We start from the raw sequence: 144,179 nt of genomic DNA, 5'->3' as shown, positions 1-144,179 counted from the left end.
CATACAATTTTAATTCAATTTTATTTATATAACGCCAATTACAGGTCAAATTGTCTCAAGACACTTTATTTTTCCATTTTCTGTCACATTTAAAATATGACAAAGTAAGAAATTTAAACCTCTTGACTAATCCAATTTATTATTTGGTTTTTAAGAGACTAATCGACAACTAAAATAACTTTCTCCACTAAAACTAATAAACATGAGGTCAAATAGAAGGAACAGTTTTAAATACTGCAGTCCCACGATGACAAGAATAAAGTTTCTCAACAAAAACTAAATCTGCTGGTGGATTCCGTTAAAGTCCTAATAAATGATAAAGTGTGATACTAAAGGTTTGTGGTGCTAAAAATGTCAAAGTAAAGATATGAAGTTGAACATCTGGATGGAGGTTGATAAAAAATTGACCTCCGTTCTTTTCTCTGGAGCCGACTCCATGGATTTTATGGATGCTGGTTAAAGACCTGCTCTTCTAGTCATCTTCCTTCTAGTCGCTGTAAAAAGTCAGTCCATCCTGGCCGACATCAACACCTCTTCATGACAACTTGTTCTGCCTCCGACCTGGTGGAAACTCCAGAAACTCGGGAAAACCCATTGAGACTCGAAGAACTCGTGGAGACTCGAAGAACTCGTCGGGTGGGGGAAGGTGTGGTGGGCGGTGGGGGAGTCTGGGTGGAGTCAGGGCGGAGAGTAGGCGGGGAGGTGGGTGGTGGCCTCCCCCCCCCCCCCCCGCCTACTCTCCGCCCTGACTCCACCCAGACTCCGCCTTGGCTCTGCCCACGTGGTCACTTCAGGAACTACGATGTCAAAGGGACGACGAAATTATTTCTTTTCATCTGATCTGTAGCTCAGTGAGTTAAGGATTTGCCTATGGAGCTGCAGGTCGCTGGTTCAAGACCAGACCCTTCTTAAATTTTTATCAAATCCTGACAAAGACAAACAAAGAAAATTGCCAGTGGTGGGTCTCGAACCTGCGACCTTCCACTTGGCAGTCTGTTTTCTTATCCTCCTGAGCTACTCGCTCAGATACTAGTTCTTCTTTTTTTTGCGCATTTATCATCTATTTTTTGTCGTGTTCGAGTTTTTTTTAACTCGTGTTGCGACTCGACCGTTTTTCTCAGGAGGTTGGACTTCAGCCTTTGTGCTGCAGGGTGGAACCCTCAGTTCCAAGACTTTCCAAAGCCTCCACACCTCCCGAGTCCTCAGGACCTGAGCTTTCACACAGTCTGAGGGCTGAAATTTTCTAAGTCCCACAGTAGTTCTCTGTTAGATTGAACTTTCAGACAGTCCAAGGACTGATATCTTCTAAGTCCCACAGCAGTTCTCTGTTAGATTTGACTTTCACACAGTCCAAGGACTGATATCTTCTAAGTTCCTGAGTAGTTCTCTGTTAGTTTGAACCTTTCCACAGTCCGAGGACTGAAATCCTAAAAGTTCTTGAGTAGTTCTCTTTTAGTTTGAACCTTTAGACAGTCTGAGGACTGAAATTTTAAAAGTTTCTCAGTACTTCTCTGTTAGTTTGGTTAACAGAAGCCTTAAAACTTGTGACCATGAGTCTTGATTTCACATTTAGACCATCCATCTGAGTTCTTCTCAGACCTTCACCTGTGGGTTTTTTAGAAATACTCAACAAACTTTGATTCTCTTCACAGTAAAGTTTGTGGAGATCAGAAGGTAACATTAGTTTGATCAATGCCTTCAACTACTAGTAGACTTTATCTGGAAAGCAGTTTTCTGAAATTAGTTCTTAGTAAATCTGTCCACAATCAAACCAAGAACATAGAAAGAGGAAACATTTGAAAAAACAACTTGATGTTTTCATTTCAGACTAGAAAACACTTTAAGACCTTTTTCTGTTTTTGCTCTTTTGATCATTTTATTGCTTCTTCTGTTTAATTTGATCTTCTAAAGTTTAACTGGTGTCTTTTCAAATGTTTTGTCTTTAGTTTGATTCTTCTTAAATGTTTAGTTTTGCTCTTTTCTCACCTTTTATTCTTTTCTAATGTCTGATTTGATTTCCAAATGTTTAGTCTTTTTAATGTTTAATTGTTTTTTCAAATGTTTTATCGGCTTGTTTGAAAAATTTCCTTTTCTTTCCCCGTGTTTAATTTTTCAATTAAATCTTTAAGGTTTTTCTTTTTAAATGTTTTACCACCTTTCAATGTTTAATTTTCTTTTTAAATGCTTCATTGTATTTTCTGTTTAATTCCTAAAGTTTTATTGTCTTTAAGATTTAATATTCCAAATAAACATTTAATTTTTAATTCAATGTTTTGTATTTTTAAAGGTTTAATAATCTAATTTAATGTTTTGTATTTTTAAAAAAAATGTTTAATATTCTTGTTTAATTTTATTTTTTAAATGTTTAATTATCTAAAATATTTAATCTTTAATGTTTCATATTTTTGTTTAATAAATTTTGTTTAATTCCATAATTACATGTTTTGTATCTTCTGTTTAATTATTTAATTAAATATTTTGTCTGTTTAATGTAATTTAATTGTATTTAATGTTTAATTTTCTTTTTAAAAGTTTTGTTGTATTAAATGCTTTTTTCCTTTGATTTGATTGCTTTTTTAAGATGTAGTTTATTTCTTTAATCTTTTTTTCTGTCAAGATTTTAACCTCAACCTTAGAAATGAAACAAACCCTTAAAATCACAATGAAAATACTTCTGTTGTCACAATCATGAGTTAGTCAGTTATTCAGTTCATCAATTGAGCTTTATTTGTTTAGCACCGTTCACACAGATGACAAAACTAAACAAGCAAAGAGAAAAAACTATGCTAAAACTATGATTAAAACAAAAAACATTAAAAAAAAAAAAAAAAAAAAAAGATTTTACATCGTAATAAAATCTGTTGTGTCCAGGGGATGGAGGGAGTTTATTGAAGTCTTCTTGGGCTCACATGGAAAATCATTTAAAATATAAACTTTATATTCAGTCTAAGGAAACTGGAAACTGCAGAGTGACAGAAGAACCAACAATATCTCCTGTTTTCTCCTTTAATGAGTCGATTCTTGTGCTTTCAGACTAAAGAACTACAGACTCTTCACAACCTGCTCAAACTCTTGGTACAGGACCTCACCACACGGGTCAAGAAGGTTTCCTTCTCCTCATTTCTACTCTGAAGCTCACCTTCTCCTGCTCAAACTGCTGACAAATGTTTCTGCTGCTCTAAAGTCTGGTCTCCAGAACTTCCTAAAAACTCTCAAAGTCTCTTCTGCTTCAGGTTACTTTGTAGAACTGTTACAGAAAACCTCACTAAACCACATGGAGGGGCCTCAAGATAGTCGTCCAAATGAAACCGTACAAAAACCAAACTAGCACAACCCACACGCTAAAGTCTCCTGCAGCCTACCAGAGAACCTGTGAGAACAGAGAATCAGGATAGGAACTCTTACCTTCTGGACAACCAACGCTGGTTCTCAAACAAGAATATAGAATGTGTCTGACCAAAAACCTCTGATGACTCACTACAGCCAAGATACAGACACAACTCACCTGCACCAAATCCACTAATCACTGCACACATTAGCACCATGTGCTAACTGTGGCTAAAGAACCACCTTTACCAAGACAACTATCCAGTACAAAGCCCTAAAACACACCAAGAAACACATTAAAGACGATTTTACTGCTGGAAGCTGCAAGCCAACGCCTAAAGAACAAACTAAAGCAATGGAGCCAAACCCAGTTCAGTGGTGAAGAGAAGCAGAGGAAATGTTTGTCTGCAGCTAAATAAAGCAGGAAGATAGTGAGCTGCTCAGGTGTTCCTGATAACACCAAGCAGCCACCTGGACAGCCAATAGGAACACAGCTTACTGGAAGTCCAGAGGGTTGGTTTAGTGAAGGAAATTTAGTTTAAAGTTGAAGCAGAAAGTTAATAAAGAAAGTTGAAAACCACCTTCTGATACCTGAAATCTCTGAGTTTTCACACAAAGAACGCCTGAACATGTCAAACTGGTTCCATAGTAGAACTGTCATTGTCAAAACGTCATAGTATGGTGTGTTGCTCAAAAAACATTACGACCCGTCTGTCTAGGGTCGCCGAGGAGCAACACAGGTGGAATATTCCACCCAACATCCTTGAACATAAACTTAAAAAGTTCGTTCAAAGGAATATTCCACCCAAAATCCTTCAATGTAGACCAAAAAATCTTGGTGTAAAGGAGTATTCCACCTTAAATGTAGAGCTAAAGGATGGTTTGGAGTAATATTCTACTCTAAAATCTTCCAATGTAGACCTAAAAGGTTTATCTGATGGTATATTCTACTCAACATCTTGGAACATTTACCTAAAAGGTTGGTTTAATGGTATATTCCCAGAAGAACCCTTGAACATTGGGCTTAATGGTATATTCCACCCTAAATACTTGTGCATATACCAAGAAGTCAGTGTAAAGGAAATGTAGACGTAAAAAGATTGTTTAAAGGAATATTTAAACGATTACTTTCATTATTTAATAATCTGTTATCAGTCAGAACCTTGGCAAACTTATTTTCATCTGTTTTTTTTTAGTGGAAGTCACAAATAAAGGAGCTCTTGGTTTTTCCCAGCGTTAGTGAGTCCAAAGCTGCTGTTTCAACACGGAACGTTCACATGCATCCACAAACCTCTCAGCACTCAAACACCCACAGACAGGAGGCCGGCTGGGCCGAGGCTTGGTGGCGTCCTCAGACCCACGAGTCGGGGAGTCGCTGAATTTGTTGGTCCGGTTTGAAGGCCTCCATGTGGTCCAGTAGAAGTCCACGTAGTCGGTGTTGGCTTTGAACCACAGTGACTGGCCGCCATCAGGTGGACCGGCTCGTCCTCGTAGGGCTCCTCCTGTAGCCTTGAGGGGACCACAGGAACATTCAGTAGCTGTTCTTCCTGTCAGGCTCGTGGTAGAATGGCTCTGAAGAATCTTGTACTTATCCGGAACAATCTAACAGCCTAAACTGTTAACAGCAGTGTAAAGAAGCAAACACACAGGCATAGATTAGGACTCACACTAGATTTATTTTAGAAAACAAATCAACTTAGAGGCATTTGTTCACACGTGGCTGAATAGGAGGCCGTCCAATCAGATCTGAGGTCTTCACTCTGTAGGTTGTTTGGTGAGACTCTTGGACCTCCATCAGCTGACGTGGATGTTTGATGGTCTTCCTCTCTAGTGCCAGATGATTCATCCATGAATTCAGCAGCTACAGACTGAAATGAAGCTCATGCTGCCGTTATTGAATTCCTGTTCCAGATCAAATGTTCAGAGCTCACCTTGAATGCAGCCGTCTGCTGTCTGATAGTTTTTCTCATTGTAGTCTTCAATAAAGTCTTTTTCCTCATGTCAGGATGTGGTGAGACTCTTTCTCAGTCGCTGCAGACGTCCCTCATTGTGCATCTCCAGAGAAGAAACAGAAAAACTGATCACTGCTTCAGCTTCACAAACGCTCTCCAGCATTGAGAGTGTTTTAGGAATTCATTCATTGTGTTGTGAACTTTGAAGGAGCAGAAACTTTACAGCTGCCAAAGATATGAGCTCCAATTCTGGATGTTTTAGGAAATGAAGTTCATCAAATGAACACTTGATTATTGCTGATAATGCTCATTAAATGACTGAAGAAATCCAACATAAAAACCTGTAAACTCTCAGGCAGCTTTTGTTAAAGTTTGTCTATAATTCTATCATCATGTTCTGGAACCAAGACTCTGCAGAAGTTCCTTCAATCAGATACTTGTGTGTTTCTATTTAAGGCCTCAGGTTTGAACGTACAGCAGAGGATTAGAAAGAAGTGATTTTAATGTTTAAATCAGTCCAGTAAATGTTTGGAGTAAAAATGATTAAAATTTTGATTTAGATAGATTTGTGTCAAAGAATATTGTACAGTCTCACTTAACTATATCCAAATGAGTTCAGTGTATTTACATTTTATAGAATATTTGATTTCTTAATCTCAATACTGTCGGGTCTGACCCTAAATATTATAATAATGTAAATTTAAATAATAAATAATATTGTAGTGCAGTCATAAACTTTAATCAGCTAAACTTACATAATAAATATCACTGTACAGTCTTAACCTGAACATTCATATTATTGAGGTAAATTTACATAAATCATGATATTCTAGAGTCTTAACTGGAATATGTCTAACATTAATCTTTTTGTATTGTGCTGATAAAAAACAATAACCCCACTTTCAGATAATATTTATTCACTGTGTACTGGGTGGTACAGAAGTATTAGTACAGAATATTATTTCTTGTTTTATGTGTGATAATTGGCAGTAAACATTTTAAGAAGTGGAAATTGACAGGGTTGTAATAGTGCTGTTCTTGCACAATATTTGTCACTTAATTGCCCTCAGGATGCTGTCGTTGAGCTACCAGTTTTACACAACAGGCAGATGTTGCAGCTAATGATGTTGTAATTCACATAAACAAGGAAACAAGTTCATCATAATTTGAATGTTAACAGTCCAAAATGAAAAGGTCATATACAGCTTTCCTATTGGGTTAAAGAGCCAAAAAAAAAACCCATGAAAAATACTTTGTAAAAGCGAGAGGTCGGTAGCAGCTTTAATTTTTTCTTACAACCCCCCCCCCAAAAAAAATATCTGTTGTATCCCCCTGTGCCCCCCGCCCCCCACTAAAATTAATCTGGATCCGCCCCTGTCTGACATGAAAGCTCGGATCGTTCTGCAGTTACTGTCCTCAGCAAGCAGCAGGTGGCGCTGTGAGCTCCTCCCCTTCCAAAGAACAGGGGGTCAGTCTAGTGACCTGCAGCATCCCACTGTCTGATTAGAGGAGACCCACATCACTCCATGTCCAGACGGCAGATGAATCAAAGTCTCTGCAGATCCCGTCCTGCTTACAGAGCGGGATGGAAATAATAATAATAATAATAATAATAATAATAATAATAATAATAATAATAATAATAATAAATTTTATTTATAAAGCGCTTTTCCAAAAACTCAAAGACGCTGAAATGAAAATGTTTCTTCACTGTCACACTAAAATAAATCACTGCAGTTAGCCTCTAGTTCAGAAATATATTTTGGGTATTTTAAAGTCACTTTTTGTCTCTCCCACAATGTTGATTACAATTACATGCAAACGGGAAATTATGCAAATTAGGCGATGACATCATTTAGCGACTTCTAGTGACTTTTAGGACAGCCAATAGCTACTTTCCTTACTGAGGAGTTGGCAACATTGGTCAAAACATAAACGCCTCTTTCCCATCGTTGTAAGGTAGACAATGTGCTACAAGCCCAGTTTTATCAACAGTAGCTGTCTTTCAAGCTGCATGAATACCATTGATGTCTATGGAGTGAACAGGGACGTCTGCAAATTGCAAAACTGCTGCAACAGTAAAGAGAGACACAAATATTCAATAGCTTCTCTCTGATACACTGTAGTGTTACCAGAATCGCTGCAGCCTTCAACTGGCTCCTGTTGACACCAATGTTATTTCTGCAGCTTGAAAGACAGCTACTGTTGATAAAACTAGGCTTGTAGCACATTGTCTACCTTACAACGATGGAAAAGAGGCATCGTTTATAATGAGTTATTGATGGTGGAATTCTGAATCTGAGAATATCCTTCCGATTTTCCTGAACTGTGGCCCCAAGGAGCCGTGGTGGGCGTCCTTTATTTTCATTTCTGAAAGGTGGCAACCCTACTGCTCTGTGATTTAACTGCATTTTCGGGCGCATAAATCACACTTCCCCCCTTTTGTGCGTTTATAAAATTGTTACTCAACTACCCAGCTGCAGAACGTGCTGTCTGTGTGACCTTATTACTGTGCTAGCGCGGCTAGCGCTGTATTAGCGCGGCTAGCGCGGCTAACGCTGTATTAGCGCGGCTAACGCTGTATTAGCGCGGCTAACGCTGCATTAGCGCGGCTAGCGCTGTATTAGCGTGGCTCGCGCTGTTTTAGCGCGGCTAACGCTGTGCTAGCGCTGTTTTAGCGCGGCTAACGCTGTGCTAGCGCTGTATTAGCGCGGCTAACGCTGTGCTAGCGCCGCTAACGGCATGCATTACAGCTTACTGACTCTCACAAAAACAAACCACATACAGGACAAAAAAGGATTAATACACTCACTGAAGCGCCGTTGTTCATGCCGTTATCCGTGGTTGACCCCGATGTTGTGAGGCGAACCGTCTACGTCACATGACCCGAGGAGCGCCACGTGATTGGCTGGGCGTTGGTTCGATTTTGGCCGGGATCGATTGTTTACGCCTGAGTCCCCCGGATGTGAACAGCGAATTTTTTGACAGCGAATTTTTGAACATTGAATTTTTTGATGGCGAATTTTGAACATTGAATTTTTTGATGGCGAATTTTGAACATTGAATTTTTTGATGGCGAATTTTGAACATTGAATTTTTTGATGGTGAATTTTGAACACATCGAATTTTTTTGATGGCGAATTTTGAAGACATTGAATTTTTTTGATGGCGAATTTTGAAGACATTGAATTTTTAACTGGTTTTTAGAATTTTGATGAGCTAAATTCAGGCATAAAAAATTCACATACGTAATTTTGATGCAAAAAAATTCAAAGTAGGAAATTCAGCAGCTTTTAAAATTCAGAATCTGATGAGTCTGATTTGCTTCCATAGATTATGATCGAGATAACAGATCAGTGCATTTAAAAACGCCTTTGTACAGTGATATAATCCTAAAACAGAGACTGATTAAAGCACTAAAACCCTCTACTTGTTGAACTTATGAGATTTGTAGTAAGCCTACTTACGAATTTGAATGATATAGTATATTTGTTCTTTACTCCCAAGATCGTTTTATACTGCCAGGGTGGCAGCTAAAAGAATAAAACTGTCTTACACACCATAAGAATAGGTTGCATCTAAGCAGACATTTAATGGAACACAGAGTTGTAATTTTAACAAGTTGTACTTTTGCCTTAATGGTGAGGCAGTGATATTGATAAGCCTCTTAACAGCATTCACACAGTTGGCGGTTTCCTGTGAGTAATGTGCAGCTCTGGACCATTTCGTGTTTGTGGTTGGTCATCAGGTTGTGGTTTATTAGGGCACAAAATGAAACTTACAAGCAAGTAGGCAGAAAGCATGAAAATAGGAATGACCAACAAGAGCAGAACACCAAAAGGAACCAAAGTGATGTGTGACCATCTGAAAAAGAGCAAATAAACGATGGCAGGTATAAATACACTGGTGCTGAATAAAGACTTAGAAACAGATGAGGGGAGTGTGGTAGTCAGGTGACTGGTGTGTGGGGAGTCGGGGTGAAACTGAAAACAAAACAGGGCAAATAAAGGAACTGTGACAGCACGAATGGTATATTTTGGTAACGTAGAGTGATCAGCAACAACGTAAAGACCACTGACAGGTGAAGTAAATAACATTAATTATCTCTTTACAATGGCACCTGTCAGTGGGATATATTAGGCTGCAAGGGAAATGCAGTTCTTGAAGTCGATGTTTGAAACTGTGATGGCTAGATGACTGTGTAAGAGTATCTCCAAATGGCAGGTGTTTTCATGAGTTCCCAGTATGCAGTGGTCAGTACCAACCAAAAGTGATCCAAGGAAGAACTGGTGAACTCAGACAGGGTCATGAGTGTGTGGTAACAGAAGAGCTACTGTAGCAAAAACTGTGAAAAATCTTTGTGCTACTATGATAGAAAAATGTCAGAACACAGAGAGCATCAACTTACAGCAAATGAAGCTTCACTGCTGCTGGATGGTTAGAGTTCACATACTGATCCTAGCATGGGAATGAACTCAGAAACTTGACAAAGAGTTCAAGGTGTTCACTTGGCCTCCAATATCCCCAGATCTCAATCTGATCAATCATTTATGGGATATGTTAGAAAAGCCTATCCAGCTGGAGAACAAAGGAGGGAAAATCTTGTTTTAAAAACAATTCCATGAACATGTGCACTATGTCTTAGATGAAGTATTAAACTCAGTGAAATAACAGGGCGTTGTCTGTAACACAAAATGGAAGATGGATGCATACAGGTAGAAATCATAGAAAAAAGACAGAGCTTTCCTGAAAAGTCATGCTATGATGTTTTCTTCAGTGTCACAGTAATCAAGTGATAATTGTCTGTACATCCATGGGTATGTTGCTGTTTGGAACACCTTCTGCTTCATTCTTTTAATGGAACAAATCTGACACAATGACAACAAATACAGGATAAAAACCTGGCTCTGATGGAATTGCTGTACCTACCTATAGCTGACATTACATCAACAGCTCTCATGCTCCTCCTTGATTACATTTTTTCCATCATCGTATTTGTTGCCAAATTGGCCAATGTGTTGGTGATAACTGCCTTCCATTAGATTGGAAAAAAGCACTTTCAACTGCGTCCATTTTGTACACAAAAGGCAGATTTCACACTGAGCTGATAACATGCAGGAAAAGAAAGATGTTCCTGTGTGAACAGAAAAACAGAATGTAATTTCAGCTGTAATTATTACTGACTGGGGTGAAAAATTACTCACGTCACTGACCAGGGCAGGTAATACTAACATCACCCCACCTTGCCTAGAGAAATGAATCTTGTCCAGATGGGGCTTTAGTCTTGTTTTCACTATTACTTGATATCATTGTTTAACAGCAGAATTGGAGTTGGCAGTTTATGAATTAGTTGCATAATAGTTTTTGTTTTGAAGGAGATCCGCTAATATTAGCACAGCTCAAGTTATTACATTTTCAGGACGTGTGAACAGAAGTGGCTGGCAGAGGGCCACTTCAAATATTCAACAACATTCAGATGCTGAGAGCCACAAGGAACAAAAACAATGCTCTCATGCAAAGACAGCTTCAAAGCAAAAGCTGCACATGTCAGATGAAAAGTGCAGCGACAGAGCAAAACAAAGACGGGCTAAAGTTTTGCAGGGTGGCGAAGCGACAGCGAGGGCAACATCAGCACTCGTCACAGTGGAATACCGATAGGGGACATGCTGCCTTGGCTGTGAGCCTCAGCTGGCCTGGCCTCAGCTCTGCTCCAACCGCCATCCACCTCCCTCCGGGTGGGAGCAACCGGGGGACCACTGAAGCTGAATAGGGGGGCCAAGGCAAAGGGTTGCGTCATGCATCTCAATGCAAACCAGGCGCGTCGGCCTGTCAGCCTGGAGAGCCGTCTCTCTTCCCCAGCTGACGCCCCAGCGACCCAGCCAGTTCAACACTCGTCAGCATTTATTTTCATAAGCGGAGAAGCGGTGAGCTGTCATAGTCTGGGCGAGAGCTCCACTCGCATTTCTGCTTTTGTGTCTACAACTCACACACACAGGACACAGGAAGTTCCTCTCAGAAAGTTTATCGCCCTTATTGTCTTGGTGAAGCTACATTGCTACAGTGCAGACACACACAGAGCCGTAAGCTTCGGAAACTTTAACATAAAAGCCTTCAAATGTCAGATGTTCACCTCAATCATCCACAGACGGAGGATTAACAGCTTAAAAACTATTTATCCCCAAGGAGATGGCTGACTTTTAGTCTTCTATCAGCCCTGGCTTGGCTCAGCAGGCGGAGGGAAGGCCGCAGTCTTTCACCTGCCACACCACACCAGGGAATTTCTTTGTTTTCAGAGTTTTTTTCCCCCCTGCTTCCATGGGTGTAATTGCTGTATGAGATGGTACTTTGAGCCGGGGCTGTTCTCATCAGCACCGAGCAATTACATATGCCCCTAGGGGTGCAGATAAAAACACACGCTGAGAATGAACTCTGCAGTGCCAGGTGATGGCGGGAAGGCTACAGCAGGCCCATATTAAACAGAAGCGGGCCACAGCACGGTGGAGGTGAATACAGATCACTTCCATACAGGCACACACAGCCCACACGAGCCCCAGCAAGCAGACAGCTCCCCTGTTTCAGACCGGGACACTGGGCTTTGTCAGTCCGCTGACCTGTGAAAGGAACTAGCCTCCATCTCCCTCGCCTCATTATAGTGGCCAGCCAGGTTGATCGAATAGCATGACTAAAAATATCAGTCCCTTGTGGTTGTGTGTGAGGCTGAGGGTATGGTGAGGTATTTTATATAATGCTAATGCATTTGCTTTTCTTTTCTTTTGGACTCCCATAACACACACACACACACACACACACACACACACACTGATTTAGATGTACTAACAACTTAACTTTTCAGTCAGAACATGAACATACAAAGTAAACAGAGAGCAGTGCCACAAGTGCAGACTGTGACCTTTCAAAAGTTAAAGTGTTGGCAGCAAAACAGAAGTATTAGCTTTCCAAATGTTTGTGTTAAATATCTTGAATCATACATCATGTTTGTTTTCAATATAAATTCAAATTGCCAGCACAAAAATCCTTAAAGCATTCCAAAATATGTTAAGTGTACTAAGTATTTACACTTTGGGGATCACATTCAGTGCTTTAAGTAATTATTCAAATCCTTTTCCACTCTGATGTTAAAGTGAATCATGAACACAGTTTTGAAGACACAGTACATAGATTCCTCTTTCGAAGTGAATGTAAAGAAAATCCCAACAATAACATCAGAGTCTGCAGGATTTTAGTATTGAAGCTGCAACTTCTGTATGTGTCATACATGTGTACTACCTAGAAATCATGTGATGTGACAAATACCCTTAATGTTTGAAGGTACTTTCAGACATCCAGGATCATAATTACTCCTAGGTACACACCATGGCGGCAGTTCTTAAAAGGTAGGTGAGCAATGAAAATATTAGACTGTGGAGCAACTGCTTTGTTTAACCATGCCACCAGAAAATAATTATGTGATATGAGAATTACCTAATTTTTCTGTGTTACATTCATCACATGAATGCCCCATTCGTTATTACTTCCATTGTTTCAGGCTACGTGGGCTACATAAGTTGACTGGAGTTGGTTTTAACAGTTAGCAGCCAGCTGAGATGCGACCTGCTAGAGGTGTGGACATACCACTAAACTGTACATCAAAATGAGTCTGCACATCCCCACTTGTTGGCATAGTGACTCAGCACTAGCAACAGAGTTACTTCTCACTAGAAGCTGCTATTTGAGCTTCTGTGTGTATTTTCAGAATGTACTATATGCAAAAAAAAAAACCCTCTAAATGTCACAGTTTTAAATGTTGGTGTGGCCAGGGTTTCATGGACATTTTAAATCCAGAACATTTATATTGCTGGGCAGCAGATGCAGTGGTAACCCCGCGCTGTACAAAAGCACCTTTAGAGTGGAACTGAGAATGCAAAATTTGCCTCTGTGCTATTGTAAGAAAAAAAAAAAAACAGACAAGTCAAGAGCTAGTAGAACTAGGACATTTTTCTCAAATACATCCTGTCCCCATCCTTACTTATTTATTTATTCTAGAGCAATAGATCAAACTGTCTTTCTAAAACTGGCCAGACATTATGCATTTTTATATTTCAAAAGTCAAAGTTCAGTCAAAAGTACAGACTGGATGAATTCATGACATACCTTACAGACATGAAACAGACCTTACTTTTGTGTTAGGTCAGACTCCAGTTATGTTTTGTACATTGGAGCTATCAACATGGGGAAATGCTGGAAATGCTTCATCACCCATCAGTAAGAAGCTGGGTGGTGGTTCATAGGCCCATCAATGGTAGAAGTTCCATTCAAGTTTTGATCTGTCATGTTCTGTTTGAGAAGAGGTTTTCCACCAAATTTCCACCTTAGTTTCACAAAATTAAAATGGACTGGATTCTCTACTTCATGCCCAATTGTGTGATCTACACCATCGTGATCAAACATCACACAGCATGTCAGAGCGTCAGGCAGTAAATCAAATCTTTTCCACTTGAAGCAGCACATCATTTCACACCTCTCGCCTCCGTCAAATGATTGACATTGACGCTCGCTTCGATCGGGTTGTGACGGATGCACCTGTCCTGTTTCAGACATGACATGCTACAAAGTCTGTGGGAGTTTATGAAAACATGGATGAAAAGAGAATTATGAGCTTGAGAAACGTCCCATTCTATGACTACCCCCCTAGTCTTTTGAATTTGAAGGAAGAGGAAAACAGCTGTGGTTGCTCTGAATCTACAAGAAAAGCTGTATGTTGTTGTCTTTAGCTGGTGAGTACAGCTTTAGAGGATACATGTCTCTAACATTATATTATGTTTTTGAAGTCTCTGTACATTTAATTCATGAACAGAGAGAGATAAAAGGAAGAGGAGGAGTGCCTGGAGGATAAATTTAAATAACTGGAGTTTAAGTAGAGCGATTGCAGATCAGAGACAACATCTCCATTCAGCTGGCTAAATTTCAATTTAGCCGGCAGTTTTTGTACAAAAATGACATGTCTACAGACTATGCAAATACACACAGCCAGGTTAAACAGTAACTTTTCACCTACTCGGCATGTGCAGAGGACATACACTAGTCAGCTACCCAAAACTACGGAAAAATAGGATATGTATTGAACATTTCACAGCGTCTCCAGACAATTTTGAACACTTTGTTTATTGCAAGCAGATTACAACAATTTCAGCAAGGGTTTTAGTGTTTGTTCTGTCTCTTCCAGCTCTGTCTGCTTTGTTTTCAATGTAACAGGATTTTACACACTACAGCACCATGCAAACATTTTCAAATTTAAGTGGAGAAATGCAGCATTCTAACCTGGATGGATGGTCAAGACACAGGGGAAGGGTTAGATTTATGTTATGACTGAATGAGAAATTGGTGCAATTTGTAATAACTTGTACTCCTAAAACCAATCAGACCAATTAATTTTGATATTTGAAGGCACTCCAGCAGTGTGGTTCTGTTATTTTGTTGGTTGGTCAGTCAGCCACTTTAGTCTACAATGTAATATCCCTATGGCTGTTGGATGAATTGGACAGGCATTCATCGTTCCCAGAGGAAGAATATTGATTTTGGTCCTGAATGATTCTCTGACTAAACCTCTAGCACCACTGTGAGGTTGATTGTGGGGTGAAATCCATCCATCCATCCATGATCTATAAACCGCTTAATCCTCATTAGGGTCGCAGGGAGTCTATCCCAGCTGACTTAGGGCAAAGGCAGGGGACACCTTGGACAGGTCATCAGTCTATCACAGGGCTACATCTAGAGACAAGCAATCACACTCACACCTACGGACAAAAATAAAAGGGGAGGGGTGAGTTGAGGACTAGCAGGTCTTCATTAGTGCATACCTTTGTGAGCTGGGATTGTGAGATATCATCCTTATCTCCTCAGAACTATCATTCCCTGAAACTAGCAGGACGTGGTAACTATGGTTATGTCCTTAAGCGGTGTAGATAGAAGGGCATATCTGTAAAAACTCTTATACAGGGTGGACTATGCTATTGAGTAATTTTCCATTATATCAGCTGGGTTGCAATAAAATATGGTTCACACATTCACATTCCCCTGAGGAGGAAGCATAAGCTTTGGTGGTTCCTGGCCACTTCGTCCATTCATATTGCCACCAGGTTGAAATTTTAATTCATCCAATTCTTTGGTTTTTAAGTAAGTGCTTGGAAAACTCATTTCCAGTTACCCTCAGCTGTACTTTATGTTTAGTGCTAATTACAAAAGGTCAGCATGCTAAAGTGCTTGAGTAAAACGGTAGCTGTAAAATGCTGGGGAAAATGCCAGACTTAAGTCCTGATTCCAACACAGAAGTTTTTCCTGGAGACTAAGAAGCTTTTGAGAAACTCAGTTTCACTAGAGAGCCAAGAGTCTAAACGAAGTTTCCCCAGAAACATCCTGCTCATGGGGTGGTACTTTCTAAAAGCAACTTTTCATTGTGATTTGATACAGTGACTACAGAAAATACCCTGTGAATGATGGAATGTTTACAATCGATTTTATGACACTTGTTTCAAAGCTCGTGCACAATGATGAAACGAAAGCTACTCTATGGTGCATAAATTGAAAAAGAAAAAGTTTTCCAAGCTTCCCCCATGAGGTAACTGGATGCCTCTGCAATTTTGGGCACATGTGCAATAGTTTTCCCCTCCAACAAGTCAGTGAAGAGGAATGCACAGCCAATATTCCAAACAACCAAGTCATCTGATTCCCTTTTGGCTCACAGAATGCATGAATGTGCTTAAATAAATTTTTAAAAAAACATACAATTCCTCAGAAATTTCCAAATTCTACTGGGCAGAAAGGATCAAATTCTGTTAATGCAGGTGTTATTTTGTGGGGGTTTTAACATTCAGAAAGACTTTTTCATCGTCACTAAAGCGATGGAAGACCTGACAGTCTGAGAGATGTTGAGAGGCAATTCTAATCAATTGCTGCAGCAAAGCGAAAAAAATTCCGGCCAAACACGGTGCGAACCTTGGGGATAGAGAGCATTATGAGATCACTGGATCTCAGGTGGTAGTTGATATGGGAGGGGTGTAGGAGGTTGGAGAGGTATTGAGGTGTCTTCCCTGACAGGATCTTGTAGATGAGTAAAAGCGAGTGCTGGAGTCGTCTGGGTAGAACGGAGGGTCAACCCACCAGTTTGTAAAGGTCACAATGGTGGGTGGAGAAAGGTGCGCTGGTAGCAAGACGGATGGCTGAGTGATAGAGGGCATCAAGCCTGTTAAGGGCACGCTTAGAGGCCATTTTATAGATGGCATCACCGTAGTCAAACATGGGGAGGATGACCATCTTCACAAGAGTGTTTTTGGCAGAGTATGTCAAGGAGGCCTTATTACGGTAAAGGAACCCCAGTCTAGATTTGACTTTAGCCTGTAGAATATTGGTGTGAGAAGTGAAAGAAAGCAAAGAGTCCAGCCAGAGACTAAGGTACTTGTAAGAGTTGACGAACTCCAGATCTGAGCCATCTGCACATGTGATCTTTGGGGGCTGAAGACACGGTTGGTCCAGTTGAATAGCATACACTTTGCTTTCTTGGAATTGAGGCACAAGTGAAGGTCATGAAAAAACTCCAGAACATCAAATATCCAAGTAGACAGCAAACCTGCTTCATCTTAGTTGTTACTATAAGTTATGTTAGCATGTTAATGTCTGCATTAACTCAAAGTCTCGTTGTCTAAGTGCAGCCTAACGGAGTTGCCAGCCAGACTGTAAACCAGGGCTATTCAATTAAAAATTCACTGGGGCCGGATTTTCAGACTAAGAACATGAGCTGGGCCGGACGTTTTTAGCAGACACTGAGCAAAGTTAACCATTTAAAATAAACACAAACAGATAAGATAACAATGACACTGGATGTTTATTAACGTATTGCCACATCCAAAAGGACATAAACATAATAGAAGAGCAGTACTTAAACTAAACCTGTGCTGAAATACTGCTTCTTTAAATTTTACATTTCAAACACACAACTTCAACAGATTTTGATAGGTAAATATGAGCAGAGGTTAAGGTGCATATGAACATAAAAACTAAGTACAGATTAGAAACACCATCTTTTGTTTTGGTCACATCTCAAAGTGCATTAAAAAGTAACTTGCTTAACAGTAACTTTACAGAACTTGAGACATTATTCTTCTTTTGAAATAATAAAAAACAGAGTTTGTCCCTGTCCATATTTGGTCTCATCTGAGACAGTCACATCTTCAGTGCATATAATCAAAAAAAATAAACAGTAGGCACAGTGATAGTTACTATCCCTTTGAAACGAAGTAAAGCTGACATCAAAGTGCATAATAAAGTGCAACTAAGTGAAATAACTGTCAAAACAAAATGTCTTTCTTAAATATTAAACTTATAATAAGTGAACAGAAAATAGTCACATAAATACATAAAACTACCTTTAGTGTCTGCTACAGCACGCTGCTTTGTTGCACTTACCATGTCTCGAAGACATCTGTGGCGAGAATGTTTGACGTGTCAGACCTGTTTGATAGCAGATGTCACACTCGTCTTAACTTTATCGTCCGTTAAAACTTCATCCACGACAGCCAACATGCAGTCCTTCACAGTTTCTGAGTCTGTGAACGGCCTCTTTTTCGTGGCCCTTTCCTGAGCTGTGCAGGTCCGCTTCATTGTAGTACAGCTCCGGTTGTAAGATGCAGTCAAACTTTGAATTATAGCCGCTCTCTCATGACATCCCTCAGGAAAGTTTGTCCGAAACGCGGCATGTTTTTCAATGTGGTGTCTTCGGACATGATAATCTTTCAGCGCTGCAACGCACTTGTTGCAGAGTAAACGCATTGGTTTGGCGTTCGGACTTGGTGGTAAATAAATAAATACTTGTCAGTCCACGCAGGATTAAACAGACGGTTTTCCTCACCGATTTGTCGTTTCAGGATAGAAAAAGACATGCTGCTATTTTCGCCTGTATAGAACTGCTAATGTCAACTTTTCAAACATGTCTCCTCAACACAATGCATTGTGGGTTAGTTGCTAGGTTACGGCAAGTGTTGCATTCAATGTTTGCAATAATGTTGGAATTTTTGTAAGAACTTGTCGTCTCGAGGGTTGCTTTCGGGCCGCATGTGGCCCGCGGGCCGCTAGTTGAATAGGGCTGCTTTAGATGGTTGGAAAGGGGTCATTGGGGGGTGGGCCAGTTGTGAGGGGCCCGCGGGCCGGATGTGGCCCGCGTGCCGCCAATTGGAATAGGCCCGCTGTAAACGTTTTAGAATTTTCACTTGAGTTTAAACACTTTTGGCACTCTGTAGTTGTTGTCTCTCAGAAGACAACATTGTGAACCACGTCAGTGTCCCAGTTTCCTGCTAAAATCAAAACAGCTTCACTTCATGTGTTGAAAAAGAAATAAAATAGATTTCTACAGAGGTGACAAGACACATACAGTGCTGCGTGTCTGGCTCTGTATTTGCTTGTGCTTCGAAGGTTCTTTTTAAGTGGCAGCCAAAATAACACCTACTGTACACAGTAATTTAGGGGCATGCTGTGCTAGTGCTTTTGAGCAGCTTCATGGTGACTAAGCAACACTTGAAATAAAGTGTTGCTTAGAGAAATAAAATCCATTTATGCACAAAATTACGCACACACAAATGGAAGTGCACAGTCATATAGGCGTTCATGCATCTTCCCATCCTTTACAGCACCTCGACCTGAGCACACCATAACTTGTATTCCACCTCCACACTCCACACCTCTGCTTTCTATTCTATCTCACGTTACTCTTATCTGTCTGACACCACACACACACACACACACACACACACACACACACACACACACACACACACACACACACACGTGTCTTTTTTTCGTTTCAAATGAGAAGTTCCACTCTGCAGTTGATAGCATTTTATCCCCTACGTTTTAATGAGTGAGTAACAGACACGTCTCGTCTCTTTACAATATCCTCATCTTTCACCGTTCATCAATTTGTTTCTCCACTTTTGCTTCCCACAATAGCAATCATCAGTTTATGAAAATGTTCAGCTCCTGGGACTCCTCTCTTCTCCTCTCTCTGCTGCTCCCGCCCCCTCAGTCCTTGAAATTTATATCCAGAGTAACTGTCCATCACCGCAACAGCACCTCCACACTGCCTCTTCACGTCCTCGGGCTTTTTAAATTCTTCTTATACAGTGTGTGCTTCATTTAGTCCTGTGTGCTTCCTTCCCATAGAGCTTGGTTTGTCAGCCATTTCAATCTGCCTGATGTACTTTTGGAGACCGATGTCGTCGACAGCAACCACCCCCCCACCCCCCCACTTTTCTGATGTTTAGTTCTGGGCAAGGTCTTAACATTTGAACAGCTTAAATGCTTAATAGAAATTACCAGTCAGCACAATTTCATAGCAAAAATGACATTTAGATTGTGCACTTCTTAATCTAGAAAATGTGACCCTGCTGTTGTCATGGTGAGTTTTCATCATGCAATTTTTATGGAAATTTATACACTTCAGTGCTTCACGGACACACGGGGGCACAGGGTCATTGTCAGCTGACACACCAGAGAGTATGCAAAACTACATGTGAGCACAAGCCATTTGAAGACAGAGAAGGAGTCTATAGTATCTAGAAGAGCGAAATGACATGAAAAGCAACAATGGTATGGCTGAAGGAAATGATTAATGGTGATGTGAAACTGCAGCAGGTCTCTCCAGCAGAGTTGCTGGCTGTCTTACAGCAAGATAAGAGGAGGCAGATAGGCTGTTTCCCTGACAGACAAGGTGACAATCCGGCCTCAGTGTGTGTAAACAAGAATGCCGCTATCTTTCCCTCCCTGACCACAGGGTTAACACCTCTGTCCATCAACTGAGCTCCCGTCATCGCTCACCGAGGCCCTCCCCTCTCCCCCGCCTGCTTGTCAAGGTTCGGGAAAAGGGAAGTCGCACCTTCTGCTGCAGGCGTGTGCCCAACATGGCAGCCAGAGGGAGGGATGCAGCAGCACATGGCAGCACAGACTGCCAGGGTTTTATTAGTTCCCTCCACAGCCCCAGTTGCGTCAAAAAAAGGAATCAGACAAGGTCGACAATCCTCTTTGTCTGCGCTGTAAACACAGCGGTCCTTAGAGCCAGTAATCCCTTCAAGCAAGACTGAGTGGAGTGTTTGGGATGATACAGTAGCTTGGATTAACAGTCCACCAACTGCTCAGCTTGTTGTGTCAGTAGTTTCAGTAAAGTCAGACTGATACTGTAGCTTCTTTTTCTAAAGTACAATACATTATTCTAAAATGACACTTGCACTATTTTTGCATTTTTTAAAATATGGTTTGACTTCATTCTTTTATGTCTCTGATTCAGTAGTCACTAATAATAATTGTCAATGCAGTTTGCTCTTAATATCATAAGAAGTATTTATTCTGAAAAAGCTCAATGTAAAAATACAAAGGGATGCAGTGGTGGTGCTATGTTTAAAAAGTGCAACAATTAAATTAAGTAACAGATCAGATGAGTTTGAATGCTTACCTAATGCAAAGATACTGCTAAAAGTACTATACTAAGACATACACTATATTGCCAAAAGTATTCGCTCACCTGCCTTGACTCGCATATGAACGTAAGTGACATCCCATTCCTAATCCATAGGGTTAAATATGACGTCGGTCCACCCTTTGCAGCTATAACAGCTTCAACTCTTCTGGGAAGGCTGTCCACAAGCTTTAGGAGTGTGTTTATGGGAATTTTTGACCATTCTTCCAGAAGCACATTTGTGAGGTCACACACTGATGTTGGACCAGAAGGCCTGGCTCTCAGTCTCCACTCTAATTCATCCCAAAGGTGTTCTATCGGGTTGAGGTCAGGACTCTGTGCAGGCCAGTCAAGTTCATCCACACCAGACTCTGTCATCCATGTCTTTATGGACCTTGCTTTGTGCACTGGTGCACAGTCATGTTGGAAGAGGAAGGGGCCAGCTCCAAACTGTTCCCACAAAGTTGGGAGCATGGAATTGTCCAAAATGTCTTGGTATGCTGAAGCATTCAGAGTTCCTTTCACTGGAACTAAGGGGCCAAGCCCAGCTCCTGAAAAACAACCCCACACCATAATCCCCCCTCCACCAAACTTTACACTTGGCACAATGCAGTCCAACAAGTATGGTTTTCCTGACAACCACCAAACCCAGACTCGTCCATCAGATTGCCAGATGGAAAAGTGCGATTGGTCACTCCAGAGAAGGTGTCTCCACTGCTCTAGAGTTCAGTGGTGGCGTGCTTTACACCACTGCATCCGACGCTTTGCATTGCACTTGGTGATGTATGGCTTGGATGGAGCTGCTCGGCCATGGAAACCCATTCCATGAAGCTCTCTGCTGAAGCACTGTTCTTGAGCTAATCTGAAGGCCACATGAAGTTTGAAGGTCTGTAGCGATTGACTCTGCAGAAAGTTGGCGACCTCTTGGCACTATGCGCCTCAGCATCTGCTGACCCCGCTCCATCAGTTTACGTGGCCTACCACTTCCTGGCTGACTTGCTGTCGCTCCCACACACTTCCACTTTCTTATAATACAGCTGACAGTTGACTGTGGAATATTTAGGAGTGAGGAAATGTCACGACTGGATTTGTTGCACAGGTGGCATCCTATCACAGTTCCACGCTGGAATTCACTGAGCTCCTGAGAGCGACTCATTCTTTCACAAATGTTTGTAAAAGCAGTCTGCATGCCTAGATGCTTGATTTTATACACCTGTGGCCATGGAAGTGATTGGAACACCTGATTCTGATTATTTGGATGGGTGAGCGAATACTTTTGGCAATATAGTATATATACCGATCAGCCACAACATTATGAGGGTGAAGTGAATAACATCGACCATCTTGTTATAATGCAACATTCTGCTGGGAAACCTTGAGTCCTGACGTTCATGCAGATGGTTGACATGTACCACCCATCTAAACATTGCAGGTCAAGCAAGCCCCCACCCCCAAAGCTGGGAGTGAGAAGGAGTCAGGAACTGCAAAGATGGCAACAGCTTAAGTCAAACCCACTGTTCAGGAAACCTATGGGTGACATCACAGAGGGTCCATCGATCCTTTTATAGCCTGCAGTCTATGGTTGTAGGCATGCAAGATAAAAAACAAAAATATGGTACCAAATTAGCATAAATAAATTTACTCTGGTACAGATGCTAAAAACAAACTGAGTCTTAATTGTTATTCCTGTTTTCTCCCACTCACATATAGTTCATGTTTAACCTGTGTACCTGAGGAGTAATGTCATCTGTTTACCTGTTACATACTTTTATTGAGCCATTTGGCACTACAGGACCCTGTAACTGATAGTATACTGGTAAGAAATAGAAAACACCCAAGAACTATCCCTTAATATTTGGACCCAAAAGTGGTGAGGCTCTGAGAGCAGCAGAATCTTGAATATGCTTCTCTTCATTTTTGAATAGAGTGTAAAGAACACTTCATCCTCTTGGGGCTACCACCTGAGCCTTACACTTTATTTCTTGCTCTTGAGATTCCTATGACACCTGCCTCACTCTGCCCTGAAGCAGCACCTGGCAACCCTGTGAGCTGGCAACCCTGGGGGCAGCGGCTCACTTTCACTACCAGGATTTTAATATGTATATATATACGCACACTGCTGTTCAAAAGTTTGGGGTCACTTAGAAATGTCCTTATTTTTGAAAGAAAAGCATTTTTTTCAATGAAGATAACATTAAACGAGTCAGAAATGCACTCTCAACATAGTTAATGTGCTAAATGACTATTCTCGCTGGAAATGACTGATTTTTAATGGAATATCCACATAGGGGTACAGAAGTCCATTTCCAGCAACCATCACTCCTGTATTCTAATGCTACATTGTGTTAGCTAATGGTGTTGAAAGGCTAACTGATGATTATAAAACCCTTGTACAATTATGTTAGCACATGAATAAAAGTGTGAGTTTTCATGGAAAATATGAAATTGTCTGGGTGACCCCAAACATTTGAACAGTTGTGTATATATAATCTGTTACCCAGAAACCATAAAATGTTACATCAGTAAACTGTATCCTACAGGGAGTAACAGCAGGGATGAAGATGGACTGTTAAATTTTTGGCAGCAGCTCCCACCATCACTGCTTCTCCATAATTGGCACTTCAGACCCGATAAGGAAGGTTTAAATCCTGCTTAGTTAAGCTTTAAAGAGCTGCTTGTTCACTCTAAAAGATGGGCTGCAATCCACAGTTCTCCTTTCTTATGATTTAAACTAGGGCTGCAACTAATGAATATTTTTATTCCTGGTTTGAAGATTATTTTTCAATTAGTCACCTAATTGTTTGTCTATAAAATGTTAAGAAATAGTGAAAATACCCACAGTCTGTTCCCAGAGACTGGGGTCATGTCTTCTGATTGCTTCTTTTGTCCTAAAACCCAATTATATTTTTTTTGCAGGACATTAAACAGAGAAAAGCAGCAAATTAATACATTTGAGGGGCATGAACAAAACAATGTTTGACATAGTCTAATTGTTTGACACATGATTCATCATTTTTATACCAGCAGTGAATTAAATGTGTAGATGTCACTTGCTGCAAAGTCACAGAAAATTAGGATCTACCTCTGAAAGGACCCAAAAACTTAGAACTTAAAAATTATGGATATCATTTAACTCTATCTCAGTGTCAAATAAGCTTTACTCTAACATTCATCAATCTCAGCAACACTTAGTGGTAAATGAGCATGCTAACAGACTGGGTCAACCTGATGTGTAGTTCTCCTGCTGAACATCAGTGTGTTAGCATTGTTACTGTCAGTATATTACCACGGTCATGTTAGCATTTTACCACAGGTATAGTAGGTTTAACTACATACATCACTTACACTCAGCATCATAGCTACTTTCTCAAAGTGGATGTAATATTGCTACTATAATTTACGATTGCCTAAAAAGTGTTTTTGCCAAAGTGCACAAATATAAGATGAAAATAAAATAGTAAAAAAATTACTATTGACAACATAACTCAAACAGCTAACAAGTTTTATTGTGGCAGCCCTATAGGCTATTACAGGCCATTTTAAATTATTATATCTGAGTCTGATTATCCAGAATTAAAATGATGTTAACATTATCATTTTGACTGGTTGTAATTACAATGTGAATGTATCTATCCCAGCTGACTTTGGGCGAAGGTAGGGGACACCCTGGACAGGTCACCAGTCTATCACAGGGATACACATAGAGACAAACAATCACACTCACATTCACACCGACAGACAATTTAGAGTTACCAATTAACCTCAGCATGTTTTTGGACTGCTGGAGTACCTGGAGAAAATCCACGCATGCACAGGGAGAACATGCAAACTCCACGTAGACAGGTTCCAGGAAGGCCGTGATGCAAATTGGGGATCTTTTTGCTGTAAGCGAAAGTGCTAACCACCAAGCCACTGTGCAGCCCATACATCAACTACCTGCAGGTATGAAATTCAAACCTGACACAGGGTGACATCAGGAGGGTTAAAATGGGCTGTTGCTGGACCTTGCAGCAGGACAATTATCTGAAATACAACTCAAAATCGACAAAAAAATTGTTCACACCATGTCTTGCCATCGAAGACGTCCTTCAGTCAGAACCGAATAGAAAATCTGAGGGATGAGCTGAGGAGGAGAACCCACAAGCATTGACCTCGGAATCATAAGGGTGTGAAGAGATTCTGTTTGGAGGAATGCTCTCAGACCCTGTGATAGATGTGCACCAACCTCATCGCCTTTAACACAAAAGGAAGCTGTACAAAATATTTAATAAAGGGGTGCCAATAATTGCAGCACACCTTAGACAGTGGATGAACCCTCCACAAAGTCATCCATAGGAAACCAGCCCATTGATAGTCACTGAGGTGGTCAAGTGACTCCTCATAACTCAGTTTTTCCAAAAATGGGCAAAGAGGTAGTGCAGTGGAGGTGGACCATAGGTTGCCCTGTGACAGTGACCTGTCACTCAAAGCTGCACCAAGCTGTAAACAAGTTTATTTATGCTGTAAAGTTGGACATTTCAACATGTAAGTGTAAAAGGAGTGTAAAGGAGCTACTCATCCACACCCACTCAAGCACCCCGGACCTGGCTCCTACCACCATTCATGATGAAACAGTCGAACGTGTTCATCATTTCAAATACCTCGGACTCACACTTGACAATAAACTTACCTTTGAACAACATGTTTCTGACATCCATAAACGCTCCCAACAAAGACTTCACATCCTCCGTAAGCTCCGTGCCCTCTCTGTCGCCCCACACCTCCTGTTACTCTTGTTTACCAGCATCGTACAACCCATCCTTTTATACTGCTCTCCCTGCTACTTCAACATGCTCTCCATCTCCAACAGACATAGACTCACTAAGATCACACATATAGCATCCAAAATTATTAAACTGCCCACCATGGACCTCTCCCACCTCAACAATAGAGCTGTGACACACATGGCTCAGACAGTCAGCAGGGACCCAGACCATCCCCTCCACACTCACTTCTCCCTACTGCCCTCTGGCTGGAGGTACAGGACTCTTAGGTGGAAACGGGTGCACTTCAGCAGAAGCTTTGTCTTCTATTCTCCACCATTGCTGCTCTTAATCACCTGTAGTATGTTTCCTACCCATCTCTCACCAGCATGTGTGTTGTCCTATTGTCTAACTGTTCATGACTTGTGTATTTTTTATGTACCTGACAGTGCCTGTGACAACGAATATCCCCTTGGGGACAATAAAGGTCTGTCTATCTATCTATCTATCTATCTATCTATCTATCTATCTATCTATCTATCTATCTATCTATCTATCTATCTATCTATCTATCTATCTATCTATCTATCTATCTATCTATCTATCTATCTATCTATCTATCTATCTATCTATCTATCTATCTATCTATCTATCTATCTATCTATCTATCGCAAAGGCGCAAGAAGGCAGAAGAAAATGTGGCTCATGTGCCAGGTAAGCAATTTATTATCTTGTCAGCGTGTGCCATCTTTGAGTCCAGTACCCAGTTCTTACAATACATCCATCTTTGGCGTCGAGTGTAGCTCCAGAATGTAGATCTGCCTCCATATGTGAAAAGTCTCGCTCATAATGACAAACTCAGAGACTCAACTCTGCGGTTCCTCGCAGCTCTTTTAGCTCATTATTGGAGGTTTCTGCACAGCCTGCACATATTTCCCTTAGGGTTTGGTGGAAAACAGAGTAGAAAGGAGACTGAAAATTGGACTTCATTGGCCCTTACTGTTCCAATAAATACTAACATTGCTAACGTGTTAGCCATGTCAACTTTACAAGGCAAAAATGTGTTGGTGGTTACGTTTCTAAGTCTTATTTGTTTGTAATCCTACAGAAGAATTTAGCTACTTCTTCTTTGAATGTGTGAAAAATGCTCATTTAATGTATGTGTGTAGAATTGAGAACATGGTTGCTGCAACACAGCTGTAGAGCTGTTGTTTTGGTGGCTTCGCTGCCCCTCTGTAGCCAATAAACAAATGTATGCAACTTTAAGTATAGCGCTAATTATAAAAATTGATATAGAGCAATTGCATTCAGTGGAGGATATGAAAAATAGCAGTTTCTTTGACCTTTTGTGTCACTTTACAAACCAGTAATATGTTAAATGTTTTTAGGTTTTAGATTATTGTGGCATTCTGCTAAGGAATTTAATGATTTTTACCTTTGGCGGATAGAAAACAGTCTTTTTTTAAGATCATGCGGCTGCCCCAAGTGGCTAAAAATATATGAATGTAGCTTTAAATTAATAATTGCTTGTCAAAGTTGAGAAATTTTCTTCCTTAATTAAATCATTAATTGATATTCTGTCATGAAGGTGAACATTTTCTAACATAATATTTCAAATGTTTTAAGTCGTTTTAGAATTCTGCTGAGAAATTTGACAGTTTCTACTTTGAATGAATATAAAATATACTTTAAAATATTTGTTGTATGTGTGTTTACTATTTGACAGTCTGTCAGAGGTGATATAAACTATTTTTCAGCTTTTGCTGCCCCAAGTCTAAAAACAAATAACGCATGTATTGAAAATATAATTCTAATGCACTTTCCAGTTTTCGAGTGAAAACAGTTAAACTGCTAAAATGTTACCATGTAAACTTTGCAAGGCAACAATATGTCAGATGTTCTTATGTTTTATGCTGCTGTGAACAAGTTTTGCTTTGGATGTGCAAAAAATGTTTCCCATAATTGATAATGTGCTGGTTTTTCAGTTTCTTCAGCTGCATAAAGTGGCCTAAACATAAACCATATCCCCTTTAAATAAAAAAACAGGCAGCTTTTATTTTCTTAATTTGCTTCTCTCTTATGTAGTTTAAATGCTGTTTAAATACTGCTGAGAATTCTAACCTGAGAAAAATGAAGTCCTGCAGTAAACACCAAGAGGCAGCTGTTTCTTAGGCCTTATTTTTGTTTCTGTCTGTTTTCCTCTTCTAATGCTATAGATGGAGTTTGAAGCATTCTGAATGTAGAATACACTGATGTCACGCTTGTGGCTCTATTCTCAGCTAAACTCACTACAGCCGAGGTGATACAGACATGTCAGCCGTGTTGGCCTCTATTTTACCAGCCTTTCAACCCCTCAGGGGCCTGAGACATTGCTGACATGTAACTGATGCTTGTGCTCCGCCCGTTTTCTTTATCTTGTGCACAACATGTGAGATAACCAAATCTATCGCCTATGGAACACGATTGTAATTTACTGAGAGACATATCCCCTCCTCCCACACCACATAATGACCCCTGTAGTTCAGTTTGTCAACCGTTTAGCCCCCCCCCTCCCTTGGCTCTCCAGCACATTCACCTGCTGGTATTTTCCCATTTGTGCACCACATACACACCTGTAATCAGTTCATCTAGGTGTCTATTTCAGCCCTCTGGTTTGTGTATTTGCCTGTCGTTGCATTTGTACAACTCAAATCCTTGTGCATTTCCCCTCATGCAGCCTGTCTGTGAGTGTTAGGCGCTACAAGAGGGAAATGTAATAACCATCGAGCCCCGGTGCCCTGTCAGCACGGCTCATCCTCCAGAGAGGCTTGCCCATCATGGGCCACGGTGGCACAGATTATGCTTTACACCGCAATAAGCCTGACACATGGAGGAGTGAGAGATTACAGCAGCAGACTATTTCCGCCACCTATTAATGCAGCTGTAAACATCATCTGCGGTTTGAGGCCGTAGCGGAGTGAACACACAGCACCCTCTGCTGGTGAAACACAGAAACAGCCACTGACACTTATTTTTTGTTTTGTTTTAATTCAAACACATTACAAAGTCAGTATGCAAATACCCTCATTTGTTAAATTAAATTATTGGAAAAGCACAAGTCTTGAACATGTCTTTGTTGATGTTAGCTATAACAAGGAGCTTAAATGAATCCATGTTTGCACCTTAAACAGAGGCCCATCTCTTCACCTTGAAAACTAATAAATAAGACACTACTTCACAAGTGTAAAATACAGGCAAGTTTGACATTAAGTATATATATGTGCTTTCATATCCTGACTTACACAATCAGCCCAGTAGCTCACACTATCTATGATACTGAGAAAAAGCAATCGGTGTGTACAATGAAGGAATAGTGGAGAAACTCTATTAGCCAGTAAGAAACCACTGAGAATAAGTGCATAAGTGATGCAGTTCCAGTGAGGAGTTCAGTCTGTTTCCATTCACCTCTGCACAGGCCATATTCTGAAGAAATGTCAAGAGAGCAGGCAGCATCTTCCGTAGTCCTACAAGGACGTCACACAGTGCAAAAACAATACGCTTGGGTACAACACAACAGACAGTGCAATTAATCCCAGCCTCAGGTAACGCCAACACTGTTACTGGTAATGAGTCTGAAGCACAGCAGAGATTTCCAGCCTGCTGCTACTGAATCTGTAATAAGAGGATGTGAACTGACAAATCATCAGCACCATTATTAAAGCCCCACACGTTGACTTCTAGAGTTACAGTGCATTCGCTTGTCCTCAGATTTGTTCATGGAGGCTGAGAGGAAAATTCTGATTTATTACAACTTTGGTCCCATTCTCTTAGGTTTGGCCATCATATTTAGAGCTGCAGTGGTGAGTCTATCAATAGAAATATAATCTGCAACTGCACTGATGATTAATAATTTGCTTTGGTCAATTGTAAAGCCAAAAATTCCTAATATTTTCTGTCTCCATCTTTGCAAAAGGCATGATTTGCTGCTTTACCAAGCTGAAAATAAATATAAAAGTTAAATACATTCAATGAACTGAATATGAGCTCGCAATTTGAAAGCATCACCTTCAACTCCGAAAAATAATTATTAAATAAGCTGACATTTTCAACATTTTCTGACATTTTATATTATATGTGAAATTAACTGACAAATTAAACTGCAGATTACAGATAATGAAGAACATCTAAAGGGAATGAGTGTATGGAATACAGTACAACCATCTGGACAGAGATAGAGAACAAATAAGTGTCATTTTCTGGCACGTACACAGCTGCTGTACTTCCTGTGTGGTCTCAAATTCTGGCCTGCATGCAGATGCCATGCTGACTGCTGTGGACACACCGATGCAGAAACAAGGAATTTACCTTGACAGAGCACAAGCTATAAATGAGATGTTCACACATGAACCAGAAATGATCGAAACCTGAAAATTCATTTGCACCACAGACAGTTTTTGTAACAAGAACACTGTTGTGGAAAATGATTAGCAACAAAATAAACATGGATTTTTAAGTGTGAACCTGGCTCAGCTGCCAAGGTTGGAGCCAATCAAGTGGCAGCTTTAGTGTTTTGGCATCTGGTAAATTCCTAAATAAATGTAATAATCCTCTGTTTCTCAAACTGGACTTCCAGGACTCACCAATACAGCCCTGTGTTTAACAAAGGGACGTGGTATTTTCTTGAGTAAGTCCAAAGTTGACTGTGTTTTCTTTGTCCGTGTCGGTATGTGCATGTGTCTGTGTCGTGGGTGTGGTATGCCTTACAAAGCGCTAAGCAGCCACTGAGCCCTGCCTCTCAGGCCGCCACTTCGGCCACAAGTCATCTGGCCAGCTTCAGTTACTTCCAGCCTCAGTCCATCAGACATACTTTCGATCTGCCCCGCCTCCCTCCTCAGCCTGCTACACCATCAGCTTCCTCAGTCCTCTGCCTTCGCTCAGTTTTCTTTATCTCAACAAACCTCCATTTCCCACCTCACAGACTTTAAAATAACCCTGTTCTTTTCCTGATTTTGGTATTTCTCTTCTGCATTTTGGTTCTTTTATTTGATCGTAAATAGCTTAGCATGTTTACTAACCTTCCTACTACAAAGTAACAGTTCAACTCTTTCAACCTCCTTAAACTTTTTAGTTAGCTAGTTGGTTAAGTATTCTTGCAGCTGTAGTACTTTGTGTGCTGATGATATTCTTAAGTTCAAAATCTCTGTCTGTAGCCTTTGGACTTCTGTTTGAAGTCCATATATTAGGAACGGACATTGGTAATGATGCATCACGCACAGAAAAACTACAACAGTACGTAGAGTGGGTCAGCTCCAAAGCTTGTAAACTGTGATGGAAGTTTCTTTCTGGGTAAAAATGTTGTATAGTTACCATAGGAGTGTGGTTAAGGCCAGTCTGATCACCTGACTGCTCTGCTTTTTGTGATGTCTTCATATTCCAGTGTTTCAGCAATTAGTATCACCTAAACAGATGAGGGCCAAAGCTACAAAAACAGGAACCAAGTTGTCATAAAGTGGAACTATCCCTCAAATAAAAAACAGAGAGAAGTATTATTAGTATACTCTTTTCTCATGATGCCTCTTTGTTTCTCTAAAAATGAAAAAATTGAGAGGAACTTGTACAAACACACCAAAACAGGAAAAATGGCTACCCTAGGTGCTTGGTCTGAGGCCAAAGCAATTTGTGGATTTGGAAATTCTGTGTATTTACAGTTTCACAAGTCCAGGACAGCTCAATCTCTGAGTTCATACCTGCTGTGCTGAATAAGACAAGACTATGTCTCATTTAAGTTTGTGTTCTTCCTGAGTATTTTCCTCTATCACCACTATCTGCACACCTGACAACTGTCCGCTGGCATCCAGCTGCAACCCCTCAACCCCCTCAGTCTGCGCCTCCTGAATTTGGCACTGCGTCTCCTCTGCCTCGGCTGCCATTGTCACCTCCATCCCGCTCTGAACCACCATGGTGGCCCCATCTCTGCCCGACTCTCCTGTCAGCTGCAGTTCCATCACCCCCACTGCCTGCTCCACCGGCGCTGGGTTGATCTCGATGACTGTGTGCTCTTGGCTGCCCTCCACCTCGCCCTGCATCACCTCCTGCTGTACCAGCATGGTGCCGTCCACCACCTGGCCCTCTATAGGAACCACCTCCGTGCCGCCAGCCTGCTGGCTCAGGTGCACTAGCTCTAAGGGGCTCACCATTGTGCCCAGCTGGCTGGAGTCCTGCACGGTGGTAGTGCCCACCAGTGTGAGGCCCGAAGACGGGTGCAAGGTGATTGTGTCCGCCTTTCCGTCTCCAGCCACCATGTAACGGGTGAAGAGCTGCGAGCCGGCGGGTAGCAGGGTGACTGTGTTGGAGGACTGGGCCAGAGAGGCCATGGGCAGGCTTGCCACCGTGAAAGGCTGCCCCACAGAAGACAGTGAGATGGGGGACAGAACAGTGAACTGCTGGGGCTGCAGCGCAGCCTGCTGGTTGATTGGAGAGGTCAGGAGGGTGGTGGTGGAGGCGGGCCGCTGGAGACGAGGCCGCTTGGTTTGGCGTTTGGTAGGAGTTTTGTTTTTGGCAGGCTGTGGGCAGGACAGAAGAGCTCGCACCTGCTGCTGCTTCCTCTGCTCTTCCAACTGCAACTCCAGGTCTGTAGAGACACAACAAGACGGACAACGAGTGCCCAGTCAATCAGCAACCAATTATAAAACATTGCACATTCATTTTTTTTGGAGCCAGATTTTTCCAAGATTAGATTTTGCAGGTTGGAATATTGATATAAATATTCATCGGACATGCTGGGAACTTAAGCCAGCAGATGTCCAACCCAATCTCAAAACACAAACACTGACTCAAAAAAAAAAAAACCCTAATAATATGATAAAAAATGAGTGGAAGAAAAAAATATTGACACAAGGATTTAGATTCTTATCTTTAATGATTCAGAATCGAATCACAAATAACAAAAACGAGCTGTTGTTACTTAATAATATTATGTTGAACAAATCCAGCTGAGTGCAACACTAGAGCGAGATCATGCTAAAGTTAACCTGGGGGTCATCTTCAAAGCATTGTGTATTCTGGATTTAAACCTCCTAGCTCTAATTAAATTCTGAATGCTTATGCTCCTGTCACATTTTCCCTCGCTGTAGGCTCATTTTTCACTGCATTATAAAGTCCTTCACCTGTATAGAGACAGCACAACCATGGTAGAAAGAACTTCAAAATGTCTTTTGTGGTGTATGACACAGTTATGTGTGTCATAATCTTAAAAAATAGAAAAAAGGTGGAAAATAAAACGATTCTGATTTTACAGTGTCTGGCTCTCTTAAAAGGTGAAATTTTGGTGCTTTTACAAAATACCTTTTAAACTTGTCAGTACTTTTTTGCGTTCAAAGAAGTTCATGTTTTTTTTAGTGAATAGTTTGTATTCCATCACCTACAGACTAAAGTAGAGCAGCAAACTTTAGCACTAACAAACCGAGACCAACCAACCAAGACACACTGCAGCACTTTAAAAAAATAACTTCAACCAACTCCACTGAGGTGAAAAAATAACTCATTCCATATAGTGTGTTTCGTTTCAAAAGCCTTGTGATGGCTTTCTCAAGTATTAACATTATAGCAGAGAGGCTTTTTTCCACTGCTGGAGACATACTGCTAACAACACAGTGGACTACTCTGCTCCTGCTCAGTGAACTGGAATAAGAGCCAAAAAGCATTGCACCTCTTTGTATTTACCCAAGCAACTTTGAATTGATTTTGAATCAAATCACCAAGAATCAGAATAAAAGCTGAATAATGACACTGCCAAAGAGCCTCACTAACCCTAACCCTAACCTGATTGCACAGGAAGAAAACACACCCACTGACTTTGCTTAGTAATCTGTATAATACAGTCTCTATCGTTCACAGTGCATCTTCACGATCATAACTTTCATTATAACGCACTAATTTGTTCTCGTACCCTAAACTCACTGTCTGCTCCAATCTTCTACTAAACCTTCACCTACAATAGAGAACTTGTTAGTGATAAAGACCACTCTGTTGAGGAGCTTGTCAGTGCTTTAAACAACTCCTGCACCGATATTCTGAACTCAGTAGGTGCGGTCAGATCGAAAATGTCAAAACCCTCCTCTCTGACCTGGATAAACGAGGAGGTAAGGAGTATAAAGAGGCAATGCAGGAAGTCAAAGACAAAGTGGAAGAAGGACAGACTCAGCATTTCTCTTGCTGACCTGAAAATGTTAATGTTCAATTACCAGCATAAAATCAAAAAAGTTAGAAATGCATATTTTTCTGCCCTCATTACAAATCATGGTTATAGTTCCAGAATTCTCTTTAAAACAGTTAAATCGGTATTAGGTCCCCCACCTAGTCAGCCTGTTCGACTCACCTCTGAGAAATGTGAGCAATTTCTCAGTTATCTTAGAACAAAAATTAAGGAAATCTGCCAACAATTCCACACTGACTTCAGAGAGGCCGACATTGACTCATGCCTTCCATTCACTTTTTAAATGAGATTTCTCTGTCCACCCCGAGTGCTCTCTGTCTACTGGGATTTTCCCATCTCATTTTAAACATGCTATTGTTTGCCCCCTTTAAAGAAGCCCTCTCTCGACCCCACTGTTTTAAGTAATTTTAGATAATTTTTTTCCAAGATTTTAGAAAAAGCTGTAGCTACTAACCAATTCCTTTTATGAATGAAAAATCTGGTTTTCGCAGCCTCCACAGCACAGAGACCGCTCTGATGGAGGTTTCTAAAGATCTGGTGCTTGCAGCCAATTCCGGCTTGTGATACCTTTTAATCAACCTTGACTTCAGCTCTGCTTTTGATATGGTGGACCACAATGTTTTAATCAGCTGTCTGAAGCACAGCATTATCATCAGTGAAGTGGCAGTGGACTGGTAGTACCAATGCTTCACATGTTCTGTCTTGTCTTACCACTGTCATTGGATGTCAAAAAATGTTCTGCAATTGAATGACTCTATATCGGAGGTTTTCATAACTACACCCCTTGGCCCCAGCGCTAGCAGTATCAAAAATCTGTATTCAAGTCGGGATGACCTTGGGGTCATTTTTGATTCGGAAATATCTCTTGACACACAGGTGACCAAGGTGGTACAATCCTGCTTTGCTCCATTGAGACAATTGACACAACTGACAAAAATCCGACCATTCCTTTCTCCTCCACTTTTTGAAACCGTCATTGCTTTTATCTCCTCCAGACTCGACTCTTGCAATGCATTTTACTTCGATATTGATTCAAAGTGCTGCTGCCAGGCTTTTAACACGTACCAAGACAAGTGCTCACATTACACCAGTTCTTCACAGGCTACCTGTGAGTTTTAGAATTGATTTTAAGATCTTACTGCTTGTTTTTAAAGCCTTGAATGGCCGGGCTCCTGCCTACATCCAGGAACTATTAATTCTAATAATTCTAATTCATTCTACTAATTATTATTGTTATAACATGCCATAGTTTTGAGAGTCATTTCAGCATTCAGTGATGCATAATTACATTCAGTATGACTGATTATCAGGAATTATAATACTACTAATATTACTCCTATTAATCCTAATCCACTCCACTATTTTTTGTTTTCATGTTGCACAATATTCACATATAGTGTACAATATTGAAAGCTGCATAAAGTATATCAAATTGACTTGGGTTCTCAGGATACTTAAGGCAAACCAAATCTACAAGAGAACCAGTGGTTCCTGGAATATTTTTCTCAATTCAAGTTTTTCTTTCCCTTTAGTCTTAATTGTCAGTGATGCTAATGCTTAAGTTGTAGTGTGGGGCATATGTATAAACATACAACTTTTGGGCATGGTTAAATTGATGCATTACTTTTCCTCTCTCTGCCTAAAATACAAACGGGGCTGTTGAAGCTTTGTGGTGCAGGCCATTGATTCTCCATCAGGGTTCAGCATAAACAGACTTTCCACTTGCTTTCTTGTTGGGTTATAAGGGCTGCGAGGTTAATCGAAATACAATCGCTGTCTTGATTCAGACCTCTGAGCAGACTCATTTTTACGCAACCATGATTCTGCCGTGTTTGTATTAAGGGGGAGACCTGCTGCAACCAAACAATTGCTCCTAATTTCTCCCTAAACTGCATCAACAAATGACAAGTTAGTATTACTCCTTGTGACAAACTGTGGACAGGGTGATAAATCAGACACAAAAAGGAACCCAGTGACGATAGAAAAAAAGACATGAATTTATCTCCTGGGGTTTGGTTATCATCTGTATTTTCATATCCTCATCGTGCTGAATAACAGAGATGGGGGGCAGTGGGTGTCATCACTTATTTAAATGTCAGCATAATCAATCACACGTCCTTGACTTGCATTTCAGTTCATTTCATCATAGAAATATGCAAATGAGATTAAGTATATTGTGAATTTGGATGCATTTTATCTTTTGAGATGATGCAATGATTATTAAACAATAATTTTATCTGCAGCATGGTAATGACTGTTGGTTAGTATAGCAGTCTATTTATGAGCTATGATCATAAATCACAACAGTTCCAACATCAAACGATAGAAGAACAGCACGTAAAATAGAAGAACAATATAACTAGACATTTAAATCCTCTTCACATATGCCATTAACATGTGTTTTGGATAATCTAATCGTAAGTGGACAGCTCTAGTACAGAAATGCGCACGGTCAGTTGTAGACACTACAGACGCCTAGTTGGTATGATTATACTACTTTTCCAGTCCCCTCAGTAGACTCTCTTGCATACAGCAGTAGGTCATATATATGTATTCTGTATAAGCGCACTACTACACTTGCAAACGCAAATTTTGGATTGCACATAGACGTATACAGGGTGTCCACACAGCCACTTGTTTATTTGAAGACATGACTACATTTATGTCACATGGACCCTGGTGGACAACTATAACATCAACATTATGGAGTGGATGTCAGGTGACTAGGTTGTCCTTCAATGTTAACCAAGACACATTCAGCACGGTAAGAATGTAGCCACATGTAGCCAAAATTACCTCCAAACATGACTGGAGCAACCACATCCCAATGCATAATGAATGCATTTTGGCTACATTCACACTGATACTTTGAATTGGCTCACTCAAGACCTGTGCTAATGCCATGTGTGAACAGGGCTGTATTTGCATACACAAGGAAATTCATTGCTTTTGAGGCATCTGTGCAGAAATCATCATATAGCTACAGTGGCACAATACTGCCCATTGCATCTACATTATGAGACACAACACCAGGCTATTACATATTACATTTTGTTTCAAAGACGTATTAACTTTGTGTCTAAATATCCTGTGTAAATACACAGAATATGAAAAGCAAGCAAGTGACACAAGGTTTAGGTCATCACTGTAAAACAACAGAGTAACTGGCTAAACAAATACAACTCAATGCCTTCCTGTAACAGTTCTTCACGTTGTTTTAGCTGCTCTAATGTTACACACTAATGTGTAGAGTTAAAATAGTGAATTATTTTAAAGCCAACAGTTCAGCAACACTGTTGTTAATAAACATGGTGGACTGGCTTAATGTTCTTAGGTTATAAAAAAAACACTCGTAAAATACAATATTTGGAGGAGGGTATACGTAAGAAAAGGGGATGGGGTGGACACAAATACTTAAAAAAAATGTATCTACTACATAAATATTAAAGAACGTGTAGCCTCAGCCTACCACTGGTGTTGCCCCATATTCTGTGACAGGTCACATTTTGTGACCTGAAGCAGCACAATGAGTTCACCTGCAAGCAACATTAAGTGCATTCAAAACCAGTGGACATTTAAATGATGAATATTTAACTGATATTTAATGAATGATAAAGGAAATTTACAATTATTTCTACTTTTTCTTTTGCAGTTGCAGCACACCCCCCAAGGAGATGCAGGCTTTTATTTCAATGCAAAAAAAAAGGGAAAAAAAAAGAGTGAAGATGGATAATGAATGTCACAGAGCAGCAATGTTTGATTATGTTAGGTAATTTCAAGAGCTTCTATTGGAGCCAGTATCACACTTGTCTGGTTACTATACCCACAATTAAAATGAGCAAACATTCAGTATGTCTTTGTTCCCCACTAAATAAATTACCTTAGTATTCAGCAAGGGATTCTAAAAAAATGCTTAAATGCTGTTGAATCCCATCCATAATTTAGCTGTATTCAGTGGATCTTGTTGTTGTTCTGTACTCACTGGTGAGCGTGCTGAGGATCTGTTCCTGGTTCGGATCCGTCTGCTGCTTCGTCTTCTCCAGAATCCTTTTGACTGAGTCGAGCAGGCCAAACACTTGGGCGAGGTTACTGAGCACCGCCACCTCTACCAGACAGGAATCTGGGATCAGTGTGGCAATCAATCAAAGGGTCACTTGGTCAGTCAGAAAGGATGGACAAATTCAGCTGCTGCACACAGTAAACCATTATGTATTCTGTTATTCTGTTATTGATAAATAAGATTTCGAAAAGCCTTCTGATGTTGGATTTTCATCCATCAGCTTCCAACAGCAACTGAATTTGTTCTTTCTTTCTATTTGCTTCTTGTTTATGTGCCTCAGTGTGAGCCCCAAATCCAGCAGCCAGTACGCATTATCGTAGTTCTGTACCTGTGTCCTGTAAGGCGCCCGCCTCCCTGCGCTGCTGCACACCATTCAGCAGCTCCAGCAGCTCCGTGTTGATGTTGGTCACAACTTCACCTAGCAAACCCACATCAGCAATGCCCTTCCAGAAGTTCAGCGTATCCTCTGTGGGCAAAGAGTAGAATGTCAGTCTCTAGTCCAGCCTGTGGTAATAAATATTTATGCTCTCCAACATGGATGAATATTTATTTTGAGAGTTATGATCTATGGTTGGATATGTGTTCTCTTTGACCTGAGATCTCATTAGATCCTTTCTTGTCCGCAGATTCCAGTGAACTTGAGCTCCAGTCCGACTTCCCACTCAGGATCTCGGCTCTGTCCTCACCCACTGCCCCGCCATTACCCAGAACCACCTGAGCTGAAATTTACACATGAGAACACAACACTACGCTTATCACACGGGCAGATGAACAAAACCGCTGACCCAAAAAAAACGTCTCTGCTGGTGTATCCAAAAGCACTCCGTTATAATTTGAATTTTGTTGTTTGGCACAGGACAACTTTCCCCCCCGCTGTTTTGGCAGTACAATTTCACAACTGAAAGGATAAAGTGACTGCTTTTTTGCTTCACTATATAGGTTTTTACACATATGACACACTGATATGGTAGACTTGACTGACCACTACAAGTTCTGAGGTGAATTGCACCTAACACTTGCTTTAATTGTCAATTGATCAGTCAATTATGTACTGATTAATTTGTTTTTGATCTATAAAATGTCAGAAAGTGGTGAAAAATGTCAAGGAGTGCTTTCCAGACCATAAGATGACGTCCTCAAATTTCTTGTTTTGTCCACGAGGCAAAGACATTCCTTAATTGCCATAGAGGAGGAGCGAAACCAGAAAATACTAAGCTTTGGGAAGCTTTTCATAAAAATTTCTCAACCATATAACCAATTATTAAAAGGAAGTGTGGTAGCAGCCTACTTTCGGTTGCTATGCTGATTCATCTACTTGTACTGTAAGTAATAAGTGAAGAAGCATTGCTGATGGTATTTATGATAATATTCACCTGTACATACTGTCTCTTTTACACTATAGATACAATATCACTGTTTATACTACATGTAGTATAACCAGTGCATTGTATTATTTATTAGGGTACATATCATAGACACATACTGACATATTGTAACTTAGTGTATATATCTGTTTATTCTGTATACAGTGTATCACAGTTGAATACATCCCCATTGGTATTTTATTTATTCTGTAAGTTAGTTCAGGTTTTTTTCCTAAGTTCCTGGAGGATGTAGGTGCTGTACTTTATTTTAAAAATCAAATTGTGTCATATGCGTCTAGAGCATAGTAGATGACAACAAAGTCACCACATAAACTGACAAATCTCTGGACTCAGATATTAAAATAAATTACATTCCTGACAACAAAACACTAAATGAAGTCACTATCAGTCATCGTGTCCTCTGTCTAGCCCAAGACACCTGTGACTGGTTTAAAGAAATATGAACAAGCCAGAGCATTTTCCCCTATAGCAGAGAGTGCATCTAGACCATTATGTACTACTGGCTTAAGCACTGCATCAAAGCCTTACAATGGTTAAATATACAGCATCTCTATATGTATCTTTTGCTATAGTTTGCAATATATGGTCAGATGTTAAAATGTATTGTTTAATGTATTCCATGTATTGTTGTATTTTGTTGTACTAGAACTTAATGTATGTGCTGAAAGTTGCCTTTAATGTAAGCTGCTTTCCTATTTCTGAATTACACTTCTTTAATGGGATCCTTTTCTCAATTTCTTCAGTGTATAGGTAAGTCATCTAGTAAAAAGCGTTGTCATGTTAAAGGAGAATATCTATCTGGTCAAATTTCAGAAAACGACTATGTCACAGTTCAATGCCACTGTCGTACACCAAATATGTCCTTCCCTCCAAAATGGAAAACACGGTTTGACAAGAACTCAAAAAATGTAAAGATCACAACCATAGCAGCTGTGGTCTTTAACAAAAATGTATGAATTACAAAACCAGTAGCAGTGGCTAAAGGGCATCCTCAGTTATGTCTGTGAATCATAAGATCCTTGCCTTGGTGAAGTCTCACACATTTGTATAGTGTTTATAATGGGGTGGTATAATATGGCTTACAAGTGAAGACAAATTTTAGGGAACAGAAGTCCAGAAAGGAGGTTTGTCTAATGTTATGAAACCAACACAAAGTAAAGCAAAGACAACCATAAAATAGTAAACATACAGCTTGCATGAGATGCAAAGAGTTCAGATACTATGCCTATAAAAAAATCCAAAAATGGACTTGATCTAAATTTGACCATCATCCCCATCAAAGTAGTCCACTTGTGCAGTGATACAGTGCTTCTGCAATGTTTGCAACACTGCCTGAAGTCCTGCTATATAAAGCAGCATCAGTAATGGAAACAAAATTTCCTTCACTGTGTCTAAACAATGATTTTTTCAACTTGAATTTCAACCAGATCTAGCAAGTAGGGCGCGTGGAGAGCAACAATTACACTGTGGCTGAGCAGCACACTGGAACACACTTGCCATCACGTAACCATTCAGGCCATTTGCTCCTCTCCTGTTGCTTTTGGTGACTGGGTTTTATTTATGGACATCAATAATGATTCCCCCACATAAAAACGGGATCATCCTAGCTGCTGACTGACACAGAATATTATGTTTGCTCTCTGGCCAGTGTGATTTCCATGGTAAAATCGCAAATACGCACCAAATACTGTAGTAACAAAAATGCAACACAGGTCTTGCTGTTGTAAGTACAATGTCACTTTGACTCCTTATTCATCAGTTACTGGTTACACACAATGCTCACATGAGGTCTCCGAACATTTTGATCACACTACTTACTTAACAAGATAAAGCATAAAAACATTTTTCTATTTTTATCATTCCTAACAGAGTCAAAAATGCATACTTACTTAGAAAAAGAACTTCAATGCAACATAAATGTGCCTAAAAGAAAAAAGGTTTTGTTTAACACTTTTTTGTCTTCTCTTTTCTGCATGTATTCTCACCTTGAGAGGATATAGGTGTGGTGAGCCCACTGCCATCCGGAGGAAACCGCGTGTTGTTGATTAAAAGGTCAAACTTGGTGCTGCGACATGTGTTGGTGCACAGTGTGCTGTGCTGGTAGAAGTCTAGCTGACCTGAATCCATCATTTTTCTGGAGAACAGGAATGAAGAGGGACATAGAAACAGAGGAATAAAGGTTTAGTTTGACTGGCAATGCCATCAGTTATGTGGAATACATTGCCATTGTTCAGAACTGAAACGCCATTTTCTGCTTGGTAGCGTTGTGCCTTTTTGCCTCAGTACAATGGTTCTTGTTTGGCAGCAGTAATTATTAGGGCGACTGCATGAAGTGCATCAACTGATTCATGTGCAGGAGCTGCCCACACAACAACAACAGCCTGGGATGTAAGAATATTCAGAACAGTTTACATACACAGTTTCTTAATCAAGTCTTGTTTGCTACCATAACTCCTCCTGTTAATGCAGGGTATCACTGACTAACCTGTATTCCACATGTGCTGTCAAAGTCACAGCCTTTTTTACCGTCACATTCGCTCTTTGTGTTTTTCTAAACAGTCTCTTCTGGCTAAGCTGTGACGGTTCTACAAAAACATTGTACAGGTGTACATCATGAAGTAGCCATGAAGTCTATACAGTTCAGTTAACATTTTGGTTCACTGTATGTCATTGTACAGCAGTGTGTGGTTTAAAGTCAGATAAATGGTTTTTTTGCCATGTGTGGGCCACAGAGTTAGCTAAACAACCCTATCTGACATAGTGTTATATGTCAACCCACACTGTCATTTTAAGTTGTGTTTTTGACAACCAAATGACTTCCAGTCTTTATAATCACTCTTTTTGGTCTGTTTTTGGTCACTACCAGTTAATGAGGAAAAACATCTAGGTCTTTAGCTGCTACATGTTCTATTATGCATTATGTGCTGCTGCACAAATAGTGTACAGCTTTAGTTTTAAACTGCTTAATCTGCTGTTGCTGGGAACAAGTTGACAGGGAGTTGTAAAGAGAGAATCAAAGCAAAAGCACTATAGTCCTGAGGGGAAATAGAGAATTACAGTCAGGTTTTTCACTACAAGCAACACATTCTACATCTAACAGAGCTATTTGATAGATTGGTAATATTGATTAGAGCAGCTTTAAAGTGATGTAGAGAAATCCATTTCAATCAGTCAAAGAGACAGCAGGTTTAATAGAAGAGCCAACAGTTGCTATTATTATCTCATTTACAGCTCAGAAATGAGGGAATAAAGGCTAGTTAGTTCCCCCTCATAAAGCCAGCATTTTCATCATGTCATGGTCTTGGATGACTTGATTCACCAGATGCATGAGCCACACCTCTCCTTGTTATGCCAGCAGAAATACATATGTAAGAACCTGCATGCAGACTGTGGTAATGGCTCATTACCATGAGGTGCAGCGCAACCAACAAGCATCCAGATCACTGAATTAATGTGGTTTTAGTTCATAGTTTTAAAAGTAAATCCCCTCACCTTAGCATGACTCCCCCCATCCTGATGGCTCTCTTCCAGTCTTTCAGAGTGGCTTTTCCAGAAATGTGCACAAACTGCTTGGGACTGATCAATTGGTCTTCATACTAGATGAGGAAGGACTAGTTAGTACAATACAGATGACAAAAGATGATAAAACTCCTGCAAAGACAAGGCTCAGATCTTTTTGTGAGAAAAGAAGATGTTCTCTTGATTTTTTTCTACTACAGTTGAAAGATGATGCTTTTTTTGTGAAATTCCTCCAACATCCAACTTAAGTATTCTTATTACAAATACAAATCTATAGTACATTTCCATTTATTTAAGATATAGTTAACATTTAACAGGATCTAAAAAAGGGTGACAATCACTACAGCTGGGTTTGTGAAGATTAAAAAATAATTTGTGCGCACTGAGTGTGAAAATGTACATTTGCGGAGCACCAGTGCTACTTATTATAAGTAAAGCTCAGTGTGCATCAGTCATTCCCAACTAGTGGTGCATGTATCCCTATGGGTACTTCACTACTTGAACAGCTTACAGGGAGAAAGTGGATATATAAGAAAGTACAATTAATTTCCAAAATGCTAAGAAAATATTTCAAGTCAAGTCATAAGGCCATTGCTAAATTGTTGCGTGCACATTGCTACTAGTCACTTGTTGGCAGGTGTCAGCTGTCCCAAAGAGGCCACCTACATGCATGCCAAAACTGTGGGCAAACCAACTAATTAGCAAACATGGACAAAAGGCTCAATCACCCAGTTGCTGTTGCTCTGAATTCACATTTTCATAGATTAGCCCAGTGGGGTAACACAACCACTAAAACGCAGCTTGCTTTGGCTGTTTTCAAGTAAATGGGGCCATGATTTACTAAAGTGATTAAGGCAAAGTACTAATTAGAAAGATGTTTTCTGGAGTAACAGATCAAGTTAAAAATTTGTCATTTTCTCATCTCATTTTTGCACAATCAGACTTCTTCTTTTTGGCAAGCAGAGGAGTCGTCCCCTGTTGTCTATTAGTAAGAATGTAGGTTTAAGGCACTTCTGCATTTGCTTGACGTTTCAGACCTTTGGCGTCTTATATGTTTATACTCAAAGCATTAGTCTCACTAATGCATTATCTGGCTTACTAAGGTCTAAAACGCTGTTTTTAAAAAAGCCTTCCATTTCATTTATGGCTGTTTATTAGCTGTTTTAGTTTGTCCTTACAGACCATATCCTGTAATATGGATAAGTTAAATTACCAAGGACTATGTAACAGATAACTACTTAAGAAAAACTGACAACAAGAAGTAGTGGAATTTATAGCAAAAAATGTTTTATTTTGTCATACTTTCTTGCAATGCCAGTTGCAGTCTGAATTATTATTATTATTTCATATCACTGTTCCGGGTTTCTTTTGTAAGCCTTGATGCTCACAAAATATCTCACTTGCTTCAGAAAATTCGTTATATTTAGCTGCTCATTGCAGGCCCAACTAGACAAGTTATGATGGATGATAGTTAGCACCTGTTTAATTCAACTCATTCATAACACTATGTTTAAAAAAACTGTAAGAGAATCTGTTACAAAAAGCATGGATGAGAGCATTTATCTTATTTAACTAGGCCGTGACAGATTAAACTGAGTGAGCTATTGTAAGCGCATGCCCACTTAGAGCTGTAATCAGCATAAAGTTATTTGAAGTTCACAGCGAGCAGAAATAAATAGATGGCTCAGTGCAGTTATACTGGGACACATGGCAACAGTATATGTTTATTTCCTGCTCACTGACAGACTATTAAATGGCCTACTTTTAATGTTTCTGTGTATGGCCACGTTTAAATACATGTGCCATTTTGCACCCAAGTGGATTAAAAAAAAAAACTAAAAGACATAACAAATACCAACCTTTACACATTTTACATTGATTCCTGGGCACACAAATTTCTTCACTAGCAACACAGCTTTACTGTCGCCACATGTTATGGGACAGCCTATTTCCACGTCGTCACCCTCTGATTGTTCTACAGAAATGGAAAGATAAACGCAGTATTTACCAACATGCTTTTCGTGATATAATCTGCAGAACCTGTGCATCACTACATCATTCAAGTTGTCCAAACATTATTCTGACAGCTTCTTACCTGGATGAGCTTCAACAGCCATGACAGCTGCATCTGTTTCAGCAGATTCATCTCTGAAAGGAAAAGAATTGGATGTTTACATATGTTCTTGGTATTACAAAGTAAGTATCTAAAATGGTTAGTCATCTGGCATCCGTCATGTATGTGTGTATGGTGTGATATACTGTTTTCACGTGAACTGTAGGTTCTGTCTGCCTCCTGGCTTCAGCACCTACCCTGTGGTGATTGGCTGGAGCTGTAGGATGACCTGAGTCTTATTAGGGTCCTCGGTGCCACCGTCACCAACAGCCTTCACCATTACCACCTCCCCCATGGACACCGTTACCTCATCGGTGGTTGCCATCACGCTCATGACAGAAGACTAGAGGGGGGGGGCAGCTTTCATAGAACGGTGATCCAGTTTGTTCATCTGAAAAGCCATGAGCATTTAAATGTAAAAATTAATGAACATATGACTGATAATATGAGGCTCACATATATATTTTCAGGTTTTTGTGTGGTGATATCAAGATGCAGACATTCAAATCTATATACTAAGCACGGCAGACGTGAGTATTCTCCTGTGCAATACCACTTCAATGTCAAAATATTCAAAAATGTATCATCTTACAGAAATTACACTACCTTTACGTTGAACAGTAGAGTATTTGCTCTTGTGAAAAATTAGAAACAGTTTAGATTTATTAAATTAAAAAAAATACAGTCCCTACATTAGGAATTAAATGCAACAAAATCAGTAAACCTCCTATTACTGAGATTCAAATAGTGTGTTCTAAAGTTTTCTGAAGTATTGCTTTTGACTGTTTAAAAGAGGAAGTATTCTGTCCAACGTAGAAATAATGCAAATAATCATTTCACACATAACTGACACTACATAGCTGTACTCATTTCTATTGTACATGGTATCTTCAGAAGTTATTTCAATACATTTTACACAACCTACAATGGACAAAGCCATTAAACAAAACTAATTAGAAAATTCTTAATTTTAATACTGACACGCGTGCCATCACTAACCTGTAGGATATTAATGTATTTATTTGTTTGAATTTGTGAAATAGTGACTATTTGTGAAATAATATTGCTGCGTTCAGTGAAGCTTTACAAACAATTAAAGCCAAACATATAATACTTTAGAAATGATTTGACTGATGGAAAATGCGTTAATCATGTGAGTAAATGCTAGCGATAGTAACCAGATTAATATAAAGAGTATTTTTAATAAACAGTTTGGCGGCGTGTACATAAGGCCACAGCGGTTGGTAAATTGTCACAAACTGTGTTCTGTCAATACAAAATGCTTGACCGGCACATTAGTCCACTTTTTAAAACTGCAAGATTTTGAAGCAGAATGCGCTGTTAGTGTTGGTTTTCCCCAGGCTGTGGGGCACACAAACAGCAGTATTGCGTGTTTTAGGGCATAGATGATCATTCACAGTTGGACCACCGCTAAAACCACTCGTTCAGTAGCAGATAAAAACACTCGTATTCACTGTAGTTGGCTGGTTATTCTCCTGCAGCGGGCAACTGACTGCTTTTCGCTGCTGACATCCTCACTGCTACTAGGCTCGACGGTAGCCATTACAGCTAACACAAGGGCGTAACTTAGTGTGTGGGAATCTGGACAATATTGAGAACTATACTGTCCGAGACTGGTAAAGCTTTGCATTTACAGTGTGGCGGCTACGTGCCGCTTGTCTATGAACCGTACGTCCCTTCGTAACTCTGCATTTTAACTCTCCGCTCCCCCTCAAAATGACGTCTCCCTGTGCGGCGGCACGTACAGCAAACAACGGCACGGCGACGGCGTTACCCCTCCATTCTGTGCGAGCCTGGCTGGCTGAACCCCCTCCGCTATGTGCCCGAAACCCCCGGCTAAAACTGCTGTCTGTATCGTATCAGCGGCTGGTATTTTGCAGCCATGTATATCTGAAACCACAGTAAATAAAATAGCCTGTCCTTACCGTTTTATGAAGACAAACGCATCCCTAGATTGTGGAGAGCTGGAGCGCATGCGCACTTCGCAGTTCTAGCTTGACTTCCTGCCGAACAGCGCTCGCCCTGTGCTCGCGCGTTTGTCAAAAAATCAACACAAACTCACTTAAATCACAAAATCAGCTTCATTAGATAATTATTTCTGACCGCGGAATGTAGTTTAAGTGTGCAAATATTTAAATATGTGCCTAATGTAGTTATTAGCCATGTCTCATCGACCTGTATGCTCTGCTTCTATCACATTTTGTATTTTCATCTGTATTCTACTATATTACAGTATTTGAAGAATTTGAAGCATCGAGCAGGTCAGTTAGAGTTAGCATCAAAATGGAGGCTCAGCTTCAAACGAGGTCCAACCAAAGCCTACCCAGAAGGTGCCTCCAACATAACTAGTCCTGACCAAGTTAAATGTTCAGCTTTGACTATCAACACTTGCATTTCAGGCTAAGTACTAGGTGTACTTCTTTTGTGTTTCTGTTACAGTTGAGTCAGGCTACTATAATGGTTTAGAACATGCAGCAAATGTTGCTCAGTGCAATGGTTTTCATAACTCCCAAATACGTTTCTACACTTTTTGAATGACAACCTTTATATAGAACCTTTATTAAAAATTGTTAACAAAGTGCTTTGTCAGAAAAGGTAGAAGCAAATGTCCAGAAGGTACCATAATATCAGGAAGCCAGACAGTAAGACCAAACAGAGCAGGGCGAAATCAAGGTGACATTAAGATAAAGATAAGACAAAAAATAAAATAGAAAATATCAAAACTGAAAAATGCAGTATGTTAATATCAAAACGGGTTAGACTTTAATAAATAGTAAACAAATATAAGATTACATAATATGCATCTATATAAATGGGTTTTAAGATGTGTTTTTAAAGTGGTGGTGATTCTGTGATTCTAAATTGTCCCTAGGTGTGAATGTAAGTGTGATTGTTTGTATATGTAGCCTGTGATAAACTGGTGACCTGTCCAGGGTGTCCCATGCCTTCACCTCAAGTCAGTTGGGATAAACTCCAGCCCCCTCTAATGAGGATTAAAATGGTGCATAGATAATGGATGGATGTTGATTTTGTGAGCCTCGTGTCTTCAGGCTCTGACAGAAAAAGCACCTTTAGCTGTAAAGTCTCTACTTTAGAACAAACAGAAGGGCCCCACAGGAGGATCTGCTGCTGCCAGCTGGCTCATACGGTTTCAGCATTGGTGCTCTGCAGCTTGAATGCAGACCCTGATTAACTATTAGCACAATAGCAACAAAGGTCAACTCAGAAATGAATCGACGACCAACTGAGATTGAGAACCAGTTCAGAAAATTAGGATAATACAGTGTCGTGTAATGTGGTATGTCAGTATAACTTTTAACTGAACCTACTTATATCTGTAAACTTATCTGCACCTACTTATGAAATTTGCACATCCAAGCACATTCTCATTTGCACATTCAATAAATTTGCATATATATATATATATATATATATATATATATATATATATATATATATATATATATATATATATATATATATATATATATATATATATAAATATATAATATATATATAAAATATAAAATTATTATTATTATTATTATTATTATTATTTTTTTTTTTTTTTTTTTAATCTTATTTTACCTTCACTTTATACCTTAATATTCTTTGTTGGCATATTGTTTACCCCTAATACCCATGCTGCTGTAACTTAATTTTCCTCAGGTGATTAATAGATCAACCTTAAGCTCATATTACAGCTTACACTTCTGATCTTTAGTAAAACCTATTTGCTATTCACATTAGAAGACGGGGCGCCAGGATAAGCGATCACTAGCAACCCCTGTTTTAAAAATTATGCTTCCGAAATCTCTTGATTGCGATTCCGCAAGAGGAGTGGAATACCCCACCCCTCCTGTACCAAACATAGCAGAAGCCCTTTTTAACATGGTACTTGAACACTCCACGGCATGATCAGCGGTAACGCGTACCTCACTCAGAGTTCATGTAATGTCTAAGCGTCTCCGTGTAGGACTGTTGTTATTATGCTTTGAGTAATAGTACATTAACATAGAAGGTATTATCATCAACTGTATAGATATTGTTGTCGGAACTTAGCCACATTTATTTGTGGAGATTTGTAAGTCGAAGAGCATGATGGGTAAGAAAAGGCGGGGAAACCTCATATTGTTGATTGTCATTGGCTGCTGTGCGCACTAACATCGAGTGCTGCGTTCTGGTACTGTGAGGAATTCGAGAATCCCCTGAAAAAACCCGGAAAACACATTAACAGAGTTGTTCTATAATGCCGGACGCCATAATGTGTTTTTTTAAATGTTCCAAATTTGATATTCTGAAATGCTTTTTTTAAAAAAACATATTTTCCACTGAAATGGTTAGTTTAACACAGAAAAAAGGTCCAACTTTCTAGATTCTGTCAGAATTAAATTTTATTTTTCGTGTCAAATATGAAGATATTTACACTAAAAATTAGTCTGTGTGTGGTTGTGAATGCAGATTACTTTTTGGGCTGCTTCATGCCCCAGTTCCAAAAACTGAAGACAAATGTTCAGTGTCTTCAATGGTAGCCACAGGTTACAGGCACCGTGGAACAGGTTAACAAAGGTATTTTCTGGTTTCCTCATAGCTGAACAAGAGTCTTTTAAGACATGATTGCATATAGTTTACACTCAATCTAACAAGGACAAATCTAACTCTTGGTTTGGAATGTGGAGTGCACTGGCCTTGCCCAAATATTCACCCTGGTCACGATTAATAAATCAAAATAACCGATATAGGGAGTAGGGATATGTCTGCAGACCCGAAGACCAATAATATGTGTCTACAGACATGGAGGCTACACTCTCAGGACCACAGCCACATTGATAGGACCGCACTTCTGGGGCTGCACCTTTAGAGCCTTTTTTAGAACCACCTACTGCAATGGGTGATTGCTAAACCTAAACTAAATATTTAGAATTTAAGAGGTTTATTCAAAGAGTATTCCACACAACATACTACTTCACGTCCAAGTACCTATACTTTTAAAGGTAAGGCCAAAATACTACTTATTACAATAATAATGATAATATCTTGGTTGCTAAGACTTGCATTTAGACAAACTGTGTAATTAAATTACCTATGTTATTATCAAGTAAAATAATAATGGAAATGTATTTTAGGACATTTGTGGTCTCTAGGTCTTGGTTTGAAAGGCTGGAAAAAGGCGGAGCACAAGGACAACCCTAGAGGCAAATGTATGTATTTATTTTATACAATAGCACTCAATTAAAGCAACAACACACCCACCTACAAAAAAAAAGTAAATTAGTCTTGTGACTCCCATCACTAAATTTCTGATCTCACCACCGCCTTAGAGAGACACACAGCGACATACATTAACATGCATAAGTAGATATAGCATTGATATATCTGATAAACTGTACATAGTTTCCTTTTTTTGCTTTGGCAAAATATATTCTATTTTTTAACCGTTTTAACAAAGTTGAGCAACAGAATGGTCAGTGGTAGTTTTGGCAGCATGTGATGCGTCTGTTCAATATGGGGAAGGATCTCCCTTGTTTAATTATTATGTGCACCTTCAAAACAGAGAGGACAACTGATCAAATTTAACATTTTTCCGATCATTTTGCAAACATAAATAAACATAAATTAGACCTAGAACTCGACAAGGACGTACTGAATGTCTCAATATTATAAAACAATGTCATAATTAAAAGACTATGAAAACACGTACTGTGTGGCGAAATGTAATTTTACTGTTCAACCTTTTTTACAGCTGACATTTGGACTTATTCCAAGTGGAATAACTGGTGACTCTAGTCCATAAAAGTTTCTAGTAAACCATGACAGAAAAGCAGCTGCACAGCAACAGCAGCTCTGCTAGGATGAATGCAGTACACTTCTGCTTTCTCTACTGTGACAAGTTCAAATGCCTGCAACATTATTAACATCATTAAAACTGTAACATGCTGTTAAACAAGTGTTCACACTGAAGCTTACTGCTGCTTAACCCATTTAATCCCACTGGCAACAATTGTTGCCGCTCATTTTTCTTTTAATTTTTATTCTCTAACAGTGTTGTTTTGGTTTTGGACAGCTAATGCAAGTTTTGAAATCAAAGAATAGGTTGTCTCCTCTAAATTGCATCAATGTCATGTAACTAGTGTGAATGGTCACATGACTAGCCCTCTTTACTTCCTGCCTGCACCGATGGAAGGAGATGTCTGGCTCAAACTCGTACAAGAAGAATTTATTTAGATACCTTAATTAACAGATATAATTGAGATATTTTGTATATACATTTTTAAAAGAGTCTACTACTGATATATAATGAGAATTTTATGCCTGCATGCATCTTTTGATCATAAGAAGAGTAAACATAAGCACGGCAACAACATTTGTTGCCGCTAGCATAATCCATAGTCATAGTGTTGTGCTACGTGTCAAAGGTTTTGGCTGTTTATCCTGTTTATCTTATGTTTTTTTTTCTACACAGCGAAAAATCATGACAGGTTTTGAATCTTCTAGACTTGAAAGAGCCCCAGACTGATATGTGCTACATCACAGTCATTCCTACAGCTGAAAAAGATGCAGTAAAAATTGACTGATAGTGACCGCTCAGATAGAGAGTACCAGGTACTGAGGGGAAACAGGCCATTTGTCTGCTAGACTTCTGAATGGTGAAGCCGAGGTGACCAATCTGGAGCATGATGAAGATGTTCACCTGATAAGTCTAGACCAACACAATAACTACCCTTTAAAATAAGCAAAATAGGAACAGGGTTTTTAAAATATCACAATGACCAGCCTCATCCAATATACCAGGTTTTGTAACCTATGGCCCAACTGCAGCAGACTGCAGTCAAACCAGACACTGTTGATTTGTTCCTGCTGATGTATCCTCTAACTCTAAAGGTGTTCACAAGATGATTCCATACACAAAACAGCTATCAACTGCATGAAAGCTTTATGGCAAGCATGGCTACAAGAAGTTTATCAGGGGCAAACTAATCCGATTTGGGTACAGGTTATGGAGCCTTGCTTCACCCACTGAGTACATGTTTCACATGGAGCTCTGTTGTGGAGTCCACACACATCTTCCTGAAACTGGCTTAAGACAGGGCCCAAGTGTAGTCTTTGGTCTGGTTGAACCAGCAGAAGTTCCTCCAGGATGCACATTTGTGCATGATAACCTTTTCATCTCACTTAGCCTCATTGATGAAATGACTAAGCAAAGTTAATCAGTGCAGGTAAGTCAAAACTTACCTGCACTGATTTGTGTTCTTGCTGAATAATGTTGTACCCTCATCTTCTGGCCATGATGTTAGTGGTCAGTAAATAGTCAATCTAAGCTACTGCCACAATGAGAATTTATTTTATTTTTATAAACTATGGTCAGTTCTTATTTTGTAGCATCAAACACTCTTAGCTCTACACTTATTTAACTGTTTTATGAGACTGTGAAATGCAGTAATTGCATTGTTGTCAATTTAATTTCTTTTCAGTATTCATTGCCATGATATCTTTATGTATCTTATAAAGTTGTGAACACACTTATAACCATGCCTAATTATAATATATTACACTTATTAGTGTTTTTATTTTTTTATGTGTAAATAGGTCAAACTGAATAATTTGTGGAAATTTAGACTATGTGGTTTCCCACCGGCAACAATTGTTGTATAAAACCCACATTTTCGCTAACAAAACCAACATGAAATGAAAAAAAATTATACATATTATGTGTTAGGGAGGTGTAAAGAGTAAAATACATGCACTTATTTTGCAGGGAAAAGTTTGGGATTAAACGGGTTTACATAGCTCACAGGTAATGATCATTTAGACATCCATTATAGGGACTGGAGTCAATCCCAGCTGACTTAGGGTGAAGGCAGGGAACACGCTGGACAGGTCACCAGTCTATCACAGGGCTACACATAGAGACAAACAATCACACTCACATTCACACCTACGGACAATTTAGAAGCACCAATTAATCTCAGCATGCTTTTGGACTATGGGAGGAAGCTGGAGTACCCGGAGGAAATCCACACATGCACCTGGAGAACATGGAAACTCCATGCAGAAAGATCTCAGGAAGGCCGGGACGCGAACCGAGGATCTTCTAGCTGCAAGACGACAGTGCTAACCACCAAGCCACTGTGCAGGCCTCATTTCAACCTGGTAACACAAACACCAAGGGTCCTAGAAGTGCGGTCCCATCTGTGCGGTCCTGAAAGTGCAGCCTCCAGGAGTAGGGTGTGTCTGCAGACACTGAGGCTGCACTTGGGGAATCTAGGTCATGATAACCATTCTCCAAGCGGCCAAAAGAGGGCGCCAAACCTCTTTCTTTAAAAAAAAAAAAAATGAACCAGCCAGTTCAAACTTAAATCATTGGACATCTATTTATTTTTTTTTTTTACCAATCAGTAAAATCACATCAAATAATAGGCAAATCCTTTATACATAATATATAAAATAAATAACATTTATTCAACAATGCCGTGAAAAGTGACCGTGGAGATTAGAGACGATACTGTTTTGTACTGGGTACCGTCTGGCAGGCCAAAGAGTCGCTGATGTTTTCTGGTACCTACTCAGTGGTTTGGTCTGATCAGTCCACTGGATGGCATAACACATCTTTAACAAATAATACACTATTTCTTAAAATGTGCTCATCTACTTTTTTAAAATAAAAGAGAGATAAATGACATCAGTGCATGTTTGTGTGTTAAGTACAGAACCAGATACCAACATATTCTCAATGCACACATATCTCCCTTTCGCTCTTAATTCCTGGAACAAGCTCTGTAGTGAAGCATTAGTTGTATAAATTCACAGAGCTTGCTGTTGCTAAGCTAGACTGCTTGCCCCTTGACTCCAGTTCTGTACATAACATACAATAGTGGAATCAATCTTTTCATCTCACACTGGAAAAGAAAGCAAACAAGCATATTTCCACAAATGTTGAGTTTCTCTTTGAAGAACACAGTAAGAGAGAGGCTAGATTTGGATGGAAAGTTGGTTATGGTCACTATTTTAATCATTACTCAGGATGGCCACTCCTAGTATGTTGGCACAGCCTGTAAGATTACAAATGCAGTTGAAAATGTTTTTTTTCTCCTTAAATAGATAAATTTAACTATTTGTCATTAATAGATATAGCGGCTTCTAATAATGCGTCTTTTGTTCCCATGAAGTCAGTCTTTCAAAAGGATACTTCTGCTTATCTTCCCAGTATTGTCCTTTCAACTAAATCAACCTGCCACAAGTGCAGTGCTCAGGAATGGAAGCCATGCTTATTGGAGAACAATTTGCCAACAGCAGTGTATTAGCATACAATATCATACAATTTGACCCTGTTTAGATTAGAGGCAAAAGTAAGATAGGTAGTTGAACAGATAGTCAGACTGGTTGTCAAATGGTATTTTCAATGGACATTTAGCATGATTTCAAGATGTAGCACCCCATGATAAGGACCTCATCTGGACTGACAACATGAAACACCAATATCTGATTGTCAAACTAATCAAAAACATAGGTGTCTGTAATATACTGTTCTATCTTTAATCAGTGGTAGTTTTCCAGGAAGAGCCCAGTTTGTGCAGCAAAGTAAAGGGATGGTGCAATTATTAAACTGCTACCACATAATGTACAGCATATTTACTAGATAACCCATACAACTGAAAAAAATGTCAAACTGGTCACATGAATGAATGAAGCTAAACTGCAAAATGCATAATCTCTAGATGTTCAAAGTGAGTGTGCAGAGAGGCTTTCTTGTGAAATGCTGGTGAAATGAGTGATTGGAGGAAAGGTGAGTTACCTGACAAGTGTATTCTAGTCTACTGCACACTCCTGGTATGTAAACAGCAGATTGTTTGGCTCTGGAGTATAAAGCATTTGAAGAATTTGCAGAATTCATGATCCTCTGCATTAAAGGCAGTTAGCCTACTGCCATGTTCGAAGTCTTGTGGGTAGATGTGCAGTTATTAGAAATGCAGCTCATAACAGCAAGCTGAAAACTTGGGTTCTGTAACAGTTGGTATGGAAAGCTTCACAAGTCAGTTAAATCCAAAATACTCTTAACCATGTAAGAACAAAATTCACGTCAATGCTATGTTGACATTAGGTAGCTAATGTCAACCAAAATGTAGCTTTACTTGAGATTTGGATGGATATATATTTTTATTCATACAGACAATAACCGCTGTCAGATTTCCATGAATAGCTCCAAATTCTGACAAAACAATTATTAAGTTTCTCTTTGAGAATTAGCCAAGACCAAGGATCCTAGGGCCCTATCTCAAACAAGAAGATGACTCGAATAGCTTAGCATGAATACTGGAAACAGGGGAAACAGCTAGCCTGGCTCTTTAAAAAGTGGAAGAATACGCCTAAAAACACTACATAACACAATGAATCCTCTGTGTTTGATTTGTACCCAAATAGCCATGTGCTTTAACTACTTCACTTCTACAAAATGTCCCAGCTATTAAACATAAAATTAAATTGAGTCGCCTGTTTGGGGTATTTTTAAACTACAGTGAGAGCAGTCAAGCTGTTTACCCATGGATTCTGTCTTCATGCTAAGCTAAGCTAAATGCATCCTGGCTGTAGCTCCCTACTTAGATGAGACAGGTAACAAATTTGTCATTTAATTAGCTAGCGAAAAAATAATTTCACTTATTTTCCAAAAATGCTGAACTATACTTTTAAGGCCCTAAGAATTTAGTCTGTATATATATATATATATATATATATATATATATATATATATATATATATATATATATATAAAAGTCCTTGTCTCATTTCTTACTGAGATGCATGCTTGACTGCTCATCCCCCACACAACTAAACTGAAGCTGCTTTAGAGGCCTATCATAACCATCTTCAAGTAATTAGCTTTTGCAGTATATGGTACCATGTTGGAGTGGCATCCTCAGGTTTGATAAATCCAGACTTCTTCTAGACTTAAACCCAACATTTCTACTCTTTGATACCTCTAGATCACAGCCAAATGTAGGTAACACATCCTTCTATACCCTTGGATTCATCAGGAAGTCAAACTTACATGTCATTTTTGAGAACTGAGTTTTGAACATAATAAACAGATGTTTGTTGAACCTCTGACACACTTCTTGCTGCTGTTGATTCTATACAGCTAATACCTAACTGGAGCCGCCGACCCTAATTACAATGATCTATTTGTTATGTATACACCTTAACTACAAATAATCTCTATCTTTTTACAAAAACATTACTCATCTATTCACAGAGTGACCAAAGGTTTAAGTCAGTTTGGCATAAGTGCGCACACAGCTTACAGTAGCAGGAGGAGCACATTGATTTAATATGGTGACACATAATGCAGAGTGCACTGTGTCTGTTCACACTATTAAATAGCTTTCAGTGACCTTTTAGCTCTCATCTCTATAGATTTCACTATTATTTACAAAATTACAGTCAGAAAAGATTGCAGGCAAAGCATCGCACAAACTTTGACAGGTAGACACCCACAACATTGGCGTATGAAATGGAGGTGAGACCAGACCACAGTAATAGTTCGTTTTTTCTTATAATCAGTAGTCCATTAGCTCCAGTACTGTGAAAAGGAATATTGGCTACATTTTAAGCCCCTTTTCTGTTTGTTTTTAACCTAACACTGCCCAAATCAGCTCAAGTCATGCTACACCACATGGATTTAAAGATACAACTTTCCTATAAGATACACATCAGGATGTACACAAACTCCCTGTTGGAAATCTCAGTTCTGAGAAGAATCCACAAAGAGAGGGCACGAAGCACAAGGTGAGGAAGTGATGGATGGTGATATCACAGGGTGCTGAGCCAGAATGACTTGGTTTAGATGGACAGCTGTGAGACGAGGTGAGCTCTTGGTGTGACAGGACAGTGTTTGGACACAGAGTTCTCAGTCAACAGTGGCAGCCCTTTTCAGCCGATGCGGCAGCTAGTTCCTCTTCTTCATCGGCTGGGTAGAGGACCTTGGCGGAGAGGCCGCTCTTCACGCCGTCCCAGCCGTCGCGGGTGACAATTTCCCCCATCTTCATCAGCTCGAAGATGTCTCTGGTCAGCAGCTCAAAGGCCCGGTCCACGTTGCTGTTGCACTTGGCCGATGTCTCCACATAGCGGATGCCCAACTCGGCGGCAAGCTGCTCTGCCTCATCCCGGCTCACCTTACGGTCCTTGTTGAGGTCACTCTTGTGGCCGATGAGGATGTAGACCATATGGTGGGGCAGGATGTGCTCACTCACCTCCTTGTGCCATTCTCTCACATGGTCGAAGGTCTTTCGGTTGGTGAGATCAAAGACTAAGAGTCCCCCAACTGAGTTGCGGTAATATGATGTTGTGATGGACCTGGTGAGTAAACAATAGTAAATATGGCATGTTAGTAACTCAAGGCCAAACTAAACTTGTCATTTCATAATATCTTGGACATAACTGTGATCTAACAACAAAGAAGTTCTACTACTGTGAAAGAACGTTCATGTAAGGTTGAGAGATAGGCTTGCAACTTTTAGGGAAATCTCAAGTCAGTCAAGACAAGTCCAAGTCAAACCTCAAATCTTGGCAAAGAAAGTTGTGAAGGTGCACTGCAAGTCATTGGCGATAGGTCTACAGTAAGCATCAAGTTATGTCGAGCCAAGTCTCAGCTCAAGTCTCAAATCAGTTGATTCAAATTCAAGAAACAACCAAATCAAATGTAATATCTAATCAAAGCAAGTCTTACATCAAGTATCAAGACAATGAAAACAGGTTCAGGTCAAGTTATCTCAACTCTCTGTAAGATGTCCACTAAACTGACACATTGTTTGAACTTCTTCCCTTAAAAGCAGAAAAAAACTGCACAACAGTAAGATAATTGGAGCTTAATACAAGTAGATAATAGCTGGCCCTGCTGTTCAGATGAATGTGCCTATCTAGCCAGTTGGGTCAGTCATTTTAGAATAAAACACAATGAAGATAAAACAGTGTCTGCTCTCCATTTGGGAGAGAACAGGAATCCAAGGCAATTTAAAGTTAGGCTAGGTCAAGGTAAGAAAATGGTGCCTTCTGTCAGAGCGCTCTTTTACAATAGCACTTCCTGATATCCACTACATGGCCTATTAGGTCAAAATTCGTTAATGGCCTTCCATGGGAATGCTCTGGCCACATTTGGTACTTTCAACCTTGCATGTTGAAAGTCACTTCAATTCATCAGTCTAGAAATGAACTCCAAGGCCTGTTGCTATGCAATACTGTCCTTAGTGATTAAATACATTTTCTGTGGTTTACCAGGTCAAAACTTTAGACTTGAATGTTTCACATCTCAAATCAGATTCAAGAAATAAAAAGTAAAGGGTTAGGGTTAACCCTAAAAAGTATTACATTTTACATACATTTTCTGTATGTGATCCCCCTTCACACCAGGTACTCTAGTACAATCTGTATTGAGATACATTGTCTGGATAATGATGTCGATTTTTGGCTTTTGGATTTTGTCTGTATTGTGTTTGTTTAGCAGGAAGAGGTGGAGTTAGAGGACCTTTTAAATTGTGGGAATGTGGCCACACTGTATGGATGACATTTACACTTTGTTGTGATCTGCTCACCGTACAAGCCTACCGCCTCCAAATGTGATTTGGCTCATGTGATCTCAGTGTGCTCTGCATGCATTTGCACCTTGCATTAAAATGTGTTTTCCCTTCTCCAGATATCAGACCATATGAGCCTCCACTGAGCCTCCAGAACGATTTCATCGTACTATGCCAGACTGTCATCCAGTCAATCAGTTTATTTATGTACATTTAGATGTAGTTGGGTAGGTACACACAATTTGCACTTTAATTTCCCTCAAGGCATTGAACTAACATTAATGAAATTCCACTCAATCTGACAGTAAACAAGGGGCCTGCTGGGGGCCCTCAAACATCTATGGCCACAGTGTTTACATTTTATATACATACATGCACATGCATGTTCTGATCTGTGCACATGGTGGTTTAATAACTGCTGTTTGGTCTAATAAACACTTCCCACAGCCAGGCCTGTTAAGGCAGAAGTGAAAGACTGGAGTGTGGTGAAGCCTGAAGGAAAACACCCTCAGAAGCTCGGGCTTCAAAAGGGAAAGCAGATCTAAGAGTGGAGTTGCCTCTGAAGACACAGAAGTGCTTTAAAGCAAATTCTCCATGACAGCAGGGATACATGAAAAGTAGGAAGAGCAACAGGACAAATAAATGCCAAAACAAACAAACACATTTGGACCGAGACTTGTCATCCCTGCGTTGCCCTGGAGACTGTAAAATCGGTATCTGAGGGAGTCAGACTGGGGCCTAAATATGAGGAGGCTGCCCATCATCCGTCAATGAATGATGCAACTCGATATGCACTGTTGTTATACAGGTCAGGGCATCATCTAATCTCTTCCTAACCCTTTTCTACAGTGTCTACACTCACTTCATTATTACCCAAATGAGACAGGCGATATCCCTCGTTTAATTCAAAGGATTTGAAAAAAGAAGCGAAACACGACAGAGCAAGGCCTCTCCGTTACTGAACGACAGATCTCACTGTAGAATCATCGCTATATGTTCGATCCCGATACATTCTTATTTCAGCTGCATTCCCTATCAACAGTGTTCCGTACCTGAATCGCTCCTGTCCGGCCGTGTCCCAGAGCTGGAGCTTTATTTTCACACCAGGCTCGATATCAAGCGAGCGCGCATAGAAATCTACCCCAACCGTCGGATCCGCCACATCGCTGTAAATTCCGTCCGTGAAGCGCTTCAGCAGCGACGACTTCCCTACCGTGGAATCCCCGAGTAGAATGATTCGGAACTGGTATTGCCACAAAATATCCATGGCATGACTAGAGGGGAGCCACCAGCGGAGTGTGTGTGTGTGAAACAAAGCCCTGTGCGCGGCGTGTTTACATGGAGCTGCTGCTGCCTTCTGCTGCGTGGAGCCGCGGAGCACAGCGACCTCAGCAATCATGTGACAGCTTTACCTATGCTCTACTAGCCGGGATCACTCCTGAAACCTGCGGTCAGTGAGCCAGTTGTGCTATCAAAGAGCATTAGTGAGATTTTAAGCTGTAAGAAAACAGAACGCTGTTTTTTTCTTCTTTTTTTTTTAGCCGTATTTGAGTTCTCAATTTTAGATTTTGCAGCAGAAACTCCCGTTTGTTTGAAATACCACAATGCTCGTGCAAGAGAGATATTTCGCAACTGTTTATTTGAGTTACCACAACTTGCAGTGATGCTATCTCAAAACCACAAGCAACCGGCAGCAGTGTTGCTGTCCGTGGTTCTGAAGTAGACCCCAGTTTGGGCTGATTGTACTGTATATTACTCTATTTTTTAAAATTTATTTATTTATTGCAACATACATATATATAATATAAACTTCTGTCCTTGTCAGTAAAAAGTGTATGTGCCTGTGCAACCTGTACAAATCTCTTCGTTGGCATCTAAGTGACAGTAAAACAGCAGGGGTTGAAAACAACAAGAAATACATATCCCGTCATGCAAGCGGTTCGCATGAGTAATCTGAGCCAATCAGCGGGCCGCTGCTGCTCGGGGTTTCTATATAATGGCAGCGGGTGCCGCCTTTCGCCCTCTTCCTCTTCGGGTTTTCTACGAGTCGGAACGTCGACAAAGAGAGCACTTCGGTAAGAATTCACCGTTGCTTGTTATTCTATTTAAATTCAGTATAGATGTGACTAGGCGTTACTTTTTACGCATTACTTTTGCATGTAGTCTGTATTTAGAAAGCAATATGCTGAAGTATATACATACATAGTACAGGCTAGCTTGGTAAGCTAGCTAAAATAAGCTAATGTAGTTATACTGGTATAAGTGATACTTTCTGATAGGCGTTGTTGCAGCTTTGCTTTTATACAAGAGCCCACACATCGCCTACATACTTTATGAAGTTAAACCAACTTGAAATTGGAGCAGGCTAAGAGGTTGTTCACTATGACTTAGCTTAGTGGTGGTTTGAAAGCTAACGCCTGTGAACCACGTGGCCAGCTAACTGACAAACGCTCATTCAGATAACCATGGCTTTAACGTGCAGTTAATTAAGTTCGGTTTGGTGTGACTGGTGTTGGCATGACCTTGTCTTGAAAACTAGACGATGCCTTCCATAGCTCCTCCAACTCTACAGTATTTCTAAACTGATCGATTTCAAATCACAAGTTGAATTAATACTATCAACAAACCAAAGGCCGCAATGTAGGATTTACATTATGCAGCGTGTCAGACCTAAGGATTATTTATTAGTATCAGCATATTTAACTTGATAGCAAAACGTGCGCAATACTTGGATGCTGCTTCTGATCTATTAATGGCCCCATTGATGTCCTTATTGGAGTCGTTTTATTTATATTACTTTGTTTATTTAACATGTATACATGCTTCAGCACTACTATATTGACTTAAACGTGTAGGACATTGGTGTCTTTACAAACATGGTAAAGCAATTGAAGTACCTTGGTGGATTAAACTAGCCAGTAAAGGATTTTGTATTTCTTAAACAAGAGAAGAGACACTCGAAGGTTGGTAAAACAGGCAAACACTTTACTACACTCAATATGTGAAGTCAGTTTTTGTTGTTTTCAAGCCTCAAGTAGTTCACCCTATTGCTTTAAAAATCAGAAATTCTGATTTGTTTAGAAACTTTATGTGCAGGTTTTGAACACACACTTTGCTCTTCTGCACAGGCTCATCCAGAAATGACAGCCTTACCCAGCATGTCCAACAATGGACATATGCAAATAAGACAGGTGAGTTTTACTGTATGGTCTTCAATCTGCTGCATTCATAACAGGCTCCTATCGAAGCCGTTCATGCTCTCATGTAGCAGTGAACGGTCAAACGGAAGCCAAGATGAAGACTTTCACCGACGGTCGCTGTTCAGTTCAACTGTAACTGCTCCAGCAACATTTAGGGGAAGGACACTTGGATGTAATCACAGGATTCATCCTCAGTAAAGCCTATTCAGAATATAACTATGGTATTAACTTGCCTTATTCTGTTTTCCTGCAGATATTTGGAAATTCCAAAGGTGCAAAAGCATACCATGGAAGTCAGAGCGTCATATGCAGGTAAATGTTGAGCCATGTCCTCAAGTGGAATGGTTCTGGCTGTGATGACACACTTGCCCTCACTGACATTGGTCTTGATTGAGACTCTTTATTTTGCTGAGCCATGTTTCCTAAAATTTTTAGACATGTGTGTTTTTTAAATTGCTAATAGTCTCCTCCCTCATAGGTGACAGTCATCGGCTGACTATAAAGCGACTAGATGAAGACTGCTCATGTTCAGGTAACATTTGTTCCTCAATGATGTGGCCTTAATGGCATGCTATCCTAAGTACCTGGGCTTGTTTGTAGCTCATGGTTCTCCAAGTGCATGCAAGAAAATTGGGTGGTCTTTGACTGTTGTGGCCCCCTTTCTGCCATCAGCAGCCACTCAGCTGTCCTACAGATGTCCTGTTAATGAGGCGGATGGAGGTCACGTTGTGTCACAAGTGTAATGGCTCTTTCCTTCCAGGCATCAAACTGTTCATGATCTCAGGCTGGCACCACAAGACTACGTGGGCATCTGCCTTGACATCGTTGTGAAGGTATGTATATATCAAACTTGTCAGATGGCACGTTCATTTTTTGATCCATGATGACCACTTATACAATGTGACTGTTGGATGAAGCTTGCGGATATGGGACTGAGATCAAGTGTTAATGAATGCGTTCTGCACGTGCCATTGAACTGGAATAACTGGGGTTTTTGTAATTTCAGGTCCCTTGCCATGTTGGATCCACATCCAGAACTGCAAACTGTAGGGGCAAGTTGCAAGACTCATCTTTGACTGACTTGCCTGTAAAACATGAATGTGTAATGGCATTGGAATAACAGCACTATAGGAGCTGTGAAATGACAGATCTGTGAAAGGTGAATTTTGGTATTGTATCAGCAGGCAATTCTGTAAACTTGAATGTAATAAAACTGACTCGGCTGTTGTTGGAAATCCTTTTATTATATTCCATTGTCACTTCCTATGAAAATATTCCAATACCAACATGAAAATAAGCCACACATGCCAAACTTCTGTTTACTAGCTAGACTGGATATGTGCTGCAGCTATCGGTAAATCAGCTGTTGAATAGAACATTTCAGAATCACATTGTGTTCAGGGTTTCTCATTGGACATCTTGAGCAATTTCAGTTTCTAATATCTATTTTATTAATGGTCATAATTATAACCCAGATTGTAAATCCTTTCAAGGCATCTGCAGCTGTGGGGGGAAAAAAAGTACACCACTTCTGGCTAATATCAGAAAATTGCTGTGGATTTTTTGAAGTGGAAGAAAAATGCCAGTGCCTCAGTGCTCACCAATGATCTGACATTTCTAAATGGTATATCTATCCCAATTAAAAAAACAAAAAAAACAAACAGTGTAGATGGACAAAAACGGGCCAGATAATGGGAATGTTACAAGGTGGCTGAAGCTGTAAGAAGCTGTGAATTTAAATGTTTACTATTCCACTAGAGCTTGACTACAGAGACAAAGTGGCACCAACTGGGCAGGGAACAAAGTGGCACTGTAGGAACTCCAACTCATCAAAATGCAATAAGATGTCTTGAATTAGAATCTGACAGCAAAGTGACTGCAGAAATCTTTAACTGTGTCCGAAGCTGCAGGAGCGGCTTGCTTTTCAGAGATTAATGTAGAGTTTCACATAATTCACTACATATGGCAGCTGTTGTAGCACCATGTCAGAGCAGCCTGAGACCAAAGTTCAAAGAAATTTTGGCCCCATGTCTCTGATAAATGTAGCTCTCATTCTCCACAAACTCCTTACTGATAAGTTTTTCCTATATCCTAACAATCTTACCCTCCACAGCAAATGTTACTACTTCTGCGAACACTGTTTAAATGTGTTGCTGGATCAATTTCCAATGAGAAGCCTTGCATGAGCAGCATCATCACAATTCAGAATAACCTTTGAGATGTCTGGAATTATTATTCTGACTAATCCAAACTGAAATACAGATATCAGTGTCGTTCTGATGGGTCAGAATGAAGCTATAGATATAGCAATTCTAAAAAATTCTATATAGTCAGTGTAATTGTGACTAGTGACAATGATATTGTTTATCTGTAATTTTACTCCAGTCAAATTCAGCTATTAAATGTTAAAATGGCTTGACACAGTTGTAGCTCCATGAAACAGTACCCATTTAATAAAAGGCCACAATATACAGGTGGAGAACTCGGTGGTACTGGATCAGCATATCACACGAGACAGGTGAAGTCAGTTCAACCTCAGTGCAGGCAGAGTTAACTGACATATAAAGGCAACAGGAAACTCAATACTTAATTCACAGCTGTCTGAGGTCAGTTCTGCATTGACGAGAAATGCAGCATTATAAGTGTTTATGTGAGTCCACAGTTCACCTCCAATGAGTCTGAAACACTGTAGACAGCATTAGAGAAGCAGAAGAGGGGTTTAGTTTACAATTCTATTCAGATATGACTCAGTTTATAAAAGACATTTACTGCACAGCGCCTCCGACTAAAACAGATGTTCTATACATCATTCACTTGAGATAGAAGGCAATTTCAGTTCCGATATCTCTGAGTCTGGTGTGCTACTGCCGCTCCGGTCGCTGTACGTGTCCCTGTATCGGAAAAACAGTCCTCAGTTAGTGTGCGTTCTTTGAATGCATGAGTAAGGTGACACATGTACGGTAATCTGTTTACCGTGGAGACAGACGGCAGCCCTTCTGTAAGCAGCTCTGCAGCTTTCCTGCAGCAGCCAGCAGCAAACCAAGGTAAGGAGGGGATGGTTTGATGGGGCGAGAGGTGAACTCAGGGTGGTACTGCACTCCAATGAAATATGGGTGATCTGAAAATGAAGAATTCGATTTTTTAGAAAGCGTAGGGTCTTTCCTGCAGAGAAGAAATTTTGATATCCTTTAAAGGCATTTTAGTAGGAGCCAAAATGTTAATGTCGAAATGTCATGGTTAATTTACTCAAGCATAATGGATCCTCTTGAAATAACTATACGCAAACCAACAGTGTGTAGTCACCATGGTTACTAATTACTTGTTCAAAAATGCAGCCAGTAACATAGGAATTACAATACTAAAGGAATGTAACTTGTATCTTTACCTTACTTTACAATACCAAGCTGTCTGATGTGAAGTACACAGTGTCATTGATTTTTTTAGATCCTGATCAATCCTGTCTCTGGGATCAATTCTAATTATAAGTAGTCTAATTAATGAAGTTACACTGTTGTCCCATCTGCATAAATGTGCACAACTGTCTTAATTGGAAGATGCTCCTATGAATCCTGCTGCTGGCTGATATTGCAGGTATAAATGTATGAATACACAGGTAGATATATATATATACACAGTGAAGGAGTTCTGTGTGTGCACCCCTGTCAACTACATGCATGTGAAATGTGTTTTTACGCTGTCTATAAACCAGTGTTGATTTGTTGACTTAGACAAACTGAGAACAGAGTGTCTCATGCCACAAGTGTGACAACTGGCAATCCTGGCATAGGATATGGTTCTTGAGCTTAAAAATTTAATCCTACTAATACCATTTTTATTCCGCCAAGGAATGCAGTGGAGTAATGTGACAATCAGCGTTGGTTTGTCTGTCCGCAAAATCACTCAAAAATTGATAAATGGATTTGGATGAAATTTTCGGGGAATGTCAGAAATGACACAAGGACCAAGTGATTAGATTTTGGCAGTGATGCGGCTTATAGTCTGGATCCATGGATTTGTTAAAGATTTCTGTATCACTGTAAAATAGTGGCACAGCATCACTGTAACTATGACAACAAGTGAACACTACGTCAGCTGCCTGCTGACGATCACATGATTGCAATCCTACTATTAATCCACTGCTGCGGACTTATGTGTCGGAAATGATACAAGGAACAGTTGATTAAATTGTGGGGGTGTTTCCGAGTCCCACCAATTCCCTTCATCCGCTACAGCTTTAGGTCACACGATTCGGTATCCGTACATAACATGCACATGCATAACACACGCTTGTGCTCAGTGCAAGGTTATTTTGTTTGTGGGGACATCTATATTAAATGAACACACTCTATGTTGCCGTGATTTCTGATCACCAGTAACTAATAAACACATGCTGCATTTCTACAAAAAAAAATAAAAAAATAAAAAAATGCTGTATTTCTGACAATTCCATATGGGGGAAATGAACAGCCTTGGCGGAGTACTGGGCTCTCCAAGTGCTTTTCTCGTTACTAAATGTATCAGCAGTATGATTGCATCTTTTCTCCTCTGCAATTTTAACGAATAGTTACCATTTTATTGGATTCTGATTACGTAAGTCTGTTCCATATATTCTGTTACTCTCCAGTCGTGCTAGTCACCTTAACAGGACCACTATAAGTCCAGAATCACCATGAACTGAGAGATGCAGAAGTCTGAAGACAAACTGTTGACATTTAAAAACCCTGAAAATAATTCAATGTTGGTTTTCCTTACCATCCAGCTCTATGACCTCCATCCTCTCTCCTTCCACATCCTGACCTACGAAGCGGAATCCCTTCTCTTCAAAGTGACTCTTCAGCTCAGGATTGACCTGTGCAATGACATGCAAAGTTAAAAAATACACTTGTCAACAGTATCTTTTTTTATGATGGTGAAATGAGTGGTGAACAAACCTCAAAGCGATGTCTGTGCCTTTCATCCACATATTCTGTATCTCCATAAAGCTTGCCTGGAATACAGAGCAGCTGTAAGCACAGTGCAACAACACATCAACAGCTGCTTCACAGTGAATTCAAAGCTCATCTTACGGAGCACACTGTTGCTGGTTTTGAAAATGGTTCGTCTCTTTCCTAGCCTCATGGTGCCGCCCATCTGCCCGGGGTTGTGTTCTGGCATATCAATCACCTGCAATCATTCAATAAAAGAATCTGAATCTAATACACTTTGTAGATTATGTAGGACTCAGTTTATTTTTGTGTTTTGAAAAACTTACCACAGGATATTTTGATTCTGGGTCGAATTCTGTTGAATTGGCATCTAAGTGCGAAACAGAAACATGTGCAATCAGTTACGCTGTGAGCAATCACTAGCCACTGCTACCTAGATAAAGGTAAACAGATCAACTGGATGCCTGTTATGATAACTGATTAACACTTATTTATGCAATTTCAATCCATATACTTGCTCATTATTTAGTGAGCCATCGGGGCTGATGTAGAGGCAGATAACAGCTGATAGGGCCATCTCTCATGTAGATTAGACCTACATTCACCTAGATAACTCCATTAACTGCTTCAGCCTATTAACTGTACTCTTCCCCTCAGCTCCTGAATGTGTGGTTGGTCATGTAACTCTAATACTGTGCACTAATCCTATTGGTTGTTTTAGCACATCTGTAACCTCCACATGCTACAGTCCTGGCACTGTGGAAATCACTGGCAGCTTTACTGCTTGCCAGTATTGCAAGATGTCACATTTCTTCAAAGCGTTTTGTGTGTCTCCTCCAAAGTCACACTCAGTCACATCGAGAGGAGTGGATATACACAGATATCACCACTAAATCTTGATGATTTTGCAAAGAGGTCAGTCTATACCAGGTCTCCTTTAACATTAAAAAAAAAAAAAATTACAGCATTAATATTACCTGCCCAGCCGAGCACATTCCTGGCAAATTCACATACAGCTAGCTGCATTCCAAGACACACTCCTGCAGAAACATGAACATGTGTCGAGTGGTGTGTTACTGATGCTGCTATTCATTTACATGACATATGAAGTAAGATATTGTTGAACAGTGTGTGATCATGTATTATCCTGACAGCTATCCTGTACCGAGGAAGGGTTTTTTCTGTTTCCTGGCCCAGTTAATGGCATGAATCTTTCCTTCAGTTCCCCTGACGCCAAAACCTCCTGGGACCAGGATGCCACTGTGGACAACGGGGAAAAATTGTCATGTTGATTAAACTGTTCTTTGAATATCCAGGCTGCATCTCCTATCAGGCCAAGACGTCCTCGGCATATGTAGCACTCACTCAGAGCTGCAGAGTTTCTGCCATGCCTCGTGGTATTTTACTGGCTCCTCCTGCAGAGTACAGGGTTCCAAATATGCAGAGTCTATATACTGGGAACAAGAGATGGACACAGGTTAGTTGGTATGTTTTAATGCAGATGATAAGTTGGTAGCTGTTATCATGAGGTACACAAAGCCTTCAACTTCAACATACATTGAAGGTTTGGGTTCACTGGAGAGACAAGAACATGGAATTTTAATGATGGTTTTTACATCGTTTTTCCCAACGGTTTGACTCTTTCTATCACATAATATTATTGTGCCTTCATCTTCCGATATGGTTTCATGGCACCTGGACCATCAACTGACAAATTAACTTCTAATATTCTACTATTCAGGTAACAGCAATGGATGTAATTTTTTGTAATTTACATTCTTTAAGTGAGAGTGGGTGTAATGAGCAGCATACTCTGGAAACTGGAAATATGACTTATCCACAGCGACATGCAAGACACCTATTGCCAACAAAAAAATTAACAGGGGCAGATCATGGAGTAACCAGTAGATGGCAGTATAGGCAGGGCTCTGCCAGGATCTATCCTTCCATCCATTATCTATACACTGCTTAATCCACATTAGGGTCGCGAGGGGCTGGAATCTATCCCAGCTGACTTAGGGTGAAGGCAGGGGACACCCTGGACAGGTCACAAGTCTATCACAGGACTACACATAGAGACAAACAATCACACTCATATTCACATCTATGGACAACTTAGAGTTACCAATTAACCTGCGCATGTTTTTGGACTGTGGGAGGAAGCTGGAGAACCCAGAGAAAACCCACGTATGCACAGGGAGAACATGGAACATGCAGAAAGATCAGGTCCAGGTCGGGATACAAACTTGGGATCTTCTAGCTGCAAGGCAACAGTGCTAGCCACTGTGCAGCCCCTTCCTCTTTAAGCAGCTTAAACTAATTCAAAAGAATACATTCATCATCAAAACCGTTAAGGACCACTGTATTATGATGCACACACAGCCAACACTTGATTACTGAATTTCTATATAGTGTAGTGAATGTCACATTGACTTTTCATGTGGTGTTCCATGTCCCCAAAAGCACCAGCTACCACCAAATTCTTCTGTCTAAAAGCACAGAATTACTGACTTTGTTCTGGAAGATGAGTAATGAACACTACAGACTGGGACCAGAATCAATTAATAGTATAATAAACATGACCATAAATCCTCTCAAAAATCATGAAAAGATGTTTCTTTAGAAGTCCACAACATCCATGGCTACATGGCAAACAGAAACTCCTAATCATGATTGTTGCATACTTTTATTTGTGCCAGTTAAAAAAAAATGACATCAAATGCAGGCTAAAGAAGCTGTTCAAATGACTGGATCCACAGCAATATTATTTACTGCATTATTTATTGTTTACATTTCCCAAATCATCATGGGAAATGTAGCAACAAAATTTAATGGTCATCTCTGTAGTGGGGGTATTTGATTTTGTTTGTAGCTCATATTTCCATATGCATACAAATGTGATCAGGATCAGTGGAGTTTGACAACATTATGTACTTACCTTAACCTCCAATTTATGGCTGATGGCCAGAGCTGAGTGCTCCAGAGCCTTTATAACAGAAGCATAGGAGTCAGAGAACTTGGTGTACTTTCCCACCAGTGCTATAGAGCAATGCTCCAGCAGTCGGTCTGACCTGTGAGGACAACATGGCTATTAGTATACTGTTTGACCTTCTCTGGAGTGCACTTATTCAATCTCTGTGGAAAGAACCCACAGAGGAGCATTTTTCAGCATCAGTTAGCTTTTTGACTTCCGCTGCTGACTTACCTGTCAGACATCTCCTTCCACTTAGTCAGCATTCTCCTGGGTCTGGTCTCTATGGGCATATTAAGCCTCCTGCTCAGGTAGCTCACCACGCCTTGGTCCTCCAGCAGTAACGGTACTCTGTAGATGGACGACACGTCGTGCACGCAGATGACCTGAAGCCGGACAGATCAGAGAGTTTAGTGTTGCCGAAAGAGCCTTGGTGCTGTTTGATCAAAGCTGATGTGCTTGACCTACTTGTTCAGGTTCTACATGGCAGAACATTGAGATCTTTTCTTTCACAGAGTTCTCCAGAGCGGTTGAACAGCGGCACATAATCTGTCAGTAAAGAAGAGACGCTTTAGTGAGCTCTCTGGGGAAACTGGGACATTGTAGCCAAAGACAAACAAAAGAAAAAAAAACAGTGATTTGACATGGACAATAAATAAAATGACTGTGATGCACTGATGACTAAGCCCTAAGCTTAGACACAGTGTGTCATACAGTATGAAGTGCTGAGACTTGTCTCCTTGATTTTTGTATTGACTTTTCCAGGTGACAATCCTGACCTATGCAACCTGACAGAATTATCTGTTCTTCATATGCCTGCTGCTACTCTTTGATTCTACTGCTGTGTCCACCTGCTCAGTCAGCTACAAGTGAGAGAAATCTACACCAATCAGGCACAACATTATGACCACTGATGGGTGAAGTGAATAACATCTTGTTATAATGCAATGTTCTGCTGGGAAACCTTGAGTCCTGACATTCCCGCCCGGCCAGCAGGCAGATGGGTCCCCCCACATTAGAGCCGGGTTCTGCTCGAGGTTTTTTTTCCCTGTTAAAAGGGTGTTTTCCTTGCCACTGTCGCCTTTTGGCTTGCTCTGGGGGTCAGGCATATGGGTTCTGTAAAGCGTCTCGAGACAATTTGACTGTAATTGGCGCTATATAAATAAAATTGAATTGAATTGAATTGATGTGGATGGTTGACAAGTACCACCCACCTAAACATTGCAGGTCAAGCAACCCCCCCACCCCCCATGGCAACAGCAGTCCTTGATGCCAGCTGTCACCCTCAGCAGGACAATGCACCCTGACACCCCGCAAAAAGTGCTCAGGAGTGGCCTTGGGAACATAACAGAGCTAAGGTGTTCACCCAGGTTCCACACTCCACAGATTCAAATCTAACTGAGCATCTGTGGGATGTGCCAGGATAAGCCTGATCTAGGTAGGTCCCACCCTGCAACCCACAAGACCTACAGAATTCACTGCCACCATCCTGGTGCCACAGGACATCCCCAGAGGTTCTGTGTCCATGCCCCACTGGGTCAGAGGAGTTTTAGCAGCATAAAGGAGACCAACACAGTATTAGGCAGGTGGTCATAATGATATGCGTGATCGGTATAGTTCCACCTAGCAGGCTGCACACAATTTCACATGTGAATTTATATAGTTAGTACCTGTAAATACTCACTTGAAACTCTGTTGTAGTTATGCATTTTGTCAGTCTAAGTCTCCTGAATCTTTTTAGTGTTGTTGGTATAACCAAGCAGCTTCTGTTTAATGAGCAAACATTGCCTGATAAGCAGCAGCTGTGGTATGAGATTGGGTATACCGGCCATCCACTGTCAGATGTAGTTACATCATCTACCAGAAATCATTGGTAATTATGATACAAAAGCCCAACACTAATATGCTCTATGTATTTTACTGAATAAACTAAATTAAACTGTTAACACTCTGAAGTTAAATAAATGCATCTCATTGACCAAAACTCAGTTTTAGTAATGCACACTGTCATTGTGATCTTATAACCTCAGCATGTTACTGTGATCAGTGGACTGAACAATACATTCTACCTCTTGTTAAATTCCTGCTTTAACAATTGAACACGTGGGTGTTTTTTATTATATGACTTACAAAAGCAAGATTTAGCTCTATATTAAAATTAAATTGCTTGTAATCCTTTCAGAATGTCAGCTCCATCATGTGTTTGTGCTTAATGAACTTGTGGTTGGGCACAAACAGTCATGCAGTTAAGTGTGGATGGACAGACTTTTTGTTGCAGTTTTTTAACTGAAATGGTTTTGATTCTGGACAAACTAAAGACTTTTAGAGCTTCCGTCAACTTTTGGAAATCCCTTTCCTCTTCTACAGCTGTGGCCACAGTAGCTGAAGGCCAATCATTTCCATGAGAGCGCATGTTTCCACTTATTCTATATCCAGAAATTTGGCCTGGAAATCTAACTTGACCACTAATTGGATACATCTTCACGGTTATACCATTCAGAGCATGTACCATCTGAACTAGCTGTGACATTTTCATGCTCCAGACCTGCTTTTACTAAAACAAACACTAATTCCTGACCACCAGCAGACTCGGGTTACTCTTCATTTGCAAAGGTTTGTCCTCAAAATCGTCCAATGTCCAAAGAAAGTGCACTTCTGCAGCAGACCTGAAATTCAGGTGCTGCACTGTCATGTTGGTATGACAATGAGCTAATAAACACAGGTCTATTAATCATTTTGTCTGTATTTATTTATTGTATCAGCAAGATGACAGCACCATTATGAGGTCTAAATGGAAAAAAAACATTACCCACTATCACTCACATGCAGTACCTCAGATTTAAAGGATAAAAACAAATAGAAAAATAATGCTGTTTATCATTTTTGACATTTTGACAACTTGCCAAAGACAAATAGTTGGAATACCATTGAGACAAAATTGATAAATCTGACAAGATGCAATATTGTCCCAGCTTGCTAAAAGATTCGCAGTATGCATTTAAGGGTAAAAGATACTCGTGATCTGAGGATTGAACTCAATGGGCTTCCACATCTAAAAAATACCACCCTGTGTTTTGAACACAAATTATGTATAAAATATACTCATGTGTAACAGAAGGTGACTCACCAGATCAGGAGACAGGCCGAGTCCTCTCAGCTCTCTGACGCTGTTCTGCGTTGGTTTAGTCTTTTGTTCTCCTGTTGCACTTGGCTGGTAATGCAGATAACACAAAGATACATAGAAAATGTATGATGCTAACCTTCAGTCAGTGAATTCACAACATCTAATAAGTGACAAAAGTAGAAAAAAGCTTGGATTGTAACACACACAAAAAAAAAATAGGTAAACAAACTGAGAGTCCTGTTCCTCTGAGAATTTAGGGTGGCTTGTTGATGTTTAAGGAAGTTGAATTGTATTTTTAAAGGAATCTAACATCCCAATCAAGCAGTATTCAGTCACTGTTCCAAGATAAATTATCATTTTTCTCTCTTCCCAAATGAGGTATTTTTAATCAGCTTTTAAAAATCATCACATTAAATTCAGTCAGCTCAAAGTTGAAAGGTTACTACAACTGTAGGTCTTATTAATCTATTCAATTTTTTGATTAAAAAGTTTAAAAATGGTGTGACTGAGCCAGTGAAGAAGACAAAATTCTGCTTTAACCACTATGTCTAACACAGTAGTCACCTGTGCTGGCCAGGGGGAGTATAATTAACTCCAACAAAAAACTTGTTTTACAATGCCTTTGATTATTTACTTTTACATGTTTAATTGAAGGAGAATGGTTTAACAGTTCCTTTAGTGCTGACTGGCTCATACTAGTGAAGTGTAACCAGTCACATAGTGCTTTGGGCTTGACATTGCTCGAGACTGCAGAGTGGGGACTACAGCCAGAGAGCAGCTCAAAGTAAAAGTAGCACGTTTTTCATTAATTTATTTTACTGGGAAGTGATTTAAAAAAACAAAAATACAACAAGAAAAGCACTCAGAGTGCAGTATTTCACCAAGGCTGATCAGTCGTATCATTTCTGACAGATGAAATCTTTAATAAAAAATTACCGTGCGCTGAGAACAGGTGTGTTATGCAGTTATGCATGCGTACATTATGTACAGATACCAAATAGTGTGACTTAAATATGTAGCAGGTGGCGGGAATTGATGGGACTCGGAAACACCCCCACAATTTAATCAATCATTCCTTGTATCATTTCCAACGGATAAGTCCTGATAAGTGTGCAGCAGTCGATTTGTAGTAGGATCACAATCATGTGATCATCAACTGGCAGCTGACATACTGTTCACTTGTTGTCATAGTTACAGTGACGCCGTGCCGCTATCTCGTAATGATACAGAAATCTTTTACAAATTCATGGATCCAGACAATAAGCCACATCACTGCCAAAATCTAATCACTTGGTCCTTGTGTCATTTTTGACCTTCCCTGAAAATTTCATCTAAATCTGTTAGTCTGTTTTTGAGTAATGTTGCGAACAGACAAACAGATGGACAAATGTACGCCGATCGTCACATATCTCTGATGCATTCCTTGGCAGAGTAATAAACACCCTGGTTATTGTTACAAATAAGCTGACAATCTTTCTAGATTGGACCTAATGACATAACAAACCTACTGTAAGATTAATGTAAAGGTAAAGGTTACAGAAGCACACAATTAATGTTTCATTACATCTTCCTGTGTAGCTGTTTGGATAAGCACATCTCATTGTATGAACATGGTGGAGTCGGACAACACATGCATCTACCTGTGGATAAAACATGTGAGGTCCGATGGTGTCGCCATCTTACCTGTGGTATCAAACTGACATGAATGTTACAGAAGTTCTCTCTCTTCACTTTGAACTGGAACTGCCTGAAGGCCTCGATGAAAGGCATGCTCTCTATGTCTCCAACAGTGCCTCCTAGCTGCAAACACACACAAACACTGGCAGTGACAATCATGGCAGCATTGGGCTCAGTAGGGCCGTTGACACAGCAGATAATCCTGTTCAGTAAAATACTAAATCTCTACTATTTACCGAAGCCCATTCTAAAATGATCTAAGCAACTTAGGGGTATGGATCTTATAATTCAATTTCATTTATCTATGGTTAAGAAGTATTCTAAGTGATTTCTGATTCAGTAAGAAAGGGGATGCTATATTTCGGCTCTTGCAGTACATCACTGTATGCAAACCCACTGACTCCTGCCCTTTCCTGCTCAGCTGCAAATGAAGCATACGTGGCAGTTAAAATAATTGGTTTTAATGAAGACTAGTAGAGACAGCAGAGGAAGGTGTGTGAGAATACAGCTATGGAATGATAACCAAAATATGGCATTTTTTGGTCTAAACAGGAGTTCTTGTGCCCTCTGCTGTGTTGTTATGTCTCAAGGGGGCTGTTACAGAAAACAGGTTTAGCAAAAACTCAGAGTTTGGTAATCCTAAGATATTATTTAAGGCTCCAGAGGGAGTGAACTTGAACTCAATCAGCTCTGCGAACCTAACCTGAGGGCTGTACTACCAAGCAGACGCATGCGACTTCAGTCAGGAAGAACAGATTATTATAATGTAGAGCTATGAAAGCTACAAAAATAATACAGTTGCGTTGTTAGGGCAAATTATGCAGGTCGGAAATGCTGGTAGAAAATCATGTCAGTCATTTAAATTAATATATTCTCCCACTGAGTGACTCTCGATGCTGCAGCTTATTTCAAATGTGAAAGCTGCACATTAGAGCTGATCAACTGAAAGGGAGAGGCTCCTAACCAAATATCCTCTGGAGCAGCTCAGCTGTGCAGCATAAGCTACCATAGTGACCTATCATGTTAAAAGGCAGCCATCTTTGTGAAACTGAAAACTCTGACTTTAGGCTCAAGATACCACTCTAACCCTCTAAGGTTTCCTTCAACAATCATGGACTGTCTCTTACTTCTCTCCTCCTGCTGAGTCTGAAGGAGCCGTCTGACACACTGTTTCATATTCTCAATTATTTTGTCAATATCAAACCCAATATCAGAACACAATGATTTGCAGAAGTTTGTGTCTTTAGGAACATCAAATAGACATTAGATCGGACAATCTTTGGCTTCGCAGATTTTATGATCAATCTGTTATCAATGTAAGGTCAAACACAGCGCCCTCTGGACATTCAATTCATCCCGAGCTCAAAATACACTGAAATATTTACTGTACATTACTATCATATCACTGTTTCAATAGAAGTAATCTGTATGAGGGCTGCACAGTGGATCAGTGGTTAGCACTGTTGCCTGTTGCCAGCTAGAAGATCCCCAGTTTGTGTCCCAGCCTGGGATCTTTCTACATAGAGTTTGCATATTCTCCCTTCGCATGCATGGATTTTCTCCGCAGTCCAAAAACATAGGTGTGAATGTGAGTGCGACTGGTTGTCTCTATATGTAGCCCTGTGCTGGGATAGACTCCAGCCCCCCGCGACCCTACAGAGGAGTAAGCAGTGTATAGAAAATGGATAGATGGATGGATGGATGGATGGATGGATGGATGGATGGATGGATGGATGGATGAGGCCTCAGATACATGATACAATGAACAATCATTTCTAATGTTGTGATCTGTCACACTGATGGAATATTCCTGTCACAGTTAACACATCATGGACAAGATGATGAATATTTTTGTGTGAGGATGACTGTGATGCAGCTAAAATGACTTTAAGCCCATAAAACTAAATGTTGGCCAAATGTTAAAGTGAGCTTTTGGATGTCTGCTGCATGTAGTCACATTCACGTCCTTTGACAATACTTCCTGTTGAAATATTTACATAGTCATTATATTCTGTTTAGCAAGATTTTTCAGTGTAAAGCAGTCATCTAAAAATACAGTTAGTTTGAACCTAGAACCTTTTAACTGTAATGCATCATTATTACTGGGTCAGATCCATAAATAAACTAAAAATGTTTTATCTCCGTTTAATCCATATTTTCGTCTGCAGGTACAGTGACCTTACAGTAAATAGAATATAAAATTCGAAAGCAATACAGGCAGGATTTCTGCTTTATCATCTATTGTGAAACATTTGTGTCTTGTAAACAATGAATGAGTGGAAGCCGTTGAATAAAATGTAACTTCTTGACTCCTGTTTTTCAAGATAAATATCAGGTCAGCCCTGGGACACATTCATATCTCTGACTCTACTGACTTTTAATGGAGGCTCTCCTCTTGAATTACTTGTTGCCATGGTGTTAGAGCTTTGCTGATGATGATCTTTTATCCTTAGCCATGAATATGCTTAACTCTGAGTTGATTAAACAAACCAGCTGGAACTAAAAGCTCTGCCTAACCAATCATATTTCAATCACTCTCCGAGGTCAGAGTTTAGAGCCAGAATTTGCTAAACCTGTTTTTCTGAATAGACCCCTGCAATAGCAAACAGCCTCTCTGGTGTAACTTTAGTGGAGGGGGAAGTCATCAATATCCAATATCAATATGCACTGTGCCCTCACAGTTCATAAATTGATTCAAAACCACAGAAGATAAGACCTGTGATGCTCATGTGAATTACTATCAGCCACTCAGCTTACCTCTATTACACAGACTTGAGGTTCTACATCATCATCATCAACTGGCACTTTGGCCTGTTTCACAACCCATTCCTGGATAGCGTCTGTTATGTGGGGCACCACTGGAAGAGAGGGAACCAAAATGTATGGTCAGTTACTTATTTATCCCGAGCATGACAGCCTCTTTCGTAGTGACATTTTCGCTGTTTACCCTGCACGGTCTTGCCCAGGTAATCTCCCCTCCTCTCCTTATTGATGACTGACTGATAGATCTTGCCGGTGGTCAGGTTGTTATCTCTTGTCAGCCTGATGTCAAGGAATCGTTCGTAGTTCCCCAGATCCAAGTCCACCTCACCCCCGTCATCAAGCACAAACACCTCGCCTGGACATAGGAAACGTGTAACAGTTGTACCACATACACAACACACAACTAGTTCACTACAAATGTGTTTATTTGTGCTGATCACATACCATGCTCATAGGGTGAAAAGGTGCCAGCATCTATGTTTATGTAGGGGTCGATTTTGATGGCAGTTACGTGCAGACCACATGACTTGAGGATTGTGCCCACACTGCTTGCAATGATGCCTTTGCCGATGCCAGAGATGACCCCTCCGGTTACCAGGATGTACTTCATCATTGTGCTCTGGTATCTGGAGACAGATGACTGATTAGAAATACACAGTAGACCAATAAAACCATTCAGAGGTTCAAAATTCTTGATCGCATTCTATTGTGATCTAGGTGAAATTTGTCTTCGGCTTTGCTGTTGTTAACAATCTCAACCATGCACATATAAATAATATAAAATATGATACTAACAAATGTGAGATGTAATGTATAGTTGCTGCTAAAGTTTTCTTTTTCATTGTCAATTAATCTGTCAGTTGCTTTCTTGATTTTTACAGAAAGAACACAAAACATTCATGAAGAGAAACGCACTACTTAGCTAACCGCAAGCAGGTCCTTCTGGCTGTATAACCACGCTAAGTATTTGCCCAGCCAACGGGGAGCCAAACAAATAACAATTATTTCACGGAACCAGATTTAGCAAGTGATTTAAAAAAGTGATTAAAGCTTTTAGTCGTCCTCAGAATACCAGTTTAACCCTTTGATGCATAAACTGGGTCAAAAGTGACCCAAATCCAATGGAAAATGGGTATCTCTTCATGTGGTCTACACATCAAAGGGTTAACGAGACTGAGCGTGGCACGTTTGAAGCGCTCGGTTACAAACACAGCACAGGCCGAGAGGGCGGGGAGTTCCAAACTCAGTAAGGAGGAAAAGAGCGAACCGCCCGTTCGTGTAAACACCGTGATTAAAACCAACCAGACCACAGTAATACCGCTGTTCGCTCCTGACTCAGGCTTAGTACCTGACTCAGAGTTACCGTGAGAAGCAGAAAACCAAGGCCTCATTTTGTGTTCGCAGTGGAAAAACTGAACGTGTTCGAAACGAACTCCTGTTTTTTGTTGTTTTCTTTACCAACAATATGGCCAATGCTCTGTTTCTAACAAGTTATTCAACTTTCATGTTACAATACCGACACTGTGTTAAAAATAAAAGCACGGTTAACCATTTATTTATGTTTATGTGAGATGCGCCACAACACACAAACCCAAAACGATAAAGTAAATCGTATATAGCTGCATTATATACTCTGCTAAGTGTAAGAAGACAACTGCTAAAACGCAAGCAGTCGTTGTATTACATTGCAGCGCTTATAATTTTCAGCAGTTTTATTTTGAAACTTTTTGACCGGAGGTAAAATTATTTCTTGTGTGTAACTTTACAGTGCTTGCTCGCTAGCCAACAGCCTCTCTCCACAGAGCATCAGATTTCAACTCACCTAATACTCTTCAGCCAGAGCCTCCCGTCAAAACAAACCGTCTGCGGCGAAAACAGCTCACAAAATCTTTGCCTAGAGACCAAATTTCGGTCCGAATATAGTCTGTTTTTGCCGCTGTACTTCCTACAGAGCCATCTATTCTCAGCCTGGCTCTACACGTGTGTGGAGCACGGTTGAGGGCTGCTTCGCATCATTCACTACACTTATGACAACATCGTGCTGCCTTCAACGCGCCTCGGAAACTGCTGTGTTCCAACTCGTAAATGTCATAACCTTGAGATGTTAAGGTGGAAAGGTTAAAGCCCCGAAAATCTGCAGCACAATTTATTACAGAAGAGGCCTCCAGCAGTTGGGTATATGTATAATTTGCAAGATCATTTCGTGCTTTTAGGCAATTCAAACCTCAGAAGCCATTAATTCTTTGAGAGAGAAAGAACAAAGAATTTATTTGCAATAGAACTTTATTACCAACAGGGCAACCAGACCCCTAGGATCCTGTGAAGCCTCAGATTCATTAAGATTTCTGTGAACAGGTTAATAGAAAATTTATTATGTATGTCCTCCACTGATGTCTGAATTCAACTTCCCACCATCCTTTTGTTCTGCTCTTGTAGAGGAACTTGTGTATTGTTTTTGTCTATATTGTTGTAAATTTGTGCTTTATGGGATTCCTTTAATTGTTTTTTTCTTCCTGATAATATTCAACATGGTAATGTATTCAATGTGCCATTATTGTCACTGATAATACATCTGACCATCTTTTCTATATAAATCCATTGTTTGCTACGTGAAATGTTAGAACATCATGCAAAGGGCCTGTTTTAAAGGCAAACGAACATACTAACATGTCTTGTGTCTGATCAGCTGTTCAAAATCCTAAGATGCAGAGCTCACTGTCACTGAACTACTAATTTTACATTTAAGAATATGTCTGAATTTAGGTGAGTTTTTGGAATGATTTAGAAAATGTGTCAGTTAACCCCCATAATTCCATTAGGGCAGTTTTGTCCTTTTCATTTTTGATATTGAGATCATTTTTGTTGTGTTTATGCTTTTGGTAATGATAGATAAGATTGGTAAGAACTTAAATGATTTTGATTATTATCAAGAAAACCATGTTCTTATGAGCTATTCCAGTTGGAATAGTCATTTACCACATTAACAATGTCGAGATTGTATTTGTGATTAATGTGATCTTCATTGAAAAAAACTGCTTTTCTTTCAAAAATAAGGACATTTCTAAGTGACCCCAACCTTTTGAACAGTAGTGTGTGTGTGTATATATATATATATATATATATATATATATATATATATATATATATATATATATATATATATATATATATATATATATATATATATATATATATATATATATATGTATATATAAATATAAAAGACATACAGCTTTTTTGGGATTGTGTTTGATATGGACATTTTTAAAGACCTCAGTGTAACTTTTTTAAATTGACGCCTAAGGGTTAAAATAATTGCTTTTCCTCCAAACAGCTATTTGACTGATCACCAATCCCAATCATTTCAACTCTAGAGCACTGGACTTTATAATTTTGTTTGTCCTTGGGATCATTATTCTGTCTCTGAGGTTGTTTCATGTGTCTTTGTGAATGTTTTGATTCTGTGAAGTTGTTTTGTTTTTTTCTCTTCTTTTTCTAATTCGTTTTGTGTGTATTTAATGGACTTTCTGTGCTTGTCTGAGGTGTTTTGTCACTCCGCCAAAGAACGCGGTGGACTTATGTGACAGTTGGCGTACATTTGTCCGTCTGTCTGTTCACAACATTACTCAAAAATGGAAACATGGATTTGGATGAAATTTTCAGGGAAGGTCAGAAATGACACAAGGACCAAGTGATCAGATTTTGGCAGTGATGCGGCTTATAGTCTGGATCCACCAATTTGTTAAAGATTTCTATATCATTGCGAGATAGTGGCATGGCATCATTGTAACTATGACAAGTGAATGCTCCGTCAGCTGCTTGTTGATGATCACATGATTGCAGTCCTACTACAAATCCACCGCTGCGGACTTATCAGGACTTATCCCTTGGAAATGATACAAGGAACAATTGATTTAATTGTGTGGGTGTTTCTGAATCCCATCAATTCCCGCCATCTGCTGCATACTTAGGTCACGCGATTCGGTATCTGTACATAACGCACACATGCATAACACACACCTGTGCTCATCGCAAGGTCATTTTTTTATTAAAGACTTCATCAGTCGGAAATGACACTGCACTCTCTGAGTGCATTCCTTGTTTTTTCTATGCTTCTTCTGTTTTGGGGGGTTTGTTTAGCATGTCTCTATGATGACATGTTTTTGTTTTTTTTTATTTCACAACTTTTTTGAGGTTGTTTGTATCTGTTAGGTGTAATTCCTTGTGCTAATAAGGTTATGTCCTGTCTCAAGTCATTTTGTGTCATTATTATCACTTTTCTCTTTCGGGTTGTTTTGAATCTCTGGGTGTTAATTTATTGTGTCTTTGTGGTCATTTTGTGTCTTTCTGAGGAAGTTCATCTTCTTGCAATAGTTTTGTGTCTCTGTGGGGTCGTTCTCCATCTACTTGAGGATGTTTTGTTTCCTTGTTTTCCTTTTGTGTCTTTTTCAAGGATTTAGTGTCTAGTCTGACGGTGCACAATACGTCTGCTTGAGGTTGTTTTGTGTCTTTGTAAGGGCTCTTGGAAGGACCCCTGATGCTCGGGCTCCTGGGGCTGTGCCTTGTAGTCCCCTTCAGTAATCCATCCATTTACTTTAGTTTTTTTCTACTTAGCACCACAGCAGAATCCTCACATGTGCAGGTGCACACTTTTCCTGATCTTGTTATTATCATATACCCCTGAAGGCAGCACACGTTCTCCTTTCAGATCAGCAGGGGGAGCTCTAGCACCATATTTAAATGCCTACTGCGGGCACAGGGGGGAACCAAGTGGCGTTTTCCTCATGTATAAAGGCTTTAAGCCAGCTGATAAAAAAGAGTATGTGTTTGCTTTAAGCTTTACAGATTGCGCCAATCTCCCATCAGCATTAGATCATTTTGCTCGGAGCCTCTTGAATTGTTCATATCTTAAGTGGCAGAGAATCGAAATGTCTTGCACAATTTATCTGTGTGAAAATTAATTTGTTCACATTTTTCATTTTTTAATGCATAAAAGAATAACTACAGCACATTCATATGAGTCCAGGAATAGATTAGGCCATTGTATCCTGACAATAGATGTAACAACGTATCAGTGGGACTCCAGTGATAATGGAAGCTGCTGCTCAGAAGTGACAAAGCCAGCCTGAATTGGTCCCGCAGCAGAAAAACATAAGTGGCTGGAGGCACAGAGATGTTTTCCTGCGGGGTTACAACACACAGGTTCCTCTTTCTTTTCTTGACACAAAACAACACTTTATGCTGCTCTGCTTCATATAATAAATGGCCACAGTCCAAAGTGGTTAGTTACAGTGTACTGTGGAAAGGTCAATGGTCCTGTGATGTGGATTGTGGCGTATTATCCTCATTGTGCTCAGTAAGATAGGAAGTCCAGGCAGGCTCTCAGTTTGGCCAAACTGTGATTTGCTCAGGTTGAACAACAAGACATCCAAGTCCTACTGCTGTTTGGATAATCTGCAGCCAGGTTCATTGGGCACACTGTGTGGGTGAGCGCTGGCACCACAAATTAAAATAACAAAATGATGGAGTTAGTGACTGATGGCTGACTCACAGACAGATAGCTGCAGAGCTGACTGATGCGTCCATGTAACACCCAAATCTCTACTTGTGAGCCTTAGCAGCCAGCTTAGTCTCTGGAACACAGGAGGGGGGCTTAATGAGAGTTTTAATTCATTTTTGACCAGAGCTGTGATTGAATTAAACTCCCACAGAAGGGCTGGATCCTCTCCTCTCCACAAGCCATTTCCTCCTATTAGACATGTAACAGAAGCAGCAGGCAGGCAGACAGGTCAGTCTGAAATTACTGCTTTTCCCCCCCTTTGTTTTATGGAAACATATATTCTAAAAGAGTACATGTGTGTGCTGCTGGTGCACATTGTGGACTACTAATGTTCTGATGGAGTTACATCATGATATGTTGCACATTCTTAAAGAGTTCAACATGTTGTGAAATACATGTATTTGTTTTCTTTCTGTGGGTTAGAGGAGAAGATCTGTATCAATTTGAGGGTAAATATCCAAAGATGGGACCTGGATGCATTGAGTCAAGCTTAAACCTTGATTATACTGACTTGCAGACATACAAACGGACAGCTGTGAACACCACAGAGGCTTAGTTGTTGCTGTTAGACCAGTGTTACAATTTCTGCATCTGCAAGTACCTTAAGGTCTGCATTACATAAGTAGTAGTAGAGAGTACACATAGACAACTACCTCACGTCTGCCGAAAATATGTATTACAATACTGCACATGTTTAGCAGTAGTATGCTTTTGAAGAGTACGGAGGTACTCTACAGCCTACTGCATATGTATGGAGCTAAGTCCTCCAAGTGGAGTCCTGCAGCACAGACAACTGATATAATAGCAACAACTAGGCATCCATGGTGTTTGCAGCTATCCGTGTGCATCTGCAATAGAGTATAATCAAGCCTTTAAGCCACTCGTGCAGTAGCAATGGTTCCTCAGATTCAGTCACTCAAATTCAGGGTTGCAGGTAGATGTTTGAAGAGGGGTCTACACGGTGGACTTTGGCAGATGATGGAATTTTGCCTTGCATACTCACTGGCACAATAAGAACACTAGTCTTGGTTTAACAATTGGACACTGATGATTTATTCTGTAATTTCTAATTATGCCACTTACTGTACTATTCACACAGCCTTACACAATCTAGCTTAGCATTAAAATCGCATGCAAGAGTGAAAACGTGCCTGAAGTGTAAGAATGACTGTCGTCTAATTTATTTATCCATAATAAGCAGTTACTGTAGTCCAGCCTAAAAGATACAAATACATGGACTAGTTTTTCAGCATCACTCTGAAACAAGATGTTCGTGATTTGGACCATGTTGTGCAGGTGAAAGAAGGTCATTCTACAGACTTGCTTTATGTGTGAGTAAATCCTTATCAAAAACAACTCCAAGCTTCCTCACAGTAGAACTGGAGGCCAAGGCAATGACATCCAGCATAACAATCGGGCTAGATTGTGCGCTTTAATGTGTTTAAGCACAAATGCCATAACATCCAGGCCTTTAGTCCTGGTTGTCCTTAAGACATGCTTAGAGTTTAAAAACCTCATTAGTTTCATCTGGCTTTATAGATAATTATAATTGGGTGTCATCTGCATACAATGGAAATGTATGCAATATTTTCCAGTGGCATTGCCTAAGGGGAGCATGTACAAGGTAAAAAGAATTGTCCTAACACAGAACCCTGTGGAACTCCATAACTAACTCTGGTACGAGTGTGAGAATCATCATAAACACAGAAATTGGAATCCTGATAAATGATTAAAAACAGTTTGGTGCAGTTCCTTTAATCCCAACATGTTCCAGTCTCTGTAATAAGATGCTGTGATCAACTATATCAAATGCAGCACTGAGATCCAGTAGAACAAGTATAGAAACTAGTCCACTGTCTGAAGCTCTTAAAAGATTATTGGAGACTTTCACCAGTGCTGTTTCTGTATTATGATGTGTTCTAAATCCTTAGTGAAACTCTTCCAACAAACCACTTCGGTACAGACTGTCAGATAATTTGCTTTCAACAGCTTTTTCAAGAATTCTGGAAATAAAAGGAAGGTTGAATATGGGTCTATAGTTGGATTAAACAACTGGATTCAGAGTAGGCTTTTTGAGTAGTGGTTTGATTACAGCAACCTTATACATGTGTATCTATACATCACTTAATTCTCATTAGGGTTGAGCGAGGGCTGGAGTCTATCCCAGGTGACTTAGGGTGAAGACAGGGGACACCCTGGACAGGTAGCCAGTCCATCACAGGGCCACACAAAGAGACAAACAAGCACACGTATTCACACCTATGGACAATTTTGAGGTATCAGTTAACCTGAGCATGTTTTCTACTGTGGGATGAAGCCAGAGTACCAGGAGAAAACCCATGCATGCACAGGGAAAACATGCAAACTCCATGCAGAAAGATCCCAGGAAGGCTGGGACGCGGACCAGGGTTCTTCTAGCTCCAAGGAGAAAGTGTTAACTACCAAGCCACTATGCAGCCTCCAATCAGACCTACTCAGGAGGAAGCACTCTTGCCCACAAGGTCAAATGGAAAGGGGATATAAATGCCAGCTAAGCGGTGGTGGAGGTGGAGGGCATGACTGAGGTTGTTCATGTCTAATACTGGAGTGTTAATTAAAGACGTCCTTAAACAGACATGTTGCTGGTTTAGAAGAGAAGACAAGCAAGTCCAAATATATGTAAGGTTCCACAGATGCCTACAGAATCACATCAGATGACATGTTCATGTTCATGATTTTTTCTCCCATTGTCAAAATTTTATTTGTCAAAAAGGTCATGAAGTCATCACTACTAAGTGTAAAATGAACACAAGGCTCCATAGAGCTGACTCTTTGTCAGTCTGGCTACAGTACTGAAAACAGACTTGGAGTTGTTCTTGTTTTGATCTATTAGAGATGATTAATAACTAGTTCTTGTTCTATGGAGCGCTTTTTTTATATGTGATTCAACTATCTTTCCAGGCTAAGTGAAATTCTTCTTAATTTGTGGTATGCCACTGCTTTTCTAGTCCTCAGCTGCACAACTGACCTTAAATACAAACACACACACAGACCAGGGTTAGAAGTCCCGCATCACAAAGTGTTTTGTTTCTGACCCAACACGTGTGCTCACGCCTGTACACACAGAGGCTGAACAAAGAAGCATACAGTACATGCAGTCTTCCTGGCACACACACACTCTAGTACACACAGTCACACACACACTCATAGACAACCTCCCTTTTAGTTCTTTTAGTACATTTAGTAGATTATACAGCATGTTGCATTTGACTTTTATTATCTTTGTAATAAAAGCGTTTGACTATATACGCTACGTAAGTGTGAACGCTGCCAACCTCTACTGTACCTAAAACCCTCAACTTTTACTAGCTATTGATGTCGGAATTTTATTCATTATTAAATAATTATTAATTAATCTTAATTAGGGCTGGGACTTTAACATGTTAATCTTGGTTAACTAATTACAGAAAAAATAACGGGTAAAAATAATGCATTTATAAAAAACATGTTTAATTGCAACTTTCTCAATTCCCTAATTTCTGGCACATTGGTAACACTGATGCACAAACTCCAGCCCAATAGGTGGTGGTATTGAACCTAAAGTCTGTGTGCCAGGTATGAAAAAGATGCATAGGACACTGAGTGATCTCAACGCACAAGGAAGTTTGGTGAACAGTGATAGAAGACGAGACCACATTGAGCTTGTTGCGCGGAAAGTTTACTTTTAGAAATCTTCCCGATGGCAGCTTGGATAAAAGCGTGCTTGTGTGCAAATTGTGCAAACAAAGAGTTGTTTTATGACTGCAGCACTTCAAGCCAACGGTATCACCTCAATGCAAAACATGTTGCTGTTAGCACCAGAGCTAACGTTAGCTACGATGATCCTGGTACCGGCAAACGCTGTAGCCGGCCCATAATAGACCATTTTTCAAGACACTGAAAGTGCTTGGCTTTACAAAAACTCTTAAAATGTTAAACATAGTAGCTACAATTGCACTTTGTAATGTACTTTCCACAAAGAAATTAGAACATTTTATCGATTAATCATGCTCAGGCCTCCATAGATAAAACATATGGCAAATCACACATGCTGTTTAGCTGCTTATACTTCTTCACCGCAACAGTGCTCACTTAATATGGAAGGAGCAGCACAGAAAAACCACAGCCCTGTGTGTTTTGCAGAAAACTTGGAAGAACAGTAATTATATTGTCATGCTACTGAGGGAGGTCTGAAATCTATCTTGTTTTCTCTCTGTAAGAGACAGCAGAAATCAGCAGATAGATGAAAAAAGGACAGATCTAGATCTCAAAAAGTTCTGAGACTGTCTCTAAAATCACAAACGACCTGATTTAATTTAGGCTAGCATCCCTGTTGAAGTAGTCTCGCTGTGCAGCAACACACAGCTCCCAGCATTTCTGCAGTAAATGTAACATTCCCTGGAGGTCCTGTAATGTAAACAGGTCAGGCACCCTCTGTATCAAAACGGTGAACCTCTAACTTGAATTTCATTTTGTCTCCGATCCTGTCTGTGGTGTTCATGGACAGGCTCTCAAGGTGTCGCTGAGGTGAGGAGCGTGTCCGGTTTGGGGACCTCAGGACTGCATCTCTGCTTTTTGCAGATGATTTGGTTCCATGACCATGACCATGACCTTCAGCATGAACTGAAGCGGATTGCAGCTGAGTGTGAAGTGGCTGGGATGTGGATCAGCACCTTCGAGTCCGAGGCCACGCTTCTCTGCCAGAAACCGGAGGGATTTTTTCTTCCGGGTTGGAGGGGAGTTGTTTCCCCAAGTGAAGAATTTCAAGTATCTTGGGATCTTGTCCACGAGTGATAGGAAAATGGAGCGAGAGATGCATAGGCAGCTTGGTGCAGCATCAGCAGTAATGTGAACCGTCATGATGAACAGGGAGCTGAGCTGCAAGGCAAAACTCTTGATTTACCAGTCCATCTACATTCCAACCCTTACCTATGGTCATGAGTTCTGGTCAGTGACCGAAAGAATGAAATTGTGGGTACAAGCGGCCAAAATGAGCTTCCTCCGCTGGGCAACTGGGCTCAGCCTATAGGAGATAGGATGACAAGCTGCAGGGAGCTTGGAGTAGAGCCGCTGCTCCTTCGCATTGGAAGGAGCCACTTGACGTGGTTTGAACATCTGATTCGGATGCCTCTGGGGAGACTTCCTTTGGAAGCGTTCCTTGGCCCAGTAATGAAGCTGAGAGAAATTTTACTGGAAAAATGAATGTGTCTGAATAACAGATTGCCATAATTTTAGTAAACTGGTGAAGCAACAATATTAAGTATTTTTGTGGCTGAAAATCACTAATATGCGCTGGTATCGTCAGTTGGGAGAGAAGATGACCTTCTCTCCCAGCTGGAAGCCTGATGCATTTCAGGCCCCCAGTGGGTTTCATTTAGTGTGGTTGTTTTGAGTTTATGCATTTCTTATGCCTATGTAGTTTTAGGTTTGCACCTATTCATCTATTTGAGTTACCATTAATAAATTGTTGTTGAGACTGAATTGTTACAGAGTGGACTTTCCTTCTTAGTTGTGTCATGAACAATCAGCCATAGCAAAAATGTGAAAGTGACAGCTTTTTAGTAAAACACCAGTATAAGATGTATGAGCATTATCCCACTCATCCACCATGAAAAATGGAAATGTGTCTTACTGCAGCCTCGGTAATGATGTGGAGGTTAAAGCCACGCTGAAGGTATTAATGCTGAGGACTGTCTTTGCATGTTAGTGTGTGAGCCCACAGCAGAGTGGAACTGTGAAGGGGGATGGGCAGATTACTTTGTCTTACGCCATAATGATGTTGCTTTCTCATGCTGACTATTTCCTGCTTACAGCCTCTGTCCATTTACACCAGTATATGCAGTAGATTGATTCAGTCTGACTGTTCATCTGCCTCTTTGCCACTGTATGCATGTTACATACATTTTTTAAAAACATGTTTTAAGACACTTCTCTATACAAAGGCCTTGTCCATCATAAAAGCTTTGCTTCAAGATTAAAGAAGAATTTTCTTATAATAAAAAATTAATCTATCATTTACACATGAAAACATTCATATGACAGTCCCTACATTATCCCAACATGTTAAAAGGAGAAACTAAATCCCTCAAAAACATTTTGATTTGGAAAGAAAATTAGGTCATCTCAAATGTGAGGATTTTTCAATGGATGGTCTAAACAGTTCAAGGTTTTTAAAGGATAATATTTCCTAAAACTCAACAAAACATCACATGTGTCTTGCTAAGCATAGAACATTCTTAAATAAGGTATATCATCAGAGGCGTATTAATTAATTTCTAAATCCAAGCATATTAGGAGTTTTCTTTGTGTATTAAGGGAATTAGGGATACAGCTGTATATAAAGGCAACTTATCAAATAAGCTATCTATGAATTTTCAAAATGGGCTGTCATATGTCTGTGTCCTCCATGTGCCTCAAGCTTATTTATACTCACGCAAACATTGTGATGTAACTGCGCAGAGATTGTGGGTCAGAATGTCCAGAAAAGCATGCTGGCCTGTAAACTGCAATATGACACTGGATGTAGGAGGACATCCTGGTATTTTTGGCATTTGAAATACTATGTATTGGGACACACACTGCCTTACTGTATAGCATGGACTTATGGATAGTGAAACATACCTAGAGGTTCAAAATTGCTCTTCGGGTTACCTATGGGTGATGTCACGGAGGGTTCATCCATATTTATATGCAGTCATTGATTGGGATGGGATGGACGGTGCTGGACAGTTCCCGTTTTTTATATGACAAAAATGTTTTCTAATTGTTATCAGGTTATCTTTGCCTATTCAAGAAACAGGATCTGTACTAAAGTGTTGAAAATGTATTTTCGCATCTTTCTTGTTGTCTGACTATCAAATATGTCTAAGAATGTCCTTCAAGCAATATGGAATATGCCATTTCATCTCTTTAGATGGAGAAATTTAGGGAAATTTAGGGACTGTCTGAACATATGCACATAGTTATTTGATGTTATTCACATCCAATACTTGTAGACAGTGTTGTGCACACACACACACACACACACACACACACACACACACACACACACACACACACACACACACACACACACACACACACCAATATTTCATTGTTTTTCATCTTGTACAAATGTAAATCATTAGTCTGTTAACATATAAAATATCCAAGACCTGTAATTAACACACTGAAATGTGTTACAGAACACAATGGCACCACAGTGTCAAGAAAAGACAGACAGAGTGAGTATGAAATAGAAACAGAATGAGTGAGGAAGACAGAGAAGGACATAAGAGAAATAGGAAGAAGCTAAACTAATTTAGTGAGACTAGAATTAAGGGGGGCTAGACAGTGGCTTGGTGGTTAGCACGTTAGCCTTGCAGCTAGAAGATCCGCGGTTCATGTCCCTGCCTTCCCAGGATCTTCCTGCATGGAGTTTACATGTTCTCCCTGTGCAGCATGGGTTCTTTTACAGATGCTCTGGCTTCCTCCCACAGTCCAAAAACATGCTGAGGTTAAATGGTGATTCTAAACTGTCCATAGGTGTGAATACGAGTGTGGTTGTTTGTCTGTCTGTGTAGCCCTAGGATAGACTGGTGACCTGTCCAGGGTGTCCCCTGCCTTCACCCTAAGTCAGCTAGGATAGACTGCAGCCCCCCCCCCCCACCTCTTTTTTTGTCCCACAAATGAAAAAGTCTTCACAGAGCTTGTGAGGCCAGCCTGAAAAAGGTTTCCCCAAAGGATTTAGATTATCCAGAACCTCATGTTCCAATTTGCTGTGAAAATAAAGAAGCAGTAAAGGGCTTCTCCATAACCAATAAAGGTGGCTACACTGGGCTTTAGTGTTCCTGAAGCTGGACCCTAACCTGAGTATCACAAAACCTAAGGGTCTCAGTGCTTCCAGTGCATCCAGTTTCTACCATCTGGTAGAAATCATTCAGTGTAAGAGCTTAGAAAATGCACAGGATCATGTTTGGACCGCTCCCACATGCTGAATGTCAAATTTTCAAACTTAATGAATTAATGGATGTCTATGCCCTTAGCCTACCATCAAACACCACACACTCCGGCAGTCAGCAGACATGGTCCTCTTGAAGCATTGCCAAAGGGGTTGATCTGTCCTCTGTCCTAAGGTGAACTCCCTCCGTGGCCCTATGCATGCCCCTCTTCTGCAGCATCAGTGTCAGTGTCCCCCAGTAGTACGTCAGGATGGTCCAAAAGATCAAAACTGCCAGCCATTTACATCACACTTCACCTATATTCAGGGGAAGGGAAAAAGGCCAATGCCAGTTCCCAAGAAAAGAAGAAGATGGTCATCACCGTCAAAGATGGTTTGCGGCCCCAATTTAAAAGAATGGAGACATTAAATGACTAACTGAATGAATAATTAGTGAATTTAATTATTACAGTAGAAATGTTATTTTGAGCAGAAATAGAAAGTGTTTTTACAGATCTTTAAAAAATTCTTTAGGAAAAATAAATTACTTTTTATGTGGATTAATGCTATTCCTAGAAAAAAGGTTACATTTTCTTATTCAGCATTTTGTCCTCATCTTTTAAAAAAATAATGCATTATGAAATTGGTGATATTGAGCTTGGATTTAATCAATTAAGTTGATTTATGGTTTTTAAAGCCTAATACAAGTGTGCCAGATTACAGAGTGACCTATCCCAGATTATTACATTCAAGTTTTAGTGTTCTATGTACAAAGAACATTAATAGGTGGGTCGTGTCTCCTCTGGGTATGTCGACAATCTTCTGGTAGAGTTAGAAAAAAACAAAACAAAAAAACATTAAAATAATTTTAGGAACTTTTTTCTGCAGTTTCCATATGCTCCCTGGCAGCTGCAGAAGTACCCTCTGGGTAGGACTCATTGCTTCAAATGTAGAACATAAGGCCCTGACAAGTATTCAATGAATTGCCATGAACATTTGTAGAAAAATTGCAATACAGTGGGCTTTAAAGTTTTTTTCAAAAGTGAATCCTTTAGAATGTTGTATATATCCCTGCATAAATCTGACATAAAACATCAAAATATTTTCCACAAGACCTAAAAGAGGAAAATGAAAACGCAAAAATTAAGAAGAAAAAAAAAAACACAGCAAAATGGGAAAACATTATATCATCGCAAAAAAAAAAAGGAAAATAGATGTTTTATTGGTTATTTGTCATTCTGGCTTTCTGACATTTCATGGGTATGTGAGACAGTTCCTCATCTTTTTTAAAAAACCAATTAGCTACAACATTAAAACTACCTGCCTAATATCAAGGTCCTTCTCGAGCCACCAAAATATCGTTCAGACCTGGACTCCAAAGACTTCTGAAGGTGTCCACTGATAGCAATGACTGCGACATTAGCAGCAGGTCCTCTCATTCCTGGAAGTTGCCTCCATAGACTGGACTTCCCACAGGTGCTCAGTAGGACTGAGATCTGAAGCAAAGTCAACACCTTGATCTCATTGTTATTGTTCCTCAAACTATTCATGAACAATGTTTTCAGCGTGACAAGGAGTATTATCCACACCAGCCATGACTCCCAATATGTTTATGTAACCAAGTATCAATTTGACCCTCTTTCAATAACAACAAACAAAGATGAGATCAAATGCAAATGTAGGAATTTATTCTGGGTCTGGCAGTGTTATGCTGCCTAAGTCCAAAAAGGACTACTCAAGTACTGAGTAACTGTTTGATTGTAATGTCCGATTTATTTTTTAGAAATGATGTGATCAGAATGACAAAAATGTAAAATAATGTGCAAATTCAGGTATTTCCATATAGTAAAATAAAAAAAAAGTTAAAAAAAAAAAAGAATTTCCAGATCTCAGTGTTTCACAACATAAAGCTTTTGAAACAAATACCTGTAATCAGGTAACGTTTGTATGTTTGAACAATGCAAACTACTTCCAGTGACAATATATACTGTATTTCACTTCCCTCCAAATGGCACAGCCTCAGTAAATAGAAAATAACATTACAACCCGGATATCCGAAAAGTCCCCCCCCCCGAAGACGGAGATATCCATGCTAATGCTATGCTAATGTTGTTGGACTCCAAAGCAAGATCGAACGTCTCGAGAATGCCTGGGTGAAGCCAAACTCTTGAAGTAGTTGTGTATATGGAAATGAGATGAAGTGTAAATCTGTCAGTGTTGGTACTGGTGCCTGTATATGTCTCTTCTGCTTCATCCTTGCACCTTGTCTGTTAATGTTCCAGCTTGTGTTGAGCTGTTCCAGCAGAGATGTGTTTGTACCACACAAACAGGAGCAGCAGCCACAGAGTAGTGCCACACTGATGCAGCCGTCGGCCTTTAAGGCTCACTGCTCCTCTGCCACGTTTATCTCATTTAATTATGCTGAGAGGAGGACATCGGAGCAGGGCTTTGGTACACGCTGAGATATGGCTCTGTTGTGTGGGAACATCAGTGGGCAACTGTACCCCACATGCCTCGCTCATGCAGACCCATCTCTCCATCTTCCTCCTTTCATTCATTGGTTAATTACATTACTCATCTCTCCCCTGGCCTCAGCCGTGTCAATGGAACAGCTGGGGTTGTTCCTGGAGCAGGGATCCTGGGGAACATAAATCAAAACTCTTCCGATTGCCATTGACCACGACACAGGTAAGGCAAGGGAAGGGCAAAGAGATGTAGTATTAAAGTTAGGAGAAACTATAACATGTACCATGCTCAGTTACTATAAAGGTTTTTATCGTATTAGTTACAGTTGACCCTTAGCTTTGTAAACTGTATCTGAGCCTTATCTCAAATTACTGCAGACAGGATGGCAAAAGTCTGTAGACAAATGAATAATTTCTAAACAAATCAGCATATTTTAGCAAAAGAAACACATCCTGTCCATTTAAATATGGTGACTGATCTTTTTTTTCCTACTAAGCATTACTGGGATCAGATTCACAGTAAAACATTACAGTATAGCAATAGAAGTATTACTCAACTCTTACTGAATGTTTCTTCTGCAAATCTACAGTAACACACTGCAAACAGATGCTTTATGATATAGTAGTGTGCACTGCATTGTGTAGTAGACTACAGCAGGACTATTAGCAGCAGCATCTGTGGTATTAACACTAGCAGCATGATCAACAGCATCAATGAGATGGATCAGACTGCAGCTTCGCAGATCGCAAGTTTACACAGGACAGCAACACATGCTGTTACTGCTGGTTTAGGTGATACAATAACATCCATTTTTCTGTCTTTTCTTCTTTGCATCCTTTTGGTCATTTACCACTAACTTTTCTCCAGATGTAATTCTGTGTACAAGGTAATTTAACCATACAACTACTATTTTTTGATTTTTAAAATCTAACAATTATTGGAATCTTAAAAACTATTGTTTTCACACTGATATGGTTATACAGTCTACTGATGTTGGTGGCTCTCTATTAACATTTATAACTAGAAAAGCACTCCGTCAAGGCTGTTCATTCCTCCATATGGCATTGTCAGAAATGCAGCATTTTTTTTTAAATGTAGCATTTGGAAACACTGGGAAATGTCAGGAAATGTCAAGCAAGGTAAAAAAAAATAGATTTTCCTTGGAAGGGATCTTTAGGGTTGAACTGTAACAAATCATCTCTGTCAAAGCAATACTAAGCAGTTGATAGTTATATTCTCCTGCAGCTGCATAACAAACAAATGCTGAGACACAACCAGCACTGGCCAATGGATAGAACAAAGCAGAAGTAAAGTCTGGAGAGTCTCCTGACACTGCTATCAGATGGCTTACCTCCTCTGCGTGGGCATTCCTGCATCACATGCATACTACGTTCAGACTCTACTGGTATCAGCTGTCAGTAACACAGGAACACAACTCTGAGTGTGACTGTAAAAAGCTACTTGATAGGTGATATAATCACAGATCACTAGCATCACTAACAAGTTGTGCTCAAGCACCACTGTTTAGCCTAATATAGTACTGTTGAAGACATAAGGTAGCATCAGGCTGTGAATTTGAATTTGATGTGGGTTTATTCAATTCAGTTCAGTTCGATTTTATTTATATAGCGCCAGTTACAACTCAGATTGTCTCAAGACACTTTGCTTGAACCCTTTTAACAGGAAGAAACCTTGCGCAGAACTCTGCTCAAATGGAGGAACCCATCTGCTGCTGGTCAGCTGGATTGAAAGGTACAGAAGAGGTAGGGGCGGGGGGTGGGTGCAAGGAAATACATAACACATATTGGCATGCATGCAAGGGTAGATGATACATACAGAGTGTTGCACGTATAATGAATACAGACTGACCGCAGGGGTATACAGAACAAGCCAACATTGAAGCTGATTCATAAGTTTACTGTTATCGTGCAAGACCATGACATTAAATATACAACATATATAGCTGGTAGTAAGATGCAAACAGTGTGTACATGAGCATATCAAGTATAATAAGGGTGATTCAGAGTAGATTGGTGGAAATGGGCAGCTGGAAGCAGTAGACTGGAGGGAAGACAGCAGCAGCATCTCATAGTGGATATGATGGAGATTAGGCCAGTTGGTGGGTCAGCAACCACAGATCAGAAGCATCCAGCTCTGGGACCAAGGACACTCGGAAGAGGACATAGGGGGACATAGAGGGACACATAATGCCATACATAAGTAATAAGACAATGGTTCATCGAGAGAGGTCCCCCAGCCGCTTAGGCCTATAAGAGCATAACTAGAGGCATAAGTAAGGGACGTCGACAAAGAAGTCAGTTGTGCTCCATACCTGTGGACTCCAACTGACCCACTCAGGGTCACTCGAGTCAGTTCTAACTTACAAGATTTGTCAAAAAGGAAGGTTTATACCTGGTCATAAAAATAGAGAGGGTATTCGCCTCCCAAACCCAAACTGGAAGCTGGTTCCACAGGAGAGGCACCTGATAACTGAAGGCTCTGCCTCCCATTCTACTTTAAGAAATTCTGGGAACTACAAGTAAGCCTGCAGTCTGAGAGTGAAGAGTTCTGCTAGGATAATATGGTACTATCAGGTCTTTAAGATATGATGGAGATTGGTTGTTAAAAGCTTTGTATGTCAGGAGAAGAATTGTAAATTCTATTCTAGATTTCACAGGAAGCCAATGAAGAGAAGACAGTGTAGGAGAAATATGATTTCTCTTGCTAACGCCCGTCAATACTCTCGTTGCAGCATTTTAGATCAACTGTAGGTTTTTCAGAGAGCTATTGGGACATCCTGATCCAGAGAGGAACAGACCATGTTTCTGATCCTGTAAGGAATTGCAGTAGTCAAGCCGGGAAGTAACAGAAGCATGGAGTAGTTTTTTTGCATCACTCTGAGACAGGATGTTCCTGATTTTTACGATATTTCTCAGGTGAAAGAAGGAAGTCCTGCAGACTTGCTTTATGTGCAAGTTAAAGGACATGTCCTAATCAAAAATATTACCAGCAATGTTTCTTTGTTTAATCTCAGATGCTTTACCAACTGTAAACTCAGCAGTCCCTGCAGCTCTGGTCAACTAGCGAGCTGCTGAACAGGGCCTAAGTCAGGAGTCAGTTAGTGTGTGTACGAATGAGACAGATACTGTTTGAAAATGTCAAGTTACAAGGGGTCAGATAAATAAAAACAACGCTGATTCCCACTAGTGAAAATGGGAATGTATGGAAATCTTGGAGCAACCAATCAGAGCTCAGAGTCAGGCCACCTGCTTGCCAAAAGTTAAAATACCAAGGTACACACTCATTTGGCCAGAGCCTCTCACACAGACGTACACACATTCATATGAAAATGAACTAAGTGACAAACTGGTAGCATAGTATCAGGCCAGTATAGTGCAGATATTTACTGTACTTAGGTCCTAATCCAACAATATCCCACCTCATCTTAGGAAAAAAACACTGCAGAAAATTGTGATTTTTAAACTGTACTCAGGAAACCTATTTCTCCTTGGCGTTTGTTGCTGCAGCAGAAACCTACCGAGTGCTTGTGTCTTCACTTTTTCTAATCTGGCAGAAAGGTATTCCCTGGGTGGGCATTTGTAAGAGTTTTTCTCAACGAAGCAGATGTGGTTACATTTAACAGCTGGCCTACTGACCTTCTTGGTGGCCAGCACATGAGTGAAGTGTGTTGCACCACACACTGCAATTTCACTTTGGCTAACATTGATGTAAACTGTCCCACCCCACCCAGCTTTCCTTACATCCATCTGAGACAACAACCTTCTGTTTATATTGTGCTGTACTTCTTTTTTTGTAACAGTAGTATAGACTGTGGGCTGTAGTATTATCTGCAACAGCAGGCATGTGCAGGGGGGTGGGGGTGGGGTGGATGGGGGCTGAAGCACCTGCCCCTTTGCTCCTTGCTGCCCAAAGTGTCCTTTTGTCAAAGTTGTTTTTTAAATTTTATTTAATTTTATTTAATTTAGTTTTTTTATTTGTGTGTATGTGTGTGTGTGTGTGTGTGTGTGTGTGTGTGTGTGTGTGTGTGTGTGTGTGTGTGTGTGAAAGTATTTGAGGCCCAAAATAATAAATTAAACAAAAATAAAAATAATAATAATAATAATAATAATTCAGCTCTACCCTCAGTCGGTCACATGATCTACGTAAACGTCCCTCACTGCTCTGACGTGCCCAGATGCCCTGTAGGCTCAGCTCTAGTGCAGATAGTCTAGAAACCAGAGACCCGAGGGAGGACTTCAGCAACTGATGGTCCTGATGGTGAGGACGTTTTGCAGTGGTAGTCGTTTGTGCACGGTGTATTTTTGCAAGATGCCTGACGAAGTGAAGTGAGCATCCTGTGTCTGACTCTAAACACACCTCTCATCAGTTCTAGCTGCTAGTTAACCACACAGCGTGCTGAGAGGATAAAGTATGCCAGGCTTCTTTTTATTTCTGTGTGTTTCTTTTGTCATGGGCAAAGTGCATCAGAGAGATGTATTATTTTACCGTCAGTGAGTTGCAGTGTGTTTCCTGTGTTTCTAGAGGCAATGAGGCATAGGTTATGTTATTTCACTAAAACTATGTACATGCATTTTCACATAATTTTGGACAACTGCAGTATAAATACAATAACAATAATTAGAAGAATTTGAATTGTGATTTTCTCAACCTCATTTAAATATATCAGTACTTGTTTATAACATTTGTATATATAAATGTAAATATAATATGCATAAATATAAAATATATAACTTTTATAACTTTGTTGTCTTGCGCAAAGTGGATAGTCAAACTGAATAAAAGCACAAATACATTTAAATACATGATTTCTGTATCATTTTTAAATTTTTTTTTACTTTATTATTGGCACTACGAATAATAAAGGGCAGATTATGAATCAGCACCATGAGGCAAATCCATAGCTATACAGTATATGTCTGGACAAGGTATGAAATTTAAAAGCAAGGACTCCAGGAAGAGTAGCCACAGTTACAGCCCAGTGTCTAATGGTGATCTAAATTCAACTTCAAAATAATAATAAAGGGCCCAATGGTGGCCACATCAGGGTTTGAGCCACTGACCTTCTGATCAGTAGTTCACAGACTTAACCATTGCACTGCTGCTTCCATGTTACATTCTCCATCAATATAGGTTGCTACAGTTCAGCCAGTTATATTGTAAGGTATGTTTCTGTACGGTGTTTCAAATTCGTGCTCCATGTGCCCCCTTTTAACTTTGAGCACCTGCCCCTCCAAAGGCCTCTGCACGGCCCTGTGCAACAGTAGTCCCAGCTGAGATGCAGTAGTACTAGCAGCAGTGATAGTTGCAGAAGTAGCAGAGTTAGCAGCAACTTTTAAATGGTAGTCATTGTAGCAGCAGTAATAGTATTAGTGGTATTACAAACTGTAGCACAGTCCAACTCATGCATTTCAAGGCAAGACACATCTACTTTCAGTCTCTGTCCCACAGTGTCTTGCTGCCTAAACTAACCTGATGACAAAAACAATAATAAACCCATAAACAGGGGCTATAGTCCCCGACGCAGCAGTCATGGGTCTGAATCCAGCTATTGGGCATTTACTGCATGTCTTTCCCCCACTCTTCTACCCATGTTTCCTGTCTCTCTCACCACCGTCCTATATAACAAAGGCAAAGATGCCCAAAAATTAAAAAAAAATAACTATAATACAGAACCTTAAAGCTCCTCCTTTGTGAAAAAATATAGGTTAAATAGGCTTTTTCTGCCCATATGACAAAGTCTGAAGATCAGGCTTTTTCCACATTTCAGTACCAACTCATTTCAGTTACCATCAGAAACTATCATGATCCTGGCAGTGCCTCACTGCTCTCTATGTATTCCTTCTCATTTCCATGTGTTTCTTGACCATTCTCTCTCTCTGTGTGTGTGTGTGTGTGTGTGTGTGTGTGTTAGTGTGTGCATACGCTAGCCTAGGTGTGGCAGCAGTCATAGGAAACACCTGAGCTCCGTTCTCAATGAGCCTCCTGCTGCATAAAGCTCCAGCTCAACCCTCCAGTCTTGGTCAGATTATCCTGTTTACATTCCTGGTAATATCACCCAAACCGATCTTTAATTGTAAACTTCTAGTGTACTCCCTGTGCTCTGTACTGATTCGATGACTCATTTTGCCTCAGACTGCCAGTTTCCCAGCCCCTGCCAGTCAGCTGGGCATTCACCTGCCAGCTCCAGACTGCTGTGCTCAGCTCTTCTAGCCACGACACCTGCTTTATGTCATGTCCTGTTCCTTTGTTCAGCCTGCCTAACCTACAGATTTGCCACATAACCACACCTCTGCTGTAGTCATTCAGTCATTAGGATCTGCTGGAAACAGTGTTGTCTGTGTCCTCACTACATTTTATGTTTGTGGGAGTTATATTGTTGAGAATGAACCCTTAAAATGACTTCTCAAGTGAGGCATTTTTTCTAAGAGTGAGAAAACAATAATTCCCACTTCTAAAAACATGAAATTTTCAGCAGTCTGCCAAAATTATTTCATAGAACTTAGTTTTGGTCTCAATTTGGTCACCGAAATATGTAGCGGGCGGCGGGAATTGATGGGACTCAGAAACACCCCCACAATTTAATCAATTGTTCCTTGTATCATTTCCAACAGATAAGTCCCAATAAGTCCGCAGCGGCTGATTTGTATTAGGATCGCAATCATGTGATTGTCAGCTGGCAGCTGATGTAGTGTTCACTTGTAGTCATAGCTACAGTGACACCGTGCATCTATTTTGAAATACAGAAATCTCTAATAAATCTGTGGATCCAGACTATAAGCCGCATCACTGCCAAAATGTAATCACTTGGGCCTTGTGTCATTTCTGACCTTCCCTGAAAATTTCATCCAAATCCATTAGTCCGTTTTTGAGTAATGTTGCTGACAGACAAACAGACAGACAAACGTATGCTGATCGTCACATAACTCTGTCGTTCCTTGGCGGAGTAATAACAGACTTAGTATCAATCGCCTTAGTGGTAGGCGAAATAGAATAGAATAGAATAGAATAGAATAGAATAGAATAGAATAGAATAGAAAAACTATTAATCCCCGAGGGGAAATTTGTTTGCTGCAGTAGAAAGAGTACAGTCCCCACCACCATAAATACAGTCAAAAAAAAAAGTAGTAGTTGTAACTATAGTGGTAGAAGTATCAGTTGCCATAGCAACAACAACAGTAGCTTTAAAATAGTTGCAAGCACAGTAGTAGTTGTAGTTTCGATATTAGTGGCAGAGTTAGTAGACCAATGATTGTATTACCATTACAAATACTAATAGTCGTAATATTAGTAGCAGAAGTGGTAAAGGTAGTACTACCAGCAGCAGCGCTGCCGTGGTAAAAGTGGTAGTATTAGTAACTGCAGTAGGACAACTTATACCTTGTAAATGAAAGTAACAGGAGCAGTAATGTTAATAGTAATAGTAAATGTGCCCCGAAACCACTGAGCGCACTAAGCTGCTCTCCCTGCAGTCCAGGCCTCCGAACTGCCTGTCTGGGCTGTTTTCCAGTGAGCTGCAGCTCTGTGGTCACGTGGCTGGTGGTCTGGGAGGTCGGGCCAGGTGGGGGGCAGGGAGGCAGAGGAGAAAATCACATGTTACCAGGAATGTTGGGCTCTGTTGTGGGTACTCAGTTGGAAGCTCATGGCTATCAGCATGAAAACAGCAGGGGAGCGCATTTAGGCTAAGGTTAGAGAGGAACAGACTATGTTTCTGGGCTGTTAAATGGAGCCTCCAAGCAGCTGTATATAATATGGATATGGGTGTTGATAATATACCATCTGTGAGTCACAGGTTGTGCAGTGGTGTTCAGAGAAAGTTCATCAACTTGAAATCTCACATTTCTAATAGTTGTTTTCTTTTTGAAATGGTATATTATAATATATATAATGGTTATACTGAAGACCAGCAGCACAAATAGATTTATAATCAAGATATTTTGCACTGCAGCTCAGGGAAAAAGAACTAATACTTTACAGCTTCCCTCAAAATATTGTAATATTTACACCCTTGGTACAACAACATTGGTAAACATGACATTTATGGCGAAAATATTCATCAGTTTATCATATCAAAATGAAAACAAAAAGTTTACCAGGCACCATCTGGACGCAAGCAAGGGATAACTGCAACTCTTGCTGTGCGTGCTTATATAGCTGAAAGTAACAGCTGATGCAGTTTTATATCACATACAAATTTTGTCTGATAAAATTTGGTAGAAATATTTCCATATCCTTTAGCCATTTGGAAAAAAATCAATTTTAAGGGGCAATGCACTTTCATCGACCACCAGAGTGCATTATAAACTTTAACCCTTAGATGCATAAGTGGGTCAAAAATGACAAGGTGTAGTAATTTTCTTGCAATATCTTTATAATTAAAAGTCATTTCATATTCCAGGTATTCCTCAAAATACATGCTTTTGATATCATTCAATTTAAACTTTTAAGCTACCTTATATACTTTGTAAAGACACTGCAATATTCGTCTTACTACCCCAAGCTCTTTATCATTGATAATATCATACAGGAGGTGATGACAAACTTGGAGGGATGGAGAGCAGCAACAGATAGAGTAAAAGAGTGGAAAAATGTCAACAAAATAGATGTTCACATTCTTCTATTGCTGTTCTGTGTAATGTTCATCTTTTTCAATTATCAAAATTTTCAAAATCTGTTATAAAGTGAAAAATAAACATATTTCAAAGATGAAATCATTTTTATGTCTATAAAAATACAAAACAAACAATAATACAAATTATTATTCTTAACCAAAATGAAAAAAATTGTATAAAAATACATTGATTGTTATATGCGTCATTTTTGGCCCACTTTTGGAAGAGTGTAGGGTCCAATCACTCATGCATCTAGGTGTTAAAGGTGTTAATGTGTTGGTAGTCAGATTCACTAGATGCAGATTGCAGCTACAAGCCTGCCATTTGCTGCGCATTTCATGTGGCTTTCTCCTCCCTGTCTTACTTTGTACGTGTTACCATTTTCAAAATCCTCTTTCATGACAGGACAAAGCAACAACAATCTACAGGAAGCAGCCTACACACAGAAAATGTCAAGTTTAGATGAAGGCTTGGATCATGTAATACAGTTTTTCTCTATTGATAAAACACTGTTCCTGAAAAGTAGCACACATTTCCCAAAACACTGCACCCTATTTTCTTTATTAGGACACAATTTGCAAAGCACTGCACACTTGTGTCAAAAGTGCACTTTATTGTCAAAATTTGAACTTTGAACTTCATTTATAGGATGCATTTGTGTTTAAGTTGTCATTTTTGAGGACTGTATCATCTTTTTACACTTCATGTGAAAACACAGTGAGAGAAGAGTGTTTTGTATTTAGCAGTGCAGTGTCCTATTTTTGCTTCATGTGTCTTGATTTTGAAAACAAAGTTCAAATTTTGACAATAAAGTGTGCTTTTGACACGAGTGTGCAGTATTTTGCGAGTTGTGTCCTAATAAAGAAAATAGGGAGCAGTGTTTTGGGAAATGTGTGCTATTTTTCAGGAGCGGTGTTTTATCAATAGAGAACAACTGTAAAAGGCAGCTTTCTGCAAGCATTAGCTACTCAGCTAACCAGTACAATTATACAACGATATAGTTCATATTAACATTTACAGTATTAACAAAGAGAGAGAAAAAAATTAAATAAGAAGTGGCTTTAAGTTCAAACGTCAAGTGTAACCCTATGGCTACACTGAACACATAATGTATCCAAACCATTTGTGGAACAACCGCTGCAACACTCTACTATAATTTTTGGAAGTGGAAGTCCTGTTTAATTATGTATTAAACAGGACTTCCACTTTGGAGCCTTGATCACCCCGTTGTTGTACACTACCGTTCAAATGTTTGGGGTCACTCAGACATTTCATGTTTTCCATGAAAACTCACACTTTTATTCATGTGCTAATATAATTGCACAAGGGTTTTCTAATCATCAATTCGCCTTTCAACACCATTAGCTAACACAATGCAGCATTAGAACACAGGAGTGATGGTTGCTGGAAATGTTCCTCTGTACCTCTATGTAGATATTCCATTAAAAATCAGCCATTTCCAGCTAGAATAGTCATTCACCACATTACCAATGTCTAGACTGTATTTCTGATTAATTTAATGCAATCTTCATTTAAGAAATTGCTTTTCTTTCAAAAATAAGGATATTTCTAAGTAACCCCAAGCTTTTGAACAGTAGTGTATATTTGCCATTTTCAGCTGGCAGTTGCTTATGTGGTAGGAGCAGGAGGCAGTTTGTACTGTAACTTCTAGGCTAATACATAATGCAGTGTACACTCATTTGTATTTATGTATTTAAATGATTTGATATGTCTTCAGCTCACAGTAATGGTACTACAGCAGATATTACAATTAGGCAGCTAAACTGCAAAATCCCTTTTGACCAAGTCTGTTTAAATTTAGTTACAATTAATGTAAATCTGTTTCAGCGAGCAGGCTCTACTTTCCCAAAATGTAGGCAGTTCAGTGTGTAGTCTTGTGCAGTAGGTGAGGGAAGACAACAGTTACTTGCCAGCCAGCTACTAAAACTAGAATCATGATTTAATGAGTGATAGGAATGTGTGTAAGATGCCACATGCAAAGTATTTCGTCTAGTTTCTACACTGCAAACTACAAATAAAGCGATTTTCAGTTTCAACTGCACCTGTTCTTGTCAATGTTTGAAGCTTCTGCTAATCAGTACATCAAGTTCCAGCTGCCTTTATCAGAGTAACACAAACAAAACCAAACACCCACAACGTACATTTCTTCATACTGTTAAGAATGTCATACTATATGCCAACAATTTTACACTTTTTACAAGTCACTTATAACTATATTGCTCACCCTTATAGATCATGATCATCTCTTTGAAATTGCCCAGTTAATTAGCAGTAGTCTTAAAATATTGCACACTGTATGGCAATAACTTCAAACTGACACTAAATGCCATGTAGATCATTAGTATGTGAACATTAGTTTCAGTTTTTTGTTCTTGAATAATAAATGATCTATGGTTTGTGTTTTTATTTTGCATTTAGTTGTACTTGGGCTGCACAGTGGATTGGTGGTTAGCACTTTCACCTTACAGCTAGAAGATCCCGATTCCGAAAATGTGAACAAAACCTTTACATGCATCACGATATCGATCAGTTCTTATCAATTAATATGTTTGTTTTACTGATCAGTGCTAGCTGACAGCTGCATATTAAAGCTGTTAAACATTAAACTTCACATATTCCAATATGATATTGTGGAGAAGTGCATTTAGGTCTCACACTGTCAAATAATGTAGTATATCACTTTAATCTTTGACCAAATGAAAGTAAAATCAATATTGATTGAATGTTCTCTGTAATAAATACTTACACTTCAGATCATTTTTATTCATCTCTCAGCTGCTGTATCAGCAGTGGAAAATGGATTTGACAGCAAATCAGGACCAAACATAAAAAAATATTTTTGTGATTTCAGCATCACCAGCTGAATATATGTTGGGTTTCCATGGCAACGTGATGCATACAGTTTGCAAATCTGTAATTAAAACATCTTCATTCAGTAGGATTAGTAATGAACAGACAACAGGCTTATATAGAACATATTCCCCCAGCTATGAATTTGTGTCACTGTACACAGGATTTGGTTAAAAGGAGGCTCTTCTTACAACCGATTTAAATCCAAAACTCTCAACAAAACCTGCTCTGGACCAGGTTAGCTCTACAGCATCAGTTACCATGGAGATCTAGCAGGTTAAAAGAGAGCCACCTTCATGTCACTGAAAACTCTGACTTTAAGCTCAACATAAATTACCAACCCAGCAGAAAAAAAATGTTTAAAGTCTGGTACAAGAAACTGCATTGATCCCTGCAGCTAACTTCTCTGTTTGGCACAACTGTACAGAGACAATTTTTTATAGAACTTGCAGGTTAATCATTACCAGTGACCCCTTTACATTTGATATACTGTCATTACAAGATGAACGGAATCACATCTTCACACTGTTAGTCTGAGTCGTTCACATAATAGGTGACAATTCTTGAAAGTATGTGCTCAACATTTGGCATCTGTGAGCTGCCATAAGATTAATAAGGAAAAAAAATCCTATTAGAGGTCTCTCTTTTGCTTAAATGACAGCAACCCTTGAACTGCTTGCCTTCGTTTCCCTCACTGAACAAAACTTGATGTATTGATCTTCTGATGGTGCCCTCACTTTTGGAGCCTAATTGTGCTTTGGATACTAATCCAGTTTCCACACAGTGTTTGAGACCTTCAGTCTAGCCATGACTTGACTGAGAAAGCCCCTCTTTCCTCAGAATACCAATCTGACTTCAGACAATTTCACTTTGTTCTGATGTCAAATTTTCCAGTATTGGAATGCTACTTATCGAGCAATGTTCTGCTGGAAATTTGAGGCACAGACATATCTACATGTGAACAACAGCTGCTGGTTGATTAAGTTGAACAAGCCTCTGATGAGTCAATCAAATCCACCCAGGTTACATAATCACTAGTATATTTTCTTTTTAGAACACGCAACTTGTGTAACGTTTGTCTAGCAGACACACTACTCAAAGTTTTAGGACCCATAAAATGGAGAATTTTAGAGACACTGACCCTGTTTCATTTTAAAAACTGTGGGACTGCACCTTAATCTGGGTAGAAACAGAGACTTCTGGAAATTATGATGCTTTCTGGGCTTTTCTGTCACTACATTCCTTCATTCATCACATTTTTGCATGTAACTGTTTACAGAAGAAAACAAAGACATCAGCCCCGACTAGCAGTAAATGATTCAACGTGGATTACAAATTACAGGCATTGTTGACCTTATTGTTTATGCCAGCAGCTGTTGTGCAGTTTATGGAATCTCTGTCCTTATTTTTTGAAGTTGCTTTTCTTGATCCATAGTCTTTTCTACGACGAAGTAACCAGTTCCCTGTTTCAAGTTTAGAACTGACATGCACAAGCCCAATGCAAGTGGAAAACTTTCCAGTGTCTTAGTATTCACAGACATGATTTCTGGGACTAAAATGCTCGTCTGGTTGCAGATCGTTAGTGTGGATGTAGCCTGAGTGTCACTGGAAGGTTACAATTCAAAGAAATCAGAAGTCTGTACACACAGTAGTAGTTAACATGATCACTGCCACTAATCTGCTTCAGTCTGAACGGTGACCTAAAACAGAGGAGAATGTGAAATATTTGATTATCATGTTACACATCAGAACTTTTTGTGTTTTTAAATGTTTCTAAGTCCTCAAACTATCTGGTTATTTCAGGTTTGCAATAGCATATCTGACATATTTTTACCATGGTCTCATGGTATGTGTCCACTGCATTCGTCAGTTTCTCGCATCCCATTCATTGCGTTGCATGCTGGTTCTGTTGCGGTGCGTTTTGAGCTGCAATCCATTTCGAGCCGCAATCTGGTGTATCTCCCCACAGCTCATTTACATAAAATAGACTTGACTTGTACGTCATGCAAATTTGATGTGGCGTGCGGAAGTCCGACGCATCACGAAACTTGCGTCAAACATCTAAACCAGCCGTCGTTCAACTAAAACGAGGATAGATTCAGCAACTGCACAGCTTATTTCTTGCCTGAAATGCTTTCAGAGACACTTACCTCTGAACTGTTTTCATAATGAAAGAGATAATGTTGGCTGCCATGTGATCATGTAGTGGCCCACTAGTGACAGCCCCCCAAGTGGGCGACATTCAGATGAGGCATGTTTACATGTGGGAACAATGGATCCAGTGGACATGTACCATCAGCCTTTTGGACTCCACATAGCATTAAAGTGTAAATATATGCTGTTTTTCACTCAAAAAGTCCTGATAATGCATGGAGTAACTGTATGAGTCATATTATGAAATTTGATCACACATGAGGAACTGTGATGCTCATGTACAAATACTCTACTATAGGTTCATAAAAATAAGTATGTTGTCAGTCAAGCTGCAGAGGTGGATGACTCCAACTGGATAATAAAACACCCTCCTCTGTGACCACTTCAGTAAATTTACTGAAGCTGATCTTCTAATCTGCAGTTTGCCTTTAGCTTGTCGAGCTTCAGCTCACACAGCGAGGGAGAAGCAGGCCTCTGTGATCTCCATATAGAAGTGGTCTGCTATTGCCTCTGGCTTATTGAATTCCCTCTAGTCACCACAGGAAGAAAATCCTAATTGACAATTTCACACTGGCTCCTTCCCTCCCTCGTTATTCATTTCCTATCATTAGTCCATGATGGGTCTTAACTATATTCCATCTCTTTATTAAAATTACTTACACATTTCCTCCTCTTCCCCTTATCAGCAGCACCCTGCTTACCGCTGCGCTTGGAGTGCCCTTGTGAGGCTAGTCTTTGAGTAGCACTGAGTTGGTTGTATAATTGTCTGTTACGTAACTGGAGTGAATTAGGCAGGAGATATGTTTAAAATGAGGGCACGGATTGGTGGCAGTGAAGAATACGGTGTTCTAGCTTTTTGTCTCGCAGAATAAAGGGGGAGGAGGGTTAGTCTGTAAATTTGTGTCTGTGTGTTTGACTGTGTGTGTGTGTGTGTGTGTGTGTGAGGGAGACAATAGCAGCGAGGGAAGAGAAGGGAAAGACAGAAACAGATAAAGATGGCGTGCAGCAGAGGAAGAGATGTGTAGGCATGCTGTAACAGCATGAGTCATCACAACTTAGCTGATGGACGTGTGGCCTGAATCCGAAGAGGCCCCCTTCCTTCCTACTGTATGTCTGAAAGTTTTACTCTTAAACTGTTTAAGTGGTAATTCCAAGGATTTTTTTTTTTATTCCTGGAGATCACCTATCAATCAATGTATCTGCAGCACTGTCAGTTCTTTACTGAAATTGTATGTTAGCTGTTAAAGCTGAGCGAGGCAGTGATTTTTGGGATCATTGGGCAAAAATTTTGCACTAACCTTTTAGCATATTCAAGTGATTTTGGAGGAAACTAGACTTCTGCATGTTCTCCAAGCTCCGTTCTTAGGTTTCAGGAAATCTAACTGGTGACAGGAGACTTCAACCAGTCATTGGACTTCACACTATGTCCCAAAAGTTCATTCTCCCCAGAACAACAAAACTCAAAGACTGAATATGCAACATAATCAATTTATTCAATAACCAGTATTTCCCCCTTTCACTTTGATCACAGCTTTCAGTCTTTCAGGCATGGAATGTATGAGGTTCTTGAGTGTGGATGGTTCTATTCCCCCACTCCCACACAGCATTAGAGTTTAACTGTTTCATTGTGGTCGGTGGCGGATTGGTAAAGATGCGACTGTTCAGGATTCCCCAACAGTTCTTAATTGGGTTGAGGTCAGGGGAGTGTGGTTGCAATTCCTCCTTACGCAGAAAGCCAGGTAGATGCTTAGAACACAACTGCTGAGTCATACGGCTGTGTGAGCTGGGGCACCATCCTGCATAAATACCAATTCTGAACGTCTGTTAAACATTTTCCATTCAGTCACAAGCCCCGATTTTTTCCTCCTGTCTAAAATTGGAAGTAAAACCATTTCTAGAATGTTGTTGGTATAATATTGTGCATTAACAGTGGTACCTTGAGACACAGTGTGCAGCTCTGAGAGACTTGAAGCAGACATAGCCTCCCAAACCATACAATGGGCACTGAGTTTCACTGCTCACAAGATGACACTTTTTCACAATCATCTGTATAGATACGATCATTTTGACTGTTGGATGTCAGAAATAAGCAGAGAGGGCATTCATCAGAGAAAATCCAGTTCTCCCGGTCTTTTGGAGTCAGAGATTTTGTACTTCTTTGTGAAAGCCAGTCTCTTCTCCTTTCGCAGTTTGGTGAGTCGTGGGGTACGTTCCCTTTTGTAGGTTTTCAGCCCCAATGTTTCTGTTAAAGAACGATGCACAGTGCTCTTAGAAACATCTGGTCCAAGATTTTTCAGCCTCTGACTGAGTCACCAGCACGACTGATGTCTTTTACCCTTGGCTTTTCTCATCAGATCCTTGGCTCTTGCAGTTAGACCTGATGGATGTTCTGAGTGAGGCAAGTTTTTGAAGGATCCTCCTTTGTTGTAAATTTGCCATCACTTCTGGTGGTCTAAGAACAGGATGTAGTGGTGAATAAGCATGGATTTCAATATTTAAAACATGTATATTTGTTCCATTGAATACTGCTTTTTAGCTTGACTATCTTTGTGCATTTGAAGTGTGTTTGGTGGGAAGACAGCAATTGCAGAGGAAAGAGCTACAGGAGGAGGGCTGTATATGTTCAGCCTGACTCCTAATGACATCTGCCTAATCCAAAAATGGGCAAAGAGGTGCAGCTGAGTGAGCTGAGGAACCACATGCAAACATCTCTGGACCACAGACTGTCCTGTCTTAGCAACTGCCTTTTGCTAAAAGCTTTAAGCTTTAATACAATTTAAATAAGTGAGATGTATGAAGATGAATCCTCCATACATTTGTCATAATTTGGGAAATTAGCTACAGAGAGTAAAAACCTTTTCTGTACCTGTTTGGAAACATATTCTTGCTGTAAAGTTGAACATTTCATCTTGGGATTTACTTGCTATTGGAGTGAGGACTCAACTAAACATGAGAGAAGCTGCAGTTTATGGCACTTTCTTGTTGCCTTTATGTGTCGGCCGTGGAGGATGTGACCACTCTCATATAGACGCAAAATCTAAAGCTAGCTATCAGTTAGCTTAGGAAACACGACAGGATGAAAATGACTAGCCTAGCTTTGTCCAGAGGTAACAAACTGGCCTATAGTCTTAGGAACATTTTTCAAAATAATGTCCTCCTATGGGCTAGACAGTGGTTTGGTGGTTAGCACTTTTGTCTTGCAGAAGATCCCTGGTTTGCATGTCGGCCTTCCCAGGATCTTTCTGCATAGAGTTTGCATGTCCTCCCTGTGCATGCATGGGTTTTCTCCAGGTACTCCGGCTTCCTCCCACAGTCCAAAAACATGATCAGGTTAATTGGTAATTCTAAATTGTCCCTTAGTCAGCTGGGATAGACTCCAGGCCCCTCGCGACCCTAATGAGGATTAAGAGGTGTAAACGTAATAGATGGATGGATTTAGTTGTATTTCTTTCACTTCAAATTGGCACAGACACTACGTATACCATGAGTCTACATGTATTAATTTGTGTTCTTTTTACTCTCACACACAACTTTTGAACAACCATTGGGATTTACATTATACACTGGGGTGGAAGCTTCATTGGTCTGACTATGGACTATAGAAGAACAAAAAGAGACAGGATCTTTGACCCATGTTCCATTCGTTCCTGTACAATGCCATATCTTGATTAGCAATTCTTTTTATCTTTTTTTTATTAAGTAAGGGTGATTGTTTTACCTTGCTGACATGTTTCAAGCACGTCTGCAGTCTTCTTCAGAGCGTCATCCATCGTGTGATGACGTGTCCTTTTTATCAGGTGACCAGTCTGACAGATCTGTCAGAATCTGTCAGACAGGCCAGGCCCCCGCAATCCAGTGGTCTCTGGAGGATGGAGTCCCAGGTGTGCAAGAGGGTGTAGGCCCCCTTGTCCCGGTTCATGGAATCGTTGGCCTGCTTCCTGATTTCTATGGCCTCCTATCCATCTCTTGTGCTTGTTGACCTCCGATGTTAACCTCCTCACCTTGTCTCAGTCCATAATGTGATTAAATTTCTTGCAGTGGTCCGTGATGTCTGAGTTTTTGTTTTCTTGATTGGCTTTTTCTTTTTGTATTCGTCGTCCTGCAGTCTCTTCTCGTTGGATGACACTCTGAGGAAGACTGCAGTCGAAACATGTCAGCAAGGTAAAACAATCACCTTTGTTAACTTTGCTGGATAAAAAGAATTGGGAATCAAATATAAGAAGACAACAAAATGAACATAATCGATCTAATGCCATATCTGTTTAAAAAAAACACACCCGAATCCTTGTGATAGACTGATGACATGTCCAGGGTGTCCCCTGCCTTTGCCCTAAGCCAGCTGAGATAGGCTCCAGCCCCTCCCCCGCCATTACACCCCATCAAAACAAGCATTAACATGTTATTTCAAAGTGGATGAGGCATTTTTACCAAAAGATGCAATGCGCTATTCATTTCCAAGTTTAGTGCAATGTTTAATCACATTTTCAGAACACTGGCAAAAAAAAAAAAAAAATGAGTTGAGATGCATTTCCATCTATACCTGTGAGTATGACGTGTTGGTTCACTGAGATATAAATGGTGGTGCTAATTTTCCAGTTGTTAAAACTGTCGCAGGAAATAAAGGTGAAACAAGATGACACAATTAAAGAATCGAACTTCAAGTGGTGTTTTCTCACTCCTCATTTGCTTCTATTTGTCATCTCTCGGGTGGAAGCTTGAGTAACACATACTTCATAGATGTCATGGTTTATTTGCTAAGGCTGTTTCCTTTCCAGTGCACTTTGTTTTGCATTAGCTTACAGTGTATAGATATACCCATGTTTCCTACATGGCCAAATCGAAAAGATTTTTTGCGAATTGTCAAATTTTTATGCATTTAAGTGTTTTATTGTTTGTTTTTTTTGGTATTGTATTTTGGGTTTTTTTCTTTTTCTGACAAAATTGCAAATGTGTAAAACCATGGATAAAAACATGCTTAGTAACTGAACTGTTTTTACTTATCCTAAATTTGACAGATAACTTTGGTGAAGTTTGCTAGCATAGTTACCCTCTCTATTAAGTGTCTTCATATTTGTTATTCATCCTCACATCTGACTATTGGAAAGAAAGAAAAAGTTTGTAATGTTTTATCCATAACGTTTTTAACTGTTGCTTTCTCTCAGTCTATCATTTCTATCATTTCACGTTCAAGTAGTGATAGTGTTTTCTACTGAGTCACACAGTCCTAAAAATAGCCCTTTGTAAAACTAGAATTACACAAAAATCCATTAATCTGCAAATGGATGATCTTTTAATCATTTCATATGCCTTTGTCTCCATGTAAAATGGCTTTTAAAGTTTGCAGCAATGACTTGCAACAGTTTGTCCCAGAGGTTAATTTACAACCTATGAAAAGTTAACTTTGGGCTATTGGTTTATTCAAGGAACAGTGTGTGTGTGGGCATAAAATCAGGTTATGAATGCAAAACTCCCACTGCACTCAAAAGCACCTACATGGTCTTGCAACACAAGACATTCAAGCAGTACACAGAGCTGGCAGGCTGCTATAACGTAACGATAACAGTATTTGCTTTCTTGTCATATTTCAATGGTAGAGAAAAAATATGGCTATTTAGAGCATAGTTACAAAAAGTAATGCAAAAGTAGGCAAGATGTTATAAATGAGTTTGAATTAAATGCATGTCAACAAGGTCAGATGTTCTCTAGTTATGTTCAATAAAATAAATTGAGTTTGTTGTGTCTTTACTAGCTGTTTTAAGTTGTTCAAATGTGCAAACAATATTTGCTGAAGCAATTTTACAAGGTCATGGTATGTCAAGTGATGATTGATGACTAAAAAAACAAAGCAAAACAAACTATCAGAAAATGTAATAAAGCAGCTTTAAATCTTGGCCTCAACACCGACAATAAAGAAGCCATTTAATGATTTCCCTCCCTCTTTTTTTGTTTGACATTTTTATGTAATCTAGAAGAAAACTGAAAAAATGGGACAGTAGAAACAAGTGGCCTTGTAATTCGAATTTGCACCAAACATTCACCAAAATACTAATTAAATGAATTTTAAAAGCATTGTTGTGTTGTTAGTTTTCTTTATTTTATAATTCTGGGGGACTGGTAAATGTCAGATGAAGTGGACTGAACTAAATCCAATCAGAAATGTAATGGGGGCAGAGAAACAAACATCTGGATAGGTAACCTTTACAATGATATTTTCTTTTGCTCCTGCCCATTTGTTATATAGTTAAACCTACACTCTCTTTGCTCTAGTTATCTAAAATGGCAAGACATTAACCACTGACCCTTGTCAATTATGGCCACCAGCTGCCTCTTCTCTAACTTTGCTTTGTTTTCTGCATCTAGAGTAATCATACAGCTCACAAAGGAAGCTAAATGTCAAGCTGTAAATTAAATATCAACACAACTAAGTCAGTGTTTTTATTCTAAAAGAGTCAAAATATTGTTGAAATTTCTCAGAAAGAATGCATAAAAAGAAAAAAGGTAGTTGAACAAAGTAAGATGCTAATTGGCATCAGGATATAAAAGGTATAGAAGACCTCTACAGGGAGCTCAGCACATGGTTTTCAGTTTGATCTGTCTCACCTTTTCTCCTATTCACAGTAAATGGGTCATTCCACAATTGGAGGGCATTTTAAGTCCATCCATTAAATGTCAAATAATCTATTTTTGTATAAATGTACTTGACCAAATCTAAAAAAAAAAAAAAAAAAACAGCAGAAAAGAATGTTTGACAACATTTTAAAAAATACCAAATAGGTCTGGAGTTTCCCCTAAAATGCCATTTTTCTCGTCCCACCAACCTGATGATCAAATTGAATCTCAAATAAAACAGTTAAAATGAAATTTAAATCTCCTTTTTTTTGGTATTATTTTTTTCATTGATGTCTCTTGTAATTGTGGGAATATTTTTGAAAATCATAATATTTGAAATAATTGTTTTGCATGGAACGTATGTCCCACAACAACCCTATTAGCATAACCTTTTTAGCTGGTAGAAAAAGAAGAAAGTGAATCACATGATATGCTGGAATTAACATCATCAAACAGTTTTCCAAAAGAATGGGTAGAGCAAAGTTATGTCTTCTCTTCCATTTTTCATATTTTCATGACATCCTCACCCTTGATTGAATGTCTCACTCAACCTCATATTATCAGGATAAGACAAATTCTTCTAACATTTTTTTTTCTTTTTTCCATCAACAAGTTTGTCCTTTTGATCAGTAGTAGCAGCTAGCTAAATATTTAGCTTCTCCTCCTGAGAAAAAGCCAACATTAGCATGGATTAGCAACTCTACTACTACTGTGAGTTGGGTTAATTGTAAAAAGACAATTTTTATTTTTCAAAAATTTTGAATCCCAAATGTCCCCGAATTCTGTAATGACCCATATCTTATTACTATGACTCTAAGTTCTATGAAACATATTATCACCAAGCTCCATCCACGGAATCTTTTTTGGAATCTGTTTTAATGTGCACCTTCAGTCCTTGTGGTCTTCTGACGAACAGCCAACACAGTCATGTGCACAGCGTCCACGTGTTTATTCACAGCACTTCACACTGTGTCTTTTGTTTGCTCCTTGAGCAGTCGTGTGCTCAGAACTGTGTGTTGTATATTGTTTCCGAGAATGAGGAGCAGACAAGTGATGCTTTTATTACGGAGCTGTTCAGAAGAAACCCCAAATGAAATTGCCAAATTATGGAATTTCCAAAATTTCTCAGTCCACAATCACCCTCTGCCCTCCATCATGCACCTACCAGCTGAAATTCAATTTCTCTACAAGCCAACAATGATTACACTGATGCACAAAACACCTTAAATAACATCTAACCACATTGATAAGCACATTTAAAATTAAAGAGGCTCTAGCACCACACTGGACATTTCCCTTTCGCCTCTCACATCTCTCCCCCACACTAATGAGCCCATTAGCAATTACACATTGGATCAGGCTTCTATGGCAACACAGCATGAGTGCAGCAATTGGATTGGAAACCACATCCACTATCTGTGCTGCTTATTTACTTGTTTAAAAAAAAAACTTTTGATACTGACTGAACATGTAAGCAAGTTTTGCATGTTATACATTAAATCTAAATTCTAAACGTTCATCTTATTTGGATGACCAAGATTCTGCTCATACAGTCTCTCCTCACACCAAACATTTGCTTTCCTGGCACATGTGCAGTTGAGTAGAGACAGAAATGGTTTCATTCACAGGTTGTTTGAACTCACCTTAGGGGGAAAGTGAGGAGCTCTGGCTAATTGGATAGAGTTTGGAGTAGAACCAGTGCTCACTCATATTGGAAGAAGCCAACTGAGTAGCTTGGTATCCAATTAGTATTTACTCAGATGCACAGCAATAAAACTACAGAAAAGTACACTATGGCATATAATATTTTCCATGAAACCCATTATAGTACAGGTACTCCCACCTTTCTCTTAAAGGGTTTTACTTTACCTTTATTACTCTGCCAAGGAACGGCAGTTAGGTGACGATTGGCATACGTTTGTCTGTCTGTCTGTCTGTCTGTCTGTCTGTCTGTCTGTCTATCTGTTTGTCTGTCTATTCGCAACATTACTCAAAAATGGATTAATGGATTTGGATGACATTTTCATGGAATATCAGAAATCACACAAGGACCAAGTGATTAGATTTTGGCAGTGATGTGGCTTATAGTCTGGATCCACAGATTTGTTAAAGATTTCTGCATCATTGTGAGACAGTGTCACTGCGTCACTGTAACTGTGACAACAAGTGAACACTACGTCAGCTGCCTGGTGACGATCACATGATTGCAATCCTACTACAAATCAACGCTGCGGACTTATCAGGACTTATCCATCGGAAATGATATAAGGAAAAATTGATTAAACTGTGGGGGAGTTTCTGAGTCCAATCAATTCTCGCCACAAGCAACATATTTAGGACACGCAATTCGGTATCCGTACATAACGCACACATGCATAACACACGCCTGTGTCAGTGCAAGGTCATTTTGTTCATGGGTACATCTATATTAAATGGTCACATTCTATGGTGTGGTGATTTCTGCCACAAATTTTTTCAAGATTTCAGTCGTTGGAAATGATACGACTGAGCATCCTTGGCGGACTATTGCACTCTTTGAGTGCTTTTCTTGTTTGTTTTTGCCACCTTTTTATTTAAGATAAAGACAGACATCAGATGACAAGACAATGTTGGATCATGTTTGGAAAAGTTTTTTTGCAACAATCTACCCTTAGTCCTTTTCTGACAGGCTGTAAAATACAAACAAACAAATCCTATTACGTCCACACTGCCCGTCAGCACCACGGTCTTGCTGTCACACTTGAACTTGTTTTATGGCACTTTTCCAGATTGTTTTCTCCTGACTAGAACTTTAAAAATTTTCTTTATCCATGTGCTAACATAATTTCAAAAGGGTTTTCTAATCATCAATTAGCCTTTCAACACCATTAGCTAACACAATGTAGCATTAGAACACAGGAGTGATGGTTGCTGGAAATGTTCCTCTGTACCTCTATGTAGATATTCCATTAAAAATCAGCTGTTTCCAGCTAGAATAGTCTTTTACCACATAACCAATGTCTAGACTGGATTTCTGATTAAATTAATGCTATCTTCATTGAAAAAATTGCTTTTATTTTAAAAATAAGGACATTTCTAAGTGACCCCAAACTTTTGAAGGGTAGTGTACGGCACTTTGGATAAAAGCATCTGCTAAATGAAATTGTAGAATTGTAGAAAATGCAACATTATGCTTACAGACTGTAGATCGCTGTTTATTTTCATTTTTCTTAGAGACAGACAACACTGGCTTCTTTTAATTGTGGCCACGGTTGTTCTGTAAACCCTAACCAAGTGGTTATGATGATGAATGGCAATGAAGAAATGAGTCATGGCAGCAGATTTAAATAGCACTTGTCAAGAGTCATGAAGTGGTGAGGATTTTTGTAGCAAGTTTCTGATGTGGGAGTTGTCAACTGAGAGCTCGACTGTTTCATCCTTATCCTACACTGATTGCAAGGCCATAGGGGAAAATCAGTAAGTGCTCTTCACAGTCTAATCAGGACCAAGCATGGGTTTTGTCATACAACTCGGCTCAATGGAGGTACATCCTAATGAGTAAAGAAATTGTTTCAGCCTGCTGAAATCTGTTGATTACTTAAGTCTATCATCAGATGTGAGTGCTCTGTTGACTCATCTGCGCTACTTCTGGCTGCCTGGTGGGGGGAATAATGACGACAATGATTCTGTTGCAGAATGAGGCCTCAGCAGTGACTTCAGTGGAGGTGGCCAACAGAATGTTCCGTTTCCACAGCAGCTCCAGAGACATGTTGCTGTCTGAGGAAGACAGGGTGTCAAGGAAAAATATTACTGGAATGCTTTCACTCTTTTTGAGTTAATCTGTTGATGTAATGTGTTATTCTTGTGTAGAAGTTTAGGAGTAGAAATAATAACTAAAAACTTTGTAAACTCTCTAATTCAATGCGCTTATTCATTTGTATTATTTTCTACATTGTAGCTTAATACTGACACTTTTTTGTTTACAACATATATCCATGTGTATTCTTTTATAATTTTGATGTCTTTAGTATTAATCTATAATATATGAAATAATCAAATAAAAACCATTGAATGAGAAGGTGTGTGCAAACTTTTGACTGGTAGTGTACAAGCAAATTTCAATCTACATTCAAGTTGTTTCTGTGTTTGAAAATGAATTGCTTCTGCTAAAATGAAAACTGAAACTTAATTTGAAAGTGTTATTCAGTGGTCCTCAAAGCATAAGCCCACCACATGCATAATGAAATGATTGTATCTAAAAATGCACTGGCCTGCATTTAATTTCTGGAAAGAGGACTGAAACTGGTAAAAGGCTGAGTTATCCAGAGTATCAGGGTTGTCTCTGTAACATTTGGAATGTAAATATAAATCTTTTTCAGTCAGTTCACCTCCATGTTATTTAGATGGAAGTGAATCTTGAGGCACACATATGAAAATCCCTGGTGGAATAAAACCAAAACTCTGTGCGTGGTTACATAGCCCTGTAGGTAAGGAAGACAACATCTGACTAATTGTGAAAACTGGACCCTTAAAGTTAAGTATAAAACTTTTGTTGGGCAGAAGCATGGTGATGCATTGAGTACCTACAGGGCTAGTGGTCAAACTACTGACACACTAACCAGCTGGGAACATGCTAGTATTAATTAGTGTTGTTTTTAATGGGACAACTTTGCATTTTTTTTAAAATAAAGGGTGTTCTCAAAGTAAAAGGCAGTATTAAATGAAGTATTTCACTTACTTTATACTTCTTAAATTCAGTTCTGAGAAATTGTGGTCCTCTTGTCTCAGCCTAATTCCAGTTTAAGATCTTAGAATGTTCTTTTTTTGTCTCACTGCACTGATCTTTACTTGTCTGAAGTAATCAGCTCTATTTATTTTTCTTGACAACTATTCCTCGGATCAGCTTTAAATTTGCAGATGACTTCTGGTTAACTTTAACTCTTTGCAAACAATGGCATTATTCATAAGTTTGTAAGGTAGCTGTTTTATTGTTTGTCATGGTGAATTTCCTGGTGTTTGCACAGTGGGACAATAGCTTGCACTGTTGCATGACAACAAGATAGTTCCAGGTTTGAACCTGCTGGTCTCTGATTCTCAGGGTTTTTTTCCAGGTGCTCTGGCTTCTTCCCACAGTCCAAAGACATGCAACTGGCCAAAGGTGTGAGCATGAATGACTGTCTCTCTGATTCGCCTTTGTGATGTTCGCCTATTTGTCTTATTTGCCTATTTATTGCTCTAAAAGTTTGTTAAAGGCAAAGCTCTGAGGAGCCAATGACCACAGCAAAAGAACTCCTACACTTCTGTTTTTTTCTGGTATCATGGCGGGGAAAATTTGGAGGAAAGCAGCCAAGACCAATTGGTGTTTGCTTTGACTATAACAGTGTCTTAGATAAGAGCAAGTGCCTTTTGGTGGAAGGTGATAAAATATGTGGATCATTTCTCAAGGTGAAAAATCTCATTAATTTTATTTTGTTGTTACACAATACTTTTCTACCTTTTTGAAACTCTCCCTTAATATATACCAGATGTTACTAAAACAGAGTAACCTGGAATACAGCAAACTTGCTTTAAAACTAAAAGTGAACACAGAAAACAAAACAAAACAATAAAAATGAATGGAAAAAGCAAAGCTATTATAATCTGCCTTGTTTGGTTTTGACTTAAATTGTGCTAGTAGACAGTCATTTTTAAATAGAAGTTCAGGACTTGGAAAAATATTTTAGATGTTGTAATTTTTGTCATCATACAAACAATTTTCAATTTACATTCAAAGTTTTTTTTCAGTGGTCTTCAAAGTGCAAGCCCACCACATGCATTACAAGAAAAGCACTCAGAGACCACAGTACTACGCCAAGGCTGTTCATTCCTCCGTATGGCATTGTCAGAAATGCAGCATTTTTTTTTATTTAGAAATGCAGCATTTGTTTATTAGTTATTGATCATCAGAAATCACAGCACCATAGAATATGACCATTTAATGTAGATGTACCCACAAACAAAATGACCTTGTGCTGAGCACAGGCGTGTGTTATGCATGTGTATGTTATGTACGGATACCGAATCACGTGACCTAAAAATGTAGCAGGTGGCGAGAATTGATGGGACTCGGAAACACCCCCACAGTTTAATCAATTGTTCCTTGTAAGATTTCTGATGGATAAGTCCCAGTATGTCTGCAGCGGTCGATTTGTAGTAGGAATGCAATCATGTGATCATCAGCAGGCAGCTGATGTAGTGTTCACTTGTAGTCATAGTTACAGTGATGACGTGCATGTTGCAGAAATCTTTAACAAATATGTGGATCCAGACTAAAAGCAGCATCACTGCCAAAATCTAATCACTTGGTCCTTGTGTGATTTCTGACCTTCCCTGAAAATTGTATCCAAATCTGTTAATCAAGTTTTGAGTAATGTTGCGAACAGACAGAAAAACAGACGGACAAACATACGCTGATCGCTGTGCTCCTTGGCAGAGTAATAATTTGTCAACAAGGAGTCTTTCTTTTTCTCTAGCTGGAACTGGATGCCTCTGATGTAACAGTGAACCACTGGATGTGGAGCTGATTTGACTAGCATTCCTTGAATGAAATCTGACTCTGCCTGTATGACAAATCAATTATTCAATTAATCTTTATTTAAACTACTTTGAGGGAGTGGCCTCAGTAATAATATGAGCAAATGATAGTTATTTAAATCAAAACTAAGGAACACATCCTTGTAACACCAAAGACTCTGTAATCAGCCATGGTGATGCATCATTGCCGTGTTGTGTTGTAGCAGGTGCTGCCTTGTCGGTACAGTATGTGAAATTTTGAAAGGACTAACATTAACCTGCTGTATTGGTAAGATAGACTTCTCAAACCTGCCTATTTTCTAAATTCACTTTGTTTGTGTACCAAGACAGTGATAAGTTGTTCCTTCCAACCTGACCCTGCAGTACAAAATGTCTCACTAGCTTGGAACACACACTGCTTGCTGATTAAGCCTAAGGTCTGTGTGTGAGAACACTCTTTGCTCTGCTCTATTACTTCTACAGCTTCAAAACAAATTCTTGTAAACGTGATGTTGTCAGAACAGTTAATGGGAAAACAAGTACACAGCATGAGCTCAGCAGAACAGAAACATATTCATGTGGTCCTGCCTGCCATTTTTATTAAACTCTTAATATTTCATTCTCTTATTTTCCTATAGTTAAAACAGTTTCAGTTTCTATTTTCCTCCAACCAGCTTCAGTAAGTGCTTTTGGAGCTTTTCCGAAAAGTCTTGAGAAGGTCCAAATGACCTTACTGAAGCTCAGCTTATGAAGGAACAGGAAGTTCCTTCATAAGCTGAGCACTTGTTGGCTTCCCTTTCTTTGCTCTGCGTTCCAGCTCATCCCAAACCATCTCAGCTGAGTTTTGGTCCAGTGACTGTGGAGGTCAGGTGATCTGATACAGCTCCATCACTCTACTTCCTTGTCTAATAGCCCTTACACAGCATGAGGAGAACCACACATGTAGATACCATCCGCTCACCCCCTCTTTGGCTCATTAAGTCCATTAAACTAAGAACCGTCACATTATGACTGATCAGACTGAAGCCCAGTTTTCTACTGGCCTGACACCTGTTCTTTGTGGTTCCTTGTCAAAGCATTTTTAAAATCTCATTGAACTCCATTAGTAGTGGTTTATTTTGAACCATTTGAATCTGAGCTGCACTTACATGTTGATTTCTGAGGCTGTTGGCTCTAATGAACTTCTCCTTTGCAACAGAGGGAACTCTTAGTTTTCCTTTCCTCATGAAAGGCCTTTTTATCCTAGACTTTGATGTTTTTGCGACTTTGCTTGAAATTGCTTGGACTGACTGATCTTCATGTCTTAAAGTAATGACAGACTGTGGTTAGTCTTTGTGGTTCTTCTCATAATATAGATTAATACAGCAGTTGGTTTGTTTACTGTATACCTGTAACACCCCCTCAGCACAACACTAGTAATGGACCTAAACACAATAACAAGATAAGAAATTCCAGCAGTTACCTTTTTCAACTTAAAATTCATCTTTAAAAAATACAACATTTAGAGAGAGAAAGAGAAATGTTGCTCAAAAAAATGATACAGTCCTCAAAAATGACAACCTAAGCACAAATGCATCCTATAAATGAATCAGAGGGGGCCATTGCAGTGTCTGACTGTACATTATAAAACAAAAATAATGTTAGACAAAAAATACAGCACTGTATTGTACACAGTACAGTATGCAGATATTTACACCATGTCTGCATCAATTCTTTCAGTCTGGTCAGACCACAGGACCTCATCAACATCACAAACTATGTTTTCTCTGGAAAGAAGGACCTAGTGTGTCTGATCCAGCCTGACATGCATCAACAGGATTTTCCCAAAGTATGGCTGCCGCTCATATACCTTCCACCTCCATGTAGAGAAAAATTCTTCTATAGGATTCAGAAAGGGAGAATATGGCAGCAGAAAAACCACTATAACTTGAGGGTTCATATTGAAACATTCCCAAAACAATAGTCCTCTATGAAAACTAACATTGTCCCAGATGTCTTCATGTGTATCATCAGAATCCAAATGAAAAACTCTTTGGAACAAACGCACACCAAACACAGAAAAAGTCAGTCATGTACACTTTCTGTAATTTTACTCACACTTGTGAACCAGAATTATACATTAGATTTTTACAGTATTCTCAGAACATTTCTGACTGCTTGTATTGTTCCAGTATAGACATGTCACTGAAGTGACAAACATTTACATACATGTAAAGTAAACCACAGTAAACCTGAAACCATTTACTTTATGCACCATCTTTACCACCTGCTGACCTCAACAACAGATTGCATTCTGAACAGCTAATGCTATTTCCTAGCAGGTTTTATAGTGTGCAGTTCATTGGTAAAAGTGTTTTCAGTTTTGACCTGTTGTGTCTTAATTGTGACAGCAGTGTTGGAACAGTGTCCCAATTCTGCTTCCTAGTGTTCACTTTTTGAAAAATGTGTGCTATGAATGAATGAGTGTTTTCAAATGAGCAAAAAACATGTTCAGTCTTTTGCAAAACGAGTGCAAGAGTTTTGGAAACTGTGCGCAAACCATGAATAGTGTCCAAAATTTGGACAGCAGAGTCCTGTTTTTGAGAAATGTGTGCAGTCAGTTGGTGGCTGTGTGTAGTGAATGGAATTTAGTGTCTTATCAATTGAGAAAAACTGTAAGACAAGAGTAAGAAAGAGAGAAGAAAGAAAGAGTAAGAGAGTGGAAATGGACAAAGAAAGAAAGGGAGGCATAGCAGCTAAATACATAACACATACAATGAATCATTTAATTTTATCCTAAAATTATCATACATTATAAAATCAACTGCTTTGTGTCTGTCTGACTTCTAATACATGATTTAAAAGAATAGCTCTGCCAAAAAGTTTGGCAGATTTTGGTCTTGCAGTGCTTGTCAGTTACTCTCATATATTGACAACATCAAAGGTTAGACAAATACATGAAATGCCAGCACTGTACTACATGCAACATATGACAGAGAAAAGTGGAAAGGCATGGTCGTCAACGCGATTACGCAAGACACCATAGCTGGCTATGAAAGTACTTATCTCGTTTACCTTTAGATGATCCTCACACTAAACTACCACAGATTATTTCGTGTCTGCATTTAAAAGACTGAGCAACTGTTTCTGTTTTTGTACTGTTCACTATTTTTGTAGAGAAACACCAGGTCTATAAATGTCATGGATGCAAGATAATCAAAGACTGGGGTCATGGTTTAACCACCTTTGATTCAACAGTGCTTGACTTCTTAATGCCATAACCTGAAATGATCCTTTAACATGCTGCTGTCTTCTTCCTCCAGAGCCCTTTCCTCTCTCCCCCTTCGGTCTCCATTTGTGTTGGTGATCAGACGTAATTGGTTCTGATCCACAGTAAGTCCATGGCTTGAATCTGCTGTGCAGGGAGCAGTCAGATTGTTGGAATGCTGACTGAGAGTAAGTTGTCATTAGGTTCACAGCACCGCTGTGTAGTCGTGGAAAGAATAAAAAAAAAACTGCACACACACACAAAGCACTCACACAGTTATCCTTTCAAGCACTCTACAAATGTTTTTCAGCCAGCACATATTGTACTCAGTGTTTTCCTCCCCTTTACTCTTTCCTTCAGTGTGTGGTGTCAGCAGTCATAATCTAGGCTGTTATTGTGGCCATAATAAAATATCAGTCACCGCTGGTGTGTGGCTACTGTTTACGCACGTACGCACGCACGCACGCACGCACGCACGCTTTCTTGTGCCATTATACTTGTGTTTTCTTAGTAGAGTGTAGTTCAGCTGTAAGGCCTGCAGCTCTGCTCTAAAGGAATAAAAAATCTCAGTCACAAGCAATTCTACTGCACACATGAAACACAGAGTCCACAACACCTCTAATCCCAGCTCCAACACCGACAGCTTTATTGAAGACTAAAACTCAGATCATATTATTGAATGTAAGGTGGAATTATTTCTCAGTTATGTAGAAATAAAAACACTTTGGCTCACTGGATGCAGGTACTAAAATTTGCTGTTGCAGGGCCTTTTCTCATTTAGAAACTAACCTTAAACTCAGCTGGAAACAGTAGCCTGTTTCCATCACACATCCTGATATATTGCCATTAAGAAGATTGCTGATTATGCCTCTTTTACTCGTTTACACTGAACCAAACAAAGTCAGCATAATAATATTGCTCTGGTGTGTGATTTTTTTATGCAGTGAGGCTGGAATCAGAGGTGTGACATGTAACACAACAGTGTGAACATAGTGTGACATACAACACTACAGAAACACGTCTTGAACAACTAGTGTTGCTTTCGAAACTGTACGTCAGCTGTACGTCAGCTGTTTCCTGGTGGGTCAGACTCAACACGTCATCAAAATGTCCCACATGTCCTGCTAAGACACGAGATGGATATAGCCACCTCTCCTTCACCTGCTGATTTGTGAACTACTGTTTTGAAGCCTCAATATAGTGAGAAGCTGGGTCATTTTCCTATATACTTTTATACAAATGGACTTGTTTTTGAAACCAGAGGCTTTTCCCTTGCATGTTATTAGAAGCAATGCATTCAAGTCCTATCCTCAGTGCCTTCACTTTTCAGACGAGGAGGCTGCATACATTTTTAATATACAGTCTATACTGAAGACACCACAGCTTTGCAGTTGTTATCACACTACTTTCCATCTACTCTCTCTTCAGAGCCAAAGGACATTGTTATACAAGCCCAGCAGACTAGTGTCTGTTTATTGTGTACCTGCTATACTGCGCCTGTAGTGTGGTCCATGCAGACCTCTCTGCAGACAGCTGCATGCAATCCAAAATTTGGGTCCTAATGGAAAAAATTTTCATCACTCAAACACATTGCAAAGTACACTACCGTTCAAAAGTTTGGGGTCACTTAGAATTGTCTTTATTTTTGAAAGGAAAGCAAGTTTTTCAATGAAGATAACATTAAATGAATCAGAAATACAGTCTAGACATTGTTAATGTGATAAATGACTATTCTAGCTGGAAGCGGCTGATTTTTAATGGAATATCTCCATAGAGGTACAGAGGAACATTTCCAGCAACCATCAGTCCTGTGTTCTAATGCTACATTGTGCTAGCTAGTTGTGTTGAAAGGCTAATTGATGATTAGAAAACTCTTGTGCAATTATGTTAGCACATGAATAAAAGTGTGAGTTTTCATGGAAAACATGAAATTATTTGGGTGACCCCAAACTTTTGAATGGTAGGGTAAAACACTGGCATAAAAATGTCTAGCCATAGCAGCTCTTTGAGGCTGTACTAAATTGCTAACTTCTGCATAGCAATGCTATTGGTAGCAATGCTATCTTGCTAATGGTAAGGAAGCATAATGTTTACCATTTTCACCTCACTAATTTCAAATTTTAGCATAAGAACATTTGGTATTTACCACAAAACACAAAGCACAGTTGAGACTCATGGGAACGTCTTTTGTTGCAGGTATTTTGTCATAAACCAAAGTATCAGACAAAGTCACATTCTGACCACTAGAGGAAAAATCAAAGTTTCCTTACAGCTCACACTGAGGGAGACATGAATATGTGTATTAAATTTTATGTTTATCCATCCAGTGTTTGTCAGTGTATTTCACTCAAAGAAACAAACGTGACGCTCATATGGTGGCACTAAAGGAAAGGGTAACACCAAAGTCATCAAGATTCATTGTCTGTAAACTGTGAGTTTTGTGTCAGTCCATCTCATAAATGTTGAGATGTGTCACAGGATAAGGGCAGACTTTGGCATGCTGGTGTTGCTACAGTGATTCTCCAACAGGGGCAGTTTTGCAGTTACTTGGAAAGATTGTAAAGAGGCAAGGTTAATTCATAGATACATGTCTGCACAAACTTGAATGGAAATCCACTGAATAGCGGGTTACTATTCAACTTACCTCCAGATCATAGTAATGGACCCAACAAAACTGCCATCTCTGGAGAGGCAAGCTCAAAACACATGGCTAGAAATGCATGAGGCTGCATTAGTGAGGGGTTGTTGCTTCAGGTCCAAGTTAAACTGTAAAATACAATCTAGGAAATAGGGTTTAAATACAGATTAAAGAGTCTGAAGGACTGCCAAAAAATATCACTTCACAGTTTTGATATTTTTTACTAGACATGATTTTGCAGCTTTGGTAAGCCATCATAATTTACAATGCCAATAAAAAGTATTCCTCTCCTTGAAAGTTTACTCTTTTGTTGTTTTTGTAATATTGAATAATAGTAGTTTTAATTTGGCTTTTTGGACTTATATTCACAAAGATGACTCTTTATGTCAAAGTGAAAATAGATTTCTACAAAGTAATGTCTGCTCATTTAAATGAATAAATAAATAAGTAAATAAGTAATTAAAAGTATTTATCCATTTTTAAAGTGACTCACCCAATTCAACACAGGTGAACACAATTGAAACAAAGATCATCTGAGTGCAGTGAATGTGTCTCAAGTGACTGACGTATAAAGATACCTATATCTGGAAGGTCTAGCTTTTAACAGCTTTTTTAGGATTTATTTAGTATTTTAACTGTGACTATACTAAAAAAAATGCAGTTGAAGCCCTAAAAATGATTCTTAATGCGATATTCACAAATGACTGGGGTGTCCAAAAACATTTTGCTACCACTGTATCTTGATTTTTAAGAAAATACCTTGAGGAACATCCTTGTGACTGAAATATCTTTTTAAAAAAAATAATAAAACAATGCATAGGTTAGAAGTATGAATCCTAACTGATTCCCCCCCAGTGCATTTAATTATAATATGTTGCAGTTAGCAAAGTATGCCATGTGTATTGAGTTAGAGTTAGGGTTAGGATTAGAGTGACACAGTCTCCGGCTTTTCCCTCCATTCAGCAAAATGCATGTATTAATCAGCTGTTATAATATAAAATAGAATGGCCTTTTTGTTGCATTGCACAATGGTACAGTGAAACTTCAACTGCTCCACTTGAACGTAGCAGTTCATCAAGCATTGCAACTTGCTGTCACTCCACGTCAGAAGAAATTACATATGTTTTGTTGTTGTTGACATATATTTACTTCTCAAATGAGTGTGAAAGTATCAGTATCTGCCATCACAAACCCATCCTGGTCCGACAGTAATTTTCAGTTAACAACAATGTGTGTTTATAAGTGCTCCTCTTACCATCTCTCTCACCCATCACACCCCCACATGCAATAAAATCTACAAACACACAGGTTCACATTCAGAAGCTTTGGAAAAGAGAGGAGGAATAATCCTGGGTCCCCGTGGGAGCAGATGTCACCGACACAAACAAGCGACAGATTGTCTCAGCCCACGGCCAGGCTGAAGGTGCTCTGCAGAGCAGAGGGAGGTCATTACTGCTGGCCCTTCTGTACAGGAGCAGGAAACATGAAGGGTGGGGGTGGAAGAGGCTGCAGACGCAACACACTGCTCTTTTTCCCTTCCTAAAATGCAGCAGGTCATATTTAAAGTAAAATCACTTGCTGAGTCTTTTTGTAACCTGCAGCAGATCAACTGTGATGCCATTTAGTTGCTGAGGCATGAAATAACATGGACCGAAAACTCAGGGGAAAGATTTTTGCAAATTGGAGAGAAGATGACCAGCTTGACCTGCACTCCGAATGCCTCTGAAAGTTTTTGACTAGAACTAGAAGCAACTCATGTAGTTCCTGTACACTACCACAGTGTGTAGACCTTATTGAATAACAGCTTTTTGCTGTAAGCTGACAATCATGTATATTTGTCAATGCTGGGAATGGAGTGTTTTGGATAATTTTAAAATTCTATGCCAGTTGATACTGTGGTAAAAAGTGGGTCATGCACATATGCAATGTGAGAGGAGCCCCTTATGCCTTTAATACATCGTTTGCTACAACTGTATAAAAAAAACCTAAAGCAACACCTCGATTTGAGCCTGTCGTTACAATAGACTGGCTTTACATTCTTTTTGTTACAGTTTTTCAGGTCTTTCTTATTCTGTGAGCAGGGGACAGAGGTGACTATCTTACTCTGGCCCCACTCCTGCAAGGAATGACACTCTTGATTGCAAAAAGAAGTCTGATTGTATAGACATCTTTGAGAAACTGACTCTACTTCTTCTTGATTTGTTACCTCAGTAACATTTTCCCAATGAGTTTATGGTCTCAGTTAATTAAGATCAGGATCATGGCCAATTAATGCTGTTTTTAACTGATGTGTTTCTTAATAAATGCAGCACTTATCAGTTGATAATTAAATAATATATAATACAAGTTGAGCACATTGGACATTTGTCCTCTGCTAATGGAACTGTTTAAGGAAGACAGACACGAAATAAAGGTCGCAGAATCAGCTATCAAATATGCCATTGGGACATAAAAAAGTTATTCAAATAGACCCCAGCTTGATTCACTATGTGCACAAAATACAGTCTTTGGTCAACATTTTATCAACATTTTAGGTCTCTAGCATCAGTAGAATTTGATGTGTGGGATGTATGGCAAGCTAAGGTCCCAGTTTTTTTTTAACATGTCAAAATAGTGACATGAACTCATTCGTAGGAGCACAAACCAGGTGTACATAGGCGTTCGAACCCTAAGATGCTCCCAGTGGTAGAGCTTGCATGGCAGCTCTGTCACCACTGGTGTGTGAATGGGTGAATGGGAAACACTGTAAAGCACTTTGAAGTAGAAAGGTGCTATATAAGTTACCATTCACATTGTTTGTGTCCTGCTATGATCAAAATATGGCCTCAAATCAGCCAAAACATGAGCTGAAAAAGGTTTCTTTCAAGACCACGGAACTGTGATGATATGACAAAGAAACACAACTGGTTGCAAAGGTGTCTTTTTGCTGGAGAGTTTGATTTCGTTTCCAAGAATACCTTTGTTCTTCTACAGTACGACTTCATAGGCTAGCAAGGTTGGCTTCATGTATCACTCTCATGATTGTCATCTTGCAGGTCAAAGTGGCCTGTTGGTGATCACCCATGTGAAGAAGATTACCAGTGTAGCTTCATGTAGCTTGACTCAAGATTATAAAGTCATCCAATTCATACTGCTAGATGTACAATATCCTCATCTTTCTACATAATTGAAACTTTACCTCAAGCTTGTCATCGATGGCTAATGGAGCAAAATTTAAAGCACACTGATTGAATGTTCCTTACTGAAACAGTTCTAGTATAATTTCCTTTCTATGTTTTTATGGTTACAAGCTTGTACCTTTCACTTTTTATCAAAGTACCAGACAAGTAACAAAATTGTCTCCTGTAAATTAGTATGCAACCACAAATTGACTCAGTTCTCTGTTGCACTTTTTATTTTGAAGTTCAAAATACACTTCCACGCCCATAGAACTAATTTTTTTTTCGAGCATGGTTGCTCATCCTTTGTACTGTTTGTTCTGATAATACAAATCTTGAATGTGTTCAAAGTTCCAGTCACTTGTGGAACTGCTGAAGTACAAAATGTATTGATTTCCATTTTTACGTCCACAACCTGGAGGTCCAAAATAACTCATCTAACCTTGCTGCTCTATTTCATGATCTAGAGTCAACCATCTGCCTAAATACCACAGGTACCAGAACAACAGCACAAAAAGAATCATATTGAAAAGAATGGCTCTGATTACGCAGAGATGAGGTATACTATGCAAATAATGGCTGAGCTGTCTCAGATGAAAAGATGAATTCCAAACTATGCCCCCCTGCCGCTTGACGCCATCTAAATGGATTTGCATATGAGAGAAGAATCATGACACTTAAACTGCAGGTGTGACACTGGATTATGGATCTGCTCCCCAGAAGCAGACTCAGGAGGCAGAACAGCTGTGGTAAAAGCAGTGTCAAACTAGGTCAAATAACAGCAATAACCGAACAAATCCACAGGGCTAAAGCAAACAATCAACATTCAAAAGGCAGAGAGAATTAATTCAACAGATGAAAGACAATCTGCGACTAATAATTGCCCATTATTGTCAGTGTACTGTGGCTGATTGCACCTAAAGATGAGCTGGGCGGACAAATGACTTGATCAAGTAAGAGTTAGCAAACTCAAATGATGACTGATTGGAAAGAGAGGAAAATACACACGATTAATCAAATAAAACATGGAGACAAAGATAGAGAGAAGGATAAAAACATCCTAACAGAGCGCATGCTTGTAATAAAAGAATAATGGATATGGTTAGAGTACACAACACCACATTCTCTATTTAAAATGCACCTGTTGCTCATTATAATCTTGAAATTGTGTCTCAGGCTAGAGAATAATCGGACTGAATTACTGTTTTGTTTTCTATCATGTTAACAATAGAGGATTTTATGCCAGCAGTTTTAAGTAATGTAGGATAATGTTTTTGTCACAGCTACAAAATAAATATGTTTTTTTGGTCCATGTACAGCTGCATCAATTTTATCTACACACGTTTCCATTTTGTGACCATCTTGCAAGAGTGTAGAATTTAGCTGATTTCATAAAACACCTTGCCCATTTTAAAAGTCCTCCTCTGATCATTGATTACCCCTATGTATAAAAGTTCCATATTAATTACTCTGCCAAGGAGGCGGAGCCTCGGTAGAGTTATGTGACGATTGTCATTGAATTGTCTGTCTGGTTTTCTGTCTGTTAGCAACATTACTCAAAAACGGATTTGGATGAAATTTTCAGGGAAGGTCAGAAATGACACAAGGACCAAGTGATTACATTTTGGCTGGGATACGGCTTATAGTCTGGATCCACGGATTTGTTAAAGATTTCTGTGTCATTGCAAAACAGCGACATGGCGTCAGTGTAGCTATGACTACAAGTGAACACTACGTCAGCTGCCTGCTGATGATCACATGATTGGGATCCTACTACAAATTGACTGCTGCGGACTTATCGGGATTTACCCATCGGATGTGATACAAGGAACAATTGATTAAATTATGGGGGTGTTTCTTGTTTCTGAGTACCATCAATTCCCGCCGCCCCCTACATATTTAGGTCATGAGATTCGGTATCTGTACATAACGTACACATGCATAACACACGCCTGTGCTCAGCACACGGTCATTTTGTTTTTTTATGGGTACATCTATATTAAATAGTCACATTCTATAGTGCCGTGATTTCTGCCACAATTTTTTTCAAGATTTCATGCCTTATAATCAGGCATGTCCACACCATGTTGCTCACTGCAGCTTGAACACATCAGTTCACCTACAACTTCTCAAATGCTGCAAAATTACACACAAAGACAGGTTGTTTATATTACAGGGTGCTACAGGGTGTTTACTTTAAACTTCAGCCTTTCAGTGTACAGAAAAAAATATATTATTGCACTGATTAAATCAAAGTTAGCACACTGTATGACAAACACCAGGCGTTTATTTACTGCTTTTTCCCTGATCTGTATTTGTGGACCAAAGGATCTCTAACTGTAGCTTGTTAAATTGCTAGTTAAGTTTAGATCTATTGTGGGTGAACACACAGTCACACTTTTCAGCAATTTAAATTATGTTCAAGACAACCAAATCACAGTCTGGAATTTTTCCTATGTTCTACAAGTAAGTATCAGTTTATTTAGTCTTTATCTAAGAATGCTGCTTGTCAAATAAAGTAATGGATTTTTAAATGGATTTTACCAAGGACTGATATATTTTAATAATACAACCAAAGTTCTAGTGAGGCAAACATAGAGAACCTTTTTTTTTCTTGAAATAAATACAAGTTAGCTCTGTGACCAAACCAGTGGAAAACTGCTCTGGCAGGGCAGAAAAACAACCCAGGGGTCTAAGTGCCTCTAAGAGAGAATTCTTTTCTTAAACCTATTTTGGGTGACACTGGCTTTGACAAGATATATTTCCCCTGTCGCCAAGACTTTAGCTGCAGCCCAGTGGCAACCCAGCAGGACAAGCTCTACTGCCTTTAAATCTTCCCAACATCAAACATTACAGAGTCAGGAAAATAGGTCCACATCAGTTCAATTGAAGTAATATTAAAGGATATGGAAAAAGTTTTCCCTGTCCTCAAGGAGAACTTTTATCAGCTACTGTTAGGTTTGGATATGGAGGGAACGGATTAATGGTAACGGATGGTGGTTTCCTGCCATTTAAGATGGATTTGTGGTTTGACTGAGACCCAACAGGAAAAAAAACAGACATCTCAGTTCACTAACTGAAGATCTACCATGCCTCTTTGCAAATGTCAACATGTCAGTCTGTTAGAAAACTTTGTTCTTAAATTGGTTCATTTCTGTGATATTGGTAATGATGAGTCAAATTGTCATAACCACTCACAAATGAAGTCAGCTATCTTTTAATAGTACAGCTGTGGCCAAAAGTTTTGAGAATGACACAAATGTTAACTTTCACAAAGGCTGCTTCAGTTTTTATGATGGGAATTTGCATATACTCCAGAATGTTATGAAGAGTGATCAGATGAATGGAAATTAATTGCACAGTCCCTGTTTGCCATGAAAATGAACTCAATCCCACAAAAAACATTTCCACTGCATTTCAGCCCTGCCACAAAACAATGAGCTGATAACATGTCAGTGATTCTCTCGTTAACACGGGTGAGAGTGTTAACGGGGACAAGGCTGAAGATCATTCTTTCATGCTGACTGAGTTAGAATAACAGACTAGAAGCTTTAAAAGAAGGGCGGTGCTTGATATCACTGTTCTTCCTATGTTAACCATGGTTACCTGCAAGGAAACATGTCCAGTCATCATTGCTTTGCACAAAAAGGGCTTCAAAGGCAAGGATATTTTTGCTAATAAGATTGCACCCTAAAGCAACCATTTATCAGATCATCAAGAACTTCAAGGAGAGAGGTTCAGTTGTTGCGAAAAAGGCTTCAGGGCACCTAAGAAGTGCTAGGACTGTCTCCTAAAGTTGATTCAGCTGCAGAATCGGGTCACCATCAGTGCAGAGCTTGCTTAGGAATGGCAACAGGCAGATGTGAGTGCATCTGCACGCACAGTGAGGCAAAAAGGGCAGCAAAGACGCCACTTCTCTCCAGGAATAACATCAGGGACTGACTGATATTCTGCAAAAGATACAGGGATTGGAATGCTGAGAAATGGGTAAACTCATTTTGGGTAGGACTGGTAAAGTCATTTTCTCAGATGAATGCCCTCTCAGATTGTTTGGGGCATCCGGAAAAATGCTTTCCTGGAGAAGAAAAGGTGCACCATCAGTCCTATGTTGGGCCAACAGTAAAGCATCCTGACACCATTCATGTGTTCCAGCATGATGGAGCACCTTGTCATGAGGCAAAAGTGATAACTATGTGGTTCAGGGAACAAAACATTGAAATTCTGAATCCGTGGCCACCAAATTCCCCAGGCATTAATCCCATTGAGAACTTGTGGTCAATCCTCAAGAGGTGGGTGGACAAACTAATTATGACAAATTCCAAGCATTGATTATGCAGGAATGGGCTGCCATCAGTGAGGATGTGGCCCAGAAGTTGATTGACAGCATGCCAGGGTGAATTGGAGAGATCTTGAAAAAGAAGGGTGAACTCTGCACATATTGACTCTGTGCACACAGTCAGTGTAATTGCCAATAAAAGCCTTTGACACTTATGAAATGGTTGTAATTATACATGACTATGCCATAGTAACATCTGACAAAATGATCTAAAAATGTTGAAGCAGCAAACTTCGTGAAAATCAATACTTGTGTCATTCTCAAAACTTTGGCCACAGCTGTAATGGATATGAAGGTCTGGCATGTTAGACAGTAAGAGAACATTTTTTTTAACTCCATGTGTTGGATATGAGAGAAAAGATGTGAATATGTGAGAGATTTTGCAGCAATTCCTCTGTGGAGGGACAAACCACGAACTAGCAACACAGTGTTGGTGGTTGTGTTAGAACAGGTCTGTTTAAAGGAGGAGGCTTGTCTCTGAAAGGGAAACAAACCATGAACTTCGAGGACTTATAGGATCAGAGGTCTTGTGGCATCCAGTTCCTTGTCTTTGAAATGTTGGCTATGATGATCATAATCATTCACTCTTCATACAGTCAAAATTATTAAAATTTACAGATATAGTGAAATTCCAAACCACACAAATCATGTACAAAGCTAAAAATAACGTTTTGCCACAAAATATACAGAAAGTATTTAGGGATCGAGAAGCGGGATACTAATTAAGAGGAAAATACAAATTCAAAGTAAAGAAAATCTGTACAAATAGAAAAAGATTCCGCATTTCATTCTGTGAGGTAATATTTTCTATATTTATTTATACATATTATTAGTTGGGGCTTTTCTTTTTGTTGTGTTTTGCTATTGTTTGGTCCTTTTGTCTTTGTCCCTTTATATAAATGTAGATGGACATATTGGTGTATATTGATAAATTATGTTCTATTATTATTATTATATTATTATTATTGTTGTTGTTGCTATCATTGTTTACAAATAGTAGTATTTTGAAGAAGCAGGAAGAACAGATTCACAATGATTTGTGAAAGGAGAAAGGGTGGGATTAGATAAGTTTCGACTTCTTCCCACTCATTTTTGAGCAAATTATTTACTGTCTTTTGTTGTTGTTTTCTTCTTTTTATGTTGAAATGTCCAAAGTAAACTTTCAAAAATCAAATCAAGTCAGACTGGTTTAGTGGCATGCGAAGACCCAGCAGCATACTGGGCAGAGGTCATCAGACTGTTTTGGTTCATCAGAGTGTGGCAGTTATATTAGTGGCGCAAGAGAGATTTTGACTCAGTTGAAAATGAAATCTGTAAAGGTTAAGGCTGCTGTGATGTGCTGCACTATTGTACTAGTGTCAAACTCCAACACTCAGGGTTGAGTATCGACCAGCACTGATTACCACTAACCATGACTGCAGTCATTTACTAATCTTATATTAATCTCACTGAAGGTTTGGAATTTTCCTGGTGCATCAGTCTTGCGTGCCTGTATTTTTTTTTCCTAACTCCAGCATTAGTCTACATGCCAGATATTTAACAGATCAACTTAGCTGCAGTGCCACAACCAGTGACATCCATAATAGCACTCTCCATCACAACCCAAATGATCGAGCATTCAGGCAGTTTGTGCGTATTGCCAAAACATGGATCGAAAGAGAAAACCTGTGACTGCTGGTGCAGAGAAGATACCAAACAAAGACTTTGCTGACTGACATTGTAAAGTGTAAAAAGATATAACAAATGAATGTGCAGTCTGCAGATGAGGATGAGGACAGTGGTGAGGAAACATCAGAGAGGAGTGAGCAGAGAGCAGGTGTTTGTCATGTTTACATACTCCGTGCTGTGAACCAGTTCAATAAACAAAGCAAATGATTTTGTTCACGTTGGTGCTTTGGTGGAGTCCTACTGCAGATTTGATCATTTCAAAGGTTTAATGTTTAGAGCAAGCTCATGCAAAATTTCTCTAAAGTGTTTTTGAAAAAATGGTAGTCAACCCGGTCAGTAAAAATGGGTAAAATGACATTAAATTTGATCATTTCCTAATTTAACACTCATTGATTCTTTACACATCATAGTGAACACGGTAAAAATAAAACTGTTATTTATACGGAAAAATTCTGGCAGCTGTGGTTAGACATGCACTACTAATTGTTATTGTGACTACGAAGTAAATTAGAGCTCACAACTTCAATCATATTATTTATTGTTGCATCACAATAAATAGAATGAATAGCAAATATACTGTAATACTTTGAATTATTCTGATAATAAAAGTGGGCTGTTAAGTCAAATTTGGTGTCAGGTATTCATTAACTATTAACTATTCAACTACATGGTCTTGTGTTAATTACACAAAACATCACAACTGACGCTACACTACTAAATTCATGTTTCGATCGGGACCTTTAATGAATGTGAAACCAGATGAAAAGCAGCAATACCCTTTCCCTGCCTGTTACACAAAGGCACGTACACACATGCACACACGCCGAGGACAGTGAGTACAGTAGCCCCAGGCCCAGATGGTGCTCCTTCTCCACCAATGACGATGTTACATAAGTGGATTGAGCCCAGGAGCAGAGGCCTGCATGCCTGCTTTACCGAGCCACAGTGGTGGATGGGATGCTTTCTGTGGAAAAAGGAAAAAGTGCGGGGGGGGGGGGGGGGGGGTTGCGTATGCGGTGCTTGAGGCTGGAGAGACAGACGTGTACGGCTTTAAATAGCTCTAATCCCACCCCCATCCTTGCACATGCATTCGGCCACTTTCCTGCCACTGGGTCTCTAACAGAGCACGGAGAGGTATCAGGCATCCGCAGCCCCTTTCCGCTCAGCTCTGGTGGGGGTGTGTGGGTGGGGAGCTGTAGCTGGATGTGTGTCTGTCCGTGGAAGTGCACGGATGTGTGTGCACGACGGGTAGAAGGTGTTCGTGTGATGTGAATGTTGAGGCGATCCGAGCGGAGAGGCTGGGATTTAAAAGCGAAGGACAAATCGCAGGGTTTGGTCAGGGCAAGGATATGTTAATGACCTTGTGTTGCGATAAAACCAAGAAATACGGCGTTTGTGTCACACATCGTGTCCCTGGCTTTCTATGAATGTTGTTTATGCAGAAATGCCCATTCCTAGATAAAAAGACAAGGTTATTGCAGAGCCGTCTGCTGCTTGTATGGAGGTGACCTAATGCATAACCTAATCTTGTGCTGCACACCAATATTCCCTACACCACTGCCTACACAATCATGCTGACATGGGGCCACCGGGTAAACGCCATACAAATCAGCATTTGCTCATCCAGTCCCCCATTCCCTGGCTGCCTTCACCTGTCTATCACAACACCACCACCTCTGTTCCATTTCTCCTCCTTCCATCTCGACTTCTTTCATTCCTTGCCTCCCTCAGAGGCAGCCATCTCCTCCTCTCATTGTTCCACTATCTTTTGTTGTCCTCCGCAACAAAAGAGAACACTTGAGGCTATGATGGGTGTTTTTTTTTTTCTCTGTGTGCGCTTGCATATGACAATGATGCTTCATCCCCCAGACTGGCTGCTTGGGTATAATAGCTGGTGTGTGACTGACTGTGTATGTGTGTATGCAGACTTAGCGCGCTACCTCTTTAAGTCAGGAGTGTGACAGCTTGCAGCTATGCTCGATCCTTGCCCCCCTGCCATTGCTGCTACACACTGCTGTTTGCTGACACACACATACACTTTGAGAGCATTATCTTATACACAATGACACACTGAGGCAAACAAAACAGGCCCACCAAGAGTGCTGTGCTTTTTTTGTTAATTAATTTTAAGGGGCTTTTATTTTTGTAACGCTTTTATTTTGCAGTGTGTAGTAAGTGCAAGGCTGTTGGGAAAAATGATAACTGTTTAAATACAGCCATAGACTATAAAAGGCAAAATCTACTCTTTATGTAATTTTAAGTAATCCTAAAAAGGCTGCATAAAAAGTTATAAACAATCATAAATGAACACACTTGATTTAAAACACTCCTAATGTGGTCCACTCACTAACTTTTTAGTTGTATTTTTCAACAATCTGTTATAGCTTAGTATGGCATAGCAAATTAATAAGTAGTAAAGTCATCTAAAGCTACTTATCACTGGTTGGATGAGAAAGTGGTATGAATACAGATGAAATTTAAGAATCTTTCATTCACAAGCCCTGTTCAGATATAGGATCCATAACATCACTGCTTCAACTGTCCAGAAAACTACCAGCCTAGTTTATGTACGATTTCCTAAATAATGAAAATTCTGGGCATGTGTGATGATAATCTAACTGCTACTTTACCAAAAGTTAAATAAAATATACCAACAGTTGTGATGGAGCTCAGGACTGAACCTGAGGATGGTTTCTGTGTAACAACATTTATGAGTATTTAACTCTCTTTTGCTTTGGAGGTGCACATATGGATTCTGCTGCTGTCTGTTGCTGCAAATATTTAATAATCTCTGGGGAAAAATTCCTTCAAGCAACTTCAGCTCCTATTAATGTCTTATGAGTAAAACAAACAAACAAATAAAATAACTGATTAATTAATGGTTAATGTCATTAAGCTATGCAGTTAGTTGTCTGTATTTTGTAAAGTAAAGTCTTATTTTCATTGACATGATTGAATGGATGTGAAACTGTAGGGCAAAGTGAATGGGATAGGTGTGTTGTGATTTTGGCCCACAAACTGTCTTTTGTTTCTCCGTGATGCTTGTAGATGAATATTCTGACTGAATGCATTTGTCTCTGAGCAATATATTCGAATCAAAAGGATAGAGGTAATGCACCTGAGGCTGTTTAGTAATGGCCAACATAAGCAGAATAACTTTAGCACATTAAAGTGTCCACACAAACATAAACACCTTCTAACCTTCACTATGTTGTACAAACTGGTTTCCAGTGTGTTTTTCATTCACCCTTTCACACACACAGCAATAGTGGCAGAGCTGCCATGCAAAGTGCTTGAGCAGGGGCTCTACTCTGAGCTCACTCCATGATGTCCGAGCTTCTCACCTTATCTCTAAGGAGGCTGAGCCCAGTTACCCTGCAGAGAATGCTCATTTCGGCCGCTTGTACCCACAATCTCATTCTTTCGGTCGCTACCCAGAGCTCATGACCTTAGGCAAGGGTTGGAATGTAAATGGACACATGCCAATAAAAAATAATAAACTTCTCACAGTGTGACAGATTTATTGTGAAACTAATAAACTTCTGTGCTGTGGACCAACATAAATTGCATAACTGCATTGACTGTGACCACTGGCAGGTGACATGAATAATACAGGATGTCCATAAAGTCTCTTTACAATTTTAAGAATTTATTATAAAGACAGTTGATAAGATATCTTAAACAGATTTGTTTTATTGTAATCAGTGTTTATTAAAGTTTGTAATCACATTGAAATTGTGTGTTTCAGGTATCCTGTTGATGAAAGAGGTACTGTTAAATGAAACCCTAAAAACTGGCTACTCCTCAAGAGAAGGCACAATGTGAATCATGGTTTATTGAGACAAAATCCGATGTGCAGACTCAGCGAAACTACAGAACGAAGTATGGAAGAGATCCACCATCACGTCCTTCAATTCGTGCATGGCACAAGAAATTTATGGAGACAGGGACAGTGTTGGAAAAAGGGAGGAATGGACAACCACGAACATCTGAGGAAAACAGTTTCATTTAACAGTACCTCTTTCACCAACAGGATACCTGAAAAACACAATTTCAATGTGATTACAAACTTTAATAAACATTGATTACAACAAAACAAATCTCGTTAAGATATCTTATCAATTGCCTTTGTAATAAATTTGTAAAATTGTAAAGAGACTTTACGGACACCCTGTAGAATAGAATAGAATAGAATAGAATAGAAAAGACTAGACACTTTGACTGTCAAACAGAGCATACACTAGCTGGCGCACATTTGAAAGAAATTTCATTGCAAAAACTCGCCAATGGACTGGTAAGAAACAAAAACAAAAGTTATTCAAAATAGAGTGTAAAAATTTTTTACAATGTATACATGTAAGACTATATACGTATGTATTCATGTATTCACACATAAATATACACATAAATATACACTGCCTGTCCAAATGATGAATATGTTTCAGCTGCAATTACTTATTTAATCCTAGCTGATGTATTAAATAGCTTCTCATTTCTTAAACAACCATGTTGGAAGACATATCCAGTGGTCATGGAAAGGATGTTAATCAGTTTCAGACGGGTCAAATTATTGGCCTACATCAAGCAAAGAAAAAAAACTAAGGAGATTGCTAAAACTACTAAAATCGAGTTAAGAATCATCCAGTGCATTATTAAAACCTGGAAGGATTGTGGTGAACCATCGTCTTTGAGGAAGAAATGTGGTAAGTAAGACAGGAGGCTGATGAAGTGATGCACTGATCATGTCTAGTGCCTGTAAGTCTGTGGGGGTCAAGAATATGATCTGGGGTCATAACAGGTTCAGCAACGTTATGTTCCCAAAGAATGTGGTCAGCTGATTACCTAAATGTACTCAATGAGCAGGTCTTTCCATCAATGGAGTTTTTCTTCCCTGATGGCATGGGTATATTCAGAGATGATGATGCCAGGATTCATGGGGCTCACATTGTGAATGAGTGGTTCAGGGAGCATGAGACATCATTTTCACACATGGATTGGCCTCTACAGAGTCCAGACCTCAGCCCCTCTGAGAATCTTTGGGATGTGCTGGAGAAGACTTTGCACAGTGGTGCGACTCCCCAATCATCAATACAAGATCTTGGCAAAAAAATTAACGCAACTCTGGACAGAAATAACTGCTGTGACACTGCAGAAATAAATGAAATAAATGCTGTGACATCGCAGAAGCTTTTCGAAATGATGACACAGTGAATGTGTGACATACTCAAAGCTAAAGATGGTCCAACAAAATATTAGAATGTGTGACTTTTTTTTAAACAGGCAGTGTATATACACATATGCACACCTGTATACATACACATCCGCCCACATTTATTGCATAATAAGTGTGAGAATCTCCTAACATTAGGCCATGGTTCAAGTCTTAAATATATTAGAGAGTGGGTGGACAGCTACGTCTTACAGTCATCATGCTGGAGAAATGGGCAGGTGGAAAGATCTCAGCTGTTTGTGAAGTACTAGTTGTCGCATCTTACAAACAGCAAGCAGTGGTGAGTACCTATCGACAGTGGTCTAACCCTGAATCAGGGTAGTAAGGATCTTCTGCCAATATCTTGGAGTTGATGTTCAGAGGTCTTGCAGGTCCCATGTCTCTGTGATTGTGGTATAAAGCAAAAGAACAATAATGCAAGACAGAGGTGGTCACAATGTTTTGGCTCAACAGTTCAAGCCCTGTTAGTTTCAGCGTTCTGGTCTCTCTTAACTGAAAGATATTGAATCCAGTAATCACATAAATTTTATTAGACACACTTGTGCAATCCAGTGCAATCCAAGACAACAGCCCTGCAATAATCTGCACCTCGCATATAACTGCTTTCAGTTTTTGTTGATGGTATCAGAGAGGTGTTCAAATACTAACCACAGGTTACTGATTTTTATGATGTGACTGGTGGCTTTTCATTTCCAATTGTAATAGCTATCATGACGCTCCTTTATGAAATCAATACCAAATTTTTACTGCTATGCATTCATTTAATGTGAACATGTCAGTGCTGCTTGGCAGAACTGAATGGTGTTTTCCTGTGGCTCGTACAGTATGCTTAAGAAAATGCCACAATAAAGGCTAATATGGTATATATGAATTATAGCATTTGTCATGGATGTCAGTTATCTCCTTCTCTCACCCCGATTGAGTCAGCACTCAATGACACATATTTATACCTACTAATTTAGAAAGCTGTGCTTTTAGCATTATGAGAATCCTGAGATGTTGTGGCCTCACAGTGTCACACATTCAACCAATCCAGTGAATTGCAATTAGAGGGGTTCAGTACATGAATGAGTCCTCAACCCTGAGTGTAATGACTCATCGCTGGCACTAACTACATCAGTAGCATCTTGCTTTGAAGTTTCTCTCAGCTGTGGCTGAAAGCACCATTGTTAAATCAACCATGTTATACAGTTGTGAGTAAAAGCCGAGGCACTTAAACATTACATATCTTGTTGATTTTCGAAGTGAAGAGAAGTGAATACAACCTCTACAGCATTTTTACTTAAAATGAGTCTTTTTCCACTGCAGTCTATGAAAAGCTGTGACACATGATGAAGGGGAGTTTATTAAGTATCAACAGGGTGGCAAAGCAATACTGTATGCCAAAACTACTATTTTTCATTGCATCTTGGTTAAGACTTTTAATAATTAATGCTGCGGTAACTGCTACTTATAGCTAGTTACTAAATTATGAACTAATTGTCTACACTGTGCTCATATTTATCCAGTTTCAGACCAGACTCAATAAGACAGCATGAATCAATAACAGACTGAGCTCACTAAGGGTTCAGGTTCAGGTTCAGGTTATGATTGATGTGAAGTAAGTAATTGATAGTGTTTAGAAAGTCACTAAGAAATGTAATCAGTTATTTAATACATACTATTTGCTGAGCAGTTGCATTTCTCCTCCGTAACTTGTGTCTAACCACCTTCAATTACCTCCAGTTGTTACTCCAAGTGGACACATATCTGTCTGTCCCCTAAACCAGCAAAGGCCACATTTGCTAGCAGAAAGACAAGCACTGTCAAAAAACTGGATAATCCGATGAAAAAAATTTACACACACACACATACGCACAGGCACACACACACCTACACACCTACACACACACACACATACACACACACACACACACACACACAAAAACCAAAAAAAACAAGCAGCAGGGCTGCCATACCGCACAATCCCTCTTCCCTTCAAAATTTTCAGTGTGGTACATTGATGGCTGGAGGTGGTTTTGCCCAGATTGAATGGGACTTAACACACAGATGACAGAAGGAGAGGACAGAGCTGCCTTAAATAAGCGGCCCATGGCAGGCTTATTCTTGCATCCTACATCTGGTGAGTCAGACTAGTATTTAGCAGACAAATGGGCTATTCCAGTGACCTAAAGTATTGAAACTGCTGGGCTCTTCAAGACTAATGTTAGCAACAGATCCTTCAAGAATGCAAGTTGTGAGATACCAGATGAGACTGTTTTAGTACAATCCCCAACACCTTGCTGGAAGTTCATGGTTTGTCCCCGCTTGAACAAACCATGAACGTCCCATAAACCATAACAGTTTATCAAATTTGCCCTCTAATACTTGCCAGTTTCTTCCTCATTCAACACACTGACTACAAGAACAGACTCTTCCATAACTATCCGATATATCCCAAACTTTGACCTGCAGCATGATCACCAGATAACCAATGTCACTTTATCTGTTAGCAGTCATGAATCTTTAGCTCATCAGTGTATCATGTGATGATGTGCATTTAACAGAAACAGATCCACCCATACCTGCTTTATCCTGTAGAGGGTTTTGGGATGAAATTTATCCCAGCTGAGCAGGGTACATGTCGCCAGTCCATTACACACAGTACTGACTCTTTTAATTTATCATATGGTGGTCATTTGTGTTATAATTAATCTAATAATTGGGATAGATGGATAATAAAATCATGGCCAGCTGACAGGTTGAAGTTCATCACAATGGAGTCTTAACTTAAACTGATCAGCAGATGTCATTCAAAACCCAACATCTTTTTTTAAAGGAAATACATAAATAATCCATTAGTATGTTTTTCAGGCAACAAAAGATGGACAAAGTCAATGAAGAAGTGGCTTAAACATGTATTCTTTCTAACAGTCAGCAGTAGACACACCTCTGGTTTCAAAAATAAATCAAATATTCTAAAAGTCTAGGAGAAAATTATCCCACTTCTATCTTCATTTGCTACTTGAGTAAACTTTTTCCTAGTAAGTTTATGGTCTAAATTGCAAGTTCCAAGGCCTTTTTTGATACAGCATGGGAAAAGCTGGAGAATGAAGCATAATATGTTTTAGGGAGGGGCTACCTTGTGTTTGACAAGTCGTTATTGTATTACTGCACAGTTTCTTCAAGTTTCTCCAGTCAGAACAACAGCTTGCTCCTGCAGGCTTCAACACAGTAGCCCACAAATGTCATGGTGACTCTGCATTTATACAGGCTATGCTGACAACATGCTAGCTTCTGCCTGGTAACTTGCTCATAGTGGCAATGCTAGCATGCTGATGCTTCATTGGTGTCATGTTTACATATTTACCATGTCAGTTTAGCATGTTAACATTAAATAATTAGCTCTAAAGCAAAATACATCACTGAGGCTGATGGGAATGCCATCACCTTTGCCCCTACGTGGTCATAAACCAAAGTATTGAACAAACTACATGAACTCTAGATAAAACCTCAGTCAGTCACCAAGGTGAGTCTGATTTATCACCTGGGAAACATAATTGTTTAAAGTTGTTGTGCGTGTTGTGTTGTGTTGACACACTTCAGTTTGGTACTGTCATTTTTAGAGCCATACTGCTAACAGGGCTAAAAAAAAAATGTTATTAGTGCTTACTTGTGGCCAGTCTTTGTAATGGAGTCACTGTCTACAGTTTTTTATAAATATATCTTTGGTATTTCCAACTGCAAATTCAATAATTAACTGTAGCAGTCATTTTTTTAGTTTAGCTTGGCATCTGAAGTTATTGATTCTGACTTAATAATTTTCCTGTTAATTTACACCACCAATATTTACAATTGTGTATCATAATTTAAAATATATAAAAATGTAACAAATATTAATATCAGTCTCAACTAACCACCATCACTGATTACTGGGCTTCTTTGTTCTCCCCCTCAATCTCCATCCCAATCTTCCCATCATGCTGCAGGCAACTAAACAGATCCTTTGTTTTGAGTCTTTGAGATGCCATAAAAAAGCAGACTTTGTTCTGTGCTCTCTCTTTCTCTCTGTCATCCCTCCCGCCCTGCTTCTCCCTTTCCACCAACCAGCAGATGGTTAATGATTCATGGA

General features: G+C 39.6%; 3 protein-coding genes, 2 long non-coding RNA genes and 5 other non-coding genes across 11 annotated transcripts; 5 read left to right on the top strand and 5 right to left on the bottom strand.

The window, feature by feature from the left end:
- Window positions 1–4,983: 4,983 nt before the first annotated feature.
- LOC129350615 (uncharacterized) lies at window positions 4,984–8,608 on the bottom strand. The gene is made up of 2 exons (XR_008604079.1): window positions 8,092–8,608; window positions 4,984–5,382 (listed from the first exon to the last, which is right to left on the bottom strand). It is a non-coding gene; the product is annotated as an uncharacterized LOC129350615 (long non-coding RNA).
- A 19,916-nt stretch (window positions 8,609–28,524) lies between these two features.
- On the bottom strand, window positions 28,525–46,846 carry gmeb1 (glucocorticoid modulatory element binding protein 1). Of its 2 annotated transcripts, none has more exons than XM_023281114.3 (10): window positions 46,735–46,846; window positions 44,986–45,179; window positions 44,771–44,823; window positions 44,535–44,650; window positions 42,649–42,752; window positions 41,142–41,290; window positions 38,365–38,490; window positions 38,100–38,237; window positions 37,694–37,831; window positions 28,525–32,127 (listed from the first exon to the last, which is right to left on the bottom strand). In XM_023281114.3, the coding sequence occupies exons 2-10, from the start codon at window positions 45,120–45,122 to the stop codon at window positions 31,274–31,276; spliced, it is 1,815 nt and encodes a 604-aa protein (XP_023136882.2). In that variant the 5' UTR covers window positions 45,123–45,179; window positions 46,735–46,846; the 3' UTR covers window positions 28,525–31,273. The 2 variants fall into 2 exon arrangements, with proteins under 2 accessions (XP_023136882.2, XP_023136883.2); XM_023281115.3 differs by having other exon boundaries at window positions 37,694–37,816.
- A 1,717-nt stretch (window positions 46,847–48,563) lies between these two features.
- On the bottom strand, window positions 48,564–48,697 carry LOC111575789 (U11 spliceosomal RNA). Its single transcript, XR_002746771.1, has one exon. It is a non-coding gene; the product is annotated as a U11 spliceosomal RNA (small nuclear RNA).
- Window positions 48,698–53,167: 4,470 nt separating this feature from the next.
- On the bottom strand, window positions 53,168–59,766 carry rab42a (RAB42, member RAS oncogene family a). The gene is made up of 2 exons (XM_023281116.3): window positions 59,427–59,766; window positions 53,168–57,157 (listed from the first exon to the last, which is right to left on the bottom strand). The coding sequence occupies exons 1-2, from the start codon at window positions 59,639–59,641 to the stop codon at window positions 56,716–56,718; spliced, it is 657 nt and encodes a 218-aa protein (XP_023136884.3). The 5' UTR covers window positions 59,642–59,766; the 3' UTR covers window positions 53,168–56,715.
- Window positions 59,767–60,355: 589 nt separating this feature from the next.
- On the top strand, window positions 60,356–62,809 carry LOC111575785 (uncharacterized). The gene is made up of 6 exons (XR_002746767.3): window positions 60,356–60,449; window positions 61,503–61,565; window positions 61,828–61,886; window positions 62,053–62,106; window positions 62,335–62,407; window positions 62,581–62,809. It is a non-coding gene; the product is annotated as an uncharacterized LOC111575785 (long non-coding RNA).
- On the top strand, window positions 61,606–61,742 carry LOC111575787 (small nucleolar RNA SNORA16B/SNORA16A family). Its single transcript, XR_002746769.2, has one exon. It is a non-coding gene; the product is annotated as a small nucleolar RNA SNORA16B/SNORA16A family (small nucleolar RNA).
- LOC111575786 (small nucleolar RNA SNORD103/SNORD85) lies at window positions 61,921–61,992 on the top strand. The gene has a single exon (XR_002746768.1). It is a non-coding gene; the product is annotated as a small nucleolar RNA SNORD103/SNORD85 (small nucleolar RNA).
- LOC111575788 (small nucleolar RNA SNORA44) lies at window positions 62,139–62,270 on the top strand. The gene has a single exon (XR_002746770.1). It is a non-coding gene; the product is annotated as a small nucleolar RNA SNORA44 (small nucleolar RNA).
- On the top strand, window positions 62,447–62,518 carry LOC111575790 (small nucleolar RNA SNORD99). Its single transcript, XR_002746772.1, has one exon. It is a non-coding gene; the product is annotated as a small nucleolar RNA SNORD99 (small nucleolar RNA).
- LOC111575784 (CTP synthase 1) lies at window positions 62,798–79,056 on the bottom strand. The gene is made up of 18 exons (XM_023281120.3): window positions 78,857–79,056; window positions 77,479–77,660; window positions 77,219–77,389; window positions 77,029–77,129; window positions 74,278–74,394; window positions 72,598–72,681; window positions 69,939–70,019; window positions 69,705–69,856; window positions 69,438–69,570; window positions 67,865–67,953; window positions 67,665–67,759; window positions 67,477–67,539; window positions 66,826–66,869; window positions 66,641–66,737; window positions 66,506–66,561; window positions 66,327–66,423; window positions 64,548–64,692; window positions 62,798–64,465 (listed from the first exon to the last, which is right to left on the bottom strand). Exons 2-18 carry the CDS (start codon window positions 77,645–77,647, stop codon window positions 64,381–64,383), a joined length of 1,779 nt encoding a protein of 592 aa, XP_023136888.1. The 5' UTR covers window positions 77,648–77,660; window positions 78,857–79,056; the 3' UTR covers window positions 62,798–64,380.
- Between the last annotated feature and the right edge of the window lie 65,123 nt (window positions 79,057–144,179).

Source organism: Amphiprion ocellaris, chromosome 15 (assembly GCF_022539595.1).
Source record: "Amphiprion ocellaris isolate individual 3 ecotype Okinawa chromosome 15, ASM2253959v1, whole genome shotgun sequence".
Lineage (NCBI taxonomy): Eukaryota > Metazoa > Chordata > Actinopteri > Pomacentridae > Amphiprion > Amphiprion ocellaris.
Note: the sequence above shows the minus strand (reverse complement) of the source record. Positions and strands in the feature narration are given on the sequence as shown.

Excerpts from the sequence above, each read along its gene's own strand:
- gmeb1 (XM_023281114.3), bottom strand. The coding sequence starts at position 45,122 with ATGAGCGTGATGGCAACCACCGATGAGGTAACGGTGTCCATGGGGGAG. Across the intron at positions 42,753-44,534 it reads TCAATGTAAAATGTGTAAAG|TATGAAGACCAATTGATCAG; the intron begins GTTGGTATTTGT and ends TTCCTCATCTAG. Across the intron at positions 38,238-38,364 it reads AGGATCTAATGAGATCTCAG|AGGATACGCTGAACTTCTGG; the intron begins GTCAAAGAGAAC and ends CTTTGCCCACAG.
- rab42a (XM_023281116.3), bottom strand. The coding sequence starts at position 59,641 with ATGGATATTTTGTGGCAATACCAGTTCCGAATCATTCTACTCGGGGAT. Across the intron at positions 57,158-59,426 it reads GCCGGACAGGAGCGATTCAG|GTCCATCACAACATCATATT; the intron begins GTACGGAACACT and ends TTTACTCACCAG.
- LOC111575784 (XM_023281120.3), bottom strand. The coding sequence starts at position 77,647 with ATGATGAAGTACATCCTGGTAACCGGAGGGGTCATCTCTGGCATCGGC. Across the intron at positions 67,954-69,437 it reads GCCATAAATTGGAGGTTAAG|TATATAGACTCTGCATATTT; the intron begins GTAAGTACATAA and ends TCTTGTTCCCAG. Across the intron at positions 64,466-64,547 it reads GGCTGCCGTCTGTCTCCACG|GGACACGTACAGCGACCGGA; the intron begins GTAAACAGATTA and ends TTTCCGATACAG.